Here is a 144179-nt window from a genome sequence, read left to right as displayed (position 1 = left end):
AATTAAACATTTGTGAGAAAACATCACAAATGTGTGATAAAACATCAATGTTTGGCACACTATGTTAAAGGTAATGAAAGGGTCACCTTGATCATGATTCATTACTTCCCCTCATGGGCCACACATAGCCTAGACATAGGGAAGGTACTATTTCAGTGTCTACTCATTGAAAACAACTGGCAAACTAACATGAGCTAACTTCGATTTGTAGGCTCGAAATTAAAAGATGCATTTAATGATTTGTCCTCCAGTGCTTCTGTTATCTTTTGGCATTTATGAGTTAATAAGCTGCTATGGTTTCTGCAAATATAACTGGCAGTAATCCACAACTGATTGAGTTAATTAAGCATAACAATTGTCCAGAGCTAAGACTAATGAGAAGGAAGAATTTTAATGAAATGATGTATAAGACCACAGAGCTGCACCAAGGAGTATAGACAATCTGGAAATGTTTCCTCAATAGTGTGCGTGCGTCTGTGTGTGTGTGTGTCCTTTTAATGTATCATCATTCTGTAAAATATGGCATATTCCTAACGTTTAGAGTAATGGAAAATATGTTGTTAGAAACTTAGTCTTTTCCTATAGCTTGACTATGGAATACTCTCTGATGCTTAAATTCAGATATGATGAAAACATCTTCACAATATGAACACCCTCTTATTGCTAATTAGAATCTCTTGATAATAAGGGGCACTGATGCTGATGCTAAGGTTACATTGTTTTCTACGTATGTGCTATGCTCCAGTGAGTCCAGCTACGAGATATTTGCTGCATACATCCATAAGTGCTTACTGAGTGCCAGATCCCGGATTAGTATTCTCTCCCCTGGTGTAAGCGCTAGCTAAAAATAGCCTTTAAACTTCCTGGGAAATAGAATTATAATCAAACATCAGGAGAAGCAGAAGTTCAAGGATATGGGCAGTGAAAGTGCATATCTCATATCCTAGTAGTTTGGCCATAGTCCTTGACTGTTTTCTTTCTAACGTTGTATTTATTTCCCCACTTCTACTCAGCCTTACAGTGATTCTTATCTCAACATGTCTATTCTAGAGTAATCACTATTACATTGTGTTTCAAACCACACAACTCATAAAGACATATTTTATGCAAAGATAGAAGGTTTCAGGGGTTACAATATCTCTGGATAGGGAGATAAATATTACCTATATTATTCTCAAGTCTTGATGGAATGGGACACAGGTATGAACGTGACGGAAGAAAGAGATGTCATTGTAGTGTTGAAGGATAATGTGGAACGTCACCGAAGATTAGACTTTTTTGGAAGTATCTGTGGAATTATAGCTTTGTTGGTGTTGGGACCAATGCCATTGAAGCGTGAAGTTTTAAGCCATTGCTGGTTAATTTATTATTCCATCAACAACTGTTTAGCCTATCTCCTCAAGGAAGAATGGTCCAATGTTTACAGACTAGCACTGAAAGGGGGGTGCCCTGCATCCAAATCTAGGTTCTGCCACTGCCAGCATCATCTGGGATCCTGGAATAAGATATTTAACATGAGAGCATGCATTTCCTGATCTTTGTATAAAAAGGTGTTGTTGTGATGACGTGATCAGTGATTGAGACATACAGGTCTCTGCACTTCAAAGAATAATCACTTAAAGATCACAACATTGTGACATCCTCTAGCTATAGTAGTATGATGGCATAATAGAGAAGCATATCACCTGAATGTTATTTTGCCTCAATTATTTTCATGATGGAAAATGATCATCTAATTGGAAAAAAGAGTCACTTTTTTAATTATTATTATACTTTAAGTTATAGGGTACATGTGCACAACGTGCAAGTTTGCTACATATGTATACATGTGCCATGTTGGTGTGCTGCACCCATTAACTCGTCATTTACATTAGGTATATCTCCTACTGCTATCTCCCCCCTACCCCCTCCCTACAATAGGCCCCAGTGTGTGATGTCCCCCTTCCTGTGTCCAAGTGATCTCATTGTTCAATTTATTCTAATTCTAAACATTGAAACAGAATCAGTTTGTTGTGTATGACTTAAGAGATTGTCTGGTAATATGTGGTTGAAAATTAGAGAATAGACTGCTGCAAAAAGATGACAGCCCAGGATAGAACTGCAGCACTTCCGTGACTTCACATTGCTCTGATACCTCTGAACCAGGTCAGGCCTTCCCTAGATGACCACAGATCTTTATGCAGCAAAGTCTAGAAGTGGAAATGCTTGCTCAAAACATAAGAACATTTTAATTTCTCCTTTTGAAGTTATCACCTGAATGTGTAATTGTTTTATGGGCCTATATGTGTTTTTTCATTTAAATAACAGTTTGTCTATCTAAGAAAAAAAATTCTCTAAAGAAAACTGTGTGTGTTTAAAGAAACTAGCATTCGGCAGCAGCACTGAATTGACAATCTGTTTTGCACAAATTCTTATCAAGGGACCCATTCCTTGAGGGAGAGGTAATAGAATGGTAAGGTGTTTGGGGTTCACCAATCCTGCATACCAAGATCAGGCTAAGAACAGCTTTCATTATGTTTCTTCTCAAATCTTCAGAGCCTCGGGTTAGCACTCCTCAAACTGGGTATCATGATCCTTCATACTTGCATGCATTCCTCCACACTATCATGTCCTATTCTTACAGGCTTTTCAGACACAAACACAATTCTTCTGAAATCCGCTGGCATAACTTCTTGATGTGAGATGTCCTCCCCGTCTCTTTCCACCAATCCAAACCCTCACCAATCCTCACCTTCACCCAGAAACCTGCTCTAACCAGTTCAGCCTACACTGAACTCACTTTGCTAAACTGCTATTGCACTTGTTTTCTGTGCCACACATGCTATTGCTTAGTCACTTGCTCTCTTGTTTGAGTATTTAGCAATTTTTCACACGGACATCTCTTCCAAGTTAAATATTAGGCAGAAACATTTATCCCCTATTCCTAACTTCTACACAAAGGGTCGTGACTAGAGAAAACCTCATCTTTCCTCATGCCCCCATCCTCCATTCACTCCTCCCAGACTGTTCTCTTCATCATGGCAAACACTCCTGTTGACGGTTCTCTTCATCATGGCAAACAGACACTCAGCATGGAGATCTGTCTTGACCAGAGCATGCAGATCCTCACTGATGATCATTGTGGTATTGGGATTATACCCGAATCTCAGCAGAGAAGTGATATTCAACTGTGTTCATTGTGAATCATCAATGCTAGCCCTCACACTCATGCATTATGTTTAAGTTCAACTGTTGGCTGGTAATCGATATGTACCTCATGCATTACTTTAATAAAATGTATTTCTAGATTATTTTCTAGAATCATTTACAAGACAGAAGAGATTTAGATAAATAGACAAGTGTTTCTTTGCTGCATAATATGGCCAGAATAAATCAAATTTTGGAGAACTGTTGGAGTTGTGATTGAATGTTCCATGAATTTTCAAGAAGCTTATTTAAACATTTAAGCGTGTCTGCCTTTTGCAAATTCTACCAGAAAATTTAAGGAATTCTTTACATCTTCCAAAGTGCCTTGGAGTCCCTGACAATATTGTTATTTCTCAATTGGCTGTATATGCCACTCCCCTAAAGCTCTGCCTTGTAGCTACATGTGAGCTGTTGAGCAGAGACACGAGATACCCTGTTATTTCACATCCAGGCCCCTTAACAAATTTCTGCCCACAGGACAAACAGGTATATTCTGAACAAATAATAAAAGGAAAATCGTCCTTACTTTAGATCCAAGTTACATTTAAAAAGAAAGAAAAATATTTAGCACCTTACAGCCTCTAACTACCTCCCTTGAAGTAGCTTTCCCACTAATGAATTTCTAGATAAGATAACAGTTTTACTAATATAAAAGACTTAGTATAGAAATTGAGGGATTGGGTTATGGCTAGATCTGCCCACTAAGACAGAAAAAGTGAACTGGTTAGCGCATTTCTTGGAATAGACTAATAATGCAAATGTTGTCAGACCCCCCACATCCCCCAAAGGGACAGCTATGGGATGACAGAGCAAGGAACTTGGAGTGGGATCAATGCTGAAGGCTCAGCTTTATGAACCAGGGCACACTAGCAGCATGCAGTGTGCCTCAGAGAATATCACAGTGTGCTGGTCAATGCCAGGCTAATAAACTCTAAGTTGAGTTGGCAGCTGGGGTGACAGGTACAGCCACGCAGGAGTCCATAAGTACAGAGTAACACCAAAACTTCCCTGGAACAGCTTAAGTTCTTCCTGAAGTCTCTGATAGTTCAGTAACTAGAGCAGAAAAGGGCCCAAAAGCAGGTGAATCTACCAATTTATTTGTGAGGAGTAGGGAGGATCAGACTCAGAAATGAGGTGGGATAGGAAAAGCAAAACTTTCTGATGCACGTTTTCTGTGTACCTGCTCCTTCCACACCTTCCATGTATTACCCAGGCAATTCCTACACTGACAGACCAGGACGCTATTATTAGATTCTCTTAGGTTGTAGACATATAGCATCAAAATTGCTAGTGTTTTTCTTCTCTTCTAAAACATCAAGTATGTAGAACCATTTTGGAAAACAGTTTGACAGTTTCTCTTCATTTTAAGTATACAGAGTATTTACCATATGATTTAGCAATTCCACTCTTGTATATTTACCCAAAAGAAATGAAAACCTATTTCCACACAAAGACATGTATGTGAATGCTCATAGAATAGCTAAAAATTAGGAACTCCCAAGTATCCATAAATATGTATGGATAAACACACTGTGTATAGCTATACAATGTAATATATTACTCAACAATTTAGAAACTACTGATAAATAAATAAAAACTACTGATAATGCAACAATATGGATGAACCTCAAAAGCATTATGCTAATTGGAAGAAGCCAGACTCAAACGCTATGTATTAATTCTTCTTGACTGTGGATACCACTCCCCTAAATCTCTGCCTTATAGCTACACGTGAGCTTTTGAGCAGAGACACCAGATACACCTTTATTTCCCACCTTTATCCACATCCATGCTCTTTAACAAATTCCTGCCCACAGTTCAAGAATCAAATGTGCAGATATAATTCCCTTTATATGACATCTGTTTGCAAGACTGAAGTCCCTGTTATCTTGTTGGGATTAGTTTAGTTCAGCCCACGATAATCTCTCTTCTGATTAACTGAAAGTCAACTGATTAGAGCAATTCACTGTCACTCAAGGGGGAGGGTATTAATTGTAGAAGGGTGTGGGTCATTTGGGAGTCATTTTACGAGTCTATCTGCCACAAATAATTACTATAAAAGGCTTCTATTGTTGTATTACTCTTTCAGATGCAGCAGTGTAAGTGTAATTAGTAAGTGCAACTTATTCAAAATTTAAGTGCGTGCTGGACACCATGGCTCAGGTCTATAATCCCAGCTACTCCAGAGTGTGAGGCACGAGGATCACTTAAGCCCAGGAGTTTGAGGCTGCAGTGAGCTATGATCGTGCCACTGCACTCCAGCCTGGGTGACAGAGCAGGACCCTGTGTCTAGAAATAAAAATGTAAGTAAAGAATATTTTGTATTTTAAAAAGATAAGTTTAATGAAAGAGTGTACATATTGTATTACTATCAATTATGACAATATGCTAATTTCTAATAAAGGTTAAAAATGAGAAATAATAAACACTGTGAAGATACCTGCAAACTTCAAGTAGATGTTTTTTAACTAGATATAATACATTTAGAGGAAAAAGGAAAACAGAATTCATATGCTGAAATAGGTTCTTTACATATATTTTATCACTTTAGACATGAAGAGACTGGGGCTCTGAAGGGCTGAAAAGCTTTCCTAAAATCACAGAGCCAGTAAGTGGTGGCCCCAAAAATAAAAGTTTTAAACTATATAACATATGTGAAAATGAGACAAACAGATTGTGTGATATATCTCAAGAGTTCAGGACTCTATGTCTAAAGATTTGGGTATACTAAGACAACTTGCATTAGGTCCTCAACTTTTTGACCTTCATTCTCTTGGGGTTCAAGAGGAATTGGAGCATATGCTTTCTCACCAATATGCAGAACTAATGAAGACATATACACAACGATGTAGCAGATGGAGGTCAGCATGTCACCTTCCTTACTGACAAAGTCAGTACTGGAGAGAGTGGCTTAGGTCTACCAGCTAATAGTCCCTACCCAATGAGTGCAGGCCTTGAGACAGTCCACACAGGGGAAAGCTAGTGCTCTAGGACAGACACACTCCACACAACACCCGGGTGAAGAGAGCAGAAAGAGACCTACATTTGTGGGCTTTTATTCGGTGAGTTCCATCCACTAGATAAATGTGGTCAATGGCTGCACCTACCAAGCAGGCAACTCACTCCATTACCAAGGAGAATAGTATGGATCAGGGCAAGGGGCCAGGGGTACTTAGAGAAAGTCTTTGTTTAAATGGGAAGGGGGGTGATAATTTAAGTAGGCAAGACATTGTATGATATACAGAGAATCTACTGATCTTATTTCCAATAAAATATGGAGTATTTTTCTCTCAATTATGAGGATAAAATTCCTGATATACATGACTCACAGGGTTTTTATAAAGCCAAAGACAAGGGAAGAAGAAGGTATTACTAAACTGAAAAATATCACTGTTAATTCAGATACCATCATAATTCGCATACAAGTGTCTTGTGAATTTAAAGTTTATGTCCTGTCACTTGGGGCTGCTTCCTCTGCTATGTAGCTTGCCTTAGCAAGTTCCTATTCAATATGACAAATTATATAAACTCTCATTGAATGGAAACTCGCTAAGAATAATTGACGTGTTAAATGGGAAATAGCTAAGGAAAATAACATTTACTGGGAAAATAACATTACTAAGGGAAACCTGACACGTGTTATTCATTGACCTCATGGCTGTCCTTAGGCATTAGAGAATTCCTTGGCTCCTGGGGTCATACCCACGTTCATACAGCTAGTGAGAATGAAATCAGAAAATGCAGATGCCACTGGATAATTGGTTTGGGATGATTCTGAGCCTTTGAATTTTTCTGACCTTGGAGATTAAGAATCAGGAATGCTCTATGTAACACATCTTTACAAAGGGTCTTTTTTTTTTTTTTTTTTTTTTTTTTTGGAGACAGAGTCTCGCTGTGTCACCCAAGCTGGAGTGCAGTGGCGCAGTCTTGGCTTACTGCAGCCTCCACTTCCCAGGTTCAAGTGATTCTCGTGCCTCAGCCTCCCAGGTAGCTGGGATTACAGGCGCACACCATCACGCCCAGCTAATTTTTGTATTTTTAGTAGAGATGGGGTTTCACCATGTTAGCCAGGCTGGTCTCAAACTCCTGACCTCAACTGATCTGCCCGCCTGGGCCTCCAAAGTGCTAGGATTACAAGAATGAGCCACCGTGCCAGGACCCAAGGGTCTCTTTAAGATCGATTTTTAATTATTAAAACCCAAATATGTTAAGCTTCATTGCTTTGCCTTTTTGATGACTTTGAATGTAGCAAATATCTTTCCAATGAGTAAAAGGCAGTTCCATTTTTATTTTTTTATCACTGCAGTTGATTACTTGCAGAAACACAGGCTGAATTAATTACTAAGTATTTCACTTACTCCAGGAACAATCTCTTTGTAAATCATTAGAGAAGTAACTCTGACACTCTGATGCTTACTTGTGTAAAGGTACATTTACCCTGATTCTTTTGTGTCCCATAATATCCAACATTTCAACAAAGAGCATTATCTACTTACTTTATTAATATACATTTTCTTCCCATGAACACTTCCAGAAACCAGCTGCTGCCCAAATAAAATTATTAAGTCCCAGCCTGGTGTCAAATATGATTATTTGTTACAGACTAAGTGATAATGGTGGTATGAACTGCAGAGTCACACTTTGAAAACTGCCCAAGAAACTGTGTGATGTGCAGAGAACATGTGTTTCACTAGCTATCTTTAGTTTTCAGCTGTATCTTCAGTTAACACCGTGTACTGATGTACCACACGCTGTGCTGGTCAGAGTATATGCACTTTCTCTAATCTTCACAACCACCCTGCGGTGTAGCTATCATTATCCCCATATCTAACACAAGTAAACCAAGGCTTCATGACGGTAAATGACTTGCCCAATGTATAACTCAGGTGCACTGTCCTCCCCTTGCCTACCGCCTGAGTCCATTCAGGCTGCTATAACAAAAATACCTTAGAGTGCGTGACTTAAACAACAAATATTTATTTCTCACAGTTCAGGAGACTGGGAAGTCTGAGATCAAGTTGCTTGTAGATTTGGTGTGTGGTGAGGGCCTGCTTCCTGGTTCACAGACAGCTGTCTTCTTGCTGTGTCCTCATATGGTAGAAAAGGGTGAAAGAGCTCTCTGGGGTCTTGTTTATAAGGACATTAAATTTACTCAGGAGGGCTCCACCCTCCCAAACTAATTATCTCCCAAAGGCTCCATACTTCCTAATACTGTCACACTGAGGGCTAAGATTTCAACCTATGAATTTTGGGGGGAACTACTGAAGGCAATCATCTATCAATCTTACCTTACATACTTGAAAGAGGCATTTTTAATTGAAGAGGGTAGGAGTAGGAGCACACAATAGGGGCAGATAGAAGAGGGAGTGATGTGCTGCAGAGAATAGAGCCCATATATAGGAATACGTGCAAGGCATGTGCTCAACATTACAAGATCAAGAAATAAAATGATACGTCATTGGGTAGAAGCTGGGTTTTGAAAGATGATTTGGATGTGTGCTTTCTTTTTTCTTACTCTTATTACTTAATTGTGTGGGCTAGGAAGCAAGTCCAAAAATAATAGCTAAAACCTTGTGGGTGCTCTTAAAAATCAATTTACGTAACGTAAATAAACTTCTGCTGACCAATTCATGTGGTAACATAAAATTTTAACTTTAAAAAAGGACTAGTTTTACAAAAACATTTCACCTTCAATCAAATCTCTTTGATGAAAATCACACATTTGCCAACCCAGATGTTATTTATATATAAAAATACACATAAAAGTGCAACGGTAGGTATTTTAATTTAAATAGGAACTATTTTATAACCTATAACAATATGGATAAGAAAGTTCCTTCTCAAGTTTTCCTGGTTCGTTTCCTTTGTAATACTTTGTAAAGTGCTAGTTTACATTTAAAGCCTAGGATTTCAACCAATACAGTTTAACACTATATGATCTTGGCAAAAATGCTTTCATTACTGACTGAAAAAACACAGAAATAACATGAGGTTAAATGTTAATGGTATGGTAAATTGGCATGCTGTTACACTGTGTGAAATGGCAGCGAAGAATTTATTTATTCCTTTTAGAATGGTTAGTGCTTAAATAAAAGGCCATGCCCAGGTTACCTGATGGGCATTTATTGTGTGTGGGGGGGAAAGAAAAGAAAGTCTGAAACCTATTTGGGGTTTATGGAGAGCTAGAAAACTCTTCCCTATTCATGAGAGGATGGGAACTCAGAGTGCTAAAGAAGTGCTGGAGACATGGGCGTTTTGTCATCTCCTCTGGAGCCTGCTCTCTCTTACTCCCTACTCTGCTGAGCACCCCACTCTCATGACCCAGCTTTCCTGTCAGTTCCTCCCTCTAGTCTCTGGTTATACACACAGAACCTGCTTCCACTGCCTTCTCTGGAAATCAAAATGACCAAGAAAGAGAATGTGACTGAATTCACAGGCATCATCCAACATGGAGCCTTTCTGTTGAACAGAGTTTTCAAATCACATCACCTCACAGGCTGCTGGGCTCTGGTACATCTAGACTATGCAGAGTTGCTTTGGGGATAAGAAAGTGTTGGATCACACAGAAGAAACTGCTTCTAGCCACTTTATTCTAAAGGGAAAACAACCATGTCAAGTTATTTGCCTTGCCTCTAGTTCAACTATATAAAGAAATGTTAAGAGAGACAAAAATGAGTAAAGATAGGTCGCTGCCTTCACAGAGAAGACAGTTTCAAATTATTAATAATGGGCTTTGAGTGGAATGACATTTAGGTGTCTTCACAGGAGTTTTACATTGTCCTTCTACCTTAGCTAATAGAGTCTTCCTCCCTGAGCCATACAGCATGTTCCCTTCTCAGGGAACTTGAAATTAAGTGTTCAAGTTAAACTTTCTTCTTCTCCTTGAGGTTCACAGGGGGGATGCATTCTTTTACAAAGAGATTGCATCAAGTTTACATGTTAAAAAGAAAACATCTTGGTCTCAGATGGCTTATAAAATAGATACTAGAAACCAAAGATTTTTGCAACCAACATAACTCTCTGAAACTAAAAAAGTAAAAACAAATCTCATCTCTAAATTCACTTAAATATCCTTCAAACAAATCAACTAATTTTTGTCATGTTGCTAATTAAATATTCTCTGAGAATGTTTACCTCTGTCAACAAAACAGACCTCATCAGTCTTCACCTCACATCTTAACGATTATTTTACATCCAGTGCCACCACGAAACTGCAAGCTCCTTGAGGCTAGGAGTGGCATCTTTCATCTCTGCAGCACTGGTTCTAGCCAAGAATACATGTTCAATGCATGTTTTCTGATTGAATGAGTGAAGGTCTTTCCTGGATTTAGTTGCTTTTAAAAGTGAATGTCATTTGGGCCGGGCATGGTGGCTCATGCTTGTAATCCCAGCACTTTGTGGGGCTGAGGTGGGCAGATCACCTGAGGTCAGGAGTTCGAGACCACCCTGGCCAAGACGGCGAAACCCCATCTCTACTAAAAAAATACAAAACTTAGCCAGGTGTGGTTGAGGGTGCCTGTAATCCCAGCTACTTGGGAGGCTGAGGCAAGAGAATTGCTTGAACCTGGGAGGTGGAGGTTGCAGTGAGCCCAGATCATGCCATTGTACTCCAACTGGGCGACAAGAATGAAACTCCGTCTCAAAATAAATAAATAAATGTCATTTGAATTCTAAACAGTAATCGACGTGCATTTAGGCTATTAGATTTCAAACAAGTGCTAAACCAAAGATGACCGTCACAGGAACAATCATTGAGGTGTAGAAGGCAGACTGCAAGGAGTAAGCAGAGTTAGTGTGAGGTAGCAGTGAGTGGTGTACAACTTTTCAAAGTTCTGTAATAGAGTAACTAAAACAGAAATCAAAGGCATAGGAAAAATAAGGGGTACTTTTTGGAGAGTCAGCCAAAGACAGGAGAGTGATGGATCAAGAGTGAAAAAGAACCATCAGAAATGGCAGTATATTCTCTTTTCACTTGTCTGTCTTTTAAATTGAGAACAGTTGGTTCTTTGAATTGGAGAAATGTGAAAGCATTTTGATAGTCAAAAAAAAAAGGGGGGGGGCAAAAAAAGACCCTGTCAATGTCATTAAAATCAAAGTCTTTAAGGTGGGGCTACTCCTATATGCAGTATAATAACTTATTTTTACAAACAACTTTGAATCTACTATTTCGATGATATAGGGACAAAAATACATAAAGTATATGAAGTGTAATTGCTTTCAAATAAAAAGCTTTTAGTGCTACTTTCATTTGGAAAAAAGCGAATTATATTCTGGAATATAATATATTAAACTATTTCTAACTTAAGCCTCCATCTCAAAACTACAAATTCTGAGATGTAACAAAGTATTGTCAAAGAATAACATAGAAGACATTTAGGGTTCAGATAAAGATGTTTGTGGTTGAGCTCCGTTAGTCCCAGTAGTCCTTCCAGAGTTTCCTCTGCTCCAGATTAAAATGTGGAAATTTTAGAGTTAAGTACTTCACAGCCCTCTAGTGGCCACAGCTCACCACTACAATTTAATTTTGATTCATCTTGACTCCAGCAATGTCCCGGCAAATACCCTCTTCCCCCAACCACATGAGCAGGGACAATTGTTACAGCACCTTGCTAAGTGCCATATAAGAGCAGACAATGTCCTAAAGATGAGAATTCATCAAGTTAAAAATTTCCTCCACCCTGGCACACATATTTCGGTAAATCTGAAATTTTTTCAATGCAACAAGCAGCAAATAACAATCAGGGCGGGCCAAATTCAAGACAACTAACTCCAAGGATGCGCTAAGGGACATTACTACAGCAATATTATCTCTCCATAACTTTTATTTTTCAGTTTAACAAACCAAAAAAAAAAAACAAGATTTACAAAAAGAAAAAAATTCTTTCAATAGGTGAAAACATCAGAAACAATTCCAAGGCCAGCAGCTACTGATTTACTCATATATCTCACTTTATGGCTTATCTCTTTCAAGACACTTCACTTGGCTCTCTACTTATTTTTCTTCTCTTTTGTTTTAGCCAAAGACATCAGAATACATGTTCTAGAACATAAGTATTTATTTATTTATTCATTTATTTATTTATTTATTTATTTGAGACAGAGTCTCACTCTATCACCCATGCTGCAGTGCAGTGGTGTGAGTTTGGCTCAGTGCAGCCTCCACATCCCGAGTTCAAGTGATCCTCCCACCTCAGCCTCCCGAGTAGCTGGACCTCCAGGCATGTGCCACCACACCTGGCTAATTTTTTGTATTTTTGGTGGAGACGGGGTTTTGCCATGTTGCCTAGGCTGATTTCGAACTCCTGAGCTCAGGAGATCCACCTGCCTCAGCCTCCCAAAGTGCTGGGATTACAGACCTGAGCCACCACGCCCAGCCAGAACATGTTTTCTTTGGGATATAAATTGGGGATGGGAACATTGTTCCTAATTTTATCATTAATGTAATTCTTTGTGTACTCTTTTCCTTTATGTACCTATAATAGACAAAAGTTGTAACTATTGCCTAGAGTAAATGTTTTCCCTGCATTTCAAATATCTTTTTTAGTTTACATGCCCTAGTTTATACACCTACTCCCTCTTATATTAGGTATTCGTTTGTAGTGTTTTGCTATTACAAATAGTATATTACTTAACAATTCTAAAAATGTACCTACTTGTGAACATTTTAGTTAAGCGAATGCCAAAAAGCTAATCAAGCTTAGGGTATATTGTTACAAAGTATTCTGGACAAGAAAACTACTTATATGTCCTAACACACACTTCTATGGCCTAGAATAGACTTAAATTGTAATAAACTTGCCCAAAACCAAGGTCTCATCCAGCTCAGGATGATGAGTCTTGACCAAGCATCCTTTCCGGAAAATATTCTTTAGTCTTTCAAATGACAATCTCTTAAATCAATCAAGTGATGTATTACATGGGATAATCTAACAGTGCTTATCACATACAAACACTTAATAAATGTCAACTACTCATGCCTGTAATCCCAGCACCTTATGGGGCCGACGTGGGCGAATCACAAGGTTAGGAGTTTGAGACTAGTCTGGCCAACATGGTGAAACCCTGTCTCTACTAAAAATACAAAAAATTAGCTGGGAGTAGTGGCGGGCACCTGTAATCCCAGCTACTCAGGAGACTGAGGCAGGATAATCACTTGAACGCGGGAGGCGGAGACTGCAGTGAGCCAAGATCGCACCACTGCACTACAGGCCGGGTGACAGAGTGAGACTCGGTCTCAATCAATCAATCAATCAATGTCAACTATTGAGATTTTCCATCTTGCATTTCTTCAACATTAGTGGCGAACTAAAAAGGAAACAAGTAGGGAAGATTTGGAAGCAAAACTGACATCTTGTCCTACCCCATTATGAGTATGTGATATCACAACACACAATGAGTGGCAAAAAACTAACACTTTGCTACCCATGATGACTCAGAGTCATCTCATCCAGTGCAAGACCGCTAAATCAATTAAACTTTGAGCATTTCCTGAAAGTTACTGCAACCCTAACAATGTTATGCCTGACTGCAATCTCTACAGATATGCCATAAAAGCACTATAAGCTTGGTCATGCTGGGAAGAAAACATTTCATCTGTCAACTTAGATCTGAGCGGTCTAGGGCCTGTGAATTAGTGGAAAATACATGAACAGGAGAAAAGTTTATTCTCCATGCCTGAGGGAGCTCTATAAGGAGTCACTTCCCAAAGAGCCAGTGGTAAGGGTTTATATACCAGCTGAGGCTTCAGTGAAAAAGTATAAAAGGTTCTGATAAGACTCATTTACACAACTTTATTTTTTAAGGTCACATTTGCAAACATCTGTCACCTCACTGTCTGGAAACTCCCTCACAAGGAGTTTATGATAACGGAACTCTTGGACAGCTCTGCTTTCGGTCAGATAAGGCTTCTTTCCGCGATTGTTTGTCCAAATGTTTTCAATTTAAAGGAATCTTTATGCCTTTCCGGTGGTGATATGGTTTGGATATTTGTCGCCTCCAAATCTCATGTTGAAATACGATCCCCAAGTTGGAGGTGGGGCCTAGGGGGAAGTGTTTGAGTGAAGGGGCAGAGCCCTCATGAATGGTTTGGTGCCATCCCCATGGTGATGAGTGAGTTCTGGCTCTGGTTACTTCACATGAGAGCTGGTTGTTTAAAGAGCCTGGCACCCCCCACCCTCTCTCCTGCTCCCTCTCTCACCATGTAAGACGCATGCTCCCCCTTCACCTTCAGCTATGATTGTAAGCTCCCTGAAGCCCTCACCAGAAGCTGAGCACATGCCAATGCCATGCCTATACACTCTGCAGACCTGTGAGACAATTAAGCCTCTTTTCGTTATAAATTTCCCAGCCTCCACGTATCTCTTCATAGCAATACAAATGAGCTAACACAGGTGGGGATAAACTGGGGATGGGAGGTGGGTTGTTCGTTCCTTCATTTCCCCCATTTGAAACTTCACATGAAGTTTCACAAAGATTGGATAATTTCCTATGTAGAAAAGACTCATATTAGGAGTTGGGAGGTAACAGATCTGCAAAATGAAAGAAGAACATAGATTACAACAGAGAAAAATCTGAACACACTGGTCCATATTCTGTTGAACCAGTCTCCCAGTTGTGGGAATAAGTCGGTTCATCAGTTAATTGGACTATGCCTTATTTACCTAATGTAGAATGTTGACCTTTTTTTTTTTTTTTTTTTTTTTCTTTTGAGACAGAGTCTTGCTCTGTCGCCCAGGCTGGAGTGCAGTGGTGTAGTCTCTGCTCACTGCAAGCTCCACCTCCCAGGTTCATGCCATTCTCCTGCCTCAGCCTCCCAAGTAGCTGGGACTATAGGCGCCTGCCACCACACCTGGCTAATTTTTTGTATTTTTAGTAGAGACAGGGTTTCACCGTGTTAGCCAGGATGGTCTCAATCTCCTGACCTCGTGATCCACCCGCCCCAGCCTCCCAAAGTGCTATGATTGCAGACGTGAGCCACCACGCCCGGCTAACCTTTCTTTTTAAATGATATAGAATAGATACAATTTTTCCTTTCTAATTTATATAGAAGTCGCATTGTTGCCAGTGATTGTACAAGTTCCCTTCTGTTGGGCAGTCAGCCTATCTAGGACACAATTTTGGAGTACAACAGAGGCTACACTGCTAACTTGTAAATGGCATGCTTCCCAGTCTGTATAGTGGCACCAGATGCTTGTTCATTACTTTGGAATGCTTAGGATTGTTCTTTCTACATCATACATTGCCAGGCTTTGGAAAAGCCTTTTCATTACTTAGAACTTAGGGTTGCAATACACAAGTGGGTTGTCTATGATGTTTCATCAGGTTTATCTACATGGCATTAATTTATATATAAAAGAGCCCCAGTTTTAATGTGGCTAGTATTCAAAGTGGGGTATCTGGTAAGGGAAGGCACCAGATATCCAAGTTCACATTTCTCTAACCACTTAGGTAGGAATCTTTTATATATCTTATTGCCACATAAAAATGAGACCAGGCCAGGCACAGTGGCTCATGCCTGTAATCCCAGCACTTTGGGAGGCCGAGGCTGGCGGATCACTTGAGGTCAAGAGTTTGAGATGAGCCTGGCCAACATGGGGAAATCCTGTCTCTACTAAAACTACAAAAATAAGCTGGGCATGGTGGTGGGTACCTGTACTCCCAACTACTTGGGAGGCTGAGGCAGGAGAATCGCTTGAACCCAGGAGGTGGAGGCTGCAGTGAGCCGAGAGTAACAGAGTGAGATTCCGTCTCAAAAAAAAAAAAGAGAGACCAGTGTTGGTTTAGACAAGGTCATAGTGGAACCTGTGAACAACCAAGTTGGAATTCTGTGTCTTTCACAACCCTTATCATCAATCATGTTGGCATCTGCACATCCTCACTTCCAGTGTGCTTCTGTTAGGCTATGAGGGTAAAACAGGTTGTGAAACACCTGACAGAGAAACCCTTTAATCTAGACTTGGTAACTATAGAAATGTATTTTATTTATTGACCAAGTTAAGGTCCATCCATCCAACTGTAGTCACGGGTGTTGGTCAAGCCAACTAGGGGAACACTTGAGCTATTCCATATCCCACTATTTTTTCCTACAAACCAGGAATATTATCCTGTAATCTGATATTCACTCACATTGAAATACTTAGTTATAATCCAAGTAACAATGACAGTGCAGGGTTATTTAGTGCCATCTGTGAAGCCAAACCACAGAATTTGCTAGCAATACATTTTTGAAATGTTACCCAGAAAAGGTCCAGTACTCTATTTATTTTCAATGTAGAGAGATTTCCTTCCAATAGTCTTACTTGGGTAAAGCACTGACCTTGAGCTTCCATGGAGGCTTCCCAGTGCCAAGTTAATCTACCAGAGGAGGAGACAGAGTGACTTTGTCTTCCTGCTTACGGATACCATATGCTTTTATATATCCACTGTCCAGAATGGGTTCACCAGATATATTTGCATTGGTAGGAACAAAAACTCTTCTGCGCTTTGTAGACGTTCACCTAACCAGTAACCAGATTGACTATTTAAGGTGGCCAGGGTTTGAAAGATTGGAACAAGCAGGTGCTGAGGTAGTGCCAGGATTGTCAAAAAAAGAAAAAAAAAAAGTTAAGGTTTAGTTGAGGAAGATCCACTTTGAAAGGGATACCAGTGTAGAGGAACAGCATGGAGAACAGAGAGGTGAATGGTGGGGCAGTATAAGAATACTTGCTTTGTCAGTTAGGATGGCAGCTAAGTCTATTGCATATAAACAAGCATGGAGGCATGCCTGATGTAATTAACATGAGAAAAGTACTGTGGGACATATCTGGGTGGACATGAGAAATATGTTATGGGACAAAAAAATTGTCCTAAGATACCCACAACAATCCCATCGTTTTCACAGTAATATAGGTAAAAAGGATTGTCAAAGTTGGGTAGTCCAAGGGCTGGGGTGTGGACAGTGCTTCCAAGGAGGCTGGTGCCTCAGAGTACCAGGTAAAGTGCTCTGTGGTTGTATCTAAGACACCATATAAAGGTTAGATATGGGCAGCAAAATTGGGAATCCATTGGCAATAGCCAGTCGCTCCTAAAAGTTCACGGAATTATTTATCTTTGAGAGATAATGAATAAAATTGATTCAAGGCATTTTAGGACGAGTTTTTGAGTACCCTAAAATATTTTATGGCCTAAGTAGGTAACAATCTTTTGTACCCATTGGCATTTGGACCTGGAAGATTTATAACCTTAGTCAGTCAGTGCCTTCAGGTGAGTAAGGGAGTCCAGAAGAGCACCCTGTTTGCTCTGGTTGCAAAGTAGTAGGTCATCAACATATTGGAAACAAAGAGAACCTTGAGTAATTGTCATAGAGTCTAATTTGACTTTGAGAACTTAGAAAAATATTGAGAGGTATTCACGATATCCTGGAGGTATGCAAGTCTAACTGTTTCTTCTTAAATTTGAGGCTGAGCACAGTGGTTTATGCCTGTAATCCTAGCACTTTGAGAGGCCAAGGCAGGCAGATCACCTGATGTCAGGAGTTCGAGACCAGCCTGGCCAATATGGTGAAACCCCGTCTCTACTAAAAACACAAAAATTAGCCAGAAATCACTTGAATCTGGGAGGCGAAGGTTGCAGTGAGCCGAGACTGTGACACTGCACTTCAGCCTAGGTGACAGTGAGACTCTGTCTCAAAAAAAAAAAAAAAAAAGAAAGAAAGAAAAAAAGAAAAACTAGCTGAATTAAATTTAAAGGAGTGAGGCCAGGCGTGGTGGCTCACACCTGTAATCTCAGCACTTTGGGAGGCTAAGGTCAGGAGTTCGAGACTAGCCTGGTCAACATGGCAAAACCCTGTCTCTACTAAAAATACAAAAATTAGCTGGGCATTGTGGCACGCACTTGTAATCTCAGCTACTCAGGAGGCTGAGGCAGGAGAATCGCTTGAACCCAGGAGGCAGAGGTTGCAGTGAGCCGAGATTGCACCATTGCACTCCAACTTGGGCAACAAGGGCAAAACTCCATCTCAAAAAAAAAAAAAAAAAATTAAAGAAGTTTAATTGAGCAATGAATGATTCACAAATCAGGTAGCCTCCCGAGCCAGAATAGGCTCTGAGACTCGAGCACAGCCACACCGTGGAAGATGATTTATGGACAGAAAAAGGAAAGTGACATACAGAAAACAGAAGTGAGGTACAGAAACAGTTGGCTTGGTTACAGCTGAGCGTTTGCCATCTACAGAACTCTCCACCCCAAATCAACAGAATATACATTCTTCTCAGCACCACATAGCACTTATTCCAAAATTGACCACACAGTTGGAAGTAAAGCACTCCTCAGCAAATGTAAAAGAACAGAAATTATAACAAACTGTCTCTCAGACTACAGTGCAATCAAACTAGAACTCAGGATTAAGAAACTCACTCAAAACCACTCAACTACATGGAAACTGAACAACCTGCTCCTGAATGACTACTGGGTGCATAACGAAATGAAGGCAGAAATAAAGATGTTCTTTGAAAGCAATGAGAACAAAGATACAACATACCAGAATCTCTGGGACACATTTAAAGCAGTGTGTAGAGGGAAATTTATAGCACTAAATGCCCGCAAGAGAAAGCAGGAAAGATCTAAAATTGACACCCTAACATCACAATTAAAAGAACTAGAGAAGCAAGAGCAAACACATTCAAAAGCTAGCAGAAGGCAAGAAATAACTAAGATCAGAGCAGAACTGAAGGAGATAGAGACACAAAAAACCCTTCAAGCCGGGCGCGGTGGCTCAAGCCTGTAATCCCAGCACTTTGGGAGGCCGAGACGGGCGGATCACGAGGTCAGGAGATCGAGACCATCCTGGCTAACACGGTGAAACCCCGTCTCTACTAAAAAGTACAAAAAACCAGCCGGGCGAGGTGGCGGGCACCTGTAGTCCCAGCTACTCGGGAGGCTGAGGCAGGAGAATGGCGTAAACCCGGGAGGCGGAGCTTGCGGTGAGCAGAGATCCGGCCACTGCACTCCAGCCTGGGTGACAGAGCCAGACTCCGTCTCAAAAAAAAAAAAAAAAAAAAAAAAAACCCTTCAAAAAATCAATGAATCCAGGAACTGGTTTTTGAAAAGATCAACAAAAATCGATACACTGCTAGCAAGACTAATAAAGAAGAAAAGAGAGACGAATCAAATAGACGCAATAAAAAATGATAAGGGGGATATCACCACCGACCCCACAGAAATACAAACTACCATCAAAGAATACTATAAACACCTCTACACAAACTAGAAAATCTAGAAGAAATGGATAAATTCCTGGACACATACACTATCCCAGGACTAAACCAGGATGAAGCTGAATCCCTGAATAGACCAATAACAGGCTCTGAAATTGAGGCAATAATTAGTAGCCTACCAACCAAAAAAAGTCCAGGACCAGACAAATTCACAGCCAAATTCTACCAGAGGTACAAGGAGGAGCTGGTACCATTCTTTCTGAAACTATTCCAATCAATAGAAAAAGAGGGAATCCTCCCTAACTCATTTTATGAGGCCAGCATCATCCCGATACCAAAGCCTGGCAGAGACACAACAAAAAAGGAGAATTTTAGACTAATATCCCTGATGAACATTGATGCAAAAATCCTCATTAAAACGCTGGCAAACCGAATCCAGCAGCACATCAAAAAGCTTATCCACCACGATCAAGTGGGCTTCATCCCTGGGATGCAAGGCTGGTTCAACATACGCAAATCAATAAACGTAATCCAGGATATAAACAGAACCAAAGACGAAAACCACATGATTATCTCAATAGATGCAGAAAAGGCCTTTGACAAAATTCGACAGTCCTTCATGCTAAAATACTCTCAATAAATTTGGTATTGATGGAACGTATCTCAAAATCATAAGAGCTATTTATGACAAACCCACAGCCAATATCATACTGAATGGGCAAAAACTGGAAGCATTCCCTTTGAAAACTGGCATAAGACAGGGATGCCCTCTCTCACCACTCCTATTCAACATAGTGTTGGAAGTTCTGGCCAGGGCAATCAGGCAGCAGAAAGAAATAAAGCGTATTCAATTAGGAAAAGAAGAAGTCAAATTGTCCCTGTTTGCAGACGACATGATTGTATATTTAGAAAATCCCATTGTCTCAGCCCAAAATCTCCTTAAGCTGATAAGCAACTTCAGCAAAGTCTCAGGATACAAAATCAATGTGCAAAAATCACAAGCATTCTTATACACCAGTAACAGACAAACAGAGAGCCAAATCATGAGTGAACTCCCATTCACAAATGCTTCAAAGAGAATAAAATACCTAGGAATCCAACTTACAAGGGATGTCAAGGACCTCTTCAAGGAAAACTACAAAGCACTGCTCAATGAAATAGAAGAGGACACAGATAATTGGAAGAATAGTCCATGCTCATGGATAGGAAGAAACAATATCATGAAAATGGCCATACTGCCCAAGGTAATTTATAGATTCAATGCCATCCCCATTAAGCTACCAATGACTTTCTTCACAGAATTGGACAAAACTACTTTAAAGTTCATATGGAACCAAAAAAGAGCCCGCATTGCCAAGACAATCCTAAGCCAAAAGAACAAAGTTGGAGACATCACGCTACCTGACTCTAAACTACAAGGCTACAGTAACCAAAACAGCATGGTATTGGTACCAAAACAGAGATATAGACCAATGGAATAGAACAGAGACCTCAGAAATAATACCACACATCTACAACCATCTGATCTTTGACAAACCTGACAAAAACAAGAAATGGGGAAAGGATTCCCTATTTAATAAATGGTGCTGGGGAAACTGGCTAGTCATATGTAGAAAGCTAAAACTGGATCCCTTCCTTACACCTTATAGAAAAATTAATTCAAGATGGATTAGAGACTTAAATGTTAGACCTAAAACCATAAAAACCCTAGAAGAAAACCTAGGCAATACCATTCAGGACATAGGCATGGGCAAGGACTTCATGTCTAAAACACCAAAAGCAACGGCAACAAAAGCCAAAATTGACAGATGGGATCTCATTAAACTAATGAACTTCTGCTCAGTAAAAGAAACTACCATCAGAGTGAACAGGCAACCTACAGAATGGGAGAAAATTTTTGCAATCTACTCATCAGACAAAGGGCTAATATCCAGAATCTACAAAGAACTCAAACAAATTTACAAGAAAAAAACAAACAACCCCATCAAAAAGTGGGCAAAGGATATCAACAGACACTTCTCAGAAGAAGACATTTATGCAGCCAACAGACACATGAAAAATTGCTCATCATCACTGGCCATCAGAGAATTGCAAATCAAAACCACAATGAGATACCATCTCACACCAGTTAGAATGGCAATCATTAAAAAGTCAGGAAACAACAGGTGCTGGAGAGGATGTGGAGAAATAGGAACACTTTTACACTGTTGTTGGGACTGTAAACTAGTTCAACCATTGTGGAAGACAGTGTGGCGATTCCTCAAGGATCTAGAACTGGAAATACCATTTGACCCTGCGATCCCATTACTGGGTATATACCCAAAGGATTATAAATCATGCCGCTATAAAGACACAAGCACACATATGTTTATTGCAGCACTATTCCCAATAGCAAAGACTTGGAACCAACCCAAATGTCCATCAGTGACAGACTGGATTAAGAAAATGTGGCACATATACACCATGGAATACTATGCAGCCATAAAAAGGATGGGTTCATGTCCTTTGTAGGGACATGGATGCAGCTGGAAACCATCATTCTCAGCAAACTATCGCAAGAACAGAAAACCAAATACCGCATGCTCTCACTCATAGGTGGGAATTGAACAATGAGAACACTTGGACACAGGAAGGGGAACATCACATACCAGGGCCTGTCGTGGGGTGGGGGCGGGGGGAGGGATAGCATTAGGAGATATACCTAATGTAAATGACGAGTTAATGGGTGCAGCACACCAACATGGCACATGTATACATATGTAACAAACCTGCTGTTGTGCACATGTATCCTAGAACTTAAAGTATAACAGAAAATTTAAAAAAAAAAAGCTTTCGTTCATCAAAGGACACAATAGTGAAAAGGCAACCTACAGAATAAGGGAAAATATTTGTAAATCATATATCTGATAAGACGATAGCATGCATAATATATAAAGAACTCCTACAATGCAACAATAAAACAATCAAATTACTCTATTTTTAAAAATGGACAAAGCAACAAAAACAAAAATTGACAAGTAGTACCTAACTAAAGAGCTTCTGCACAGCAAAAGAAACTATCAACAGAGTAAACAACCTATGGAATGGGAGAAAATATTCACAAACTATGCATCTGACAAAGGTCTAATATCCAGAATCTGCATGAAACTTAACAAGCAAAAAACAAAGAAGCCCATTAAAAAGTGGGCAAAGGATATGAGCAGACACTTCTCAAAAGAAAACACATGCAGCCAACAAGCATTTGAAAAAATGCTCTACATCACTAATCATCAGAGAAATGCAAGTCAAAACCACAGAGAGATACGATCTCATATGAGTCAAAATGGCTATCATTAAAAAGTCAAAAAATAACAGATGTTAGTGAGGTTGTGGAGAAAATGGAACACTTAGACATTGCTGATGGGAATGTAAGTTAGTTCAGCCACTGGGGAAAGAGGTTTAGAATTTCTTAAAGAACTTAAAAGTGAATTATCATTCGACCCAGCAACTCCATTACTGGGTATATACCCAAAGAAATGTAAATTGTTCTGCCACAAAGACACATGCACACATATGTTCATCATAGCACTACTCACAATATCAAAGACATGGAATCAACCTAGATGCCCATCAGCAGTGGACTGGATAAAGAAAATGTGGACATATACACCACAGAATACTATGAAGCAATAAAGAAGAATGAAATCATGTCCTTTGCAGCAACATAGATGCTGCTGGAGGCCATCATTCTAAGCAAGTTAATTCAAGAACAGAAAACCAAATACCACATTTTCTCACTTATAAGTGGGAGCTAAACATTGAGTACACACGGACACTAAGAAGGGAATAATAAACACTGGGGCCTACTTCAGGGTGGAGGGTGGAAGAAGGGGGAAGGTCAAAAAACTACCTATCAGGTACTATGCTCATTTACTTAGGCGACCAAATAATCTGTACAACAAACCCCCATGACACACAATTTATCCATGTAACAAACCTGCACATGTACCCCCAAACCTAAAATGAAAGTTGGAAGGAAAAACAATAGGCAAAAGACTTGAATAGACATTTTTTCCAAAGATGATATATAAATGACCAACAAGCATATGGAAGGATGCTCAACACCACCAATCATCAGAGATGTACAAATCAGAACCACAGTGAAATGTCACCTCACACCCATTAGGACATCCACTAAACACACACACACACACACACAAACAAGTGTTGGTAAGGATGTAGAGAAATTGAAACCCTGTGCACTCTTGGTGAGATTATAAAATGATGCAACTACTATGGAAAACAATATGGAATTTCCTCAAAATATTAAAATTAGAACCACCAAATCATCCAGCAATCCACTTCTCGGTATTTACCCAAAATAACTCCAAGCAGAGTCTCAAAGAAGTATTTGCATACCCATGGTTACAGCAGCATTACTCATGATAGCCAAAAGGTGAAAGCAACCTGTATAAGTCAGAATTCTCCAAAGAAACAGACATATACATGATACCTATGCATCTATGATATAGATATATCTATATAGATATGAGACATCTATATATAGATGATTAGATATATAGAGATGAAATAGATACATAGATACCATATATGAGACAACTATATAGAGACATTGATATACATATGAGACATCTATTTATCTATGGGATTGATATATAGATATCATATCTATATGAAATAGATACATAGAGGAAATTTATTATGGGGATTAGCTCACATGATTATGGAGGTCGAGAAGTCCCACAATATGCCGTATGGAAGCTAGAGAACTAGGAAAGTTCATGCTGTAATTCAGTTCAAGTCCAAAGGCCTGAGAATCAGGGAAACATACAGTGAAACCGCAGTCTGAGTCCAAAAGCCTAAGAACCAGGGAAACCACTGGTGTAACTTCTGGGGTCTGAAGGCCTGAGAACCAGAAGTTCTGATGTCTGATGGCAGAAGATGGATGTCCTAGCTCAAGGGCACGGGGGTGGTGGGGAGAGAATTGGTCCTTTCTCCACCTTTTTGTTTTGTTCTGGCCCATCCACATTGATGAGGGCAGATCTTCTTTATTCAGCCTGCCAATTCAAATGCTAGTCTCTTCTGGAAATAATGTTTCACCAGCTATCTGGGCAACCCTTTGCCCAGTCAAGCTGACACATAATTAAACATCACACAGCCCAAACATTTGAAGAAAAATGAATGGATAAACAAAATGTGGCATATACATACAAAGGAATAGTCTTCGTCCTTTTTAAAAAAAAAAAAAGGAAATCCTGACGTGCTACAACTTGAATGAACCTTAAGAAATTATGCTAAGTGATGTAACCAGGCAAGAAAAAACAAATACTTATGAACCCATTTATATGAGGTAATGTAAGTAGTCAAATTCATAGAAACAGGAACAGTAGTTACCTGGAGCTTGGGAGTAAGGGGAAAGAGGAGTTACTTAGTTTTGCAAGATGAAAAAGTTGTGGAGATCTGTTTCACAACAACACAGTTACACTTAACACTACCAGATTTTACAATTAAATAATGGCTAAGATGGTAAAATTGCATTATGCATTTTTTACTTCAAAAAACCAGAGCACTGGTTGTGTGCGTCCTGCCCAGAGTCTGCAGCTGGAGTACTCTGAAAAGGAGAGCAATTACAACCTCCCACAGCTGACTGCAGGAACCCATCGCTGCCAAGCCTGGAGCAAGGGCCATACCCAGATGGCCACCATCTGCCTCAACAACCACGAAGTGCACAGCTGTAAGAGTGGGGCCAAGTGGGCCAAGGTGCCCGAGCTCAAGGAGCACAACGGGCAGGTAACAGGCATCAACTGGGCCTCCAAGAGTAACCTCATCATGACCTGTGGCACAGGCCACAAGGCCTCTGTGTGGACGCTGATGGAATGGGCGGGTAAGCCCACACCCACTGCCTGCTGTGTGTGCTGGGCCCACAGGACAAGTTTGCTGTGGGTGGCAGCTGTGTGTTATCGCCATCTGTTATTTCCAGTGGGAGAATAACTGGTGGGTGTGCAAGTACATCAAGAAGCCCATTGGCTCCACCGTCCTCAGCCTGGACTGGCATCCCAGCAACATGCTCCTGCTGATGCCTCCTGCGACGTCAAGCACAGGATCCTCGGTATACATCAAGTGCGTGGAGGAGCGGCCGGCACCTCCACCATGGGACTCCAACATACCCTTTGGGGTGCTGATGTCTGAGGCCAGCGGTAGGTGCGGCTGGGTGCTTAGGTTGGTTTCTCAGTCAACGGGTACCATACGGCCTGGGTCAGCCAAGACAGCACTGCGTGCCTGGCTGATGCCAACAAGAGGAGGGCCTTGCAACCCTGGTCCCCAGCTTCATCACAGAAGGCACCTGGTGGCAGCAGGCCACGACTGCTTCCAGGTGCTGTTTTACCCTGGCGCTTGGTGGGTGGCTGGATGGACGAGGCCAGGTAGAGCTCCTAGGGTGGCTTGCCACCCGCCAGACTCCAGAGCCTCAAGCGAGCGGGAGGGCGGCAGGGCCCTGGGAGTGGCCTCCACTCGCTGCACAAGCACAGTCTCAGCCTGGTCTGGCCCAGAACCACGGTTCTGCACCCCAGGCATGCCCAGCGCCTGAGCAAGGACCTCAGGACCAAGTGACCTGCGAGGAGCACTCTGCCCTCATCCCAGCTAGGGAAGGGACCTCGAGGGGCTCGGGGAGGCCACGGCTCCGGGTGTAACACGAAAGTTCCTAGGGACCAGTAGAAGACCCCGTGGGGGCTGCTTCCGCGGAAGGCGGGAGAACAAGTGGGGAGCTCTTCTTACCTGTTCGAGGAACCTGTGCCGCCTTCTTGAAGAAATGCTTTCGTTTACCGTAGAAAAAGAAGAGAAAAGAAAAAGCACTATGCTGGTGACAAACTGCTTCGAAGCATAAAAAGGTCATTTTCAAGGGAAAAATCATTTTTAAAAACTCTCCATTTTTAAAAATATTAACCCAGGAATTTTATCAGATAATTTCTCTCCAAGAAACCTGTGGGTGGATGGGGACTGGAGAGCGGGCTGCCTCCCGAGCCACATCCGCTCCTCCCGCCCAGCACGAGAACATGGAGGCAGCGACTGGGCGCCCCGCAGATCTGCCACCTCCCAGTCTTCCTGCACAGCTGGCCACCAGCCCAGCCACCTCTCAGGGCACGCTCTACCCAGTGACCCTCGCCTTCCCTTGCATGAACCCAGGCAGGGGATGGGTCTCCCGGCTTCGTGCCCACAGGTGTGAGTTCCTGTGGGACGGAAGCCTCCCCTGGCGTAGGGGGACCTTTGGTCCCCTGGAGCACGGAGGCACTGGCAGAGGAGAGCCCTGCCCACCCACAAGCTCAGCGAATCGCAAATGGAAGAGGGCGGGACTTCTTCCTTTAGTGCCCTATCAGAAGAAGGGCAATGCTGCTTGCCCATTATTGGCTGAAATGAACTGTGGGTTTACCTAAGTTACGGATTCTCCAGTGGTTAACCAGGAAGAGAACAGAAGTACAGAAAGCGACACTGCCAGGCCAGATGAAGCAGAATAGTCTGGAGGCAGGGAACCTAAGGCCGATTCACAGTAACTCCCTTTGCAAGCACCTCCTCCCTTTTCTGCATGGCAGACGGAAAATTTAAAGTATCTCTGATTGGCTGCTTTCTGCAACCAGACATTGGCATAGGAGTGTAACTTTGTAACTTCACTTCAGCCTCTGATTGGTTGCTTTCCACAACCAATCAGATGCTTGCATAGGCTGTAGCCTTTGTAACTTGAGCCTCTGATTGGTTGTTTTCCACAACCAGACGCTTGCATAGGGTTTAACCTTTGTAACTTCACTTCAGCCTGATGGGTTGCTTTCTGCAACACATGAGACTGATTGCAGGCCACTAATTCATTTACACAGGGTGTACACCAAGTAACCAATGGGAAATCCCTAGAGGGTATTTAAACCCCAGAAAGTTCTGTAACGGGAGCTCTTGTGCCCCAGTGCTCCAACCCTGTGGAATGTACTTTCGTTTTCAATAAATCTCTGCTTTTGTTGCTTCATTCTTTCCTTGCTTTGTGTGTTTTGTCCAATTCTTTGTTCAAAACGCAAGAACCTGTACACCCTCCATCAGTAACACAGAGACTAGGCTTGCAGGACAAACTCCATTTCCTTTTGTTGTCAATTTCTTCAAGCAGATTCAAAACTAAGTTGAGTAAGTAGATTCTCAGTTTGTTAAGATTTCTTTATTTACATTACAAGCCTCCAAAAGTTCAAGGCAGTTATCTTTTAAATAACATATCAATCATATAAAATAGCTAGAACCAAAGTAGAGAAATATATACAATATAATACATTAAGTACTTTCAGTATAGTGGCATTTTTCATATTAAATTAAAAGAAGCTACTATGATTTACAATGTCATTTCTCTAGCTTAAAATTCAACATGTCAAAAGACAATGTACATTTTTTACAAAACTGACACAGCAGTATTAAAACTGCTAATGATTGTAGTTTTTTTTCTATAATACACTGCACCTGTGTTACAAAAACAAACAAAAAAACAAAAAGGGATTGCACTACATGGTTTAAATACTGCATAAGTCAGTATATTAATACTTGAGGAATAATGAATGGCTTGATCCGTTTTATGATCAGGCTCATTCACAACACTTTTCACTCTTCAAGCTCAGCAAACTCCTACAGATAATTACTTCCCTTGGCAGTTTTACACAGGGTCACTGCAAATGGGTAAAATGTCATGAAGCTGATGATCACAAAGCCATCACAAAAGCTGATGTCAGTATAACCCTAGTATTTACAATACCTAATAAGAGCCAAAGCTAGAAAACCACTCACTGCTAATTCATGGAAAAAATTATAGTTTGTAAAAAATTTTGAATATAAAGTATTCAATAAACTACAAAAGAGCTTGCAACAGCTTATTCCCATTATTTTTCTTATGTCAGAATTAGAAAAAAGTAAATCCTTCCAATTTTTTAATAAGTTTTGATGGCATCAAAAAGCTTCACATTTATAAATAAGATTTTTGTACAAAGCAACATGTTACTGACATAGTTTTCTCTTGCTACTATCAATTATTCTTGGGACTCATATTGTATGTTAAGGAAGAAAGTATTAAGATTTCTTCCTCATTCCTAAATTTTCAGAATATACTCTAGGCCTTGAAGGAGAGGAAAACAGCCATTCAATACTTAACACTGAGTAGTACAGTATTTGAAATATCTCATATCTATGATAGTGGCCTAAACAAGGGCAGCAAGGGACCAGACATACAGTTCTACCACTCAACAGAAATAGTTAAATTTTACATTTCCCCTTCATTAATACTGTCCAATTTTAAAAGGAGAGATTACCTTTGCAAGGCAGCAACTACTGCTTCAGAATGTATTACATTGAAAATTTTTGCCACAAAGTTACCTACTAGACAAAAGTACTTTAAAACATAGTTGTTCAAGCCATGGGCAAGGAAAACAAAATCAACAGGACACATTATTGTCAGAAGCCATTCCTATTGAGCATTCCTGCTATGCACATAGAATTGAAACTAAAAGAAACAACCTGATTGCACCTAGTAGGAGACACCTTATACTTCAAGTGTTCATGACTAGGGGAGTACAGGAAATGGACAGGATAAATAACACTAAGTATCCTCACAGAAAAAATGAACAGAGACAAGACATTGTTGGCATTTTAAATCAGATACAAAATCCATTGTTCCTGGATACAAAATAAGTGAATAATGTTCCACATTTATTTTTTTACTTCTGTACAGCTCCTTTACTAGTCTTTGATTTCAAAACTAAAATCCTCAGTGTTCTGTGTATCTTTAAAAGGCACATACACATTTTTAAAGGGGGCCAAGCGGAACTTAGCATCACATTAGTCATAAGTCCTTGGTCAACTTGCTTCCAGTTCAAAACAAACCACATTTTTAATAAGCACCAAATACCAACCTATTGCCTTCATTCTCTAAAGCAAATTTTCTATAATGTTCCTACTCAAGTATTCATCATACTGTGTAACTGAACTTGTCCAGATTTCTTATTATGTGAAGGCTAATGTGCTATTATTATAGGCAGTCCAAAAACAGTGAAATCCTTACAACTTTATAAATCCCTAAATTATCCTTGTTACAAAAAGAAGTCAAGAGGAAATATTCTGGGGTTACAGTATTTCCTCAAAGATAGTTTACTACTTCTGATCACTTTTTAAACAAAAATGCTATTAAATAAGAAGTTCCTTACTAAGAACAACTTTTTTTTTTGTTTCATTTTGTTTTTTTGAGACACAATCTTGCTCTGTTGCCCAGGCTAGAATGCAATGGTATAATCCCAGCTCACCGCAGCCTCCGCCTCCCAGGTTCAAACAATTCTCCTGCCTCAGCCACCCAAGTAGTTGGGGTTACAGGTATATGCCACTACGCCTGGCTAATTTTTTGTCTTTTTAGTAGAGACGGGGTTTCGTCATGTTGGCCAGGCTGGTCTTGAACTCCTGACCTCGGGTGATCTGCCCACCTCGGCCTCCCAAAGTGCTAGGATTATAGGTATGAGCCATCCCACCCAGCCTATTTCTTAACATTTCTTAGCAGTCAGAACTAGCCATTATGTAGAAAGTTGGAAAGGGGATGTCCAAGTGGAAATTTTTTTATTTTATAGATGCCACTAATAAATTGCTGGTTATACTGAAAAGACACTTTGCCTCTGTGAAAAAAAACAAGTGTTTCCCTCTCACTCAATTTCTTGGATTGGGCCTAATTTATTTTATATTTTAAAAATCCTTCATTAATAATTATTTCATTAGGGTTTAGTAACTGCAGACTCATTTACTAATGATTTACTATGATACCCTGAAAATAGAGAAAAAACCCTAGAATATGAGCATATGCAAGTAAATGTAGTTTAATATATCAATTGCACAAAAGTTTTAAACAAGTTTTAAAAATATCGCAAAAAGAAGGTTTAAAGTTAATGGCTGTAGCCTCCTGTCATCTACAGAGAAAACAAAATTTTAAAAACATCAAACATACTCAAAAACAGGCAAGCTGGAAAGATAAAGAACATGACAGGATTCTCAGTTTAAGTCAAATTCCTCAATAAAACAATAAATGCCCACGTGTTTAACTGGCCATTAATGGAATAAATCAGAATTTTTGTAAAGGTTTCAGAAATTCTAATAAGTAACATTAAATTATTACAGAAAAACACAAAACAAATTCAGCAGCTCTACAAATGCTTTCTAAGTAGAGAATGTGTTAAATGTGATGCCAGGATAGTCAACTTATGAGACATTGTTTTCTTCTTAAAACAATTAAGCTAGCAAATTTAACCCATTTTTTACCCTATCTACTCATCTCCAACTTTAGCCCTTTGAAACATGTCTGTATTTTAGCTTAAGAAAATTTTCACGCCACTTCCCAACCTATAGACAGCTAATCCACAGGTATCAAAAACCAAAGTGCAAATTCATGGGAGTTTTTACCATTCCATTACGGACAGTCTAAAGAGCCACAGAACTGAAAAGTCTTTGTATATAGTGGTGAACACGATGAACAAATAAAACATGTAGCTTATTTTTGGTCCTTTGTTCCTGTCCCCTTTTCCTTCACAGTCCATTTCAAAATATGTGCTTGATTTCAGCAATTCAGACCCAAGCCTGTCCAGTGGTCTGGTACCATTAGGAAATACTTGTCCATTGCCTCACAAAACCTAGTCCTGTATAACTCCGGAGACACCACTGTTGGCATTTTACCTAAGATTATGAAAGAGAAAAGGGGGGGAAAGCTGTTAAATGAATGGGCAACTGAAGTCAACTGACCATGTTCTTTCATATAAACTGCCATAAAGATACACATGCAGAAGCAGTCTAAGTGAGCAGAAAAGGTTATCTGCTATGCCACATGTCACGGGACAAGGTCCTACCTGGTAGGAGTTTCTGTTTAAAAAGACTAGCTCCTGCCTAGAGATGAGAGATGTCTAAAAGCACAAATGAGGCTAACAGTGCTTAGAGAACTTGGAAGTCTCAAGTGTTAATTAAAGACAATCTCTTTTCAGAACATCTGGCTTTTGAAGAAATCTTTTTGAGAACCTCTGACATTTTAACTCAAATGTACACCCAGTATTTCCCCACCTATACAATTCTCATTATTGTTTGGTCACTTTAGAAATGACAATGAAATCAATGATAATCACTTATTTTTTACAACTAAAAAAAAAGAATCAGTATCCACTTTTAAAATTTTAACTGATAAGAAATACATGTGAACAATTTAAACAAAACAAAAATTCTGCTCACCTTGTCCACCTAAAATTCCTGTTGATTTCACAACCATCTCAAGCTTTTTGTCCCATGTAAATGTTCGAATATAATCTGGGGGTAGAAGGAGTGAAATTAGCAATAAAGCTATGTTAATAAATATAATCAAATGACAATAGCAATGACTATTACTACTACTTCTATGACAGTTAACTTTTACTGAGTGCTAACAATGTGCCAAGTGCTGTGCTCAGGGTTTTCTCCACACTAACTTGTTTAATCCTCACAACAATCACAAAGGGCGTCATTTATAAGTGACTTTTTGAATTCACATATTTTTGGTAAAGATAATGAAGAGGAAACTGAGTAGAAGAGACTAGAATAAAAAACTGTTATTTGTGAAATTTCAAATGAAAGTTTGTGAAAATATCCAATAAGCTATTATCAGACCAAGTTCAACAGAATCTTTAAAATTTGACTCTGACTTCAATCATGAAATATAAGTAGGATACTCATTGACTTACCTATAATTCCGACTACTAGCTCATTGCTAGTATCATCTCGCCCAACCAGCAAAGAATAATCTATAATGAGGTGGCTAGAAAGGAAATGGGAGTCACTATGGATCGAGGTTCTCAGCACAGCTTTGGAATGAGAACGAATGTATAAAGGGTTGTCTCGAACCATCTTTAGGAGATTTTCATCTAGCAGGACCACATCACAACTCTCTTTTCCAGTGTCAGTTTTTACATTCCGATTCCTAAGAGAGCCCTTCAAATCAAAAACCTAGGAGACAGAAAATGCTTTGTCACTTATGTATGGGTTGCCACAAATTAGTTAATATAAGTAAATCAAAAAGGCAGAAAGACTCCTTATAGCCAGTACCATTACATACACTCCAAAGTTTAACTGAAAATTGAATCATAAGTTTTTAAATGCATGTTGATATCATTGTATAGTACATAAAATACACAGTAATATAATTCTATCATTTAAAATTAACACCTAGGTACTCAATTACTGAAACATTTCTGAAATACAATGGCCAATTTAATCAATTTTAAGATACATTAACAAGTAACTCCAGAAATATATCACTGGATCACAAAACAGTGTTTAAAAGAAAGAGAGACAGAGAGAGATGCAAATAGTCTTAAGGAACAAAGTTTTGATACCAAACTCTGGACACTTACTTATAGCAATGTAGAAGAGCATAACGTAGGAATATTCGGGTGGTAGGAAAAGCAATGCACTCAAAGGACAGGGGACTTGAGTACCAGGACCAGTACAACCTGTAGTATATTCTACAGACCAATGCTGGTCAGTTGCTCCTGGCTCACTACGACATTAGGGAACTAGTGCCAGAATATAAATCAATTATATTATTAAGTATATTATTTAGTTCAGCTGACATTTTTCTCATAGAAGGTGTTCTCAAAGAAGAAAGCAGTGCACTGAATTATATTCTAGCACACACATTCCTTATCTTATCACAGACTAGAAACAGTTCAAGGACTAGCTCTTTGAAGAGTACTGTTTTAGAATCTAGACTAACCTGAGTCTAGGAATAACTGAGTGATTTTGATTAAGTACTTAATTTCTGTAGGTGTCAGCTTCTTAATCTTTAAAAAAGATGTGGGAAGTAGATCTGCCTTCTTATTCTACCAATTCTGTGATTCTAGAATATTGGATATGCTGTATTTTAAGACCGCCCCACAAGAATAATTCCTCTTCGTTCTTTCTCCAAGGCTGAGCAAGTCAAAAGTTAAATATGGGCTAGTAACCAAAGTTAAATATTTACTATAAAATAGGATGTTACTATCTGATTCACTGTATTTAAGAACCAAAGGTACAAAAGGTTCCAATAGCTAAATGCTTCACATAGTCCAATACCCTTACCTGTGCCATCTTTCTCCCATAGAAAAGATTTTCCATGACAAGGAGATCTAACTTCTTCTCAGTGTTGTTCTGAGAGTTCTTATAACCAATTCTGTAAACTCCAAGAATTTTGGCCAATGCCGTGGGCCTCTAATCAAGAGAAGGTCAAAATAAATTCTTCTCAAAAAGGGTTATTTATAATTTAATACCAATGTAAGGATCATTCATGTAATAACTGAACATAATTTTCTATTAATATGACCAAAGGACTTTGAAAAAAACTCAAACTCTTGAATCTCAGAAGTGAGTATACCAGCAATGCCAATAAAAATATTAGATCCTTAACATTCTCCCAAGGAATAATCCTTCAGTTGATCAAATTCAAAAACTTCATTATGACATGTAATTTCCCCCAATACTATGCAATAAACCATGATAACTTCAAAAAAAACCCCAAAACTATGTAACTCTTTCATGATTCTAAGATGATAGTTGGGTTGGGGTGGGGGGCACTGGTGGCTGCTCAATGACAAGTGGGCAAACTTGGGCCACTGGCTGCCTCTCTTTCCAGCTAAAGGAAGTATCCCCTTGTTTCTCAATACCCGTTTCAAATTTCAGTCTCAGCAAAATTACCAACTACTGAATGTGCACCTAATTTCATCTAGTCTTAATGTCTTAAGTGATTTTTTATATAAACTAATTAAAGGCAACTTGCTCAAGCTCATTTGGTTCCTCACTAACAAACGCAGGAAATACAGAGTTTAAGATCTCTGAGTCCTGTAATATCTCAATAGCATAACAGAGATCGATTCATGTCCTGCATATATCTTACCACAGAGAAAACTGCCATTAGGACTGTTACAGTTTGGATGTTTGCCCCTGCAAATCTCATGTTGAAATGTTATCTGCAATGCTGAAGGTGCATTTGGGTCATGGGAGTGGAACCCTCATGAATGGCTTGGTGTCCTCCTTGCAGTAATAAGTTCTTGCTCTGAGTTCACACAAGATCTGGTTAGTTAAAAGAATGCAGCACTTCCCCCCACCCCCAACCCCACTCTCTTGGTCCATCTCTCACCATGTGACATGCTGGCTCCCCTTGCCCTCCACCATGACTGTAAGCTTCCTGAGGCCCTCACCAGAAACAGACGCTACCAGAATTATGCTTTGCATACACAGCCTGCAGAACCATGAGCCAAATAAACATCTTTTCTTTACAAATTACCCTGCCTCAGGTATTTCTTTATAGCAACACAAGAACCGACTTAACAGAAAGACTCAGGATGTGAAAAAAGCCACCAAACTTTGATTACAGACCATGGTTTTAGATTTCTACCTTTTGTTGAACAGCATTTGTAATATAATTGAAGTAATGTGGTGCAAAGTCGAGGAAAGACTGGACTTCCAGACGAGGCATTTGCTTCAAAATAAATCTATCATCTAAAAGGCAGAAATTTTATGTGTTTACTCAATCACGATATATATTGTAATCTATAATACATCATTCCAAAGATCCTAAATGATTGGGTTGTTTTACGATTTTAAGGGAAATTTTCTAATGTCAGTGAAAATTTTCATCAGAACATAATTCTCAATGAACTGAAGGGATCCTGTGGATTTATGTAGTCAAATACCCTCTACTTTTGTCAATAACACATCTAAGTTCAGTTCTAGAAGATCTACTTTTTAAAACTACCAAACAAAACTTTATAAACACCTCTGTTAAATCTAGTAGGTCATAGTTATGAAAATTCTTATTAAGCAATATCCTTCCTGCTGCATTTTCTGAGGGAAAGAGATGGAGACTACTGAACCAATCAATAAACAATGAGAAAGGCTCACCTTCAGTTGCATAGAAGGCAGCTCCTGATTTGCCTCCCCGGGCCTGCCAGGGGGATGAGTGGGAGAGGGAACGAATGAAATCTTCCTCACTGCTGTCCAGAATCACTTCACGCATCTTATGAAACTCTCCCGCATAGTAGAGCCGACAGTAAAACTTGGCATTAGCATCGGAAAATTCTATAAACAACAGAAGTTTTTTTAAAAAGCTTTACGACTCAGAAACTCAGAAAATATCTTTCCTCCTCCGCTCCCTCATCCCCTGCCCTGGCCAAATACAACCATTTAAGTTTCTCCATGATGGCATTTTGCATGTTAGATCCAAATCCCTATTTATCACAATTTTGTTAAAGTGATCTTCAGGGGAAATTAAAAAACATCATATGACCATCCTTACATATTTTCCAAAAAAAGAGAAAAAAATGAAAATCACACAAAAAAATATAACTGAGTTCTAATTTTACCCTTATTACCTACCATATTAACATCATTGTACTTTTAGAGCAATGCTTAATAAATATCTTAAAATGTAATGTACATATTATTCTGGATAATACATTTCTGGCACCCATATACACAATTCTAAATCCAATTGTCAAAATTCTGTGGCTCTAGATTACATAAGTAAATGTTTAACCATTAGAAATGGTTAAAATGATAAAATTTCTTTATACATTAAATGTATATTTTATAAACTATAGATTAAATATACCTCACATCAGCACACAGACTTAATATTCATTTCAAGAACTGGGACATTTATTCAGTATGAAGCTAGAATTCTCAAATAATAGAGTTGGCTCAACTGTAGTCCCTCTCCCCAAACCAATGATATAATATCTCATACTTACGAAGTTCCACATGAGGATTTATGAGTTGTTTCTTTTGTGTATCTCCTCCATCTACTTCATCTAAAAGGTTTAATATCATTAGTAAAGCCAAGGTTTTGAGTAATTATCAGTTCATTTTGTCCTTTCCTTTCTCCTTGATGTAACAAAAAAACTTAGCAAATTAAAAGCAAAAATATCCTACTCAAGTCACTATCAAGCAAGCATAAGATATACAATTAAACTGTCTAAATGATTACAATAAAAATGTTAAGTGTTTTTGGAATTTCAGTTTTTAAATTAGAAAAATAGAGATTTTAGGTTGAATACTTTTTCTTACAACTGAATGATTCCTACAATGGCAATATAGTAACTCAGTTCTTATACCAAGAACTTCCATGGCTTCTTTATTATGACTATTTTCCCCATGTATGTAGAATAATGTTTCCCCAATCGTTTGCACTGCTTTATCATGTACTAAGCTATATAAAATATGTATAAAATATTATTTTATAAAACATAATTTTAAAACAAAATTATATACCAGTTATATAATATATAACATTATTAGCATATAACATAATTATACAACATAATTAACATATAATACAATTATATATTAATATACTTAAAATATATTTTTATACATAAAATATACTAGAATCTATGTCAGAGCTATTTTTTTAATATGTGACTGACTTGCATTGCAAGCCTACTACTTTCTGTTTAATTATTAGGGATTTGAAATACATCTTAATATCTAGAAGAACAAATAGTCCCCTAAGTTTCACATTTCAAAATAATTTTTGAAGCATCTAGGCCTTCCAAGGATGCCATTATAAACAGCTACAGCCCAATAGCAAGCAGCCTATAGAATACAAAACAGGTATCTTAATTACTAGTCAAAGTTTATTATAGCAGTTGTTTTTTTTGTCTGTCTGTTTTTTTGAGATAGAGTCTTGCTGTCACCCAGGCTGGAGTGCAATGGCGCAATCTCCGCTCACTGCAACCTACACCTCCTGGGTTCATGTGATTCTCGTGCCTCAGCCTCCCAAGTAGTTGAGATTACAGGCATGTGCCACCAGGCTAATTTTTTTATTTTCAGTAGAGATGGGGTTTCTTTACGTTGGCCAGGCTCGTCTCCAACTCCTGGTCTCAAGTGATCCACCCACCTCAGCCTCCCAAAGTGCTGGGATTACCATACTGGGCCCAGCAGTTGCTATTTTTAAAACTACTAATTCATAGACTAACCCAGAGGACACCAAACTATTTCTGTATAGAGACAGAGTAAATATTTCACTCTGAAAAAGTTCCAACTACTCAACTTGCCAATATAAGTGAAAGTAACCAGATGATAAGTAAATGAATGGGTGTTTTCTCAATAAACGTTAATTTACAAAAAGAGGTCATCACAGTCTGCCTATTCCTGATCTAAACCTATACCCAAACACAATGAGGTAGATACACACACGCGCACACACACACATTTTTTTTTTTTCCAGTAGAGACAGAGGTCACACTTTATTGCTCAGGCTGGTCTCAAACTCCTGGCTTCAAGTGATCCTGATGTCTCAGCCTCCCAAAGTGATGGGATGATAGACATGGGCTATCTCACCCAGCACTAGACATAATTTTTAAATGTCAAAATGAAGGGCAACATAAATAGCTGCAACTTTGTAGGGACTTGAAAAGAAAGAAAACATTTGAGTATATAATATGAGTTACATATTGAGACAGATGTTTTTACATGTGGAATGTCACATCCACCTTGGAAGACATTGTTTTTGCCACTTTACAGGTTATGGAAACTAAAGATTTCTGATTCTACCACACAGTACACGATGGCAGTGAAATCTGAAACTAGTTGGACTCTCCCAGTGCCATGCTTTTTCCACTCTAACACACTGACAAATGAGAACAGAAGGAATGCCACAGTTTCAGCACTAAGAATTATCTATTTAAGGCTGTAAGAAATATATGCAACTAAAATAAAAAAATCAAAGCCTAGAATAAGCATATTTATTCTTCTTTAACACACCTTGAGGCTCAACGCCTTGATTCTCGGTCCCCTCCTTGCCCGTCTGCCCAACCTGGTAGTAAGCACTATCTGCTCCACGTAAGGTCTCTCTCTTCTGGGAAGAGAGATCGGGGCTTTTCCCTGCTGTCCCTCTGAAGAAGGACAACATTCCAGAAGCCTTTTTGGCTAAAAATAAGAAGTTACATATTAATTTTAAGTACAGGTCACTGCAGATGGAAAATAAAAATTTTCAACTCATTTCTTTACTAGCAGTAACCACTATATGAAGTGAATCAATCTAAGTAATGCAGATACTTTTGTTTGCATTGTCCCACATGTTGTTACTTATTGTTCCACATGTTGTTTTTGCATAATCAAGCACCCTTTTTAACAAAAACCACTATTAATAAAAACATAAAAAAAGATGGAGGGTTAACACTCAGCTAGATGAATATAAAAATATGGGGAATTATCTAGAAAGCCTTTCAAAAATATCTTTCAAAGGCAGTCACAGCTTAAGCAACAGGATTAAATTAGGGCTGAGTTCTTACAGTATTGCAATATAGTTAACTAAACGAACACAAAACAATTTCACAAGCTACAAGAATTCAGTTAAAGGTAACATCTTTGTGTCATTTGTGTTCCTACACTCCAACACAGGAAAAGATTTCCTTTTCAGCATCTTTCAAAAAAGAAAAAAGGCCATCAAACAGCCAATAATTTACCAAAGCTTGCTCTATACTTTTACTTCTAGTTTTGAGCTTCATTCATCATACTATTAATATGATTCTAATTCTTGCAAATTTACCATTTACAAAATTCACAGAAAATGTCAATCATAAATGTGCTTACTTGGTTAACAGACACTAGTATTGCATCCTTAATATCCACTCCTACCTGGTTCCCTACTAACAGAATGCCAACTTGGGGGAAGAGGGGAGCGGGGTGGGGTGTGTGACTATTTGTACAGCACCAGGAAAGGATCATGATTTGTATAACCCAACTGGGACAATGCTGCTCCCTACTTTCTCTGTCTCTTTCAGTCACGAGTGGCCATGAGCCCCAGTTCTGACCAATGAGACTAAAGGAAGAGCCTCTGCTTTCCTAATGAAATATAACAGCTGCAGTTTGCAACACCCTGGTTTCTGCCTCAAATTCAAACAAAAATGGAACACTTTTAATATGAGGAAAACTTAAAGGAATCATAGAGAAACTATTCCCCTAACGGTGTAACAATGCTGAGCAGCTAAACAAATGCCAGCAACTGCCAACCTCCAGGTTTGGTTATGTTAGAAAAATAAGCTGTCATTTGTTTAAATCCTTACAGTTGAATTTTTTGTTACTTGTAGCTGAATGTATTCCCAACAAAGTCAGAGAAACACAAATTCAAATCCCAGCTCCATCACTGTCTAATCTTAAGCAAGTTACTAAATCTAAATTTTAACTTCCTTTCTGAAAAATAAGGATATGTCAAATAATTCTTACGTGTTTATTAGGGGGATTAAAGGAGGGAATGCATGAAAATTTATTTTCATAGTGCCAGTAATACTGTAAAACTAAAAAGGAAAAAAAAATGTATCTTGCATCTTAGGTTGTATATTTTAAACTGAAAGCTCTTCTAGGAAGCAGATCCTCCTTTTTGCATACACCAAAGAGCTTCTAAAAGTTTCCAATCCAATACCTTGAACTTACATTTGAGATAAGATTCAACGAAGAAAAGCAAAACACCTATAAAGAGGACATATAAAAATATCTAAATTTATATTTCAGAGATCAAAAGTAGTAAATCATTGCCAGACGGTACTAATTTGTTTTTATGTATTTTCTTTTTCAAACCATAATTATAGGTAAATCTAATTATAAATATTCCTCCATGTGTAATCTTACTTGGTTGTGGTTCTGCTTCTGCTGTACGGTTTGTCTGTCCTCCACTCATTTCAGGTAATCTGATAGGGCTGCTACTCTTTGGTCTGCTATCTAAAGTACTAAAATGAGGGGAAAAAAAAAGGAAAAATTAGTTTTATGCAAGTCAAACAGAAAATCGTAGGTACTCTACACTAATTACGTTGTATACTGATTTACTTCCTACTTAACCCCAACTACGATATCAAAAGTCTGATTCATAATTTACATAAACACAGGCTAGAACACAGAAAAAAAAGTCTGAAATATCTAATATCTACTAGACTGAAAGTGAAATGCTGTAACTATAAAAACATATGGAGGAATAAATTATGTTTCCCAAGTCCATTAACACTATATCAGCACCCATAAATCAAACAATTACAGAAAATATCAATTCCTTTCTCTCACACTAGTTATCGCAATGATAATTCAGATAAAATTTTATCATGTTAGTAGAGTTGGAAACTCTATTTCAGTAAGAATCATAATAATAAGCATGTGACAATTTCTGTCTAAAAGTCTAAAATACTGAACATGCCAAAAGAACTGGTTTGGATTTGGTTTTTGAAGTATTAGGACCTTTACTTATTATAAACAATTCACAGATACTTTAAATTGCCAAGTCAAGCAGTAGCTTACCAATTTTACAATTTTATAAAAATAAAAAATAAATACCAATTTAGTTTTTAAATAAAAACACTTTTTCATTTTTTTCAAAAGTGTCATTAAATCTGAATATACATTTAACTGCTATTGCAATTATCATAAAACTGCATTCTAAGGGACTGTTTAGTTCTTTTGCTATATTTGAGCTTTGTTGTCTCAATTATTGGCTGAATGAGTGCCATTATCTGAATCCTAGAAATTTTTATGCTGATAAAATGCTATAATAAAACTGAAGTACGAGCATATAGAAAATGATAACTAAATTAAAATAGTTTCTGCTCAATCATGAATCACCTATTTGTTGGAAGTCCTTCTTCAGCACCGTTCCACTGAGTCGCTTTAGACAATTCCTCTAAGGCATTTCGGTATTCTTTACAACTTAGGGTAAAAATAGGTTGAAAAATGTTAAACATTAACTTATTCTTTAAAAGTAAATCATAGCTTTACAGTAAGTATTGCATTATAGAAGCACAATCATTATAACTTTCCATAATTAAATAATTTTGGTTAACTAACAAAAGCAATCAAGTAGAAGCTTCATGAGGAAGGTCAATGTCTTCACAGAAGGTAATACAAAATATGACCCACTGACTCATCAACCAGTATCAATATCCTCAACAAAGATTTTAAAAGCCTATTTTCTAATATTTACATCAAATGACTTCAGGGACTGAACAGGTAACTTAAAAGTTTGAAGCCTCAGTATTTAGTACAATAGAGAAAAAAATAATTTGAGAGTGCTTTTCTACTTAAAGTACTAAACTTTAAGGGAAAAAAATGTTTAATGTTCTATTAACAAAAAAGAAAAAAACAAAAACAAAAAAACCTGACTCTTAGACTAGCAGTCTGGGAGCCCTGCTTTAGATAAATGTCATGCAACAAGAGAGGTATGTTAGGATGTATTATTTTTCTCAGACATTGAAAAAAGATGATCTCAACTAGAATCCTTACTTCCTAATGGTATAAAAAATACTTTTGATTTGGCTGACTCTCCCTACCTTTCTTACCTATTAATATATTATGACTAATAAATAAAGTGAGAAGCTTATACTATGTTCACAGAGGCCAAAGGCAAAGGTTAAAAAATGTATCATATGGAATCCTATAAAGGAAAAAATTTCTCATTATCTACACAGTAAACTCTAACTCCATAAAGGCAGAGGCATGTAAATCTATCTTATTTACTCCTGTACATCCAATACCTAGTATATCACATTTTGTAAACATTCAAATATTTGTTGAATAAATGGACTCCTTGTAACCACTATCTAAAAAGAAAAATTAAACATTGTAATGCCTTCCAGTGGGAAAAAAATGGCTTTAAACGTCTCAGATTCTACTTAAACTAAGTTCAGCTACCACCAAGATATTCTTAAAATTTAAAAGCTTTGCCCTTTTAGACATACTATATATATTTTTAAGTGGATATATCTTTAAGATACATAACTGTATAAACTAAAAAGTCAGAAATGTCTACGGAGTAAGGCATAAGAACAGCATTACAGTAGTACCTCCTCATCCATAGTTTCACTTTCCATGGTTTCAATTACCCACAGTAAACAGCAGTCCAAAAACATTAAGATATTTAGAAAGAGAGAGAACACATTCACGTAACTTTTGTTATAGTATATTGTTATAAAACTGTTCTATCTTGTTATTGCTGCTGTTCATCTCTTATTGTGGCTAGGCTAATTTATAAATTAAACTTTATCACAGGTAGGTATGTATAGGAAAAAACACAGTACATACAGGGTTCGATACTATCTGTAGGTTCAGACATCCATGGGGGTTCTTAGAATATACCCTCCATGGATAAGAGGTGACTGCTGTTTTCTAAGTAGAAAAATTTTACCTCATATGTAGAAAATGAGTGAATGGTACAAAAAGATATTCAGATTGTACAAGGCAGGATGTTCCAAGTACTATGTCAATAAGTAAACTGAGGGAAGGGATACAAGGGAAAACATATTTTAACAGAATGGATAGAGGATTCAAGGCTCTGTAAATAACTTGCCAAGTCAATTTAGTTATTAGGAGCTTACTTAGGAATCATCCTTTACTCCATTATTTGGGTACAAAGAAGATGTTTATGGACAAAAAGAACAAGCTGCCAGGTGCGGTGGCTCACATCTGTAATTCCGACACTTTGGGAGGCCGAGGCGGGTGGATCACCTGAGGTCAGGAGTTCAAGACCCGCCTGACCAATATGGTGAAACCCCTTCTCTACTAAAAATACAAAAATTAGCCGGGCATGGTGATATGTGCCTGTAGTCCCAGCTACTCGAGAGGCTGAGGCAGGAGAATTGCCTGAATCCAGGAGGCACAGGTTGCAGTAAGCCGAGATTGCACCACTGCACTCCAGCCTGGGCAACAGAGTGACACTCTGTCTAAAAAAAAAAACAAAAAAAAGAACAAGCTACCATGACTAAAGAGTATACATTTTTCCTTATATTTAATCATTCTGCTTTATATGAAAGATTCCAAAAATAAGGGATTAATAGACATACATAAAATACATAGATATCATCATAAGTCAAAGTCCCATGAATAATACCTGAGAGCAAAAGCAATGATGGAGCTGGGTTCCTTCTCGCAGACTGCAATGGGCACTCGTTCATGTTCGTACATTAAATAGTGTTTATCTGGATCACTATGAAAATTTTTAAAATACATAAATTAACTAAGTACTGTAAAGTTAAGAATATAATTAAGAAAGCCAAAATGTATGCATATATGATAACTTGAATCATTAAGAAAGAAAAAGTTATCACGAGAAAGTTTTTGAAGGCAATTAGAAAATTATCAGAATTAATCAGGTTTCAAATCAGAGGGTTCTGCAATAGTCACTCCAAACAAACCTTTCCATACTGCCAAGACTCTGGCCATACTAACCTCAAAAAAAAAATCTACAATCAACAGCAGAAGTCTAAGATATTTTGTTCCATTATAAGCTAGAGAGAAAAAGTCTTCCAGAAATTGTGGAGAAGACATACTACTAGTTCAATAATAAACAATGCAACACAGCCACTCTACCATTATCATACAAAAAACCCAGTGTAGCTCCATTTCCACTTAAATTTTGCTCCCCTGACTCCGACCCTAACTCACCTAGGCACTGTTAGGCACAGTCAATTTTTATTTAGGTGCTATTTCCTGAACACCGAACATGCCAAGGATACAATATGAAGAAAAACTATTTTTAAGGATCTTACATGTGTGAGATGTTAACAATATAACGGTGAAAAAAAAATTGGCACCATAGAGTTTATAGTGTAGTGGGGGCAAAGAAACAGACAATCCTATAAATAAATAAATATAATCTCTGTGGTAAGTGCTATGAGGGAATTGCTACAGAATGAATGTTTATCCCCCCAGCCCCCACAAAATTCCTATGTTAAAATCCTAACCCCCAATGTTACAGTATAAGGAGGTAGGGCCTTTAGGAGGTAATTTAGGTCATAAGGGTGGAGTGTTCATGAATGGGATTAGTGTCCTCATAAAAAAGATCGGAAACAGCTCTCTCAGCCTCCTTCCACCACATGAGAACACAAAGAGACAATAGCAATCTACAACCCAAAAGAGGACCCTTGCCAAAACCCAACCATGCTGGCACCCTCATCTCAGACTTCTAGCCTCCAGGACTATAAGAAATAAATTTCTGTTGTCTATAAGCAACTCAGTCTATGGTAATTCATCATAGCAGCATGAACGGACCAAGATAGGAATCATAAGAGCATATAATAGAAACCTACTATGACTGGAGCAGGAGGTAAGGGGAGGGTCTAGTACATTCTTCTGAGAAAGAACAGGACTGAATGATTAAAAAAGAATGTGTTCCACAAAAAGCAGTTTAGAAAGAAGAGAATAAAAAGAAAAAAAACTATATTAAAAAAAATTAAAAAGGGCTGGGTCCAGTAGCTCAGTACTTTGGGAGACTGAGGTGAGCAGATCACCTGAGGTCAGGAGTTCAAGAGCAGCCTGGCCAAGATGGTGAAACCTCATCTCTACTAAAAATATGAAAATTAGCCAGGTATGGTGGCGCACACCCCCAGCTACCTGGGAAGCTGAGGCAGGAGAATCACTTAAATCTAGGAGGCAGAGGTTGCAATGAGCCAAGATCACACCACTACATTCCAGCCTGGGTGACAGAGTGAGACTCTGTCTCAAATATAATAAAAATTTTAAAAATAAAAATAAACGTGAGAGCATGAACAAAGACCATAACATAACAGGGATCCCAGCCCAATCAAGAAACTCATATACTCAGGTCTAAAGTAGAGAAAAAAGGGAACTTTTATATTTTACTATCATGTAACATATCACATACTGTACTGTGAGTCCTAACTGTATCTTCCCAAAGATTATGAGCTCCTAAGAGTGATGATTGTTCCTTACAAATCTTATTCTACATCATAGGGCACTAAAATAGGCACTAAATAAAAGTTTAAATACTGACTGAATAAATATATCAGTCAGTTAATAAAAAAGCAGAAGTCCTTATTAACAAAAATGTCCACTTTTTGGATACACTTGCTCCATAACAAGGGCAGCATTTGAGAGCCACATCGGTCAACCAGTGGAAGAAAAATAAACTTTCACAGGCAGTCAAATTTGAGGGAGCCCCATACAAAAAAGATGACATGAAAACTTGGACAAGTCACTATAGTTCATCATCAGTGCTAGGACAATGCCATGTCCCCGCAAATCATTAGATGAGTAATACCAACCTCATATATTACCAGCAATATGTTTTTATAACTATTACATCAGTAGATACAGCCATGTATCTTTGAAAAAAGATATACAAACAAGTGTTTCCAGAACAAGTAATTCAAACATTTATAGGTAACATCGGCTAGTGCATTCATCCACTGTTTTACAATGATTATGTGTTCTACAAATTATATTGTATCAAAAGACATCTCTTTTAGTATGATGAAATAAAATTAGGATTGAAAAATCATGCATCAGATAAATATATTAAAATACACAGCAAGTAATTAAGGAAAAATAATCCCCCTGCTAAGAGCCACTGGTTTTAATAATACTTACAAAGGAAATGGAATAGGATTATAGCTATTTCCTGGAAGCAAATTTGCAAAGATGGCTTTCATGGTTGACTTTTCCTTCACTTGGCTGTCTGTGGATCCCAGCAAATGCCCATCAAACACATCTAAAATGAAAAATAGTCTACTTATATATTAATATTCAGGGAGAATAAAAAATATAAGCTGCTGACTTTGGTTCTTTTCCTTTCTGGAATATGGACATATGTATACTATACCAATAACAGTTTAAAATTTCTGATCAAGGGAAAAGACCATTATGGGATAAAACAGGTAACAACAGTGACGCATACACAGCATTGACTCCAAGAGACACCTGTTTTTTTAAACATCTCTGAAGCACTGTGGCTATTATACCTGAGTTAAATCGCAATTTTAAAGTTAATTTCAAAGTTTATACTATAATTTAGTAGTCACCGCCTAAACAGAAAGCAAGGCATGAATCTGTTATCATGAAGCAAATATCTGTCCTTAGAGAAATGGTTGTAATTCTCTTATTTTCGTACAAAGCAGTAATCATGTGCCTTATGAAACCTAAGAAAGGAAGATCCCCAGAAGGTAGATGAGGATAAGTGACATTTTGATACTAAGACATTTACATGTCAATTAATGTAACTAAATGAAGTAACAATATGATAATAAGCTAAATCTAAAAAACACTTTCGGTAAGTGTAAACAAAAATTCTAAGGGATAAGAGTCTTATGTCAAAGAATCAGCAGTTTTTCCTTCTTGGTGACACATGTAAATCAATGATACATCTTTCAGTCTTAGATTCAGTGAAATATGGTAAAAGTGACTTGTCCTCTACCTTCGGAACTGCTGGCTGTATCTAGCTCAGGGGGCCCTCCTACTGACTGCTCAGACATGACTTCAGGTGGCGTAGGCAACTGGAGATGAGTAGAACTGGTGGAGCTCTGGCTGGACAAAGTTGTTAAGAAGCGATCCTCTAAAGAAAAACACAATCTTAAATGAGTCATTTACATACATATTAAGTCCATGTCTACCTGATATTTTTTAAATGCTCATTCATATTCCTACTTCCTAAAAGGTAAAATTTTCGCTTTTTAAAAATCATCTAGATACAAAAGTCATGTAGCTCATGTCATAGAAATGGACACAAAAATCCGGAAAAATTATATATGACTTCACTACAATCAAATCCTGGTAGCAGTACTGCAACTGTCAACCAAGACTGACTCCTATCCAATACACTATCCATTATACCACAATGCCTACCTAAATATTAGTTTTTTAGTTTAATAGAGAATGAAATTAGGACACTGTGAGAAAGGCTGCACGCTTATTCTGGGAGAGAAAAAACAATTATAATAGAAAAATGCCAAGAATTAAAAGTTGAGCTCCTGGTTCTACAGTCCATGTAAGTGTCCCCACAAAGTTTCTATGATGACACCAAATTATCCAATGAAATATTGTGAAAGACATCTTAAGTCTAGACAATATTTTAGTGACATTAAAACTGTAAATTAAACTTTACAAGATTTTTGCAATGAAACCTGAGGACTGACTTTGTAATAAGCAAAACAAATTCAATTTACTTTTTTCTGTTTTTTCTTCCCCTAATAGCAGCCTTCTTTATATTTCATGTATTTCTATAACCTGATTTATCTTATTGCAATAAACTGTATGATAATCTGATAGGATTTTGAACAAAAGAATCAGAAAAACTGCTCAAACAGTTTAAAACAACTTATACAATAAGAAATTTCTTTAAATCCAATGGCAAGTGATCACCAGACTCAGGACCAACCTTTTTCTCCATTCTGAAGTCCTGGAGAAATATTCCGTGGAGATGCATCCATTGCACTTACCTGTAGAGAAGTAAATACTTTATTCTTATGGAAAACATGAAAATCACATTCAAAAAAATTTTTAATCAGTGAATCTTAAACTTTTTGGTCTCAGGACCCATTTACACCCTTAAAAATTACTAAAAACCCCCTTAATATTTTTAATTAGCTTTTGTTTACCTTAGAAATTTTTACCTTATTAGAAATTAAAACAGAAAGTTATTAAATCTGCATTAACTTATTTATAAATAAACTCATTAATATAAGTAACATATTTAAACATGTAACATACTGTACACACTATCTACCCTTTAGTCACTTAGTAGCTGTCTTGGTTATCAGATCAACCATCATAGTACGGCAGTGCTTGTTTTCAAGTAACCCTTATTTTAATGGTCCCAAAGCGCAAAAGCAGTGATGCTGGCATACTATTATAATTGTTCCCTTTTATTATTACTATTGTTAATCTCTTACTGTGCCTAATTTATAAATTAAACTTTACCATAGGTACACATACATAGGAAAAAAACAGTACATACATGGTTTAGTACTGTCTGCTGTTTCATGTTTCCACTAAGGTGTCTTAGAACATACCCTCCTTGGATAACGGGGGACCATCCACTGTAAATATTAAGGGCAGTGCTACAGAATTTCAAATCAACGTTCAATCTTTCAAAAAAGATGATCATCTGTTCAATAATTTTGTATTTTCAATTCTGTATCTATCTACATGCTTACACTACTAGCTTTGCAGTTTCTTCAGTGAGCAAATGGAAAGGCCACCAGAAGTCTGTGCTAGTCATTAACAGCTCCACACTAGTTGGCAAATACCAACACACAGATCATCTTCAGTAGCCTTAATTCTTACTCTCACCTAAACTTCCTTTTTGTCTCATAAACATCTGTGTGTTTCTACACAGTTGTTTATGAGACAAAAAGGAAGAATTCACTATATATTACTAAATAACAAAAATATCTTAAGTATCTGGATCCATCATTCCATGAAAATATTCTACAAATACTACACACTGTACAAAAAGAAAATACTCCCTCAAAGCCCTCATGATATCAGAACATAAAGCCCTTATAATAAGCTGACATTAATTCATGTGAAACCTGGTGTCATAGGCAGAATTCTAATATGGCCCCAAGATTCCCAGCTCTTCGTGTATACATATCTCTTCTCCATTAATCACATACACATTCCCTGACTTATGATGGTCTGACTAAAGATTTTCCAACTTTACAATGTCACAAAACCACTATGCATCCGGTATACTCCTCAACTTATGATGGGGTTACATCCACATAAACTCATCATAAATTGAAAATATTTAAGTCAAAAACATACTTTTGGATGTTTTCAACTTATGATGAGTTTATCAGAACATCAACCTCTCAGAAGTTGAGGAGCATCTGGACTAATTTAGGTACTTCTGTAATTTTGCAGATGTAATTAAGGCCCCAAATCAGATGACCTCAAAATAGGAAAATTATCCAGATGGACCTGATATAACCACATGAGTCCTTAAATCTGTGTCTATAGATCAAAGACAGAGAAAGTAAGTGATTCAAAGCAAAAGAAAGGTTTGACACATTGCTGTAGGTTTTGAAGATGGAGAGTACTGAATGGCAAGAAATGCAGGCAGCCTCTAGGGGTTAAGAATGGCGTCCGGTGGACAGCCAGCAAGAAACGAGGACATCAATCCTACAACTAACAGAAACTGAATTCTGCCAACAACCTGAATGAGTAGGAAACCCTGAGTCTCAGATAAGACAGAAGCCCCAGCCAAAACCTTGAGTTCAGTTGTGTCAGATTCTGAGCAGAGAACCTAGTCATGCTTGCCAGTCTTCTGACCCACAGAAACCATGAAATAAATTTGTGGTTTTGGCCAATGTTTCGGATAATCTATCACCGAGCAAGAGAAAACTAACACAGTTGAAAAAGAACTGATGCAGTTCAAATACCTTAAGAAAAACCTCTTATTTAAGCACACAGATTTTAAAAACACCCAAAACTGCAGAGTATAAAATAAATGAGGACCCTATTATATACTCAGAGTACCCACGACTTTCCTTTGTAGCACCTGCTGTCACCATGATGCCACCCCCGGTGATGCCAGCAAACTGTAGCTTTTAAAAACATTTCAAATAAATAAATTATAACCAATCATTTTATTTCAGGTTATAACATAAAAGTAATCCAGGTCATAGTTCCTTGAAACCTCACAAATTCAAAATGGAAAACCCTACTGGATGTCATTACTAAAGTATGTATTAAACTATCCCTGCTAAGTATTATAAATGGAACTAACTATATTTCTATCGATTAAGGACCAAAGACAAGATTACACTTCACACCTTGCTTTCTTCCCCTTGTCTCAATCTTCCAGGACTTGGAGGAACTGAAGGTCTCTTTCTACCCTTTTCCTGTTGGAAAAGGTCCTGCAACCTGTGGCCAAAAGCAAAACAAAACAAACAAAAAAAATATATGTATATATATATGGTTTGTTTCTGCACCTTGAGTGCTGTTTATAAATTTTCTCTTTACAACTTTGAAATCACAAAGTTTTCCTGTTTGGATTAACCATAGTCTTTAAAGTTATATATAAATAAGAGTAAGGTTTTGTCATATCTAATTAACCAGGAGCATTTTTTATCGACCATTCCTATCGACTATAGTTGTAAAAAAAAGAATAGCAAATTATTATAAAGAAAAATATTTCTAAAAAATAAATATTGAAATAAAGGCATAAGATAAATATATCAATATATTTGAAATTGCTGTCCAAAAACCAACAGTGACTCATGGCATACTACTTCAGTTAAAAACAATTCAACAGCCCACACATCTGAACAACACTGTTTCAAATTATATTAGAAACAGTATCAAAGGCTGTTCGGCTGTTCTCCTCTTTGGTTTTTACATCTTCACAAACCACCTAAAATATAGCACATACATTTTAAAATATAAAGAGGAAAGGAGGGTGATGGAAAACAAAAGCTTCTTTAACTTGAGCACAAAATGAAACATCCATAATTAAAGATTTTTAAGTTGTAAGATATCATATTAGAACAAATGTAGCAATAATATTAAAGAAAACCAGACTGCAAAATCACACCTGTTATTCCAAGCTTGCAGCACTTCACAGAGACTTTGTTTCTTGGCAATGAGTGACTCAAAGACTGACTGTAGTTGCTGAGGGGTATCTACAGAGGAAGACATGAGCCTTGCTTGCATCTTCTCAATCCAGTTCTTGAACTCGCCTTCTTCCATCTACAAGGAACAGAAACAATTTCTGGAGACAGAGACCTATACAGACATACCCCAAAATAAACTTCTATTAAGTTAATAAGTAACTTTTGAATTTTCTACCAAAGAAATAAATTACCTCTTTCTGTGCAAAGATATCTTCCATTTTTTCCTCTCTTGTTTTACTAAATGTATCAGTTTTCAAAGATGCAAGTCTTTCATCAATGGCAAGATATACCTGTGAAACTCTAACAATAGAGAGAACATTAACCACTTTAGAAAGAGTGAATCAAATTTTCTATGTCACATAAATAGAAAAAAAAGTTACGTGCAAAACGTAATTAAAATAATGTTTTACCTAATTAAGAATTACATACAGTTTTGCAGAGCAAATAAGACCTAAAAGGATGTACTTCAAAATTTTAAGTTGTTATGTCTAAAAGAGTTTGGCTTCTTTTTTATTATTTTTCCATAAAGTCTACAATTTTCTTTTTGTACACCAAGCATGCATAGCATACAATTAGAAAAGCTATTTACATTTTCAAAGAAAGTAAAATGAACAAACCTGATACTTTAAAATAGTTGTAAATAAACAAAAAAAAAAGATGATAAAAGAAACTGAACTTACTTTTGAAAGAAGTCCTTCAGATCCTGAAGAAGGGACACTTTTAATGGGGCCTGACGCTTAATGAATATTTTGGGGAGTGGAACACATACTTCAAGAAGCCGAATGGGAGAATAACTGACAGAAAAAAATACAAGGACCAATAGAAAATGAAAAATAGTTTAATATCTTGAATAGAGCTGTATCATGATGTTCAACTAAATCCTATGAGGCATAGGAGGAAAAGTTTCTATAAAATGGCATTTTAAAATAATCACAAAGATATTAAAGATAATTTTTAGCTCTTACAATAAATATCCTCCCCAATTCTGGAGGGACTTTGTTTTACCTTTCATTACACTGTAGTACCATCATTTATCCCTTGAAGTTATCTTTATCTGCTGTAAAACCAAAAATGATGACTATAAACCATCCCTATTAATAAGGAAACTAAAATACCTACATCTAATTGTAGGCATTCAGTACCTCTCCAGCTCCTGAAGATTCTTCATGAGTCTTTTGTTTCCTTTCCACCTGAGGGTTTATATTGACCAACAAATGCTACAACCCCACTCCCCGGCAAGGCCCAACATGCACGGTTAAAAGCTCTTGCTTAAAAAAGGAAATAAGCTCTAATTAGCAAATATCTCCTGAGGGTCTATTATGTGCCAGATACTGTTTTAGGTACTGAGGATATAACATTAACAATTCCTGTTCTCATAATTCAGGAAAAACAAGATTCAGGTAACAAATAAAACAAATTCAAGTAACAAAACGTATCAGAGGTTCAGTATATGGAGAAAAATATAGCAAGAAAGAGAAGCAGAGTGCTAGGATGGGAGAGTGTCAGGGCAGGTGAAATGTGAGCAAAGACTTGTAAGAGGCAAGGAAGCAACAAGCAGATATCTGGGAATGAGCAATTCCAAGAGGGAGAACAAGCACAAGGCTCCCAGGCAGGAACCTACTTGACATACCTGAGGCCCAGTCAGGAGGCCAGTGGGGCAGCAGCAGGATGAGTGAAGAGAGAGTAGTAGGAGATAAGAGCAGAGAGGTCCTAGGCAGCCAGAGCAGGTAGATTGAAGGCCAGCAAATGGACTTTGGCTTTTACTCCAGATGAAACAGACACCCTTTGGAGTGTCTAGAGCAGAGGAGTGGCCTTAGCTGACTGCCCCTTAAAAGAACCACTCTGACTGCTGTGTTGAGAAGAGGCTAAAGGGACAAGGCCAAAGGGAGACTGGCTAAGGCCAGGTGAAAGATAGCAGAGGCTCAGCCCAAAGTGGTAGTGGTAGAGGTGGTAAAAAGTGCTCAGACTCTGGATATATTTTGAAGGCAGAACCTGAAGGCTTTCTCAAATTATTTAATACCACAATGGCAACTATCAATTCTCTGAACACAGACTTTTAGTTCTAGAAATATGTGATTATCTTTCTGATGGTTAATGTCTTGGCAAACATTCTGACAGACTTTCAGATGCCATCAGATGCCAAAACAATGGTTAAGAGTTAAGCCAGGGCCGGACATGGTGACTCACACTTCTAATTCCCACAGTTCGAAAGGCCAAGGCAAGATCGTCACCTGAGCACAATTCAAGACCAGCCTAGGTAACAATGAGATCCTGTCTCATAATTTTCTAAAATTTTTATATTAAAAATTTTTTTTAAAAAAGAGTGAGGCTGGTAGTAGATCGACTAGGGTTCAAATCATGACTCCATCACCTGAAAGCTCTGTAAGTGTTCAGATCGTAAGCTCTGTAAGTGAGGATAATAACTATTTCGTAGGGTAAAAAGTAAATAAAATAATACTGAAAGTTCTTAATACAGTCTGGTCCTCTGCATTTATAAGTGTAGAAATGGGGAATCCCACAAATTAATTCAATCCAGTAACAAGTGAAAATGTCAAAAAATTCTTAAGGGATTATGAGATCTGAGATCATGTACAAGATTCCTAGGATTTCTTACCTGAAAGACGCCACCATCTGGTTATAGGAGAAATACTGGTGATAATCATGATGGATGGAGTGACCACAGGGCTCAGCGTTGGCTCTGCGAGTATACTGGTGCCCATAAAACCTAAGTTCAAGGTATTTTGCAAATGACATAGACCAGGACTCATTGGAAAGAGCAACAACTGGTGTTACCTGGAATTCAGCAAAAATAGTTTTACCTAATCACATATTGAGAATCTCTTTTTAAAAAATTAACCTTTTTTTTTTTTTTTGAGACGGAGTCTCGCTCTGTCACCTAGGCTGGAGTGCAGTGGCGTGATCTCAGCTCACTGCAAGCTCCGCCTCCCAGGTTCACGCCATTCTCCTGCCTCAGCCTCCCGAGTAGCTGGGACTACAGGCGCCCGCCACCTCACCTGGCTAGTTTTTTGTATTTTTAGTAGAGATGAGGTTTCACCATGTTAGCCAGGATGGTCTTGATCTCCTGACCTCATGATCCACCCACCTCCGCCTCCCAAAGTGCTGGGATTACAGGTGTGAGCCACCGTACCTGGCCAACATTTTCTTTTCTAATATAAATGTAACATATACTGACTGCAGAAAATTGAGAGAAGAATGAAAAGTTCAAAGGTAGGTGGAGTTGGGGGTGGTAGAGGAGAGCAGCATCACCAATAAACCCACCAACAACATCAGTATACTAGTATATGTTCACTTTCGATGTATTTTTACTATACATATATAACACACACACACATACATATATATACATACACACATGGACATGCACACAGCCAGTACATTTGTAAATAAAAACTCCTATAATTAGTTTCATAATCTTTTACTTAGCAATATACTGTGAATATTTGCCCACATAAAATATTCTTGCACAACTTTTCAAATGGCCGCAGAGTATCCTATTAAATGGACATGTATTTAACCAATCCTTATTGATGTGCCTTTAAGACATTACAAGTTTTTCCATACTGAGATGATGTTCTGATGAACATCCTTGTATATACATATTTACAAATATCCACAATTATTCCCTTGGGATAAATTAATAAAGGTGGGAATTGGTAGGTCCAAGGGCATAAACATTTATATGGTCTTTGATAATTTTTGCCACATTATCTTCCAAAACAAGTGCACCAGTGTATATACAGTCTCCAACAGTATTTAAGAATATCAATTTCCCCCACTTTCTCACCCAATCCTAGGAATTAGAATTGAAATTTTTGAAATGTAATCCCATAAAGAAAAAATTTTAAAGATATTTTACTGGTTTTCTTTGTGCTTATTTGACTACTAATGAATAACATTTATTCGTACATGTTTAGTAACCATTTGCATTAAATTGCATTGTCATGTCCTCTGCCCATTTTTCTATTACCATGGCTTATAGAAATTTGATATTACATATATTTATATTTAGTCATATATGTTGTATTTTTCCTTGACACTGGAAGTTTTTCATTTTAGTGGAACAAAACTTACCTTTTCCTTTCTAGCATTAAAAAACACAAGTTTTTGTTTTAAAATAAAGTGCATATAGCAAAGCATGTAAGTCATAAAGATCAAATTTAAGTTATTCATTTACAACGATGGTCAGTCTACCCAGTTAACATATTCTACAACAAACTATTATCAGCTATCTAATAGGAACTAAAGTCTGTAAGAACAAGTATGAAACTAAGACTGAGAATTGCTAGAAATAATTTTATGTCTGTATGTTTGCTGATACAGGTGCAACTTTGATTTTGCCCTTCTCTACCACTGATTAATGTAGGTCATGCTATTTTATATGTAATTCCCACATGTGCCGTCCAAAAGCACACTTCAAAATAACCCAATTAAAGCCAGGTGCCATGGCTCACGCCTGTAATCCCAACACTTTGGGAGGCTGAGGCGGGCGGATCACCCGAGGTCAGGAGTTTGAGACCAGCCTGGCCAACATAGTGAAACCTTGTCTCTACTAAAAATACAAAAATTAACTGGGCGTAGTGGCGCACACCTGTAGTCCCAGCTACTCCAGAGGCTGAGGCAGGAGAAGAGCTTGAACCTGGGAGACAGAGGTTGCAGTGAGCTGAGATCACATGACTGTACTCCAGACTGGGCGACAGAGCAAGACTCCATCTCAAAAAAAAAAAAAAAAAAAAAGAAATAACCCAATTAAGGCAATGAGTTAAATTTGGAACATTTTATCCAGATTGCAAGCAGTCTGGATAAAAATCATATATTAAAAAAAAAAAACCAATATTGGCACCAAATATTTGCCCCAGAGTTAGAAAAGTAAAGAAAAGCACAAAGAAAAAATAAAACACGTGCCCTTTTCTCAAGAATGTACATAAAAACCAGTAGAGATCAATTTCAACATGGTCTCATCTGTATGTGGACAGAAATGTTGATATAGGCTCAAATCTGTTACACAAATATACTGCAGTTACTGCTGTACAAATCTGTCTCCTCCCCTAGAGAACAGAAGTCATTCCTTATTCTTTTTTTTTTTTCCTAGGGCCTAGCACAGTATCTGGCACATAAATGGTGCTAAATGTTCGTTGAATGAACAAACATCATTGAGAACTGTCAAGATACAACCTCAAGATACTTTACTGTACAAGGTGCTTGTATTTTATTTAATGACTGATACATTCCTAAGAAGAGATCTTCAAAAAACAAATACTAGATTGAACATACGGCAATGGGAGGTAAAATAACAATGACAAATAGAGCTCAATGACAAATGACAAATCCAATATAATACAGGAAACCTTGCCCTCAAAAAAAAACTATACAAATAAAGAAATAAACGGCAAATAAAATATAGTAATAGGGTCTATTTACCTGTTTGCAGATTCTACACCAGGAATATGTAAGAATTGTATGTTGATATCCAGGTACTGGAGAATCCAACTCCTTCAGGATTATCTGTACACAGCCTTGGCCATGAACAAAGCGCCGAATATGATGTACCATGGGGGTATCACAGAACATGCTTGGACACTGATAAGAAGGCCTTTGACAAACAAAAGAGCCCTTCTCATATTAAGCATGAAACAGAAATCAGAACCACTGTCAAAGTGCAGCATGACTAGTGGGCAATCTGCACAAGGTACTCATGCTGCTCTGAGCCTGCAGCTGAACATTCTATCTTCAGCTATAGCATGGTGACGGTTTCCACTTGTTAAGCACCTTCTATTTGCCAAACAATTTTAAAACATTTCCTTTTACCTTCTGATAATTCTGGGGATTGTTATTCCCCATAAAGGGGACTAGTAAAGAGCTTTGTCATGTAAGTGGCGAGTGATGATGCTAAGACTTAAACTGAGGTATAGATGATTCCAACATTTTACCTCTCATTTGAATCACTGTAAAAAAACAGGTATCTGAAAAATGTCGAAGGTAGGGTAATTAGATGGGCAGAGATATGAGGAATGTTCTGATAAGAGATCTCAGTCTAAATATGAAATAGATTACTTCTTTGAATTATATACTCTGATATGCACTATGAAAGTGAGGATTATGTAACAGTCACCTGACATCCAACTCATGTTTACGTTTTAGGTTGAAATTTTCAGCGTCAAAAATGTGTAATGGAACAGAAGGAAGAAATATGTTCTTACCTGAAACAGTATCTCTCTAAAAATATTCCTAATGTAAGATCATTCTTTCCATAAAATTCCATTGTTACAATCCTAAAAGAAGAAACCACCTCTTAGAAACATAAGAATTACCATGCACCAAAGACATTTCATGAGACCACAAATTGTAATTACCTATTAAATGTATGGTACTTTCAATGAAGTATTAAAGCAGGTAATATTCTTTGTTGTTATGAAGCAGGTTTTAGCTCATCCAATAAAACAAGTTTAGACTTGCCACACTATAGCAATTTTTTCACTCCCAATCCACTAGTATCTTATGAAACTAATGAGGATGCATAAATTATAATATTAATTGAGTAAAACTGATTTGAGTTAAGAGGTAACGGTTTCCTTACAAAGGCTTAAGCCCTGTCAACACAAGGCGGGACTCCTGTCTCCTACTCTCTTGACCATGCCTTTACTGAGCATAGAAAACAGCAGCTCTTGCTAAAGTGCCAGTTCCTTTTTATCTAACCTATAAATGCTCACAAGACGGTCTGGCTATATAACTGCTGAAATCCACATCTTATTCAAGCCTTGACCTATAAACTCCCAGAGAAAATGCCTATGGGCTCTGCCAGCCCCAAGTCTGCCTGCTGAAGCTATACTACTGGAAGAAAACATGAGCTCACTGTTAGAAATAAGTGTTTCAGGTATCCAAAATTAAAACACAGAATATGTTTTGGCATGGAAACAGCGCCCCCAAAAAAGCAGTTATGTTCCATAGTACTTTTAAAACTAAAGGTGAACTATGTAATGTAAGGCTATGTACATCTGTGTGAGGTTTTCATGACAGTAATCTGAAACAAATAATTTAAAACACAAAATATACTCCAGTTTTTATCTACTTAAAATTAAGCTTTAGACTAAAACCCATTAATAATGCAAAAGGTTGACTGCTTTTATAAAAATTATGCCTGAAGGAAACCTGCCTAAATTGTACATACTATCATCAAAATGCTTCTAAACAAGCTTTTGTGTGTCAACTTTCTCGCCTTTTTAAGTACAGGTTGGGCATCCCTAATCTGAAAATCCAAAATACAAAATGCTCCCAAATCTGAAACTTTTTGAGCCCTGACATGACACTGCAAGTGGGAAATTCCACAACTGAAACCTTTGTTTTCTGATGGTTCAATGTATACAAACTTTTGTTTTATACATAAAATTATTACAAATCTTGTATAAAATTAACTTCGGGCTACGTGTGCAAGGTGTATATGAAACATAAATGAATTTCATGTTTAGACTTGGGTCCCATCCCCAAGATATCTCATTAAGTATATGGAAATATTTCCAAATTTGAAAAAATATTAAATCCAAAACACTTCTGGTCCCAAGCATTTCAGATAAGGGAAAGTCAACCAATACAAATTTCTCCTCTATCCCTCAAATTTTTTCACTCTTAATGTACTCTCATTTACTTCTACTCATGAACAAACATGTATTTTCACATTTACTTCACAAGTTTAAAAGTTCTATCAATTCATATATGACCATGTACTTAAATACAGGTCCTAAGGACTGTTTTGTTTTTGTTTTTTTTTTTTAATTGCTGGAATTCTGTTTTTAAGTGGAATAGTGTAGGGTGAAAAAAATCCTACCAAGGACTGACACAGGCACTAGGAGCATTGCTGGACTGGGCAGAAGAGCTGCTGAAGAGCACACACAGTCTCTGGTGGTTAATGGGATTCAGACAGTCCACCTAAATTTAAAAGAAGTAATGAATGGATGAGCAAGCAACTGCAACCACATTCAACTCCACTGCACCAAATACACTCCACTCTACTTGTAAAGCCTCCAATTATCACTGTAGGGGCTCTGGTCAAGACTTACAACTACAGGAAACTAAATAAAAGTAAGAAGGGCAGTTGGTTTTTGAGAAAAGACAACACAAAAAGTTTAAGTTAAACTTAAAAACACAAAACGATATCTAGATAGCTTGTTTTCTTAACTTACTCTTTAATTTACAAAACTGCACTAAATTATTTTAGAAGAAAAATTAAATATATCCATATTTAACAATCTGAACTGATAGGATACAATAACATCAATCTGAGACACCCAGAAATCTAAATTCTAAGGTGTATATTTATCCATGCTTATGCCTGTTTTTGATTATTACAAAGGGAAAACCAGCTCTCTGTTAAAACTGAAATAGTATAGAAGCATATGAAGAAGTTCATAAAATACACAAAACCTCTCCTCCTATGATTCTCCTCTACCACTGAAGCTGAGCAGTTTGACTCTGTGGTTTTAAAATATCTATTCTTTTTGCTAGTTTACACACCTGTCCCACATACACACATCACTTCCTACCTAAGTACACACAGGGGGTTTTGTTTTTATAAATATGGAATAATGCAAAACATATTAAAATATAACTTGCTTTTTAACACTTCAAATATATCATGGGCTTTATCCAAGTCATTAAATGACTTGAGATCTTGCTCATCATTAAACTGTTTCAATAAACATCTTTGTACATACATTCTTACAAAATGAAAGCACCCTTATATAAGCACACTTAATTATTTCTGCAGGATAGATTATAAAAAGTTGGAGTCCTGGGTCAAAGGCATATACATGTATGTGTAAATTAATAAGAGACTTTCCTATCACTTTCTATAAATTTGTATAAATTTATACAAATGTACATACACATACATTTGTATAAGCTTACATGAAATTTATGAAAGGTGTTTTTCCATGCCATCATTAACCATGGGTCTTTTATCACTTTCCTTTTTGCCAGTCTCACAAATAAAAAATTATTTAGCACTACTATTATTTAGCACTTCCTTGACTACTAGTGAAATTGAACATATATTACTTAGCACTTCCTTGACTACTGGTGAAATTGGATATCTTTTCGTTGTATTAAACAATTGCATTTCCTCATCTAGCAATGGATTTGTTAATTAGTTTTACTGCATTATTATCAATAATAGATCTATAAACCTTCCTTAATTTGCTCTCAATTTATGCCTAGAAAGAAAAAGGTCACTGTCATAGTTAAATAACAAGGTAAAATGTTTTATGTTAAAGAAAAAAAATAGAGCTAACTTTTTTTAGAAAACAAATCTATTTCCTGCTAACTTTTTTTTAAAAAACACATCTATTTCCTACAGTAAGCTTCCATCTCTCACTCCCTGACACTAGGATCCAGGATTATCATACCACATCCAAGTCATGTTGTCAGAAATTTTAAGCAGCTCCCCATTTCCCTTTACTTCAAGGATCTGCCTAGCTTACTATAAGCTCATCTTAAAACCCTGAAACCCAGTTTCATTACAATTCTGCTTCATACGTATTAAAGTAACACATAAGCCAGCAGACTCAAGACAAAAACAAAAATAGCATAGGAGAAGAAATATTTCACAAATCTGCATGCAGTCTGCCAAACTGATTTTTTAGCCTGCCTTAGAGAAGTCATTCAACACATCCTAATGTACAGGAGCATCAAAAAGTGGTCTGGCTCACCTTTGTTGACCACACAGCATCATTCGGAATAAGCCCTCTCTCTTCATCACCCTCATTTTTGCTTCCTGATTTGCCACTTGAAGTACTTGATGCATCCTTTGAATGAGCAAAAGGGTCTGAATTTTTGGGCTGAATTCTTCCTCCTCTGGCTCGATAATCGGCCAGCATTCTACCCAAGCTCTGGCTATCGCCCAGATGCTCAGCAATTCTAGTGCTCACTAGCTCATGTGAGGGTAAGACTTGAATACACTTGGCCTGAATACTTCCATTCATGCCCTGAAGTCCAGAGAGATCCCTGAGCAGCTGTTTCTTCCTCCTGTTCTCCATTTCTTTGAATTCTTTATTGAGGAGAGGAGACCAGTAAACCTGCTCTGCAAAATAATCTCGGGTAGAGCATCTCATCCCCTTTTCAGTTAAAAGAAAGGGTTCTCGGAATGTGATTACTGGGGAGATACAGAGGATCACATCTTTCAATTCCTGCTTAAAGGCCAAAGAGTAAGTCTTTCGTTTATCTTCAGAGGAGGTGACTTCCTCAGTAACATATAATCCAGTGTCATCCTGTAGAGGGTCTCTAAAGGCTCTTATCTGGCTTTTGGGATCCTGCAGCACAACTGTTTGCTGCAAACTCTCTGGCTGCTCGCTGCCTAAAGCATCTTGTTGGTCATCCACAGGGAGTGGCAACAATGATTCCGGTACAGGTGGAAAGAAAGCACAAGCGAGACCCGCCGGGCAAGTTGGTGTGCTATGTTCCTGATGCTTCACAGAGGCAACAGCCTGTGGAACATTTTTATTTTCCTGCTCACCCTTCTCAAACACAATCCTCGATTCCAGCAAACTGCTATCATCACAGGGCAGAGACTCAGGAGGGATGTCAGGATCCCAGGGGAGGGAACCTCCACCGTACTGCTCTTGGACAGCCCCCTCATGCCCTCGTCCCTCAATCAGGGAATGGAATGAAGGGTTTTGCATTAACGTGGGAGGCATAGCAAATTCATCCATGAGAAAGGAGATTTCTAGTTGAGAATGATAAGCAACACAGATCATAAATATTAGGATCTCCTTAACTCGAGCCAGCTCATAATCAGAGCCTCCTCTCAGCTTGATTGTACAGCCTAGGTGCTGTGGACAACCTTCAAAAAACATCAGCGTCTTGGTTTGCTCTACAAATAAAAACAAACAAAAAGTTAAGATGGTGGAGGTGGCAATCCGGAAGTCCAAATAGAATCAATTCACTCTCTTAACATCTGTAAAAGAAAAACTCTTACATGAATAAGACCACAGTTGCCTATCCTCGCCTACTATTAATAGATATTTCCTAGTAAGTAAACATTGTAGTAGTGATAAGTTAACTCTTTTCCTCAGGTCAACCTATGCTAAAGATCACTCACCATTAGGCAACTGAAATATCTGCATATAAAATTTGTGACAAGTGCCCAGGTGTGGTTTCGTAAGCAGCTGGTCCATCGACATCACTAAATCACCTTGGGTCATTCGACTGATTTGTTCCAAAACTTGCTACAAAACATAAAAACATTATATTACAAAACTAGAGAAGAATAAAAATCTTTGTAAATTTAATCTGGAAAAGTGATGGAAAAATTAAAAAATAACATTCACAATAAAATTTTTTAAATAAATATATGATGAATTTTTTTATTCCAGATTCTTCTATATTTAGTTGCTTAGTAATCAATATGTGCCCACTGAAACCTTACTCATATTAATAACATTATCAAAATGCATTTAAGCATCATGGATTACCACAAGATGCTGTGAGGAGAAAAAACAACTTCCTAGAATTGGCCCCTATTCTGCAGAGGGTAAACTTTTGAAGGGATAGAACACTTTCTGCTTGAGCAATTCTCCAACGAAAACGAAGGATCAACAAATACCTAGTGATTAACTAATGTCCATTTCACTTTTGGTCTTGTAGACATCAATAATAAGCATTACATAATCAATTACACTTTCTTCCAGTCTGAGATTCTCAATCTTAATGAAATAGGTGCCGTATCTTCTGTCCCACTTTCAATACATATGGAACAGCAAAGACTAAGATTCTTGTATACCTACCATACGTACATATAAATTTAAAAGCTGCAATTTTTTAAAATAAATAGAAAAAATAAAATAGAAAAATAAAAACACTCACCGATTTTACATTAATGACCAAAGTAATACCATGTTCCAATAACATGTCCTGGGCAATCCGAGACACTGTTTTCTCAACTAGAACCAAGGTGGGTCGAACATCAACTATTCGCTGAACATAATTCTTCAAGAATTCTCTTTCCTAAGTAAGATAAATCAGAAATATCACACCTGGTAAAACGCAGTATCTGGACATATTAAAATATCGAGATAGCTTCACTATTATTATCAATCTTAGCCTAAATTTTCTTCATCCACAAATAAGTCTGCAAGCAAATTAATTCAAACAAAGTAAGAATCTCATCCGTCATTCGTCATTCTAAACTTGATTAGGCTGACAAGAGTTTCAGAAGAAATTCCATTCTCCAACTAATTTTAAAACCTTGAAAGATTTTCAATTCTTAATTTAAAAGCCAAGAATGCAATTAGCTAGTTCAGAGGTTAAAAAAGCAAGAACAACAAAAAAACCTAACCTCAAAACTCCCAAAATAAAAGCCATTTCTAAATTTTTTTTTTTTTTTTTTTTAAGAGATGGGGTCTCATTCTGTCACCCAGGCTAGAGTGCAGAGGTGCCAACATAGCTTACTGTGACCTCAAAGTCCTGGGCTGAAGCAATCCTCCTGCTTCACTCTTCTAGGACTACAGGCACACATCACAATGCCTGGCTAATATTTTCTATTTTTTTTTTGTAGAGACAGGGTCTCACTATGTTACCCAGGCTGGTCTTGAACTCCTGGCCTCAAGCAATTCTCCCGCCTTCAGCTCCAAAAGTGTAATGACAAGTGTCAGCCACTGTGCCCAGCCCTAAGTGGTTTTAATATGGTTATGAATTCTCTCCTCTACATTCTGAAACCAAAATGAGTTATCTCTTTTTCTGGATATCTGAATAAATAACTCTTTAACAGATGCTACTTCAGCAACTTCCTAATTCCAGTTTCCCAACAGATCATATAATACCTAGAACAGCCACAGTTAAAGATCTCAAACATAATGCTAATATAATTTTATCACAAAGGTTTAATTTCAAAAGAAATGAATATTGTGGCTGGGTACGGTGGCTCACGCCCATAATCCCAGCACTTTGGGAGGCCAAGGCGGGCAGATCACCTGACGTCTGGAGTTCAAGACCAGCCTGGCCAACACAATGAAACCCCGTCTCTACTAAAAAATACAAAAATTAGCCGGGGATGGTGACAGGCACCTGTAATCCCAGCTACTTGGGAGGCTGAGGCAGGAAAATAGCTTGAACCCGGGAGGCGGAGGTTTCCGTGAGCCAAGATCACGGCATTGCACTCTAGCCTAGAGGACAAGAGCAAGACTTCATCTCAAAAAAAAGAAAAAATAAGAAAGAAATGAACATTGTAAATAACAACCAGAGTTAAAACAATACAATTCACTAATTGCTTCATAGTATTTCTGGGCTCCAGATGGGAGACAACTAAAGATGAGCATGTTTGCCACTCCTACTCCACGTGCCCAAAGTGTTTTCTGAGCAAGACTGTATTCACGTCCCTTACCACCCACAATGGATGAGGCTACTCACTGCAGTAAACTTGCCCTATTATGAAGTATATTGCTTCTTGCCTTTGTTTTACTGATACTATTTATTTCAAATTCTCCCATTATTAACAAAATGGACTTTTTTCCTAAAATGTGTTAATTTCCTACTCTACTTACTAACTTGTAATTTAACAGCATTTAAAATAATTTTATTTGTGCAGCTCTAATAAAGTACAATCAGAATCTGTCTTCTTGGTTTTTTTTTTTTAAGTTTCTGCCTGTGGTAGTACAAAGATGGCAAATAACTTTCCTTCCAGTTTCAATTCTAATCAACTATCATGACTACTCATGAAATACCATGTCAAAAAGGAGGCCTTGTCCAAGTTCAGCAAGGGAAGAGTATCAGAAAGCAGGCCATAAGCACAGCAGTGGTGAACCAAGAGATCTAGTAGACCTGGCCTTGTAAAGAAAGTAAAAAGTCACAGGCTAATTATCTCCTTGACCTTTGTTTCTCATCCTCCTTTTTCTGAATATCTATCTTTCAGCTTCTTCTCTGATTCGTTATTCCACATCAGATAAAAAAACTCAAATGAGCTGGTACTTTCTATCAATTCAGAAAAAGCTCAAATCAGCTGATATTTTCTATCAATTTAAACTAAGAAGTTTAAGTAGGGCAGGAGTTAAAGGTATAATAAAAACTATGTTTGAAAGTTTTGATGAACAAGATGCTTTGTTAGTGAGTTAAACCATGTTTCCTAAGTACAACCCCCCAGAGCATACCTCTCTAACAAAAAAATCTTTAGTCTATTAACTGATTGTAAAAATAGAGTAATAATAATGTGAATAAATTTAGCTGTAACTTTAAGTAAACAAACACATGTAGATTACAATTAACCTAGTTCATCAATTCCAAGACATACAATTTTACGAATTTTAACATCTCTGCAACCAGGATGCATCTCAGTCAAAGCAATTCTGATCTGATCATGTGAAAGTCTTCTGCTGACAATCTTCTGTGGAATCAACAAAACCTCCAGCATCAAATTATCTTAGGTTCCATGAACATAATTATTGTATTTCCCTTTACTCCTTTAGAGTTCTCTACTAAAATGTCTAGTCAAAACCCATCATTTTTACTGATGGCACAGCTGAATTCCAAAGAGAAAACAGCCCCAGCTCACAGAGTTCTTAAGTAACACAGCAGAGTTTTATAAAGCAATGTCCCTTTTACTACAACTCAGTTTCTCTTATTGTTATCTATGAAATCAGGACAAAAGTGATTGCTCCTACCACTCTTGAAAAAATGTATTTACCTAGGAATTTTCAAGTAATACTTTTCCTAAATGTTTCTGGAACCCAATATAAGTGTTTCCACTGTAATATAATATACACATTCCTAAAAAGCTTCCATTTTGAATAACCACAAAACAAAATTAATAGCATTTATGGCAGAAAAAGAGCTGGGGCAGAAAACTTAAAACCTATGCAACTTTATATCTTCAGCACTAACAAAAATAATAACTGGTACCTTAAGAGGAATCACAGAGAGCCCAGGCAGAGAGCTTCGTATGGCATGAGGCTACCTCAAGTGAAATTAAACACACAAAAACTATTGCAATGCTACAACTGGAAATGGAGCTCTGAGCAATAAAGCTACCAAGAACCAGAGATGTGGGTGTACCTCCTCGGGAAACAGCCCTCTAAGCAAAAGCTCACTTTTACTTTCTTAAAATAGAGCTAGAAGGGTTTCTGCCTGTGTAGCAGCTGAGCTGAGACTGTTTTCCTTTCCGGCTGAGGGTTATAACCTACTGCAGCTATTCGGGGCCTCCTTGCTTAGGAAAAACCACTTAGAAACCAATACAACTTCCATCTGACATTATTCTGTTTGCCAACTACACATAAGCTAACTGGTGTTCTAGAAATGTGTTTTAGTAGCATAAACTGTATTACAAACCAGAGATTCCATTAGAAATCTGGTAAGTTCAAGAAATTCTCATGGTCTGATATACTGTGAGAATTAAATACTTAATCCAAACTAGTATTTGGATTAAGTGGGAAAGGGAAACCAGTATTTGGATTTTCACCTTTTCTTCCTCATATTCTTGAAGAGTTACATGTTACCTTTAACATGTAACTTTAAAAATGTTAAAAATAATGAGTGACAGAGGTTTTGGTAAGCTATCAAGTTTGCCTATCCAATTTAATCAGTTAGAATTAAGTCAAAATCATTAAGAATTTATAAGCATCATGATACACAAACATCCCTTCAAATTATTATTTTCAGTAGTAAATTCTTACCTGAAGCACAATAGGATCAATGCAAGTAAACTTAGTTTCTTCTCTGTAGAGATACTCAATGGAACACTTCAACAGAAGAATTTTGGGGTTTTTAATACAAGAATTCATCTACAAAAAAAAGAACAGTTTGTTAAAGTTTTTAAAGGTTTGCATTTTACAGCCCTCCTTTAATTATAACTTTAAATCTATATTGTTCATAATTCCTACTAACTTAACGTATCTCATATTAGTATTAATATACTCTCATTTAGTTCTTTTATGGTATTAAATTTTTTCAAAGCAAATAATATGTTCAGAACAATGCAAAATTCTTCAAAAATTGGCTTTGCTTTCTTAATACTACTTTGATCTTCTATTCTCTTAACTTTTTTTTTTTCATTTCTGATGTTGTAAGAAGAGACATCATGCCCTGAGTGTGCACGGAGGGAGCAGTATTTAATAACGGGTTACTTCACAAACTCCAAGAAATAAGCAACTTTAAAAGCATATTTCAGTCTTTCTAAAATTCAAGAGGAGAAGAGGGAGAAAAGAATTAAAATGCCTCCTGAACATATTTCTAACAGAAAACATTTCCAATCATTAAGGCGGCAAGCTAAAATAGGTAACATGAAGTTCAAAAAGAAAATGTGAAAGCATCTCAAGCAGAGACTCTAACAATATACCCTAACCTTACAGCCACAGGCAGAATAGCAATTGAGGTTTCAGGCTGACCAAGTTTATGGACCCCAAACAGCAAACAGTTCCAAAAACAGTGACTCACTAGCTGGGAAACACAATTCAGGACACTTTGTAGCAACTACAAATCAAAGACTATCTCTAGTCAGTGGGACAAGACAGTCATTCATGCATATGTTTCCACCACATCTACATACAAATTTTCTTCACTTTCTGAGAAGGCGTAACATATTTACCTCTTAATTCAACAAATATCATTTAATTTGGTTTAAAGTTCTCCTTTAAAGGGTAATGTGTGGTTTTAGTAAGACTCTGTGTAGAAATACTGACTAATGTGGAATTATTGCAATAAAATATGCGATAAGTAAACAATTGAAGTCAAGCATATTTTTATTTATCTATGGTCACTAACAATTGTCATGAATCTTTTTTTTTTGTTTTTTTGGAGACAGAGTCTCACTCTGTCACCCAGGCTGGAGTGCAGTGGCATGATCTCAGCTCACTGCAACCTTCACCTCCCGCGTTCAAGCGATTCTTCTGCCTCAGCCTCCCAAGTAGCTGAGACTACAGGCACACGCCACTACGCCTGGCTAATTTTTTTGTATTTTTAGTAGAGATGGGGTTTCACCCTATTGGCCAGGCTGGTCTCAAACTCCTGACCTTGTGATCCGCCTCCCCCGGCCTGCCAAAGTGCTGGGATTACACGCTCGGCCTAGTGCCTACTTTAAATACGGTACCACCATTTCCCTAATATCCATACACTCCCATTGCCCTTAACCTACTGAATGAGAATTTCTAGGGGTTAGGCTGGGAACAGACATTTTTAAAAGGTCCACATGTGATCTCAATATATGTACACTACACTTTGAGAATCAAAAGACTTCAGAATAAAGTTCAAGACCTTTAATGAGATACAAAGCCCTTGCCTGTTTCCTCCAGCTTCATTTATATTGCCCATATTATACCTTAGGAGCTCAGAGTCTCCGTAACACCCCAGGTTATCTCACTCCACTCCTTTGTGCTAGTGCTACAAAGACATAAGGTGAGAAGGATAACAGAAGAAAACTGACAGCTCTGTAGCCTAGCACTAGAAGAGCTATCAGCTTTAGAATGCTAAGCCTCTGGAAGGACTCCAGCCTACTAAAGAAACCCTGTCTCCCTAAGATGTAATGGGATCAGGAGATAAATAATGCTAGTATCTTATCATTCTGTTGATCTACAAGCCTGATCCTCCCCACTTCCTCCTTCTGTCTGGTGAATTCCCATTATTCAAATTCCAATCCATTCATCCTCAGCTCTGGGAAATCTTCCCTGAACCTACCAAATTTCACCCCTATGGCAGACACAGCTGCCTTTCATTGTCCATTGTCCATTTCTTCCATGACTAAGGTGCCCCAACTTGTTACCTAAGCACACAGCCATGGTTTGCTGAACTTCACTGCTGAACTGAATCACATTACCTTTTTATGTGCAATGTTCTTGGTACAAACAAAGCCATTGACAACCACAGAATCAAACTTCTTTCCACCTGGGATCTAATGGAACAATTAAGAAAACAATAATATTCAATAATAACATGCTTAGAATCTAGTCAGATGTATGCTATTATTTCTTTCCATTTCTTTTTAACTATTGTGTAATCAAATAAGAACAAAAAATTTCAGGAAATAATTGTTCCTTTCAATCAATGATCAATGGCATCTCTGCATGACTCTGTTTTCCCATCCCCTATTCTCTAATGTACTATACTAGAACTCTAAAGTACTCACTGACTGAATAAACTAGTGCCATGTGGCAGTTAACACTACTGTTTACATTAAATATCACAGGGAAAAAGCACACACAGGACTGCATTACTATCTAAATCAGAGGCATCCAGTCTTTTGACTTCCCTGGGCCTCATTGGAAAATGAATTGTATTGGGCCACACATAAAATACACTAACAACAGTGGATGAGCTTAAAAAAAAAAAATCACAAAAAATGTCATAATGTTTTAAGAAAGTTTATGAATTGGTGTTGGGCCGGATTCAAAGCACTCTTGGGCAGCATGCAGCCCACAGGCCACGAGTTGGACAAGCTTGATCTAAATAAAGCAAATTACCCACTGCTTTTCCTCAGAACAGTGATCATAATCTGTGAGAATAGGGTTTCTCATAGCTGACGTGTCAAGAAGAGGAAGCAAGTAAGGAAGAAACTGTATCGGTTTGAGTTCCCAACCCATCTCCGATATAACTCATCCTTTCCATTCACCTCTCACTTCCTATGCGTGGCTTCCATGACTCCTAAGTGCACTGCTAACAAACAAAGCAGACAGTAAAACCTCCTACTCCTCATCTAGCAACCCTCAGGGTAATGACTCTTTTTAGATTACCATTAAGAGAAAAATTATAATCAGTCCTGCCTCATCACTTCCTAGCATTAGTAAAACATTAGCAGAGCTCACTTTTTTGATGTGGACAAACTGACGGATATCCATGTCATCATCCTGGTTCTTGACATCAGGTCGGACTGTCTGAACAACCTGGCAGACCAATGACACGATGATGTCCCTCCAAGATGATGACAGTGAGTCACTATGGAGCAACTGCTGGAGTAGTGCCATCATGTGGTTATGATTAGCTGAACTATAAAAATATTATAAGAAAGAAGTTTGCATAGTTAATACTGCCAGAGACAATAATTCTGATGATAAAACAGTCTACAAAGACATAAACATTTCAATTACGGTTCACAGATAAGATTTTCTAGGTCAATATCATTCTTTCATTATATCTGTACCTTAAGGATTTTGCATATAAATGAAATCTGAATATCTTCCACTAAGAAGTTCCCTGCAACTGACTGAAATGAAATTTTAACACGTAAAATGGGGACAGACAAGCAGAGTTTGGGGCTCTTGGTTTTTCTGTTTTTTTCTCTGAGACAAAGTCTTGCTCTGTTGCCTAGGCTGGAGTACAGTGGCGTGATCTCAGCTCACTGCAACCTCCACCTCTTGAGTTCAAGCAATCCTCCTATCTCAGTCTCCCAAGTAGTTATGATTACAGACCCACACCACCACACCTGGCTAATTTTTGTATTATTAGTAGAGACTGGGTTTTACCATGTTGGCCAGGCTGGTCTCGACCTTCTGACCTTGTGATCCTCCCGCCTCGGCCTCCCAAAGTGCTGGGATTACAGGCATGAGCTGCCGCACCCAGTCGGGGCTCTTGGTTTTATAAGAAATGTAATCACAAGTCAAAATAGGCTTTATTTCCTAAGTAATCTTAGTATTTTTTTCTTTCTAAGGAAAAAGAAAAATACCTCCCTTTTTAAGAGGAATGATACATATGCTTATCAAGTCACTGAAGATAATAAAAGTGAAAAATTAAAATTTAAAATTTCATTGCCTTACAGCAACCTCTCCATGGCTTGTTTCTCCCCATTCTCCTCCCTCAGGAGCTCCAGGTTGTTATGATGCCAGCCCAAAGGTGTGAAAGGCAGCTCTTTGGATTTTTCCTCTACTCGACGATTAAATAAGGATTCTAAGTACAATATAAAATAAGAAGTTATTACTTCATTGTCCTGTTTTATACCACTCATGTATTTAGAAATTGCCCTTTCTCTTTATAAATGTTTTAAGTTAGCCAACATAAATTATTGGCGTAAAAAGGCAAGAACATGTAATAAACATATAAATAAAATGCATAAGAAAATACATACAAATACGTAAAATACGCTAAAAATACAGAAATGCAAGAATTAAGAAGAGCAATAATTGGCAACCGCCAAAATCAGACACAGAACAGTGAAAATCAAATGTACGTAACTAAGACTCTCAAGCCAATAATTATAAGCACAGCTTCTGAAAAGCAAATAAAATGAAATTTTTGCTTCTCTTTTTAATTTTTAAAAAGGAGGGTGTTAATATCCCCTTAAAATCACAAACTGGGCCGGGCATGGTGGCTCACGCCTATAATTCCAACACTTTGGGAGGCCGAGGTGGGGAGATCACCTGAGGTCAGGAGTTTGAGACCAGTCTGGCCAACATGGCGAAACCCCATCTCTACTAAAAGCACAAAAATTAGCTGGGCGTGGCGGTACATGCCTGTAATCCCAGCTACAAGGGAGGCTGAGGCAGGAGAATCACCTGAACCTGGGAGGAAGAGATTGCAGTGAGCCAAGGTCACGCCACTGCACTCCAGCCTGAGTGACAGAGCGAGACTCCATCTCAAAAATAGAAAAAAAAAAAAAAAATCACAAACTGAAAAGTGCATTCAACAGAAATCTAAATGCTGGCAGAACACATGATAGCGTGGGTGATGAATTTTCAAGAAAGAAGCTCAGCTCAGATAATCCCAAAACAACAGATGACAGTGCAGAAAGTCTATTCAGACAATCTTCAATAGTGTTTCTCTTTCAATATTGGCACAGAGGTTTTTTAACAAAATTTTAGCAAGACAGACTCAAAAACATAAATATTAAAACATAATAAATAGCATTTATGTAGAATTTGTGTAAAATCTTTAAATTTTTTAAAGATGAGTGAAAACAGATCAAGACAAAAAATTAATAATAAATGCTTAACAAAAAAAATATGTTCACTAAATAATTGTTGAATAATCTGACCAAATAAGTGGAAAGAAAAGAAGTAGGAAATGCTTACAAAAATTCTCTAACCTGTCCTCTCTTAAAAGCAAAACAAACAAAAAACTTCTACCCAACAGCCCAGCAGATTACACATAAAGTATATGTCCATGACATGTGAAATACAAGAACTGCGCATTTCAATTACATAAAGGGCCACTCTGTAAACTTCTAGCTGAACCAGATGCTTGGAGGTGAATTTAGAAGCACTGTCAAGCTATCAGATAAGCTGCAGTGGCCTCCTTGTACCAGCTTGCCTTCTCTCTTTGATTTGAAACCCTGGGAGCCAAGAAGGAAGGGAAATTTTCTCCTAATATCTGAGGCCTAACCAGTGGAATACTATGGACCAATTAAGAATGTCTTTACTCTAGGAAGCTAAGCTAAGTGGGGAAGGAATAGGAGAAGGCTAATACTTTTCTATTCTCCTTTTGTGTCCAAAAGAAATTTATCAGCAGAGTCAGTTCTTTATCCTCTCTTGCCTACTTCTCTTCCTCACTCCACAGGACAAGCCGCATCCTTAACTGGAGATCTGCCTGTGGGCTTTTTGACAAATTTGACAATCCTTGATGAGATATATATCAATACTTAATATTATATTCACAATATAGTTAAGTGTAAACTATGTCTTTAAAAGAATTAAGTTCAAATTCTACTTAAAAGTTTTTAAACAATTACTTTTCACATCAGAGACCTCCTTCTTGCAAACCAAGTCCAAGTTTACATTCTTGGTTCTCAACACTCTCAAAATCATTATACACATTAAAAATTGTGTTCCCATACTACCATAATCAAATATATTTTCAGCACCTTCTCTATGCCAATCAATGTGCTAAGCCCTAAGTATACCCTCATGAACAAAAGAGACACCATTCCACATACAGCTTTTTATAAACTTACCTTTGATGAAAGCGTCACTTATTGAGAGCTGTTGTCCTCCAGTGTCAGAAATCAAATACTCTGCATACCAGGGAGACAACAGAGAGGAGGAAGGAAAGGAGAGACATATGACTATAAATATGTCAGCATAATTATATAGCAAAAACACCCACACACAAAATATTACTCATACTAAACCCATCATTGCCCAGTAAATTCAAGAAAGTTTTGGGTCAAAATGCCTCTTGACACTTGTTCTATGCACTTCATACTAAACTTAAGCAGATTTGCATGAATAATGCAATAGAGCCGTGAAACAATTCTCCTTAATTCAAATGTCAGATAGAGAAACGTTTTTCTCTTACCAAGACCAACCGGTTTATGAACATTAAGATCTTCAGATACTTGTACGACCATCCTAAAGCATTACAGTTCTTTTCACATGTAACTTGATGATTTAACAAATAATCACTTTGCTATGCACAAAGTAGTTCACAGAGAACCCACCTGATAAAACAATACAAACTTTTTAAAAATTTCTGAATATAAGCTATAAAACAAATTAATACAGAAGTGACATTGGCAGGAAAAAAGATAAAACTCATCAGTATTTGTACTAGTTCCGAATAAGCATTTTTGTTTTTCAAAAATTATACCAAACACTGCCGAATTTTTGCTAGACATTAACTGAACACATTCTGAAGGCTTTTAATAAATAAAAAAGTTTTCTTACTAGTGAAACTTACTCTTTACTTCCCCATGAACTTTCTCTAGGTCTGTGACCAAGCATAGCTCAAATGGGGTTCTTTCCACTATGCAAATTAAAACACGATGCATGTTAACTCCTTTAAGGTAAAGGTTCTCCACAAAATTTTCTCCAAGTTCATTTATAAACAACTGGGCTTTAAAAGTTACTATGTTTATAAGCCAATATGCTCATCCTTCCAACCAGGAAACAAAGAAAGTATTTTATTTAGAAAGTTCAAGTGCACTATGCCAAATACAATAAAATCGAGTATGTGGACAAGACAGATGTTATACTTTATTTCTACTCTTCCCTTACAGAAATGAGTAACACCAAATTCTCTCAGTTCAATTAATGTACTGTTCTTTACCAGCCTTCTCACACTAAAGCTTAATTGTATCTATGAGACTCCAGAAATGGTGGATTTTCCCCATTTAGTTATGAAAAAAATTAAGCCTACAGAAAATGCTGTATACCATCCACCTGAGTTCAACAATTGTTAAGGATTTGCCATATATGTGTATGTTGCTTCTCTCCAATCACTCAAAGTTACACACATCATGACACTTTACCACTAGGACATCAGTACAACTCTCATAAAAACAAGGGTATTCTTCTCTATAGCACAGTATTATTTACATATTTGAGAAAGTTAACAATGTCTTAATAGCACAGAATTAACCCATACTCGTTTATCCAACTGTCCCCAAAATGTTTTCTAATCAACATTTTTTTTCTCAAGCCTCGATGCAATCAAGTTCACACATGGCATTTGGTTCCTGTATCTCTTCATTCTCTTTTAATCTAGAACAGATCTCCTGTCTTTTTTCCTTTTCATAAAACGAACTTTAAAAGAACCTGGGTTATTGTTCTGTGGGATGTCCCACATTCTGAGTACAATCGTTTTCTCATGGTGTGTTTAACTTGCTCCTCTATCCCATGTTTTCCTGTACACAGAAAACTGCATCTAGAGGTTTACAGAAGCCATGGTTTTCACCTTCTTCTCTAGGTTCTACTTGCTAACTTTCCAAGAATAGTTCAGAATCTTGCTTGCAACACATAGTAAAATATATTTTCATTGTACAATTCCCTAAGACCAATAATGAAAAATTAAGTTTGAAAACAGGGTTTTCTCACTTAAGATAGAAAGCATAAGTAGTATTTTTTAAAGTACAGATATTTCAACCAATTTTATAAATCCAATTTTCCTCAGCCTTAAACAATATAGGACAATCCACAAGAAAATATTTAATAAGTACTACCTTTAATTTCAATGTAAAGATTAAAAAAATTCCCATTTGTTTTTATACAAAAGGAATGAAAACCAGAGGCAGAAGAATTCCATTATTCTTTCACATAACTACCAGTCTCCCTGGAAATCTTTATTTTCTTGTAATCAGTGTTCATCTTGACTGTAACACTGAGCAAACTATTACAACTTCACAAGAAAAAAAATGTAAGAAGAATAACTCTTGTTAGTATGTTAAAAACTGAGAGAACTGTGAAAGCCAGCTATATTTATTAAGAGATTTATGAAGTCTTCAAATTATAAGGTTGCAAATGACCTAAGACGTCAATTTAATAATTATGTTCTTCCTAATGCTGGAACCTTCTCTATAATATTCTCACTGAGTAGGCTAAAAGATCATAATTTCTTTTTAATTCTAGATCTAGGTTTTTCATTTCACAGATTTAGAATTAAAAGAAAATTTAGAAGTCTCCAAGTCTATGTAACCCATCACCCAATGTGGGCATCCGTTCTCAATAACTATGACAAGTGAACATTCAGACACAACCTGGACACTTCCCATGCACAGTGGCAAAAGTTCACTACTCCTGACTACTGAATCTATTTCTTCCTTCAGCCATATGCAAAATAAATATAATTTCTTTCAGGTACTCTTCAGATACCTAAAGGCAACACCAAGTCTTCTTTTCTCCATTTCAAATAGTCCAGATTCCCTTATCACGGTTTTCAGATGTCTTAGGATCCTGGCAACCTCGCTCTATTCATAAATCAGAACTGAACACAAAACATTAAATTGGATCCTCATTCTAGACATTATATGGCCACTAATGAAATCTATTATTGCACTGGGGGGTGCGGAGGGGTTGATACATCACACTCTTAAATTTGCAAATAACTAAAACTTAGATCTTTATCACACAAATTATTAAGAGTGACTTTCTCCAAAGTACTAATAGTAAATGTGTTAAGCCTTATTATCATATTATGTTTAACTGTGTTAACTATCATCTTGTTAGTCTCAATCTATTGCTTGAGAAAATCAAGATTTTTAAATGTCAGTTCTGCTATCCAACACACTAGCCATTCTTTCCAGATTTTAATTATTTGTGGATCTAAAAAACATTAAAAGTGCTGACCAAAAAAAAAGTCGTGAACAACACTAAATACAGAGAGTCAAATCCGTATAACATAACCTAGGAGCATCCGCTTCCTGTTGACATCAAATTATTAATTATCCTTTCAATATTTTGTACAACAAGCTACAAATCCACATGTTAACACCAGTAGTGGGCCAGGTGTAGTGGCTCACGCCTATAATCCCAGCACTTTAGGAGGCCGAGGTTGGCGGACTGCCTGAGGTCAGGAGTTCAAGATCAGCCTGACCAACATGGTGAAACCCTGTCTCTACTAAAAATACAAAAATTAGCCGGGCGTGGTGGCTGGTGCCTGTAATCCCAGCTACTTGGGAGGCTGAGACAGGAGAATCGCTTGAACCCGGAAGGCGGAGTTTTCAGTGAGCCAAGACCAGGCCATTGCACTCCAGCCTGGGCAACAAAAGCAAAACTTTGTCTCAAACAAACAAAAAAACAAAAAACAAAAAAACCCCAAAAAAAAACCACCACTAGTAGTGGTATCATAAACTCTTACATTCACCAAACACACTACACTCTTTGTGTTTTTCATATTAAAAGCTCACACTAAGTAGAATGGTGGTTACCAGAGGTTGAGGAAGTGAAGGGAATGGGGAGATGCTGGTCAAAGAGTAAAAAGTTTCATTCAGATAGGAAGAATAAGTTTTTGAGAAATATTGTACAGCATGACGACTATAGTTAATAACAGTATATTGTATATTTCAAAATTGCTAAGAGTAAATTTCAAAGGTTCTCACCACTAAGAATAATAAGGATTTTTTTTTGTTTTTAAGATAAAAGTCTCACTCTGTCATCCAAGCTGGACTGCAGGGGCAAAATCATGGCTCACTGCAGCCTCAACCTGCTGAGCTCAAGCAATCCTCCCTCCTCAGCCTCCCAAACAGCTGGAACCACAGGCGCATACCACCACACCCACCTAATTTTTATGTATTTTTTGTAGAGACAGGGTTTTGCCACATTGCCCAAACTGGTAGTTTGTTGTGCAAAATATTGAAAGGATAATTAATAATTTGATGTCAACAGGAAGGGGATGCTCCTAGGTTATGTTATAGACTCAAGCAATCCGCCTGCCTCAGCCACTCTAAGTGCTGGGATTACAGGCATGAGTCACTGCACCCTGGCCCAACAAAAAGGATTTAAAATGATGAATATGTTCATTAGCTTGATTTAATAAACATATCCATCATTTCAAATCCTTACTTGTTCCTTAATCATTCCATATTTTATACATATATTGTAACATATTTTTATATCCCATAAATACATACAATTTGTCAATTTACAATTTAAAAAATAAAGTTCATACAGACTCTAAAGCCTGTGCTTTAAACAAATAAATATGACCATTGCCTTTGCCTCTTTTAACGTATTTCAAGTACGAAATCGTCCTCTTTGTCTACAAAGCTATTGAGAGATCATTAAATGTCTTATTAACATCAACAAAGATAGTATCTCTCATAGTCTTCTGATTTATCAATCTTGTATCACCATAAAAAATGGAAATGGGGTTGTTTTGGAATGACTTATTTTGGTTAACCAACACTGGTGCCCAGTTACCACCAATTCCTTGTCTAAATACCACAGAACATTCTGTTCACTACACTTCTCTACATTTTTCCAGCCTTCAATGTCACATCAAGAACCCATCTTTAAAAAATAATAATAATAATGCATCTATCACTACAGTCATCTAGATTCTCTCCTACTCTTTGCAACTCTTCAAAGATAACAAACTCTGGCTCCATGATCCCAGATCCAAAGTCTTTCAATAACCTGGTATATAGTTTGCCTAAACCTGGCAACAGACTTATTTAAAAAACCATTAATTCTCTATCTGTTTATTACCCTGGACTTCACTTTCCTCTTAACCACGTGTATTCTTTTCTGATAAGATTAGTCTAAAGAGTGGGGAGGAAAAAAAGCCTTCTTTTAGTCATCAATCAATATTACATAACTTTCCCAAATAACTGGCCTAGTTTTTCTTTCTACTAAACTTTAAATCTTTCTCAGATATCCTTGGCATTTTCTCCAACCTTCAGTGCAAGCTGGACTTCTATTATACTGTCATTTTTCTTAAAAGTGCTGTCCCCTCTTTCAGATTTATTCCCCTATGCAAGTTGCCACTTACAACTTTGATAGGCAATCTGTTTAAAAGATTGAGGGCCAGGCACAATGGCTCAAGCCTGTAATCCCAGCACTTATGGAGGCCAAGGTGGGTGTGGATCACTTGAGGCCAGGAGTTCAAGACCAACATGGTAAAACCCCATCTTTATTAAAAATACAAAAAATTAGTCAGGCATGGTGGTGTGCACTGGTAATCCCAGCTACTCAGGAGGTTGAGGTGGGATAATCACTTGAACCCAAGAGGTGGAGGTTGCAGTGAGCTGAGATCGCACAACTGCACTCCAGCCTGTTGTCTCTTACAAAAAAAAAAAAAAGGGGATTGAGATCAGGGAGGTTTGAAAGGAGTCATATTTTTGTTAACTGCAGGTGTTTCTCCTGTCAATTTCCTTGGAGACACAATCTGGGGTTGTTACCATAACAATGTCATTTTTGGAGCCTCCTGTTCCATTCCACTCCACATGTTCTCAAGTTAGGTTTTCAAAAGTAAGTATCTGACTGTGCTCAGCAGTCTATCCTTTGCTATTACAAATTCTATGATGACAGGTCACTCTTCAAGATTTTCAGAACTCCTTTAACGTTCCAAGAGGTGAAATCATCAGCAAGTCAAAAGTGTACTTCACATTCTGCTTACAGCAAAATGCAATTGCCAACAGATGTGTCCAGAGAACAGATGTTCATCATCTGTGTGCCCCTGACCCACATCTGTAAGTTTATATTCAAAACCTTCATAATATCCCCCATGTGACCACCATCTATAGTTAATTCTCACACAAGTGTCATATCTGCTTTTCCATCCTTTCATACTCACCCAAATATTCTCCATCATTTTTCCAGTTTCTGTTTTGAGGATTTCCATAAAGATGTCTATCTTATTCATGTTCAATGTTAGTCAAGTCTCCTCATTAACACACCCTTTCTCAATTTCTTATTTTTAAATAACATATTCCTTTTTATTACTATAACTCTTAAGTATCATTTTACCACATTTTGATAATAGCTAATACTGACAATTATGAGAAATTTGTTGGAGAAATATAAACTTGTATCAAATCATTTTAGTATAAATGTTTGGTTCAAAAGCTTCTGTTTTCTGGTCTATTTTTAGGTTCAAAATAGAGTGCGCAAAACTTAGGCAAGCATTTCAGATCTAAGTAAGGAGACAATTCTACTTTAGACACTTATATGTTTAAAATACAAACTCCAGGTAAAATCATGGAATAAAGTGCTTCATCTTTAAAATATTGATTTTTCAGTTATTATGACATAACGAAATCCCACATTTATTTATTTACTCATGTATTTTTTACTTATTCACTTTTACACAATCCCATGATAGGACTATAATTTAAACTGGCTTTTAATTATATCCAATAAAGTAAGCCTCATCATCCATTTTAAAAACAGGCATTTCTTATGTGCTGCTATGTTAGATTTTAGTAATGTTTACCTCTTTCTCCTTTTACACAAAATGTCTTTTGAATATGGTCACTACTATTTTTGAGCCAACAGACTAAAGCATCAAATAAGATAGCTAAAAATAATGAATTCATTTTACATTAGAGAAGAAATTGTTTTAATACATATAGAATATACATAATAAGCATTATGAATTATTGTGGAGGTATTTTGGAATGTGAGAATGATTTTCCCCCAATCTAGTTCAAGCATCTTAATGAGTTTAGTGAAATATTATGTTACTGGGTAATGGCAAAGGCAAACAGGCTTTAAAATGTTAAATGAAGAAAGAGAAAAGAATAGAGCAGAACATCCATGTTATAAATGCAAAGAAATGCCACCTTGGAAGTTGCACATTATGGGAAGAGCAGTCAGATGTGGTTCCTTTTAAAGACTACAAGCTTTAAACTGGGCATGGTGGTGCTGAGGAAGAAAACAAGAAATAAAAGGAATCAACCAAAAAAGGTATGGGGAGGAGGTGTGGGAGAAACGAGAAAGGGTAGAACAAAACCCACACCAAATCCCCTCAGCCACATGGGACAGAGGAAGCCAGAAAGACAGGCTGGCATGAGATCCTATGGCCCAGCTGTCCAGCCTGTGTTTGGATTCCAGATGGTGACTACCTCCTACCTTTTTGGTCAGCAGGGTGAGGGGGCACATGTGGGTACTTGGAGGGCTTCTTGATATGGAAGTTCACGTTGTCCAGCTCCACGTTCAGGCTGATAGAAGCGGCTGAGTCACTGTCCACTGTGGACTGGAAACTGCTGACTGATGTGCGCTTGCTAGGACTGGCAGAATCTTTTAGTGTTGGGAAGGGGAAAGAAATATAGGGAGAGGAGGGGAGTAAAAATGGGTTTTATCAGGGTATTGGAGGAAAGGAGAAAAATGTTTTTTTAATATACAAGCCCAATGTGCAATACCAAAATGGATACAGTATTTTCATGTACTTCTGTGTAGACTTAATAAAATTTGAACAAGTTAAATGTAAAATCAATTTTTAAAATGAAGAAATATATTGGAGGTTCTGCAGAGAGAAAGTCTGATATCATAGTGAAGAGATGAGAAAGTTGTCTGCTGCCATATTATTAGTTCAGTTATTTTTAAGCTGCTGCAAACTATAGACTATGGTAAAATCTAGACGTGTCAGCCTAACAAGTTGGTTTAAGAAAATACTGTATCTAAGACAAAGACTGCTATCAGATGTTTCCATTTAGTTGGAGCCATAAATCATAAAGCGGAATTATTTCAACAAACAAGGTAATCATTTTATCATTCATACACAGTAACGACCCATCAAAACTAAAATGTTAGAAAGTTAAACTCACTAGCCAAATTATCGTCACCTTCTTCAGCTATCTGTTCTGTGTCACTGTCATCAAACTTTATGTCTTTAAACCAGGATGGTTCAGAGTGTCCTTCCACGGAGTTCACCGAGTCACTGTCAGGAGAAGGCGTCTCAGAAAATTCTGTGCTCTGAAAGGATGAAGACAGGATCCAAGCAATTGGCCCTCAATGGCAACAATGTTAAGGCTGTCACACTACAAATAAATTGTAGTCCAATATTTCTATGAACTTAACAATTGAATTTATATAAAAATAAACAAATTAGCAAAAACTAAGTTATAAACCAGAATCATACTGACGATTCCACTCTTTAAAATTGTAATTTTCGTTAACTAGAAGACTTAAGTTGTATATTAAGAACAAAACATTTTTTTAATACAGATTTTAGAGTGTTTTATTTCATGCCTTAGTCCTGAGAGTGAAAATAGCTTAGAATTTAATTTAGCTCTGGGGAAACTCTCTCCAGAACACATATTGGAAAATAAATTTTAATCAATCACATCACACCAGTATTTGGAGTCATTTGTCTCTTCTAACCATTGACTTTCCAATTTTAGTTCACAAAGGTGTTACTAAACATTACACAGCTGACCCTTGAACAAGGGTTTAAACTGCACGGGTCTACTTATACGTAGATTTTTTTTTTTCTGCCTCTGCAGACAGCAAAAGCAATCTCTTCTTTTCCTCCCTCCTCCTCAGCCTACTCAACATGAAACAATGAGGATGAAGACTTTTGTGAGGATCCATTTCCACTTAATGAATAGCAAGTAAAGTTCCTCTTCCTTATGATTTTCTTCATGTTTCCGTAACTTGCTTTATTGTAAGAATATGGTACATAATACACACAACATACAAAATATTGTAAGAATATGGTATATAATACACACAACATACAAAATATGTATTAATTGCCTGTTATTGATAAAGATTCCAGTCAACAGTAAGCTATTAGTAGTTGTTTTGGGGAAGTCAAACATCGGTGAATTTTCAACTCTTCAGGGGGTCAGTATCCCTAACTCTTAAGGGTTGGCTATATATACATGTGTGCCTGTGTGTGTGTATATATATGTATATATATGTTTATATGTGTGTGTGTATATATAACCCACATATTGTATCAAATTACATAAACCAAGAGTGAACGTATATCTTTTTCTGAAGTTATATCTTTAAATAATTTCTACTTCCCTAAAGCAAAAAAATATATATTCATCAGTATACCATTGTTTTTGTTTGTTTGTTTGTTTTGAGATGGAGTCTTGCTCTGTCATCCAGGCTGGAGTACAGTGGCGCAATCTCAGCTCACTGCAAGCTCCACCTCCCGGGTTCATGTCATTCTCCTGTCTCAGTCTCCCAAGTAGTTGGAACTACAGGCACCCACCACCACGCCTGACTAATTTTTTTGTATTTTTAGTACAGACGGGGTTTCACCGTGTTAGCCAGGATGGTCTCGATCTCCTGACCTCAGATGATATGCCCGCCTCGGCCTCCGAAAGTGCTGGGATTACAGGTGTGAGCCACCGCACCTGGCCATCATCACTATTGTTATACAATAGTGCTAGAGTCAAAATTATTTCAATAGATGTCATAAAATTTTTCATTGTATTACTTATACTCTCAGTTAGTTCTAAAAACATAGGCATAATAAAACCAAAAGCCATTAAAGTTAAATGATAAGCAACTATAAACACCATAAAGCCAAATTTAAGAACTACCACACCAACTAAAAAAAGTGTTTGATTCTTATTCTTTTCCTTTTTACTGTCTGATCAAATTTAAAGTAAACAATAAAATGTTTGATTCTAATGGCAGCTTTTTCATTATTGCTGCCTGCCAAGTAAAAAAAAATGTTTTAACTTTCCTCAAACAGCAGGAAAAAATGTTAGAAAAAATGATCTTCTAATAAACTACTTTTTATTCCCACTGATGAAGAAAGACTATAAAATAAGCTGCTACATTCTAATTGACAGTAAACACTGAAAAGTACCTGCAGTGGTCTATACAGCGCATACTCATCTCTGAAAAGCTGGTCGTGATGACTAACACAATCCAGCCAACGTCCATCAACCATTGCTTGTCCAATCGCTATAGCTTGTGCCCTGAATCAAGACCCACAAAAATGAAAAGTTTTAAAAGTCAATCAGAACAGTTAAGTACCAGATAAGACACAACCTTAAATTTTTTTTTCAGTTCTAATCAGAGTTAGAATTTCACATGGCCCTTGGATAAGTAAAGGACAAAACAAGAGAGAGTTAAAGCAAATTACAAGATTCTTCCAGGTACTATAGTAAAGGACAAGAAACTACTGGTAAGGCAGTCCTAACAAAACCTAATTTTAATAACAGCAAGCATTGACTGAGTATTCAATGCATGCACAACCCTGTACTTAATAGATTTAAAAAATGTTGAGAAAAGCTCCTACCTTCAAGGAGCTTAGTTTTAATAAGACAATACCAAACATTACAGATACAGGCATAAAATATGTATACATATATACATGAAATAGACACTTAATGACACATTACATTATATGGCATTTCACAATTCATAAAGCACTTCAGCCAATATTATTTCATCCCCCCCAGTTTATTCACAGGACCACATAATTTTCCTCATATTGAAGAAGTCTCAAAGAGACTGAATAATGTGACTAAAAGCACAAAGCTAAAAAATATATACAGCCAAAACTGCAACCAGGGCTTTACTGCTTAAAGCTATTTCTCTCTTTACTTCTTTACGTACCTTTTTCTTCCCGTGAGAGGAGTAGTAGCTAATCTGAGAAAACAGTAAAAGCTAGGGTATATGTGTATTTGAAAAGCAGGACCTGTTACTCTTTTTTATAAATGATTTGTGAGGCAAGCTAGGACCTGACAGGCATAGCTCACAGACTAAATACTCAACACAGGTTACAACCTGTCTAGATTAGTGAACAGTAGCTGAGGAATTCTTTGGCCTTAGGTTCCAGCTACATTCTCTAATCCTGCTTTGCTAGAGAGTTCTTCTGCTTTTAATAAGGTAAATTAAGATCCCATTTGGCTCCTTGTACTCCTTGCATCTGTTCTCTGCTGGTTAAAACTCAGACTGGAGGAGGGTTAAATAATTAGCACAATAAACCATCAATCAGATAAAACAAAAAGCACCCTAACTCTACAAAGAAATCTGTAACTCTTACTATCTTCAAATATGTTTTCTCATTCAAAACATAAAAACCTCTTTCTAAGATCAGAATACCTTGTGGCAATGTGCCCATTTCGGATTAGCCAGTTGACTAATTCCTTTCCTACAATGCAGTTGGGATGCGTTCTCAACCAGTAGCGGTGATCCTGAAACTCCATTCCACTGCTGTGATGGCAGATTTTTTTCCACAGGTCCTTTAACTGAACACTGTCCTGCAATCACATTAACAGCAAGTAGTTACTCTTTAGAAAAATGCTATATACCTTTTCAGATGTTTTCCTGTGATTTTGAGACTCATAAAAGGAAACCTAATTTGGATTTCTTTATGGTAGCTAACTCACACAATTTAATACAAATGATATATACATGGGAACAGCTTGAACTCAGCTCATCTAATTCCAAACATAACTTTTTCTCTTGAAAACCAACTATTCCAAATACTTCTTTTTTCAATCAATGGCACGTCTCCTATTTATGTATTCTTCTTTGGAGATGGGGCAAGGCAGAGGGAGACAATAGTTAATCACACTAACCTAAGGTAACTGTTCCTAGAGGCTTTCACTCCACCAGATCTCACCATGTACCCAACTGCCAGATGAGTTTTTTTAAAAGGAAGACCTTCAGTAAATTACTCCCTTCTCAAAAAAATTCTGAATGTTCCTCAGCAACTAAAGGTTCAAATCTATATATGTAAGTACAGAATTCATTGCCTTCCACCAGGTAGTCCCAAATAACTTTCCTTTCTCATTGCCCCCAGACTGCTATTTAAACTCTCTCCCAGTTAAAAAATCCTACTTCTGGCCATGGAAAATGTTATGCTTATTCTTACCTCTATATCTTTCTTCACACCTTTAAATAAGATTCACCTTCCTAACTGCCTATCCAAAACTATTCCATCTCTCAAGGTCCAGTTCAAGCCCTTCAGTTTAAGCCTTTTTCTGATTCCCTCATTAGTAATGAGCTGTTTTTTGAATTCTTACATGACATATAGTTATATTATTTGACACTTTTTTATTGTTAAAGTAACACTACTTCCACTATTAAGGATCTTCTCCCTGATCTTATTTCTTCTACCTTTTGTGAGTTTGTTGGTTTGTTTGTTGTCTTACAGACAAGGTCTTGCTATGTTGCCCAGGCTGGAGTGCAGTGGCTACTCATGGCCATGATCACAGCACCGTACAGCCTCAAACCCATAGCCTCAAGAGTCCTCTCGTCCTGGCCTCCCAAGTAGCTGGGACTACAACTGCATGCCACCACACCTGGCTCTTACTTCTACTATTGAATTATAAGCTTGAGGACACAGCCATATCTTCCATTTCTCTGAGTCACTCTTAGAATTGAACACAGTATTTTATGCACAGATAAATTCAATAAGCAACTGATTATTTCATATAAACATATAGTATTAAATGTCTGAAAAGTGTTACATGTGTATAACAAACATGCTTCAAAGCTTAAATAGCAATATGGGACCTAAGAGTTAAGCTCTCTTATTATGTAGGTAACTGAATTCTGATTTTACCAGACAAAAGGGGTAAAGAAAATACTGGCCAGGCATGGTGGCTCACACCTGTAATCCCAGCACTTTGGGAGGCTGAGGCAGGCAGATCACGAGGTCAGGATATCGAGACCATCCTGACCAACACTGTGAAACCCTGTCTCTACTAAAAATACAAAAATCAACTGAGTGTGCTGGCACGTGCCTGTAGTCCCAGCTACTCAGGAGGCTGAGGCAGGAGAATCGCTTGAACCTGGAAGGAACAGACTGCAGTGAGCCGAGATTCCGCCACTGCACTCCAGCCTGGGGACAGAGTGAGACTCCATCTCCAAATAAAAAAAAAAAAGGAAAAAAGAAAAGAAAAGAAGAAAATATTAATGCAATGAGTACAGAATACTTGACCCATCGCTCAGGTGATCCTAGTAAAACTGAAGCTAAGCACTTCTGTTTAACTGATACACTATTTCATCTACATGTTTCTTTTTAAAATGACTCAGTGACAGGCTGGGTGCAGTGGCTCATACCTGTAATCCCGGCACTCTGGGAGCCAAGGTGGACAGATCACTTGAGGTCAGGAGTTTGAGACCAGCCTGGCCAACATGGTGAAACCACATCTCTACTAAAAATACAAAAAATTAGCCAGGTGTGCTGGCACGTGCCTGTAATCCCAGCTACTCAGGAGGCTAAGGCACCAGAATCGCTTGAGTCTGGGAGGCGGAGGTTGCCGGGAGCCAAGATCACACCACTGCACCCCAACCTGGGCGGCACACCGAGACTCTGTCTCAAAAAGAAAAAAAAAAGACTCAGTCACATAAACATTCTCTATGCTCAAAACTAGCAATAGGTCAAAGATACTGCACCAGTACCAGAAGAATTTTGCGTTCATCCTCAGTGGTCTCTGTCCTAACATATGTTCGGTTAGCCTGGGGACTGACAGATGTCTCATACGAAGGTACCATAGGAGAACCAGATCTATCCAGTGACAGGTTAGTAATGCTGGCTGATCTGGAAATAAAAACAAAAAGTGAAATCACAGGTGTAAATTCTTCTTCAATAAACAGAATTATAGAGAAAATTCATTTTTAAATAAATGATTATTTACTAATGTTAAGGGTACTTTTAAAAGTATTTATGATGGTTATGCATGATACTATCATTGGAAGAAATCTGGTAAAGGATACCCAGAAACTCTCTGTACGATATTTGCAACTCCATGTAAGTCTACATTTTGCAATTCTATGTGTGTCTAAAATGACTTGGGAATAAGTTTAAAAGAAAGTAGCTATGGAAACATTACAGGAAAACAATTATATAGCTCATATATCAGTAATATTTCAAAGGGAATAGATACAAAGTCTTCTTGTTAAAATGCTGTAAGTTAGTGGATTTTTTGTTTTTTTAAAATAACAAATATAAAGACTGAAACTAAATGCAGAAATCATCTTGCAGATCAGGGTCAGGAAACTATGGCCCACAGGCCAAATCTAGCCTGCTTCCTGTTTTTGTATAGCCCATGAACTAAGAAGGTTTTATAGTTAAACATTTGCAATGCAATCAGTCTGATGAAGGGAACACCAATTTTGACGTCCAAATAAGCAAAATGTTATGACCAAAAAAAAGAATTCCTTTCTTCTCACTAGTAGACCTATATTTAAAATAATGTCTTCAAGTATTATTACATTATGCTATTTTGTCAGTAAAAAAATTACAAGAAATTTGTTTCTTCTCATAATATCAGTATTCATACATATCCTTTATTTTAACTCTTGGTAAAGTTACCAAACAAATGACTTAGAAGTGGAATACCAATTGCATCAAGGAAACTTGAATTTATTTAAAAGAAAAGGTAACTAGAAATTTAGTTGGCTTCTATCTAGAAAAAAATTAAACCCAATTTTAGCTTCCACATAAAGGATAACAGGCAAAAGCACCTATGATGTGTTAGACTATATATATATAACTCATTCATTAGGGCAGTATCTGTATCTTCCCACATTTAATCTTCACAGCATCCTATGGAATATGTATTACTAGCTCTATTTTACAGATAAAGAAATCAAGAATTAGGGATTAAGTAATCTGCCTAAAGTAGCTCGACTAATATGTATCAGGGCTGCCACCTACAATTAGGTGGCAATTGAAAAACCATATTTCCCCAGTATAAGATAAAAATATTTTTTAAATAATTTAAGAAAGTATTCACAGGTTTAGCAAAGTGTCAGTTAATAGGAAACCACTGATATCAAATAGTCAATAAGCAATTTTTTAAATAATTGGTTATTTATTTCTTGGCATAGTCTTTTAGTGAAAGCTTGCTATTACGTCTTAATTTAATCTCTTTTCCAATGGGTGCATTATCCATACATTCTATTTCTCTATCATTCTAACCATCCCTGCACATATTCTAATATAGTGGCAATAATAAACGAAAATTAGTCAATTTTGCTGTCAAAAGCTCTAATAAGTAGGCTAGTAGCAAGAATCCTGATTAAAATTATATTTAGAGATAGCACTCACTGACTAAATTACATCTTTCCTAAAGACTTACATCAATCTTAGCATTAATTCAAAACACATACATTGTAAATTAGCACAGGTAGCCCTACACTTCTACACGTGCCAACAGGAATACTGTAATTTTCCCCATCTTTTTAAAAAGCCATCTCTTGACTCCACATCCCTTTGCTGCATTTCCCTCTACTTTAGAGCAAAACTCCCATCTCCAGTAATTCTTCCATTATCTCTTGAACCCCAAACCCACTGACTGCCTATCAAGATTACCAATGTGTCATTAAATCCAGTAGTCAGTTTTCACTCTTCATCTTACTTAACATATCAGCAGCATAACTCCCCTTCCTTGAAAAACTTTCTCCACTTGACTAATAAGATAAATACCCTCCTGGTTTTCCTGTCACCTCACTGGCCTCTCCCCCGTCTCCTTTTCTGGCTTCTCTTTATTTCTCCAATCTCAGTCCTTAGTCCTTATTTCCTTCCTCCTCACACTCATTCTCTTGATGATCTCCATCCAAGTTCATAGCTTTAAATACCATGTACATGATGACAACATCCAAGTTTATATCTCTACCCTGTAGCCCTCCCCTAAATTCTGGATTCATATATCCAACTATTTGACACCTCACTTGGATGACGATATCTCAGATTCACACATCTAAAACCAAACTGTTCCTCCCAGTTGGCAATTCCACCCCTCCAACTGCTCAGGCCAAAGACCTGAGTCATCTTTGATGTCTTTCTGTTGAAGCCTACATCCAGTTGATTAGCAAATCCTATTAGCTCTACAATCAAAATATATTTAGAATTTGTCTATTTCATCCAGGCATAGTGGCTCACACCTATAATCCCAGCACTTTGGGAGGTCGGGCCAATCACCTGAGGTCAGGAGTTTAAGACCAGCCTGGCCAACATGGTGAGACCTTGTCTCTATGAAAAATACAAAAATTCACCAGCCATGCTAGCAGGTGCCTGTAATTCCAGGCTAGCGGAAGGCTGAGGCACAAGAATCGCTTGAACCTTGGAAGCAGAGGTTGCAGTGAGGTGAAATCGTGCCATTGCACTCCAGCCTGGGCAACAAAGTGAGACTGTCTCAAAAAAAAAATGTCATGTCATCCTTCCACACTCCACCCAAAACTCTCCAACAAAGGAAAGGTTTTCAGAGTAGAATGTCAACTAGTAAACGTAAAAGCAATGATAGACTTAGAAAAGTCACCATTTTGCAAACATAATAACATTGCATTTCAACAAGTATCATAAATGAATGCTAAAACTATTGACTGAAAAATTAGTAAGATATAGGGTATTCATGCAGTTTCAAAGTATCTCCCCCACATACTACTTACTAATTACAAAGGATAAAATAGTAACTTTACAATGGAGAAACCCAACATGCAAGAGATCAAGTCAGCAACATCAATGGGATAAACTTGTATTGTGTCCTTTATAACATAACAGATTGAGAAGGATGTAGCACTCATGTAGTATTTCTGCCCCAAAACTGCACAGCCCAAATCTAATCATAGGAAGCCTTTGATAAACTTAAATTGATGGGCATTTTACTCAACAATTGGTCTATCTTCTTCACAAAGAAAGACTAAGATACTGTTACAGGGTAAAGAAAACCAAGACATATAACAAATAAATTCAATGTATGATTCTGAACTGGATCACAGATTGGGGGGGAAATCAGTACAAAAAAACATTATTAGGACAATTGGCAAAATCAGAATACCTGCAGTATATTACATAATAGAAATTTACCACTGTTAAAATTTCCTAAATTTGTTATGTAAGAGAACATGATTGTTGTGAGGAAAAACACTGAAGTATTCAAAACTAAAAAACAGGACTTTCTACTTCTGGTCTAGCACGTGAGCATCTTCACTCCATCTCAACAACTAAAACCTGAAGAAACAGAAAAGTCAATTGTTCTTAGGTCCATTAGAGAAGTGAGGTCGCAAGCCAAATCCTGCTCCAAATACTGCAGAGACAGACAAGCAAATACAGAAGATCACAACTCACTGGAGCAGAAGCTTCCATGGGAACCAATACTAGGGTAGGAAAACCTAAAATCAAATTGACAAATTCCTCACGGCTCAGTGTAGACATACCAGAGATACAAATTCTAGGTGAACCCAGTCATGGGGGTAGTGGGGATGTTTTTGGGAGTTTCACTTCCAGATCTACCATGTCCTCACAGTGAATGTCAGAAAAATTCCCTCCAGCTTCTGGCTTCCAGCAGAGGGAGAGAATAAACAATTTAAAAATACGTCAGATCATTCTGTTCTTCATAACAATTCCGCCCTGAGGAGAAACTATTTTACCAGAGTCTACTAACCTGCTGGAGTTATATCAGAGCTTAACCTACCCAGGGAGAAGGAAATCCCCAACCGCAGCCCCTTCTAGCCTTCCACATGGGGGAAGAAAAATCCCCAACTCCAGCCCCCTCCAGCCATTCTGTCTCACCTAAAGGGGAAAAAAAAAAAAAGAAACAAGAAGCCCTGATAAAGTTTACAGTTCAGGGGCACAGGTTCACTTGTGAGAATGACTCACCGAACTAGAGACCACTTCACCTCCCCTTGACATCCTATCACTACATCAATAAAGGCCTATTTACCATAGTTCCTTTTACCCAGTACATATGTCCACCTTTCAACAAAAAATCACAAGGCATAATGAAAGCCAAAAAACACAGTTCAAAGACACTGAACAAGCATCCAAAACAGGCTCAACATGAATGTGGGAATTATCAGTCTAGGAATTGTTTTTAAACTCTAATTCATATGTTAAGGGTGTTAATGGGAAAAGTAAACAACAGGCAAGAACAGATAGATAATGTAAGCAGAGAGATGGATATCCTAAGAAAGAAACAAAAAAGAAATGCAAGAGATCAAAAACACCATAACAATAAAGAAGAGTGCCTTTGATGGGCTCTTAGTAGACTAGACAGAGGTAAGGAAAGAATCTTTGAACTTGAGGCTATCTCAAGGGAAACTGCCAAAACTGAAAAGAAACAGAAAAAAGATCCAAGAACTGTGGGATAGCTACAAAAAGTATAATGTAAATGTAATAGGAATACCAAAAAAAAAAAGAAGAAAGAGAGAAAGGAACACAAGCAGTATTTGAAGCCATAATCACTGAGAATTTTCCCCAAATTAATGTCAGATGCCAAGCCACAGGTCCAGGAAGCTCAGAAAACACAAGCATGGATAAATGGCAAAAAACTACACTTAGGCAAAACTAAGAGTATTCAAATGGCAGAAAGTCAAAAATAAGGAAAAAGATCTTGAAAAAACCACCTTAAAGACCAAGTGTGGTGGCTCACACCTGTAATCCCTGCACTTTCGGAAGCCAAAGCAAGAGGATCGCTTGAGGCCAGGAGTTTGAGACCAGCCTGGGTAACACAGCAAGACCCCACCTCTATTTAAAGAAAAAAAAGAAACCTTACCTATAGAGGATCAAAGATAACAAATACATCTGACTTATCCTCAGAAGCCATGCAAGCAAAAAGAATGAAGTGAAATATTTAAGATGTTGAGAGAAAAAAGCTGCCAACCTAGAATTCTGCACCTGATGATACCCTTCACAAGTGAAGGAGAAGTAAAGCCTTTGTTAGACGAACAAAAACTGAGGGAAATTTTTGCCAGTAGATCTGCCTTGCAAAAAATGCTGAAAAGGCAGAGAGAAGGAATATGATATAGGTAAGAAACTTAGATCTATTAACACACAAAGAATAGCATCAAAGAAGGAATAAGTTAAAGTAAAAACTTTTCTTTTTCTTACTGTTAGTTGATGTAACAGATAACTATTTCTTCAAAATAACAGCAACAATGTATTCAATTATGTATATATGCATGCTTATATGTAAGTGAAATGAATGCCAATGATACAACAGATGGGAGGGAAAAATTGGGAGTATTTTATTATAAGGTATTTGCATTACCTGTGAAGTTGTATAGTATTATTTCAAAGTAAATGTGGATTAGTTGTAAGTTACATTGCAAACTCTAGGGCAATCACTAAAAAAAGTAAAAATAATATAACTGCTATCTTTTAAAAAGGAGAGAAAATGGAATAACATAAAATAATTAAATACATAAAGGTGGAAAAGGTACAGAAGACAAAAACAGGAAGAACGAACAAGAGCAACAAGTAGAAAACAGTAACAAATACGGCAGATATTTCTCTAACTATATCAGTAATCACCTTAAATATCAACAGTCTAAATACACCAACTAAAAGACAGAGATGGTTAGAATGGATCAAAACATAAGATCCAAAAATACATTGTCTACAATAAACCTAAGTTAAATACAAAGACATATACGGATTAAAAAATAAGTAAACGGTCAAAATGTCACTATTTACCCCACAAATATGTACAATTATGTGTCAATTTTAAAAATTAATTTCTAAAATTTTAAATGAAATCAAAACAGGATACATGAAAAAAAGTAAATAGATGGAGAAAGATATACCATGTTAATGCTAATTTTAAAAAAAGAACAAGAGTAACTATATTAATTTTCAGACAGAACAGACTTCAGAGCAATCAAAGATAAAAAGGGAAATTACATAATGATAAAGAAATCAATACTCCAAAAGACAGAACAATCCTTAATATGCATGCTCGCTCCTAACAGAGTACCAAAATGTATGAGGCAAAAACTGATAGAACTTCAGGAGAAATAGATGAATTCATTATTATAGCTGGAGACTTTAATCCCTCTATCAGAGATGGACACATCCAGCAGAGAGAAAATCAGTAACAACATGGCTGAACTCAACACCACCATTAATCAGGTGGATATAATGGACATCTTATAGAGTGCTTAATTCAACAACAGAATACACATTCCTCTCAAGTCACATGGAACATTCACCAAAACAGACCACATTCTGGGCCATAAAACACACTATAACAGATTTAAAAGAGTAGAAATCATACAATGTCTGCCTTCAATAACCAAAACGAAATCAAACTAGAAATCATTAACAGAAGGACAGCTACAAAATCCCAAAATCCTTGGAGATGAAACAACACACTTGTAAAAAAAATACATGAGTCAAAGAAGAATATCAAGAAAAATTTTTAGATATTTGTAACAAAATGAAAATGAATATACAACTTACCTAAATTCGTGGAATGCAATGAAAGCAGTGCTTAGCAGGAAATTCAAAGCACAAAGTACATACATTTAAAAAGAAGATCTAAAATCAATCATCTAAGCTTCCACCTTAGGGAACAAAGGGGTTAAAAAGCATATTAAATCCAAAGTAAGCACAGGAAAAATAATAATAAAGATTAGAGAAGAAACCAATAGAGAAAATCAACAAAGCCAAAGCTGGTTCTTTGAAACGATCAATAAAATCAGTAAGTATCCAGCCAGGCTAAGAAAAAAAAGGGAGAAAACACAAAGTACTAATATCAGAAATGAAAATCGAAATAGACCTATTTCTCTTAAAGAAATTGAATCAATAACTGGTAACTTTCCAAAACAGAAAGCACCAGGCTCAGATGCATTCACTGGTGAATTTCACCAAACATTTAAGAAATAAATTATGTCAATTCTCCACAAAATTTTCCTGAAGATAGAATCAGAGGGAATACTTTCTAATTCAGTCTATGAGGCCAGGATTTCCCTAATACCAAAACCAGACAAAGACATGACAAGAAAAGGAAACCACAAACTATTATCCTCAACAAAACAATAACAAATCCAATCCAACAATATATAAAAAACTATATACACCACAACCAAATGGAATTTATTCCAGGTAGGCAAGGTTGGTTCAACATTCAAAAATCAATTAATATAACCCATCACATCAACAAGTTACAGAAGAATAACTACATAATCATATCATTGATACGGAAAAAGCATTTGACAAAATCCAACACTCCTTCATTATAAAAACTCAGTAAACCAGGAATAGAGGAAACTTCCTCAACATGATAAAAAATATCTACAAAAAACAACACACAGCTAACATCATACTTAATGGTGAGAAACTCAAAAGTTTTCCCACTAAGATCATGAACAAGGAAAGGATGTCCCCTCTCACTACCCCTTTTCAACATTGAATTACAAGTCTTAGCTAACAAAATAAGACAGGAAAAGGAAATAAAAGGTACACTGGGAGGGAAGAAACAAAACTTTGTTCACAGATGACAAGACTGTTTATATAGAAAATCCAAAAGAACAAACTCCTGAAATTAATAAGTGATTATAGCAAGGTGGCAGCATACAAGATTAATACACAAAAGTCAATCACATGAGATAATACTACACACCCACTAAAACTGCCAAAATCCAAAACTGACAACACCAAATGTGATGAGGATGTGAAACAACAGGAACTCTCATTCATTGCTGGTAGGAATGCAAAATGGTAAAGCCAATTTGGAAAAAAGTCTAGCAGTGTCTTACAAAATGAAACATAATCTTACCATAGGACTCAGCAATCATGCTCCTTGGTATTTATCCATATGAACTGAAAATTACACCCACAAAAAAACCTATACTCAGATGTCATAACAGCCTTGCTCATAACTGATAAAACTTAGAAGTAATCAAGATGTCCTTCAGTAGGTGAGCAGATACATAAACTATAGTATATCCAGACAATGGGATATTATTCATCACTAAAAAGAAATGAGCTATCAAGCTATGCAAAGACATAGAGAAAACTTAAATGCATATTACTAGGTAAAAGAAGCCTATCTGAAAAGTCTACACACTGTGAAATTCCAACTATATGGCATTCTGGGAAAAGTAAACCTATGGAGACAGTAAAAAAGATTAATGATGGTCATGGGTTAGGGAGAATAAGGGATAAATAGGAGGAGCCCAGTAGACTTTTCGGGCAGAGGAACTATTCTGTAGGATACAACAATGACAGATGTATGTCATTATACATTTGTCCAAATCCACAGAATATTCAACACCAAGAGTGAATTCTAATGTTAACTATGAACTTTTAGATGATAATCATGTGTCAAAGCAGATTCACTGATTACAATATGCCACTCCAGTGCAGGACACTGATAGTCATGAAGACTGCGCATGTGTGGGGACAGGGGCTACAGGGGAACTCTCTGTACTTTCTGCTCATTTTTTTCTATGAACGTGAAAACTACTATAAAAAATAACAAAAAAAAAAGGATAATGATGTCTGTAACTTACTCTCAAATGGTTCAGAAAATATGCACATATGCATATACAATATAAAACACAATGGCCAGGTGCAGTGGCTCAAACCTGTAATCCCAGCACTTTGGGAGTCCAACGTGGGAAGATTGTTTGAGGTCAGAAGTTCAAGACCATTCTGGACAACAAAGTGAAAACCCATCTCTATATTTTATTAAAAAATAATAGGCTGGGTGCAGTGGCTCACGCCTGTAATCCCAACACTTTGGGAGGCCAAGGCGTTCAGATCACGAGATCAGGAGATCAAGACTATCCTGGCTAACATAGTGAAACTCCATCTCTACTAAAAATAAAAAAGAATTAGGTGGGCATGGTGGCAGGCACCTGTAGTCCCAGCAACTGGGGAGGCTGAAGCAGGAGAACGGCATGAACCCAGGAGGCGAAGCTTACAGTGAGCTGATCAACACTCCGTCTCAAAAAATAATAATAATAATAACAATAATAAGATAAAAATTAAAAAAAGAAAAATGAGAAAGCAAAGGGACAAAATATAAATTACCAAATCTTAATGAAGAATATATGAAGATACATTTTTCTATTCTCGCAACTTTTCTGCATGTTTGACATTTTTTCAAAGCAATTAAAAATTAACAAAAAATGTAAAACTCTCCAACAGCTTCCCATCTCACTCAGAGTAAATGGCAAAGTCCTTAAAATTAACTCTAAGACTGCTCTATTCCATTACCATAGGAATGTTATTCCTTGCCAGGTGTATTTCCTCTCAGGAATTTGTTATTCCTGTTTTCTTGGGACACTCCTCCACAAAATGTCCACATGGCTCATTCCCTCACATCCTTCACGTCTTATTTAACTAGAAGAGAAAGAATGGTATAGGTTCCAAACCCAGAAGCCAGTGGAGAATATTGGAAAGAGGAGTCACTGAGAGAATGGAAACAAGAGCTAAATAGCAAAAAGAAAATGATAGTGTAATTCAGCTTTTAGAGCTAAGAAAGTATATGACAATCAATCCCACCCTTTTTATCCATTTGTTCTTCTTATTAACATGAAAAGAAATAAACATCACAGCACAGTGTTTTCATTCATCAGTTTACCTATTTCGAGCAGGAGATTTCCCAGCATCCTCTTGCACAGATACAAGTCTTGTTGAAAGAGGAGTATTTGAGGAATCTGGATGAATCAAACTATAAACAAAATAGGAAAATACTGAAATAATTCAGGACAGTAAAAGGGAATTTCAATGAGGTACTTTAACATTAAAAGCAGATTAAATCTTTTTCCCTGCAATAATGACATTATGGATCATTTTTGTTCTTCCTTTAATTAGGGTGTAAACGGTATGAGTAACAGTTTTTCCAGTGCATGGCTTTTAAGAATATAAAATGCCAAAACGACAATTTTAAAAAGTTTTTAAGTATATGGAATGTAAATAAAATTACTTGGATGGGTGCTTTCAAAACTTCTAACATTATAAATACAAGATGAAAGTGATTTTGGAGGGAAATCTGAGTTCAAATATTTTATTCTCAGTCCCCATAACCCACTAGAATAGCAACATAGAGTCAGACAAACCTAGGTCCAAGTGTAGGCTCTACCTCTTACTAGCTGCGTAACCTTGTGTTCGTTACTTAATCTCACTAAACCTCAGCATTCACATCTGTCGAAAGGAGAAAATAGTGCCTGCCACAGAGATATGCTGACTAAAAGAGAATGAACATTAAGCAATTAGCACAGAACTTAAAATTTAACTATCATTCTACCTTTGACATCTATTGTACATCTCTCAAGAAGCTTTCTTACCTGATTTGTTTTGTCAAATCACATCTGCCAATTACAACAGGGCCAGTCACAATTAAAAAGCATTACTAACTAAAGTAAACAAAAACTAAAAAATCTCTATACTTTGTATTAATTAAATATAGAATCAATGTTTAAAATTTGTAAGATATATGTAAGGTATAAAAAATCACAATGCCATAAACACCAAAGTATTCATCAAGCAATGTAAGAAAAGGCTGGGCATGGTGGCTCATGCCTATAACACCAGCACTCTGGGAGGCGGGCAAATCACTGCAGCCTATGAATTCGAGACCAGCCTGGCCAACATGGCGAACCCCATCTCTACTGAAAATACAAAACTTAGCTGGGCATGGTGGCACAGGCCTGTAATCCCAGCTATTTGGAAGACTGAGACACAAGAATCACTTGAACATGGGAGGTGGAGGTTGCAGTGAGCCAAGATCACACCACTGCACTCCAGCCTGGGTGACACAGCGAGACTCCATCTCAAAATAAACAAATAAAAACTAATGTAAGAAAAAGAAACTCCGGCCAGGCGCAGTGGCTTACACCTGTAATCCCAGCACTTTGGGAGGCCGAGGTAGGCGGATTACCTGAGGTCAGGAGTTCAAGACCAGCCTGGCCAACATGGTGAAACCCCATCTCTACTAAAAATAGAAAAATTAGCCAGGCATGGTGGCGGGCACCTGTAATCCCAGCTACTTGGGAGGCTGAGGCAGGAGAATTGCTTGAATCCGGGAAAAGGAGGTTGCAGTGAGGCGAAATTGTGCCATTGGACTCCAGCCTGGGCAACAAGAGCAAAAAAAACTCCATCTCAAAAAAACAAAAAGAAAAGAAAAGAGAAGAGAAGAGAAGAGAAGAGAAGAGAAGAGAAGAGAAGAGAAGAGAAAAAGAAAAAGAAAAAGAAAAAGAAAAAGAAAAAGAAAAAGAAAAAGAAAAAGAAAAGAAAACAAAAAGAAAGAGTACACTACCACTGACTGTGAAATTCCCTTACTCAGTCCTAATCCCTTCCCTTCCCTCAGTGAAACCACTGTTACAACTTTCATATCTATCGTTGTCTTTCTTTTCTTTAAATTTTACCAAATTTCAGTCCCTAGACAGTGTACTAGTTGTGCGTATTTTTAAATTTTATATAAATTAAATTTTACTGGTTACATGATTAGATGATTTTCTTTTCTACTCCACTTTATGTCCCTGAGATTCATACACATTGAACGTAGCTGTAATTAATTCATTTTTTACTTCTATTTAAATTCATTACATATTAATTTCTCAATTCCTTAAGGGGTAACTGAGAAATTAACTTATCAGAGAGATATTAGTTAAAACTGTAAGCTCTTTGAAATGACCAGATTTGGTATTATGCTTAACAAAATAATTCAGCTAAAGAAAATAATCAGAGGCCAGGTGCAGTGGCTCATGCCTATAACCTCAGCAGTTTGGGAAGCTGAGGTGGGAGGATTGCTTGAAATCAGGAGTTCAAGATCAGCCTGGTCAATATGGCAAGACCCCGTCTCTTAAAAAAAAAAAAAAAAATTAGCCAAGCACAGTGGTGTGCACCTGTTGTCCCAGTTACTCAGGAGGCTGCGGCAGTTGTCCCAGCTACTCGGGAGGCTGAGGTAGAAGGGATTCAAGGTTGCACTGGGCTATGATCACTCCACTACACTCTAGCCTGGGTGACAGAGCAAGGCCATCTCAAAAATAATAACTAATAATTTTTAAAAATCAGAAACTAGGGCCAGACGCGGTGGCTCACGCTTGTAATCCCAGCACTTTGGGAGGCCGAGGCGGGCGGATCACGAGGTCAGGAGATCGAGACCATCCTGGCGAACACAGTAAAACCCCGTCTCTACTAAAAATACAAAAAAAAAGTAGCCGGGCGTGGCGGCAGGCGTCTGTAGTCCCAGCTTCTAGGGAGGCTGAGGCAGAAGAATGGCGTGAACCCGGGAGGCGGTGGAGCTTGCAGTGAGCGGAGATCCCGCCACTGCACTCCCGCCTGGGTGACACAGCGAGACTCCGTCTCAAAAAAAAAAAAAAAAAATCAGAAACTGATGAAACTAAGATTCTAATTCAAACAATTCTAGGGAACTTCCAAGAGTTAGCACCCTCTACCAAGCAGTGCAGTATACTTAGAAAAAAACGTGACGTAGCAGTGCAGTATACTTACAGAAAAACATGACATATTCCTTCAGAAGGAAAAAAAAACTAATTTCATTTGGAAATATGAATACATACTGTATGGGCATTCTTCTTCTCACAGAAGGCTACATTAGAAATTAATAATCTCAAGATTATATACATGCCATGCACTGTTTTTGGTGCCTGGGATAGAACAGTGACAAGAAAGGTGTAAAGTCTCCTCTCATGGAGCTTACATTCTAATTAGCCAATATCATCACTATCCATAAACATCTGCAAACATTCTGGAGGCAAGCCAAAGAAAAAGGAGAACACAGTGAACTGACAGGAAATAATTCAAAGAAGGTAAGTGTTAACTGAAAGCACTCACAGGTAAGACAACTATCGGTATTTCTCAATTTTAAATAAAATTATATTTAAGGGACAATACCTTTGCCAGGCCAAATCATCCTCTAAAAATATGTTACGGCTGGCTTTCCTACTCCCAACAGGTGTTCGGGGTTCACTTGGATCAAGTACAGACACAGAGCAAGCAGAATCTGAAAGAGCATTCAAGTCTTCCCCAATAGAATTACTGTCTGTGGAATGAGCATAACTTAAGGCTATTTTTCTACAATATGTGCAAGCTCGGAGGTCTCCTAGGAGAAAGAAAAAACAAAAAACAAGGAAAATGAAGGAAAAGATAGCAGTAACATATTGCTTAACGTAACTTTTTTAACTCCTTGGGTCAACAGTTCATCTAATAACAGGGAAATGTCTTCAAGTACAGACTCTCAAAATAAGACATTTTAAAAAGTGAAATAATTGTGTTAGCTCTATTATATGTATTTAAGGGCCATTTTGAATTCTGGCACTAAAAATAAAAAGTTAAAAGAAAAAAAAAAAAGCCATCATTATAAATCCATCCAGGTGTCCAAACTACCGCAAACATTTATAATGAGTTTAAAATGTAATATACCAGGCCGGACGTGGTGGCTCAGGCCTGTAATCCCAACACTTTGGGAGGCTGAAGCAGGCGGATCACCTGAGGTCAGGAGTTCAAGACTAGCCTGGCCAACATGGTGAAACTCCGTCTCTACTAAAAATACAAAAATTAGCCGGGCGTGGTAATGCATACCTGTAATCCCAGCTACTCAGGAGGCTAAGGCAAGAGAATTGCTTGAACCCAGGAGGTGGAGGTTGCAGTGAGCCAAGACTGTGCCATTGCACTACAGCCTGGGCAACAAGAATGAAACTCCATCTCAAAATAAATAAAATAAAATAAAATAAAAGGTATATCCCAATGATACTAGAAGATTTTGCTTAAAAGAGTATTTTTTTTCCAGGTTGTAAAAGTGAAATAAGGGATCTAGGCCAGCCACAGTGGGTCACACCTATAATCCCAGCACTTTGGGGGAGCCAAGGCGGAAGGACTGCTTGAGGGCAGGAGTTCAAGAACAACCTGGCCACCATACGAGACCCTGTTCTATAAAAATATAAACATACATAAAATAAAATTTTGAAAAAGAAATCTAACAATGACATGAGTTTCAAGGAATAACATTTTTTAATAGAATAAATAAACCAACACAAACGGAAGCAACATAGTTTCCACAGGCAAATTAATTAAGGAGGAAAATATTAAGGTCTTTATTGTGAAGCCCTGAAGAGTACCCTCCACAGAATTTCAAAAGCAAACTAATAGAAAATGGGCTTACATGCAGTATAATATATGAGTAAAAACTATAAAAGAATTCTTATTTAAAAAGTTAGGGCCAGGCGCCGTGGCTCCCTCCTATAATCCCAGCACTTTGGGAGGCTGAGACGGATAAATCACCGGAGGTCAGTAGTCCAAGACCAGCCTGGCCAACATGGTGAAACCCTGTCTGTACTAAAAATACAAAAATTATCTAGGCATGGTGGTAGGCGCCTGTAATCCCAGCTACTCGGGAGGCTGCAGTGGGAGAATCGCTTGAACCTGGGAGGCAGAGGTTGCAGTGAGCTGTGACTGTGCCACTGCACTCCAGCCTGCACAACAAAAGCGAAACTCCATCTGAAAAAAAAAAAAAAAAGGACAGAAATGAAATATTCTTGAGAGGACAAACAAGGTTAATATTTCTAAATACATATTTTTTGAGGGTCCAGACCTGTCCAAATACAAGTTTTCGTATCTACCCTATTTTTCTATAACATTGTTTTAAGTGATTCTATAACATTTTAGATATTAAAAAAGGAGGTAAAATAATTAAATCTTACTAAATAACATGTTGTTAAATAATTCTACCTAAAATTTTCCCACTAATAATAGAAAATTGAAGTGATACAAAATAAAAAACTTCTAAAAGTTAACTGTATCGTGTTTTCACCATAATCACTACCAAAATGGCCTTTTACTTTTCCATTTTAAGACTACTATTATATAGTACTCAGTTTTATTAAATTATGCACGGAGGCCAGGCATGGTGGCGCGCACCTGTAATCCCAACACTTTGGGAGGCCAAGGCAGGCAGACTGCTTGAGCACAGGAGTTTGAGATCAGCCTAGGCAACATGGTAAGACCCCACATCAATAAAAAATACAAAAACTAGCCAGGGCATGGTGACATGCACCCTGTAGTCGAAGCTACTTGGGAGGCTGCGAGGTGCGAGGATTGCTTGAGCCCAGGAGGCTGAGGCTGCAGTGAGCTGTGATCGTGCCACTGCACTCCAGCTTGGGCAGCAGAGCAAGACTCGGTCTCCAAAAAAAAAAAAAACAAAAGAAGTGAAAATTACTCCCTGCAGAAAGACTTTCAATTTACTACAACAAAGACTTCATTTGTTTCTTACACTATAAAGGAAATCTCCCCTAACCAGTCAGCTATTAGAACTAAAATTGTCAAATCAATGAACAGAGCCAAGCCTAATCCGAAAAGTTTTCATTTCATGAAGAACTTTCATCAGCAAGAGCCTATTAAGCGCATGCCTATATGGTGTGATGGGAATACAAAGACTGATGAGATACAGTCCTGCCATTAAAAAACTCATAGTCCACTGGAGGCAACACACATATAATCAAAAAGCTGCATGACAGATGCAGATACTATTGCTACTACCATCAATAACAATAGTTTACTGTTCATTAATCCCTTTCCATGTACTAGACATTTTTCTAGGTATTAACATTTATTCAGTGTCACAACGTATAATTGTGCCTAGCATATATTATCGCAGGGGTCCCCAACCCCAGAGCCATGTACTGCTCCCCATCCATAGCCTGTTCGGAAGCAAGCCACACAGCAGGAGGTGAGTGGTGAGCAAGCAGCACACAAGCCATACACAAACAAGCATGACCTCCTGAGCTCCACCTCCTGTCACATCAGCGGTGGCATTAGATTCCTACAGAAGCGTGAACCCTACGGTGAACTGAGCATGTGAGAGATCTAGGATGAAACGTTCCTTACAAGAATCTAATGCCTGATTATCTAAGGTAGAATAGTTTCATCTCAAAACCATCCCCCATCCCCTACACCAGTCCATGGAAAGACTGTCTTCCACAAAAGTGGTCCCTGGTGCCAAAAAGGTTGGAGACCCCTATATTATCCCATTTGTGATTAACCTTATGTGTCAACTTGGCTAGATTAGTTGTTTGGTCAAGCTGAGATGCTGTGAAGGTTATTTTTTTTGGATGTGATTAATATTTACAATCAGCTGCCTTTAAGCAGACTGTCCTCTAGAATGTGAGTAGGTCTCATCTAATCAGTTGAAGTCCTTAAGGACAAAGAGTAAAGTTTTCAGAAGAAAAAGAAATTCTGTCTCAACACAGCAAGATAGAAATCCTGTAGGAGTTTCCAGCCTACTGGCTTGCCCTGAGAATTTCAGACTTGCCAGTCCTCAAAATAACTTGACCGATTGTTAAACATAAATTTCTCTCTATATTAAGTGTGTGTTTGTGTGTCCTACTGGTTCTGTTTCTCTGGAGAACCCTAACACATATTTTGGCACCAAGAATGGCTTTAGAGCAACAGAATCTTAAGGATAAGTTTTCTGAATTGGTTCTTACATTTCTGGAATTGGTTCTCTAAGCTGATTAGATTTAAAGGCACTAATGACTCTATTTCCAGTAGTAAAGAGAACACTGATAGTCCATTGTGTAATGTGGCAACAAAGACATGCAAAATATCACCTATAGATACTCCTAATCAAACATTAATACTTATAAAAGGTAAAGTGCTGGGTGACCAAGTATTTAATACCTTAGAACGGTTTTGTCAAGCTAACAGGTATAATGACATGGGCTGGATCCTCCTAACTGCATTAGACAAAAGTAAAAAAAGAAATGGATTACCTTAGGGATTCAAATTCCCAGCTGAAGAACTGTATAAATTATCTGAAAGTTTCTAGGTCTTCTTTGAAAGAAATCCTTACCTCCTGCAGTTTCAGTGCTAAGACTGCTAAAAATCAAATGACACTCTCATCCTGCAAATGGCTGAACTGAAACACAAACTGAATCACCAACCTTGAAGTTTGTCTGCTATTAAAGTGACGGCGTTGAATGGGAAGGGATGGAAATATATAGGAAGATCCTGATGAAGCTGGGGATACTAAACACCAAAATTCTGAGTCTTCTTTGCCAGCAGAAGCAGTCTTTCCAGCTCATTTGAGGAGATTAACCTGGCTTTGATCAGACAGTCTGTAATGACCTCCCCTGAGTTAGTTGCCTTGCAAGATACTGCTAATTTTACTCAGGATCTACTCCTACTACTCCTCTTTGCTACCAGACCTATAAAGAAACTCAAGCTCAAGCAGACCCTGAAAGGTGAGATACAAACTGTGACCCATGAGAAGGTGCACTGCACTCCAGAAGAACTATATGATTTTTCCAATTTATACAGATAAAAAGCAAGGAAATACATGTGGGAATGGATAATGAAGGTATAGGATAACAGTGGAAAGAATGGTAAAGTTGGATCAAGCTGAATTTACTGATATGGGCCCACTAAGCAGATTCTATATTTATTGTCGCAGCTCAAGGGGTTAAAAGGGTCTCCAACAGTCTGTTTAGATGACTGGCTGAAACACAGACCAAAAGGTGGCTTACACTAAATGGGGTTGAAATGTCAGAAATGCCCTATTATATTATAGAGGAAGGCATCCAAAGGTTAGGGGAGATTGAAACATTAAAAGTAGTTTTACCATGTAAGACTTGCTGACTCACCCAAGGAGGACATACCTTTCAACCACAACTATGAGAAATAAATGTGTGAGGGGAGGCCCAGCATCCTTAAAGAGCTTTGTGGTTGCTCTTCTTTGTAGATCAGAAATTACAAAAGGAACTACTGCTACTGGGTCAGGAAACCTAAATGCAATAGGGATCACTGGATCCCAGGGTGGCAGGGCCAATAGGCAGCACTTTAATAGCCAAAGACAAGGTGGGCATGGTTACTGTAATAGACATCAGAATCAAAGCAGTAATCAGAATAGATTAAGAGATTTATGGCATTGGCTAGTTGATCATAATGTCTCCACAAGTGAAGTAGATGGGCAGTCAACAAAATTCTTACTTGATTTGTATAAGGGAAATAACTCTACATCAAGCAGCTATAAGTCCAACTTGAATAATGAAAACAGAGTCATATAATCCTTCAATCAATTCCCAGACTTGAGCCATTTACCGATTTACCATTTACCGATGATCCAGAACTCTTCTTCATTCTGAAGAAGAACCCCACTACACTGCCAGAAATGTACACTGTTAATCTTTCTACCAGCCATCCCCAAAGAGACCTATGCTTATACCAAGGCAACTGGATACTGAGGAAAAGGAAATAATGAAACTTTTCAGGGGTTATTAGACACTAACTCTCAACTGACACTAATTTCAGGAGACCCAAAACATCACTCTGGTCTGCCTGTCAGAGTAGAGACTTACAGAGGTCAGGTGATCAGTGGAGCTTTAGCTCAGGTCTATCTCACTGTGAGTTTAGTGAGTCCCCAGACTCACTCTATGGTTATTTCCCCAGTTCTAGAATATAGAGATAGAACAGACAACCAGGAGAATCCCTACATTTGTTCCCTGATCTGTATTTTGGTACTTCTGGCCTCCACAACTACGAGACATACATTTCTGTTGTTCTAAGCCACTCAGCCTGTGGTACTTTGTTATGGCAGCCCTAGAAAGCTAACATACCAACCATATTAACAAGAAACGTTTTATCCTGAGGGTAATGGGAGCACTGAAAGAGTACTATGCAGGGAAATACCCTGACATGATCAAATTAGCATTTTACAAAGAATGCTGACTAGGATATGAAATATGAATTCGAGGTAGGGAGAAACTAAAGGTAAAAAACAAAAAAACAAAAAAAAAGTCTTTTAAAAACTGTAATCATGGTCACTGTAGCCTTAGAGTACAATCTGAAGTCAGGAAATGTGATGCCTCCTGACTTGTTCTTTTTGCTTACAATTGTTTTGACTATTCAGGCTCTTTTTTGGTTCTATATGAATTTTAGAATAGTTTTTCTAATTCTATGAAAAATGGCATTGGTAGTTTCATAGGAATAGGCTACAGTAACAAAAACAGCATGGTACTGGTATAAAAACAGGCACATGAGCCAATGGAACAGAACAAAGAACACAGAAATAAAACCACACACTTACATTTGATCTTCAACAAAGTCAACAAAAATGAACAACAGGGAAAGGACTCCCTATTCAATAAATGGCACTGGGATAGCTGGCTAGCCATATGCAGAAGAATAAAACTGGCCCCTATGTTTCACCATATATGAAAATTAACTCAAGATGGATTAAAGATTTAAATGTAAGACCTCAAACTATGAAAGTCCTAGAAGAAAACCTATGAAGCACGATTCTGGACATCAGCCTTGGGAAACAACTTATGACTAAGTCTTTAAAAGCAATTGCAACAAAAACAAAAATTGACATGTGGGACCTAATAAAACTACAGTGCTTCTGCACGGTAAAAGAAACTATCAACAGAGTAAACACACAAGCCACAGAAGAGGAGAATATACTTGCAAACTATGCATCTGACAAAGATCTAATATCCAGAATATATAAGAAACATAATTCAACAAGTAAAAAACAAATGACCCCATTAAAAATTGGGCAAAAGACATGAACAGACACTTCTTAAAAAAAGACCTACAAGCGGCCAACAAACATGAAAAACTGCTCCACATCACTAATCATTAGTGAAATGTAAATCAAAACCACAATAAGATACCATCTCACACCAGTCAGAAGAGCTGTTATTAAACAGCCAAAACACGAATGCTGGTAAAGCTGCAGAGAAAAGAGAATGCTTATACACTGCTGATGGGAATGTAAGTTATTTCAGCCACTGTGGAAGATAGTTGGAAGATTTCTCAAAGAGCTTAAAACAGAACTACTACCATTCGACTCAGGAATCCCACTACTGGGTATATATCCAAAGGAGAATAAATAATTCTACCAAAAAGACACATGCACTCGTATGTTCATTGTAATACTTTTTATAATAGCAAAGACACAATCAACCTGGGTGCACCAATGGTGAAATGGATAAAGAAAATGTGGTGTATCAATGAGATACCATCTCACACCAGTTAGAATGGCGATCATTAAAAAGTCAGGAAACAACAGGTGCTGGAGAGGATGTGGAGAAATAGGAACACTTTTACACTGTTGGTGGGATTGTAAACTAGTTCAACCATTATGGAAAACAGTATGGCGATTCCTCAAGGATCTAGAACTAGATGTACCATATGACCCAGCCATCCCATTACTGGGTATATACCCAAAGGATTATAAATCATGCTGCTATAAAGACACATGCACATGTATGTTTACTGCAGCACTATTCACAATAGCAAAGACTTGGAATCAACCCAAATGTCCATCAGTGACAGACTGGATTAAGAAAATGTGGCACATATACACCATGGAATACTATGCAGCCATAAAAAAGGATGAGTTTGTGTCCTTTGTAGGGACATGGATGCAGCTGGAAACCATCATTCTTAGCAAACTATCACAAGAACAGAAAACCAAACACCGCATGTTCTCACTCATAGGTGGGAACTGAACAATGAGATCACTTGGACTCGGGAAGGGGGACATCACACACCGGGGCCTATCATGGGGAGGGGGGAGGGGGGAGGGATTGCATTGGGAGTTATACCTGATGTAAATGACGAGTTGATGGGTGCTGACGAGTTGATGGGTGCAGCACACCAACATGGCACAAGTATACATATGTAAGAAACCTGCACGTTATACACATGTACCCTAGAACTTAAAGTATAATAATAATAAAAAATAAATTTAAAAAAAAAAGAGAAAATGTGGTATATATAGACTATGGAATACTATGCAGCCATAAAAAAGAACAAAATTATGTCCTTTGTAGCAACATGGATGCAGCTGGAGGCCATTATCCTAAGTAAATTAACACAGGAACAGAAAACCAAAAGCCACAAGCTCTCACTTACAAGTGGGAGCTAAACACTGAGTACATAAGGACATAAAGATGGCAACAATAGACAAGGGGACTACTAGAGCAGGGAGGGAGGAAGAGGAGCAAGATTTGAAAAACTAACTACTGGATACCATGCCCACTACCTGGGTGACAGGATCAATCATATGCAAAATCTCAGCATCACTAAATATACCCATGTAACAAACATGAATCTAAAATAAAAGTTGAAATTATCACCAAAAACAAACAAACAAACAAACAAATAATTTTCAAACAAAAAAGCTGCTGTAAAAGCTAATGGAGTTCTTGACAGATAATGGGATTCTGAACTCTGTAGTAGTTTAGCTGTTAAAAAAAATGAGCGGACAGAAAGATCTTCACAATAACAAAAATAACATGAGAGAGATGTCAGGAGTGTTCTTTTTCAGGTAATTTCTGCCTACCTTCCACTCCCAAATCACTATATAAATCAACACACCATTGTTCAGTTTTTTTCTCTTTCAACAAATAACTTAAATTTTCTGTACTGCTGAAATCTGACTACGCTCCTTATGGAAGAATCTGAGTATGGAAGAATGTGAGTAAGACACAACTCACTGCCAAAGCACAGTGTCATGTAACGTCAAGGAAGATCTGTACTTGGTAAAATGAAAACTCTCATTGTGATTTAAATTAGTAATCTACTCTAACGATCTTGTCTAATAAATTTTAATGTTCCTATAGTTTTTTTGCTAGCATCTACAATAAATACACTTTTACTCTGGTTATTTATGATAAGTCCCATCTACTCTATTATTCAATAGTAAAGTTCTTAAAAGCAAAGCTGTGTCTCCCTCACCTTTGTGTCCCCATGTCTTACACATAAAGCCCAAAATGAAAATTGGCTTAACACTATCCTGTATTGTAAGTGTTTTATAGTTACGACCTTTAAAAATTGTAAACTGGCAATAAAATGCATTTACCTGTATAGCCCATAAATTTTCCAGGGATTTCTTGATTACAGCAACGACTGCAGAAAATCTGCCCACATAGTCGGCAATGGTGTCTGCGCCTAAAGGTTGTAAATTTCTCACTACAGTCATAGCACTCTTTACATTGGCTATCTGGCATCCAGTATTGTTTCAGGTCACTATCCTATAACAATAAAAATGTGTGAAGGCTTCTTGAAAATACTGATTATTAATAAGCAATGGCAAATGAAATCCTCAAAGCGTTCTTTTGCAGAAAACAAACTAATTCAAAAATTTATATGGGAATACAAAAGGTCAAAATAACCAAGACAATCTTGAAGAAAAACAAATTGAAGGACTTAATATTACCAGCCATCAAGACTTATTCTAATGCTACAATAATTTTAGACAGGGTACTGGTACAAGGATAGAAAAAAATAAAGGTATGGAACAGAAAAAGAGAGCCCTGACACACCCTCACACATATATGGACTTATGGTGAAATTTATAATGCAATCAGTGGAAGATGGTCTTTTCAAAAACAATGGTACTATATCCAACTGGATATCCATGAGGAATAATGGAAGCCTGACCCCTATACTTGACAGAAATAATAAACCTTCTTGAAGAAACCATAGGAGAATATCTACTGCCCTGAACTAGATAAACACTTCTTAAACAGAACACAAAAAGCACTAAGCATAAAGGGAAGAAACTGATAAATTAGACTATAATAAAATTAAGAACTTATGTACTAAAAATAAGGTGCTCACAGCTGGAGGAAGCACTAATTAAACCTTCTTTCAGTGGCATTAATGCCATTTTCATTAGGTATGGCATGATCCCCATAAGCGCTTAATAAGTAATCTTCCAAAGCCTCTAGACAGTACCTGGCTTTTCCCCTCCATGATTTCCTTGAGGCGTTTTAATACTGTGCTGAGGCTTCGAAGCTGAACAGCTGTACGAGGGTCATGACCTCCAAAGGTAGGTTCTGCTTTCCTTCTTGTGTCTGAGTTGGATTAAAAAAAAAAGCAACCTTGTTAACAGTCCCTAGTATCTATATACAACAAGGTATATATGTGATGGAAACTGCCTCTTATGGTTAGCATATAATTATGTTCTCCCATTCAGTTATATGAATTGAGAGTTAAAACAAGTCTTTACAAGGGTAAGAGGCTACTGGAAGTATTTCTTCTCACGTAAAATGCTCTTTTACAAACAAGTAAAGGCTGCCTAAGACAAGCAATGTCTAAGACCATTGATGGTTTTCAGGACTGAAATGGGAACATCACTTAAATGGTCCAAAATTCATTAATGACTTCTTAAGCCCTTTGGTCCAACCTATAATAAATGCTTGCTAGAAATTTAGCAGAAGAAAAAGCAATCAGGGAGGGTTAACTGAGCTTGTTCTCTAAAGTCAAACAGGTAAGCAGTAGGATCAAACAGTTCAGTTCTGTCTGCAGACCATACATCCAAAGTCTCATGCAGAAGATGGTCAGAAACAAGTTTAATAGCTCAGCCTTCAAAGATTCTGACAGACTTCACAACATCCAGGATGGTAAATTTTGCCATGGTAAAACTTGACCTATGTCCAAGCATATTAAAACTGCCAGAAAATTGCTAAAACTCCAATCTTATCCCTCCCTGTCACTTCCCCAACCCTGCAGCTCCAAATTGCAAAGAATCATTTATACCTGACATAGCAATACTGAACCAAATCTATCACTAATAAGCCCAAATTCCAGCCTCATAGCCAAAATAGGATATGCCCACCAAAGCTGTCACCTATTATTTCCTTAATGTAGACCAAAGTTACAATTGAAGTTTCTGCCTATTTCTAGCAGTTACAAAACCTAAAGATGAAGCGAAGATAGTTTGACAAAAAGGATGAACATTCTATTAGCTTAAACCCATCAACCTGATAACCTATGGCAAAGTAAGCTGGAAAATACCCCACTCTGAATCTTCCTCAGATTCACCATTTGCTAGATAGGTGTTGTTTTGGCTGGGTGGGGAAAAAAAGAATTACAAAGAAATGAGAGGTTGGGATCTAAAGTTTACAAAGCATTTCCCAAGATTATGTAATCACTGAAGTAACTATCAAAATTGTACCTATTTTAGAAAACTCTGGAAACTTCTATCTTTCTATAAAGTTATATCTTAGTTTTAGCACATATCTCAGATGTGTTGCTACTGTATTAGAATAACTAAACTTGAGTCTCAAAACAAAAAGCAACTCTCCATGATATACAAGTCGAAAAAGGAGACAGATGAAGCTACTGGAAACATAATGGCTGTGCTCCTAAGCAGCAGGCAACAACTTGTTAAGTCCCTTGCATTTAGCCAATTAGGAATGTAAGAAAGTATTAATAGCATCATCCACTGAAAAAGGATGAATGAGACCCTTCTTGGAACCAAGAGAATCACAGATGTTGGCTGAAGATGAAAGAGACCCAGAGAGAAAATCTGGTCTAGCTTTATGCCCTTAGGCAAATAGCCTTAGCTGCTTCTCTTGCAAAATGAACATTAGAAAATTAAATAACTTTCCTAAGGTCGGAAAGCTAGCAAATTGTAGAATTGCAGCCCTTTTAATAGAGAAAAGAACGTGGCTGGCCAAACAACACCAGACTTCTGAAGCTCAAATGTCTTCAAGATAGAATCAAATAATCAAGTAGACTTGAGAAAGAACAATAAAGAAACTAGACATTAAAGGCTCCACCTGGAGATATTAAAGTTCAAGTTGATCATAACACCAATGGCAAGGTTTGGCAGGCTGCCAATTTGTAACTCCTAAAAGATTACTTTCTAGTCTAACTTGATTTTAGGTAAAACAAATCCTACACTCAATTCAGCACGGGATTGAGTCAAAAGACCTCCCTCAACAAAAAGAGTGTTGTTGTGGGTCAGACTCAAGAGCTAAGGAGAGTTTACTGAGGCTAAAAGTTAAAATAGAGATTATGTGGAACAAAAAGAGAGCTCCTTTCTCCCTCTCCCACTCTCCATCTTCTGATTCTTCCCTCCAAATGGCTGATGTAACCCTGGCTGAGGCTCACTGCCCTAGAAAACCTGTGCAGGTGATGCAGCCAGCTCTGTGCCAGTCCTTGGGTAGAAACTCTTCTTTTGCTTAGTTTATCTTTGCTCTGGCTGACCAAGTCTGAACTCACAATAAACTATCCTTCTGCCAACCACCATTACCTGGGGGAAGACCAGCCAGACCAGATGGGATCTGGTGTTCAGGGGCATCTAATTCCCAATGCTGCATCCCTTCTTCTCTACCATGCCAACTCCCACTTCCTTTCTTTTGTCACCTTGACTTGGGCAAACCACTCCACCAAGTTGAAAAATCTGACAGAAATAAAACATAAACCACCTCTCTTTCTCTAATCTCTCAATTCTGACACCAGTCCCCACCCCATACTCATCAGAAGAGCATGAAAATGAAGGAGATGACTGTGTAGTAGACCAGAATGGAAAACACACAGATGAGAGGAGCTCAGCTTATTCAGCCACACTGACAGTTTGCACCCCAACAAGGACAGAAGGCCAAGAGCAAGTGGCAGCCCACTAATGGAGTTGACAGAGTTCTGCAGCCAGAGGCATGCATATCACATTTCACTAGCATCCCAAGAACATATGGAAAATTCATTCACGAAGTGGAAACTAACCTGTGTTCTCCTGGGGATGTTGCAAACTGTTCTCTGCTGAAACCCAAGCAAGTAAATAATCAAAAAATAGTCAAGAGATCTGTGCCTTGCCTAAATTAAAGTTTAATGAGATGTTTAAGAATTTTTTCAGGTGCCAATAAATTCTTTCACTACCTAGATAACAGTTTTATTTATTCTGAACGATACCTGACTATTCCAAATAGTACCTGACTACTCCAAATAGCAGGAAAGTTAAGTCCTGCTATAAACAACCTAGGAAACACAATGACTGTGGAAAAATCTAGCATATAGAAGGGAATGAAATAAGAACACTGTTTTACCTAATGCTGAAGAGCGCCGCTGGAGTTCCTCATTAAGCTGTTTTTTATAAGGTGTGGGTGACCTAACAGACTGTGTCCTTGAAGGGAGCTGAGGGCTGGTCCAACTTCCACTCAAAGGCTGCTGTTCTCCCTGGCCTCCTTCTGCTCTCTCTGTAGCAAGGGAACAATTGGCATTACTTAAAAAACTAAGACTGAGAGTTCAGCAAAGAGAAGGAAGTAGATGAAATTTTCAGGCAACAATGTATACATGTACTATATGCATAACTAAAAATTTTTTTTCTTTTTCATTTATTTAATTTTAAATACAGGCAGGTCTCCCCATGTTGCCTAGACTGGTATTGAACTCCTGGCCTCAAGCAATCCTCCCACCTCAGCATCCCAAAGTGCTGAAATTACAGGCAAAGGCTACTGTGCCCAGCCTAGATTTTAAAAAAAGAAAGTTCAAAGAAGGGGGTAAAATTACAGGCCAATAATCACATCCTTGGTATATATGATCTTCTATTTGTTTCACTTTTCAATAGAAATTTCTTATGCATATTAAAGGAAACAAAATATAAGCTTCATATGAAGGCAGGGATTTTTGGGGTCTGTTTATGTGACAGATCCCTTACACTATTAAAACAGTTTCCAGCACAAAGGAGGTACCCAATAAACATTTGCTAAATAAATAAAAATTTTATTGCCTTATGACAACTCAGTGTAACGTGGTATGATAAACGGGATCCTGGAACACAAAAAGAACAAGTGGTAAAAACTCAAGAAATCTAATAAAATATGTAATTTAGTTAATAATCTATCAATAATAGTTCATTAATTGTAACAAATGTACCAGACTAATGTAAAATGTTTATATAAGGAAAACTGGGTATGGGAGTATATGGAAAGTCTATCTTCCCAATTTTTCTATAAATCTAAAACTCTTCTAAAAAATACTTTATTTTTTTAAATATTGTCTTAAAAATGTACTAAAGGGTTTTCATAGCACTTTAAACATGATCATAAATAAAATCCAGTTAATATTATTAAAGGTTCTACTGAGCTAATTAATACTATTAACCTCTCCAAATGCTTTACAACAAGAATTACTTTCTAACATACTTCAAGTAATACAGACAAACGAAAGACAAAAGACATAGGCCATGCTTTTTTTAATTCTTGTTCCAAGTAAAAGACATATTACTTAAAAAGAGCTCATTTTAAAAGTATCTTTTCATTTGATGTCATTACATGTACACCTTAGTCTAACAGTTTTAAGTCAACAAGAATCCTAATGACAGCTTCCAGTTTTTGAAAAGTATAAACCTTTCCTCCCGCATACTGTTCCTTTTAGTTTCATTGCTTTAAGTATTTTAGCTATTAACCCCCAAAAGAACAAAGTCCATTCTATGAACTAATTTGAAGTATATTAACAAAAAAAGGGCCAGGTGCGGTGGCTCACGCCTGTAATCCCAACACTTTGGGAGGCCGAGGCGGGCGGATCACGATGTCAGGAGATCGAGACCATCCTGGCTAACATGGTGAAACCCTGTCTCTACTAAAAATACAAAAAATTAGCCAGGCGTGTTGGCAGGCGCCTGTAGTCCCAGCTACTAGGGAGGCTGAGGCAGGAGAATGGCGTGAACCTGGGAGGCGGAGCTCGCAGTGAGCCGAGATGGCACCACTGCACTCCAACCTGGGCAACAGAGTGAGAATCTGTCTCAAAAAAAAAAAAAAAGAGAGAGAGAAAACAAGAACAACAAAAAGAGACAACTACTTTCTCTATTAAAAGAAACCCCCTTTAACATTTAGTTTTTTATTTTATTATTTTTTCTTGAAACGGAGTCTCGCTCTGTCTCCCAGGCTGGAGTGCAGTGGCGCGATCTCAGCTCACTGCAAGCTCCGCCTCCCGGGTTCACGCCATTCTCCTGCCTCAGGCTCCCGAGTAGCTGGGACTACAGGCGCCCGCCACCATGCCTGGGCTAATTTTTTTGTATTTTTAGTAGAGACGGGGTTTCACCATGTTAGCCAGGATGGTCTCGATCTCCTGACCTCGTGATCTGTCCACCTCAGCCTCCCAAAGTGCTGGGATTACAGGTGTGAGCCACCACACCCAGCCTAACATGTAGTTTTTAATCCAGACCTTTAGTTACCAATAATTAATGATATTACAGTGAAAATTCTAGCTTTCTCTTCAGCAGTAAAACCTGGTGACCTACGATTAAAGCTATCAGCTTGTTAATATTTCACTTTCTTACAGACCCAACATTAAAGCCGAACAGACTACTGACCACTATACGATCATGGTGAGCTAATGGAGACAAAGGAGTATTTCAAAGAATCAAACCTGAATCAAACCTCTCATATTTAATATGTCTTACCTTTGTTAAAACGAAAGAGATTTACAAAAGAACTATAAGCTGATTTAAAAGGGGGCTCATCTTGATCAGGAGTCAAAGGTTTAAAGTGTGTGAGATGAGAAGGACTAGTAGGAGATCGAGGCAAATCATTAGCAGAGTCCAGTGTTGGGGACGTCTTATCATCTGTGGCCATTTCATGAGTCTGAAAAACAAAAGAAACAAGCAAAAGATCTAAGTTCCTCAGGAAGCTCAAAAGTTGATTCCAAACAGCATCCCAATATCTAGAAAATCCTATTCTGTGAAAATTCACATCTATGAAAACAAACAGTAAATAAATCTAGTTTCATATATTCCAAAGGACTGAAAACACTGCTGTCTAAATCATAAGAGCCTCAATCATCTAAAACTATGATCTGATAGCCAACTCAATTTTAAACATTACTATTCAAATTACAGAAAATATTTAAATTAATAAAAATTTGGAGGTAAAGCATTAATGTGAGCAGGCAGAAAGAAAAATAAGCATTTTCACATCATTTCTATCTCTTTCATTTTAACATGTTTCGGAAGAAGGGATAACAACAGCTTTTTAACGTTATGGGGGGAAGCTAGTTATACAACACACATATAAATTCTTCAGTCTTATTTTACTTATTTCAACTTTTTTTTTTTTTTGAGACAGAGTCTCGCTCTGTCGCCCAGGCTGGAGTGCAGTGGCCGGATCTCAGCTCACTGCAAGCTCCGCCTCCCAGGTTTATACCATTCTCCTGCCTCAGCCTCCCGAGTAGCTGGGACTACAGGCGCCCGCCACCTCGCCCGGCTAGTTTTTTTTGTATTTTTTAGTACAGACGGGGTTTCATCGTGTTAGCCAGGATGGTCTCGATCTCCTCACCTCGTGATCCGCCTATCTCGGCCTCCCAAAGTGCTGGGATTACAGGCTTGAGCCACCTCCCGGCCTCAACTTTTTTTTTTTTTTGAGATGCAGTCTTGCTCTGTCGCCTCGGCTAGAGTACAGTAGTGTGATCTTGGCTCACTGCAAGCTCCGCCTCCCAGGTTCAAGTGATCCTCTCACCTGAGCCTCCTGAATAGCTGGGACTACAGGCGCGCATCACCACGTCCAGCTAATTTTTTGTATTTTCAGTAGGGAAGGGGTTTCACCATGTTGGCCAGGCTGGTCTTGAACTCCTGATCTCAGGTGATCCACCTGCCTCAGCCTCCCAAAGTGCTGGGATTACAGGCATGAGCCACCATGCCTGGTCTCAACTTTTACATTTTAAAAAATAATATAAAAATCATTATATTTCTAAAACAAGGACATGAAAGTTATCCTTTAATGACATTTCTACAAAACTTTAACAATTACCTCAAGCTACACTTCATTCAAATCAACAAGTTGTTCCCCACTATCTTTGCTCCTAAACACATGAACCTGTGGTTTTTCCTCCCTTTAAGCTTCAATTCATAGAGACATTAAGAAGAAGATCTTCTTAAAGGGCTTTTTTTCTAAATAACCAAGAAACCGTATTTCAACCAAAGCAATAAAGCTAACCACATCACCAGATGAAAGTTACAGAAAAGTACTATTTTCTGCCATATTGATTCATATTTCAAAGAGAAGAACCACGGATGACTCAAATCATTAACATACTGTAGACTGGGCTGGGCACGGTGGCTCACACCTATAATCCCAGCACTTTGGGAGACCGACGTGGGCGGATCACCTGAAGTCAGGAGTTCGAAACCAGCCTGGGCAACATGGTAAAACCCCATCTCTACCAAAAATACAAAAATTAGCTGGACATGGTGGCAGGTGCCTGTAATCACAGTTACTCAGGAGGCTGAGGCAGAAGAATCACTTGAACCCAGGAGTCGGAGGTTGCAGCGAGCCAAGATCATACCACTGCACTCCAGCCTGGGCAACAAGAGCAACACTCCGTCTACAAAAAAAAAAAAAAAAAAATACTGTAGTCTGGCCCAGACATGGACCCCATAGGAGACGGGTACCCCCATCCACACACTGTGGTTTGGCCAGCAGACATCATGCCTCCCAAGGATATTCTGGGGAGGAACCAGCAGGGCTCTCCATCTCCAAAGCAGCTGCCAAGCCAGCAGCAGCATAAGCCCCTCCAGCCAAGACCAAAGCTGAGCCAGCTATCCCATCCCCAGGACCCTGAGAAAATCCAGGAGCCCCCAGTCGATCTCTCCAAAATGATGATCAAGTTTAACAAGGACCACCTGGAGGAGTTCAAGGCGGCCTTCAAGCTGTTTAACTGAGTAGGGGCTGGCAAGATCCTGTACAGCCAGTTTGGGGACATGATGTGGGCCCTGGGTCAGAACCCCACCAATGCCAAGGTGCTCAAGTTCCTTGAGAACCCCAAGAGTGATGAGCTGAAGTCCCAGCATGTGGACTTGGAGACTTTCCTGCCCATGCTCCAGGTGACAGCCAAGAACCGGAACCAAGGCACATATGAGGACTACTTGGAGGGGCTTCATGTGTTTGACAAGGAGGGGAATAGCAAAGTCACAGGAGCAGAGCTCAGACAAGTCCTCATCACCCTGGGAGAGAAGATGGCTGAGGAGAAGATGGAGACTGTTCTGGCAGGACATGAGGACAGCATCAACAAGGAGGCCTTCCTGAAACACTACAAGGCCTTCCTGAAACACATGGTAAGCGTACTGAGCTCTGTAGATCCCTGGGGCCCAGACACTGGGCCCCCGCAGGCAGAAGCATGTTCCAACCACCAGGAGGCTACCTATTGTTCAAAATAAAGACAAGGTTCTTCCCTTGGAGAAAACAATATATATACTATAGTTCATAATCTAGTCTCCACTTTACAAAGACGACATTACAGTCATGGTAAAATGCTTTTCACATTCAAAATTATATCTACCATCTCATTTTCTTCTTATAATCCTGGAAGGCACACACAGCTGGCTTTATTACATTTTACCTTTGAGGCAACCAAGGTTCACTGAACCTAAAACAACTTTCTTGGGGGTCAGACAGTAGTAGAACTGTCCCTATACCCCAAGTCTCACCCCAAAAGTAAGTATTACATCAAAATTACTTTTGTAGCTCTTCACTTTCCTTTTAACCTATCCGCATTCTCTACTTAAGGCTCTGTCTGATCAATAATTTAATTAATAAATTAAGGCAGAAAGGAAACCACTGACTTAAACAGAATTTGGCAATACATGTTTATTTGCGGGGGAGGGAAAAGAAAAAGAGGAAGAGGAAGGGGAAGGAAAGAGGAAGGAGAAAAGGAAGAAGAAGGGGAAGGAAAGTTTCTAATATCTTCCATTGAGAAGAATAATCAACAATCCTTCTGAAGTGTCATGACAATTCAGCAAAAAGTGTTGGGCAGTAAGCTGATGACTGATCAACTATACACTCAAAAAAAAGTTTGTGGTTCTTTATTTAAAAAAAAAAAAAAAAAAAAGAGGCCAGGCACTGTGGCCTCATACCTGTTATCCCAGCACTTTGGGAGGCTGAGATGGGAGGATCGCTTGAGGCCAGGAGTTCCAGACCAGCCTCGTCAACATAGCAAGACTTCATCTCTATTTTATTTAGAAAACAAAAAAAACAGCACTGGAGAGAAACAATAATGTGATGGCCGTAACCACCACCCCCGGAAAACAGTCTACATTCTGCTTTAACACAAGTAACATCAGAAGCAGAGATGGCATTCTACCTAAAGAGTCTCAGAACTACTTCTAAAGGTTATCTACACAAAAATTATACTTGGCTTTGGAAATAAGAAGATAAAAATTCCCATTAAAACACTTAGCAAGTGTAGTTGCTGAAATATAAACCCAATCATGTAGTTAACCCTAATAATTACATAATGACACTAGGGCCCTGAAAAAATTATCTTACAACTCTCACTCTTTAGCAGCTTAACAACGCTTTAAAATATAAATTAGGACTCTTTCCTGAGAGGTAATCAGTCCTATTAACCTACCTACCCAAAGCCTTCTGATACATCATCAATATTTTACTCTTTCTAATTAAGGCTACTAATATATGCAGACCTCCTACAAACTATGAGAAGCCACTCAGTAAAGGCCGGACGTGGTGGCTCACACCTGTGATCCCCGCACTTTGGGAGGCCGAGGCAGGAGAATCCCTTGAGCCTGGGAGGCAGAGATTGCAGTAAACCGAGATGGCGCCACTTCACTCCAGCCTGGGCGAGGGAGGGAGACCCCGGGCCCGGTGGCTCACGCCTATAATCCCAGCACCTTGGGAGGCTGAGGCGGATGAATCGCCTGAGGTCAGGAATTCGAAACCAGCTTAGCTAACACGGTGAAATCCCGTCTCTACCAAAAATACAAAAATTAGCCGAGTGTAGTGTCGCGCGCCTGTAATCTAGCTACTCAGGAGGCTGAGGCAGAAGAGTCGCTTGATCCCCGGAAGGCAGAGGTTGCAGTCGGCCAAGATCGCGCCACTGCACTCCAACCTGGGGGACACAGCGAGACTGTCCAAAAAAAAAAAACTGGAAATTTAATAATTTAGGAAAGTTTAATATTGGAAATGTTAGCTTCTACCAACAAAGATTTCTTGTTACATTTTTGACCAACACGCCTAAAGGAAAACCAGAGCACGATCCAGAAAGCAGAAAAAGGGAGAACATAGGAAATTAGTCTTGCTCCACAGAAGAGATTTAACCTACACAATCTTTGTCACAAACGCAAAAGAAAGAAAGAACATTTTTTGTAAGAATACTGACAGAGTGGGAGTTTTGGAGTGCCAAAAAAAAAAGGACTCAAATAAATCAGAAATAAGTACACCGTACCAAGCGACTACCTCTATTGTCAACACGAGACATATTTTTGAACACAGGATGCACTGCGTCAATACTAATGAATGATATATACACATCACATACACACGAATAACTTGCTTTATACAAAATTCTATCACTTATTTCTTGACTGTCTCAGGAATAACTTCTGATTGGGCAGAAAACCCCTAAGTCCTAAAAGTTTCCAACACATTCCATTCTCATCCTTTTGTTGGGAACATTCTAAGCAAAGGGTAAACGCTAATTGGGAATAAGCCTCCTCAAGAGACTTCGAAACCTAAGTTGAAATGGAATCGTCTCAAATAGCAAAGGCAAGCATTTAAGACAAACACACATTTGAACCCCACGGTTGGTATCGTTTCTGCAGCTCATGAACTTTCTTTTCCAGCCTACGGATGCGCCTCTAACAAACTGAGAACTCACGCACTCAGAGGGAAAAGCAACTGGACTCTTCCCCTCCTAAATAAGTTCAGGCGTAAGGGTCGAGAAAGAGGCAAAGGAACTTCAAATGTTTCCAAGGAAATTTCAAGGGGCCCACCCGGCTTCCGTCCCCACTCGCCAGACGGGTAAACGGGAGGACGAGCTCATTCTAAAGCCAGGTTCTCTGCCCTTCCTTGCTCAGCAGCAGCCAGGCCTTAGCCCCTAGCTGTGGAACGCCGGTTCTCACCTTCACCTCAGTTCTGGCCCAGAAGCTCCCCATACCGGCCTCCTTCCCATGCTCAGCCCGAGCGGGCTAAGCTCCAGGCCCCCTCCCTTACCTGCGCCTCCCGCCCCGGCCGCGCCGTTTGCCCCCTGCCCCAGCCACCGCTTCACCGGTTCAGCCCCGGAAGTCGGCCCCAGAGCCCGGCAGTGGGCACCTCAGGCCGCGGACGGTTACGGCAAGAAGCGAAGCTGCTTACATGGTTGCTGCGGCTTCTCGCTTCCCCCCCAAGGCTCCGCCCTCTGTTTTCCTGTCCCCCAATCCGCAATCTTTCCCGGGGGCCTGCTCCTCCCAGCCCGCCCGACGCTCGGATCAGATGCTCAGGCAGAAGGAGTCCAGCCCTGATCGAGTCGTCCTGATCTTTTGGCCGAGGTTAGGCCGCTTCAGCCTTCCTGGAAGAAGTCAGGGGGAGTGCGCTCGTGAGCGTCACGCGTGCGGGGTCACCGAATGGGTGCTTGGTGCTCTGCTCGGGTGCTGGCTGGACTGCGATTACCGTATGTGTTCGATACTGTGGGCACTCAATGTTATTGCGTTATTGTAGACAGTTCACTCATGTAGCACTGAACCGGAGTTAGCGAGGACTCTATTTCCAGACTTGCATGACTCCGCCAATAACCAGCCATATGATCTTACACAAATTGCTCATTTATTTAGGCCTTAGACCTCAGGTGTGTAAAGTCGGATTAATAAAAGGACTCACTTCTTAATACTTTATTGAAATTAAGTAAATGCACTTAAAGCGAATGGCACAGTTCCCTGACCCGGAGTAAATGATGTTGGCTTTATAGTTAACTTTCTCATTTAGGTCTTGTGTTGCAAATACTGATGCAAATAAAGTTACTAAGCCCTATCTTGCTCAGCTTGGCTAGCGTTATTCGTTATTTCTGTCCTGCTAAGAGCGCAGTGCGGTTAACTGCAGAAAACATGCCCGCCGCAGTTGTGGGGCTTGGTAGGGGAGGATGGAAAGGAGACGAAACCTAAAAGGAAGTACAGCTTTAAATTCTGTAAGTCGTTTTCCTCAAGAGTTTTGTCAAATCCCAACCCAGTTTTCCTTGAGTTGGAAAGTACCATCGAAACCTGCAGGTTGATTCCAGTGCAAATCCCAGTCACCATCCTCAGCTGGGCCCTTCGGCAATCTTTCTGAGGAGTCTGTAGTCAGCTTCTCCCATACCTCATTACTGCTGCGCCAGACCACCACCACGACCCCCACATTACCTTGACTATCATTCTCAGCAGAGAATCTTATTTTATACCCAAGTGAAATATCCCAAGTTATCTGAGCATGACCCTTAACAAACCTAATTCCCCCCCCCCACCACGACATTTACCTACATCCACCCCTGCCCTCGTCTGCCTTTCTCCCTCATCTCCCTGAGGAAGGGGCCTCTTCCCCCAGCTCAATCCTTTTGGCCCCCAATTCACCCTCTCCTGTCTGCCAGCTTGCACCATATCTGCAACGTCCCCTTTTCCAATGACTCTTCCTCCTCAGCCCATAAAGATGCTCAAGTCTCTACAATTAAGATAAGCAAAAAAGGCCCTCGTAATTACCACCATATGTTAATATTTCATAAACCTACATGAAGTATAAAATAGGTACAGAGATCATATGAAAGGAATAAATCGCCCAGCCACGAAGACTGTAGTGTATGTAGAAACTCCATCTATGGTTTAAAAAAAAGAAAAAAAGTGCACTCCACAAATATTTTTTAGTCCCTAATTTAATCTGCAATGTGTTAGTTATATAAGCACACTGCACTAAGGATAAAATTATGAACATATCCCACTGCTTCACTTGACTAGCCTAAAAAATAAAAATATATGTGAACATTACACAGTCCATGTCCTCAAGAAGCTTACCATCTAATATCTGTGTTAAACTGCTTACAGTTCAATTTCTGTGGAAAAGAGATTGAAAACTGGGCTACTGTTTTTGGGAAAAAAAAATCATTTTAGATTCTCACTTCACACTAGACATCCAAAATTAATTCCAGAGGAATTTTATCTGTAGAGAGATTATTTGTGTATATATCCTCCTCAAAAACTTTCATTCAAGCACAGATTTAGGATTCTTGCTGAATCAATTATTGTTTGATGATATTATACTTCTATTCCTCTATATGTATTAGTAGAATTTTACTGCAACTAATAGCTTTCCATCGTTTTCTTTCTTTCTTTATATTGGTTAGTATGACTTTGGACTCTTTTTTCCAACATGTTATAGCTCATTACTGCCACCATTCATTTCTATGCTCCAGATGTCCCTGCCTTGGCCAGTGTGAGCCCCTTCCAGCAGACTCCTGAGTCCATTTGACATGCCTCCATTACTTTTTGAGCACATCTTACTTTTTGTTCTTTTTCTCTCTCCACCACCCCTTACCCCTGGCAACCATGATTCTACCCACTGCTTCTATGAGTTCAACATTTTTACATTCCACATATATGAGATCTTGTGGTATATTTCTGTGCCTGGCTTATTTCACTTAACATCATGTCCCCAGGTTCATCCATGTTATCACAAAAGACAGAATTTCCTTATTTTTAAGGCTGAATAATGTTCCACAGTATATATATATACACCACATTTTATTTTGTTATTATGTTTTTTGACATGGAGTCTGTCACCAAGGCTGGAGTGCAGTGGCACAATCTGGGCTCACTGCAATCTCCGCCCTCCATCCCCCACCCTGATTCTCCTGCCTCAGCCTCCCGAGTAGCTGGGATTACAGGTGCCTGCCACCACACCCGGTTAATTTTTGTATTTTTAGTAGAGTCGGGGTTTCACCATCTTGGCCAGGCTGGTCTTGAACTCCTGACCTCGTGATCCACCTGCCTCAGCCTCCCAAAGTGCTGGGATTATAGGCGCGAGCCACTGTGCCCAGCCCCACATTTTCTTTATTCAGTTGTTCATTGAGGGACACTTAGGTTGATTTCATATCTTGGCTATTGTGAATAATGCTGCAATAAAGATGGGAGTGCAGATACCTCTTCAAAATAGTGATTTTGGCTGGGCACAGTGGCTCACACCTGTAATCATAGCACTTTGGGAGGCCAAGATGGGAGGACTGCTTGAGGCCAGAAGCTCAACACCAGCCTGGTCAACATAGCAAGACCCCATCTCTATAAAAAGATTTTTTTTAATTTCAATAAAAGAAAAAATAGTGATTTTATTTCCCTTGTATATACACCCTGTAGTAGGATGACTGGATCACATGATAGTTTTATTTTTAAACTTTTTGGCAACTTCCATACTGTTTTCCATAATGGCTATCCTAATTTATATTCCTACCAACAGTGTGCAGGGGTTTCCTTTTCTCTATTTTCTCTCCAATCTTGTTATCTTTTGTCTTTTTGATATAACCATTGTAATAGGTGCTAAGTGATATCTCTCACTATGGTTTTAATTTGCATTTGTCTGATGATTAATTATGTTGAACATGTTTTTCATATACCTGTTGGCCATTTGTATGTCTTCTTTTGAGAAATGTCTATTCACATCCTTTGCCCATTTTATAATCAGATTATTTGTTTTCTTACTATTGAGTTGTTTGAGTTCCTTATATATTTTGGATATTATCCCTTTTTCAGATGTATGGCTGGCAAATATTTGCTCCTGTTCTCTCTGTTGTCTCTTCAATCTGTTGATTGTAACCCTTGCTCTGTAGAAAGTTTTCAGTTTTATGTAATCTCATTTGTCGATTTGGCTTTTGTAGCCTGTGCTTTTGGGGTCATATCTAAAAAATCACTACTCAGACCAATGTCATGGAGCTTTCCCCCTCCTTTTTTTCTAGTAGTTTTACAGTTTCAGGTCGTACACATAAGTCTTCAATTTACTTGAGTTGATTATTACATATGATATGAGATAAGCCTCTAATTTCATTCTCCTAAATATGGATATCCCATTTCCCCATTACTACTTATTGAAGAGAATATCCTTTCCCTATTGTGTATTCTTGGTCCCTTATTGAACAACTGACTGTAAATGGGTAGATTTTTTTTCTGGACTCTTTATTCTGTTTACTATTTTGTAATCTTTTTTAAAAATTAGCAATCCTATTTATTAACTGATGGACTCTTTATTCTGTTCAGTTGGTTTTTCTGTTTCTCTGCCAGTATCATGCTGTTCTGATTACTGTAGCTTTGTGGTATATTTTGAGATCAAGCAGTATGATGCTTCTAGCTTTGTTCTTTTTGCTCAAGATTTCTTTAGCTATTCATCCTCTTTTGTCATTCCATAGGAATTTTAGAGGTTTTTTTTTCTAGCTGTGTGAAAAATGTCATTGGAATTTTTATAGGGATTGCATTGAATCTGTGAATCACTTTGGGCATTTTAACAATATTCTTTCAACCCATAAACATGAGATGTCTTTTTATTTATTTCTGTCTTCTTCAGTTTCTTTCATCAATGTTTTATAGGTTTCAGTGTGCGGGTCTTTTACTTATGTTAACTTATTTCTTTTTTTCTTTTTCTTTCTTTTTTTTTTTTTTGAGATGGAGTCTCACTCTGTTTGTCGCCTGGGCTGGAGTGCAGTGGTGCCATCTTGGCTCACTGCAACCTCCGCCTTCCAGGTTCAAGCGATTCTCCTGCCTCAGCCTCCTGAGTAGCTGGGATTGCAAGCGCCTGCCACTACGCCCAGCTAATTTATTTTGTATTTTTAGTAGAGACAGGGTTTCACCATGTTGGCCAGGCTGGTCTCAAACTCCTGACCTCATGCTTCGCCCACCTTGGCCTCCCAAAGTGCTGGGATTACAGGCGTGAGCCACCGCGCCCAGCCCGTATTTATTTCTAAGTATTTTAATATATTTTTGTAGCTATTGCAAATAGGATTTTTTTTTTTTTTTGGTTACTTAGTTTTTATTTCATAATCATAAACTTAACTCTGCAATCCAGCTAGGCATGGAAGAGAACAAGGAAAACATGGAACCCAAAGGGAACTGCAGCGAGAGCACAAAGATTCTAGGATACTGCGAGCAAATGGGGTGGAGGGGTGCTCTCCTGAGCTACAGAAGGAATGGTCTGGTGGTTAAGATAAAACACAAGTCAAACTTATTCGAGTTGTCCACAGTCAGCAGTGGTGATCTTCTTGCTGGTCTTGCCATTCCTGGACCCAAAGCGCTCCATGGCCTCCACAATATTCATGCCTTCTTTCACTTTGCCAAAGACCACATGCTTGCCATCCAACCACTCAGTCTTGGCAGTGCAGATGAAAAACTGGGAACCATTTGTGTTGGGTCCAGCATTTGCCATGGACAAGATGCCAGGACCTGTATGCTTTAGGATGAAGTTCTCATCTTCAAATTTCTCCCCATAGATGGACTTGCCACCAGTGCCATTATGGCGTGTGAAGTCACCACCCTGACACATAAACCCTGGAATAATTCTGTGAAAGCAGGAACCCTTATAACCAAATCCTTTCTCTCCAGTGCTCAGAGCACGAAAATTTTCTGCTGTCTTTGGAAACTTGTCTGCAAACAGCTCGAAGGAGACGCGGCCCAAGGGCTCGCCGTCGACGGCAATGTCGAAGAACACGGTAGGGTTGACCATGGCTAGTAGCACAAGACTTTCCTCGGTGGCAGCGTCTGCAAAGCCAGGATTGTTTTATGGATTTCTCTTTCAGATAGTTCACTGTTAATATTTGGAAACACTACTCATTCTTGTATGCTGGTTTTATATCCTACAACATTACTAAATTTCTTTATTAATTCTAATAGTTTTTTGGTGCAATCTTTAGGGTTTTTCTGTATAAGATCATGTCATCTGCCAGGCGTGGTGGCTCACGCCTGTAATGCCAGCACTTTGGGAGGCCGAGGTGGGCAGATCATGAGGTCAGGAGTTCGAGACCAGCCTGGCCAACATGCTGAAACCCCGTCTCTATTAAAAATACAAAAATTCGCTGGGCATGGTGCTGCATGCCTGTAGTCCCAGCTACTCAGGAGGCTGAGGCAGGAGAATTTCTTGAACCCGGGAGGGAGAGGTTACAGTCAGCCGAGATCTCACTGCTTCACTCCAGCCTGGGTGACAGAGTAAGACTCTGTCAAAAAAAAAAAAAAAAAATCATGTCATCGGCAAACAGGTACAATTTAATTTCTTCCTTTACAATTTGGATGCCTTTTACTTCATTCTCTTGCCTAATTGCCCTGACTAGGACTTCTAGTACTATGTTAAATAGAAGTGGCAAGAGTGCATGTCCTGGTTGTGTTCCTGACCGTAGAGGAAAAGCTCTTTTTTACTGTTGAAATGATGTTAACTGTTGGTTTGTCATATATAACTTTTATTGTGTTGAGGCATATTCTTGCTATACCTAATTTGTTGAGAGCACTTCCTTACTTTTTGACCCAGCAGACTCATCTTGAACTTTCCCTACCCCAGGCCTAGAATCAATCAGCTCTCAAAGGAGCACCAACTCCTTTTAGTAGGGCTGCAGACATGTCTGTAAAAATTATGAAACTCAGTTCCAGCTAGGATGCAATAAAATTAGCACTCTCTTACACTGCATGTGAAAATAGAAATTGGTATATTCCCCTCTAGAAAATCATTTGGTGGATTTAAGCACCTTAAAAATATTTATACTTCATGATCCAATAATCCCCATTCTAGCAATCTAGCCCAAAGAATTGATCTGTGTTTTAAAAAAGTAAGATAAAGACATTTGTCACAGCCATTTATACATTAAAGAAACAAAAGGAAACATCCAATACAAACCAACACAAATGACACGAAAGCAATATAATCAAATCCATTCTAACCAACACAACTGACATGGAAGCAATACAAATGATTTTTTAAAAATATGTAGGCATCAATAATATGTTGACTAAGACTTTTAAAAGCAATTTTCTGCCGGGCATGGTGGCTCACACCTGTAATTGCAACATTTTGGAATGCCAAGGTGGGCAGATCACTTGAGGTCAGGAGTTCGAGACCAGCCTGGCCAATATGGTGAAACTTCATCTCTACTAAAAATACAAAAATTAGCCAGGCATGGTGGCCCATGCCTGTAATCCCAGCTGCTCAGGAGACTGAGGCAGGAGAATCACTTGAACCCTGGAGGTGGAGGTTGCAGTGAGCCAAGATCACGCCACTGCACTCCAGCCTGGGTGACAGAGCCAGACTCCGTATCAAAAATAAAAAAGTATTTTTCTTTACTTTACAATCAACCTTCTTGAAAAGTTTTCTTGTCTCCCTTTCCATACCCCCCATTCATGCTTTAGTCCCCTGTAGTATGGCTTCTATCTTCTGATCCTCACAGAACCATTCCACTTCTATCTTCATCCTCATAGAACCTTTTCACTAAAAATGCATTCAAGAGGTCCTCTTTTTGCAAAAATTATTTTCAGACCCTGTCTTTTTTTTTTTTTTTTTATCTCTCTGAAACACTCCCTCTTTTTTGAAAACTTTCTTGTCTGTTGGCTTCTATGACATCAGGCTCTGCTGATTCTTTGTTAACCCCCAGACTCTCCTTCTCATTCTCTTTGTGGGGGCTCCTTTTCCTCTACGTGACCTTTAAGATGTAAGTGTCCCTCAGAGTTCTCACTGAGGTTGACTTTTCTCCTTACTTTGAAGTCCTAGATAATATATACTCTGTCTTCAACTGTTGTCAACACATGCTAAAGATTCCCGAATTTCTTCTCCAGTCCACCCTTTCTGAACTGCAGATGAGGCCAACTGCCTCCTGGACATCATCTTGCTGTCCCATAGCATCGCAAAGTTAACAAACCTTAAACTTAACCCATGATCTTGGCCATCAAATCTGTGACTCTATGTATATTCCTTCCTTGTTGAACTGCACCTGGTCTCCCAAACTCCAAATTCAGAAGTCGCTTTTGCTGTTCTCTCTCTCCTAATCTTCATGGACAATCAATGACCAAGCTCTATTCATTCCACCTCACCCTTTTTTAGATAATCAAAATGAAAATACAACCACATTAGAATATTTATGAGAATCCCGTTATCTGGATGAGTGTCTCAAAACCAAATGCTTACAGAAATTTCATGGCCCGTGTTTCCATTTGTGTTTATAACAGTATTTGGGGCCAGACTATTAAAATACTCAGATTCTTTTACCGGCTATATGAAAGACAAATGATGTCAACATATACAATATTAACAAAATAGAGAAGAGTGCTGGGCTAAATGAACCATCATATGTAATCCAGTAAAATAGGCTGGCTGTGTAAAAAAGAACGTGCACATGGCTGGCCGTGGTGGCTCACGCCTATAATCCCAGCACTTTGGGAAGCCAAGGCTAGTGGATCACGAGGTCAGGAGATTGAGATTATCCTAGCTCACACGGTGAAACCCCGTCTCTGCTAAAAGTACAAAACAAAATTAGTGGGCGTGGTGGCTTATGCCTCTAGTCCCAGCTACTCAGGAGGCTAAGGCGGGAGAATGGCGTGAACCCGAGAGGTGTAGTTTGCAGTGAGCAGAGATGGCGCCACTGCACTTCAGCCTGGGCAACAGAGCAAGACTCTGTCTCAAAAAAAAAAAAAAAAAAAGCAAGTGCACATAACCAGTGAGCTTCATCTTCACATTTCAAAAAGTAATTTCAGCTAAATGTTATTTGTTATATTTAAGTGATATTAATGGTAATGTGTTGTTTTCTACTTTTCTTTCTAGTCCTTTTATCTATAAATTTTTGTATTTTACAGTTGTATAAGAGCTGTCAGCATAAGAAGCATATATCTAGTTTTATGCATATTTATAGCACTATTTTAATGTCAATCCTAGGGATCTGAAAAATAACTTTTTTAAGAGATAGGGTCTCGCTTGGTTGCCCCAGTTAGAGTGCAGTGGTGCAATTATAGCTTACTGGAGCCTGCAGCCTTGAATTCTTGGGCTCAAGTGATCCTCCCACTTCAGCCTCCCAGGTAGCTAGAACTATAGGTGCAATCTTGCCTAATTTTTGTTTGTTTGTTTGTTTTGTATAAAGAGGGTCTCCCTATGTTGCCTAGGCTGGTTAAAAACTCCTAGCCTCAAGCAATCCTCCTGCCTTGGCCTCCCAAAGTGCTGAGATTACAGACTTAAGCCACTGCACTCGGCCAAATTTTTCAGTGGAAAATGAACTCCTCCATAAGTGGCTTAGGAAACACTGTTTTAGATGCTGAGACTCCAGTAACTACCACCTTTACTACTACATTGGCTTAAAGCCAAGTTTGCCGCCATCTCTAGCAAGTGTTTAGGATTTGATATAACATGTTTTATGATTAAATTTGCCTTGGTTCTATATAACATCCTATAGCTATTCACTTTTTAACCTTATTTTTCTCAATGATAGTGAATGTCTTTATTGTGCTATATTTGACATATTTTTATGGCTGCCCTACATTGTTTAGGGAACAAGTATGGATATGAACACTTACTTTTGGTAGTGAGCAAGGGGTAATAAGAAATGTGAACCTGATATAATATAAAGTAACTACAGTCTCAGGTGTCTTAGGGCATCAGATTCAAGATGAAAATTAAAAGTGCGGGGAAAAGAAAGAGAGATAAGATTGTTCCTGTGTCTATGCAGAAATGGAAGTCATAAGAAACTCCATTTTGATCTGTACTAAGAAAAATTGTTCTGCTTTGAGATGCTGGTTAATTTGTAACTTTACCCCAACCCTGTGCTCACAGAAACATGTGCTGTATTGAATCAACGTTTAATGGATTTAGGGCTGGGCAGGATGTGCCTTGTTAACAATATGTTTGCAGGCAGTATGCCTGGTAAAAGTCATCACTGTTCTCCATTCTCTCTTAACCAGGGACACAGTGCACTGCGGAAAGCCGCAGGGACCTCTGCCCAAGAAAGCCTGGGTATTGTCCAAGATTTCTCCCAATGGAGATAGCCTGAGATATGGCCTCATGGGAAAGGAAAGACCTTACATCCCCCAGCCCGACACCCGTGAAGGGTCTGTGCTGAGGAGGAGTAGTGAAAGAAGGAGGCCTCTTTGCAGTTGAGATAAGAAGAAGGTTTCTGTGTCCTGCTCGTCCCTGGGAATGGAATGTCTTGGTGTAAAGCTGACCATTCATTCTATTCTGAGATAGGAGAAAATCGCCTATCTCAGATAGGCTGGAAGCGAGATATGCTGGCAGCAATACTTCTCTGTTACTCCTTGCTACACTGAGATGTTTGTGTAAAGTGAAACATAGATCTAGCCTATGTGCACATCGAGGCACAGTACCTTCCCTGGAACTTATTCATGATACAGATTCCTTTGCTCACATTTCCCTGCTGACCTTCTCCCCACCATCACTCTGTTGCCCTGCCACACTCCCCTCACCAAGATAGTAAAAATAGTCATCAATAAATACTGAGGGAACTCAGAGACCAGCGCCGGTGCAGGTCGTCGCACGTTGAGCACCAGTCTCCTGGGCACACTGTTCTTTCTATATACTTTGTCTCTGTGTTTTATTTCTTTTCTCAGTCTCTCGTCTCTACCTGAGAAATACCCACAGGTGTGGAGGGGCAGGCCCCCTTCAAAAAGCTCATATACCTCTCTAAACAGTTCTACAGGAATAAATGGAGGTTGGCTGCCAATACCCCTTAAGCCACCTCAAAAACCAAGTTGACAAAGCTGTATGCTTTTTTCTTTTCTCTCGGGAAAAATACCAGTGCCCTCTAGTGTCCAAAGTGCACCTTGAGTAGTACCATGTAGATCAGTTTATCTTCAAAGAATAATGTACTAATTCAATGTTAGAGATAATTTTCTAAAATAAATTTTGGAGGCTGGGCGCGGTGGCTCACGCCTGTAATCCCAGCACTTTCAGAGGCCAAGGCAGGCGGATCACTTGAGGTCAGGAGTTCGAGACCAACTTGGCCAACATGGTGAAACCCCATCTCTACTAAATACAAAAATTAGCTTAGCATGGTGGCACACCTGTAGTCCCAGTTACTTGGGAAGCTGAAACAGGAGAATCACTTGAACCCAGGAGGCGAAGTTGCAGTGAGCCGAGACTGCGCCACCACACTCCAGCATGGGTGACAGAGCAAGACTCTGTCTCACAAATAAATAAATATTGGAGCATTAAATTCTGGGCAGCAATATAAAAGCATATAATCCTATATTATCCTACAAATCACAATACAAAACACTCTTTATTTTCATGTTTTTGAGAGCAATGAACACACAAGATATAATCTCTGGAGGAGACCAGAATTCTTTTTTTAATCCACCGTTTTTTAAGGCTTCACATCTCTAGTCCAGCTTCATTGGATCACAGATAATCCCCCTCGACTGAGCATGGTGGCCCACGCTTGTAATCCCAGGACTTTGGGAGGCCGAGGAGGGCCGATCACTTGAGCCCAGGAGTTCGAGACCAGCCCGGGCAACATGGTGAAACCCCGTCTCTACCAAAGGAAAAAGAAAGAAAAGAAATAAAGAAAAATTAGCTAAGTGTGGTTGTGTGCACCTGTAATCCCAGCTACTCGGAAGGCTGAGGTGGGATGATCTCTTGAGTCCAGGAAGTCTAGGCTGCAGTAAGCGGTGATCGCTCCACTGCACTCCATCCAGGGCGACAGAGCAAGACCCTGTCTTAAAACAGAAAATAATAAGAATACCATTCATTATCTTCTAACGCAAACAATCAATGGAGTTTCTACATAACGTGGTGGCAGGACCTGCTGGTGTAACTGTTCCATCCTTTGCATTCGGCAGCGCCGAATCCCCTAGGCGACCCCGCGCTGGCTGGGGGCACTCTTTTTTCAGCCAAAGGAACGTTCCATTACCGCCCCTCAGGGGCGCGCCAGGCAGCGGGCCGGCCGAGCTGCCACCGCCCGGGGCGCCCTGTCCGGTTAACTTCAATGCCGACCTGGAAACTCATTCCGTGGTGCTCTAGATTGTTACAAAGTTCTGGGTGGTGCAGCCCCAGCGCGCCCCGCTCCCCGGCCTGCAGGTGGCATACAAGTCTCTCCGCTGTCGGAATTCGGGACTGAATCACTGCGGCGCGGAAACCCCTTCCCCCAACAGGATCACCGGGAAAGTGGCACCATGGAGTCGCTATCCTTGGCTGTGGCCACGCCCCTCTCGCGGACTCCGCCCACTCCACGGGAATTGACTCTTGGCGATTGGAGGCGTGTCGAAGGCGGGGCTGGGGGAGGTGGGCTGAGGAGGCGGGGCCTGGGAGGGGACAAAGCCGGGAAGAGGAAAAGCTCGGACCCGCCCTATGGTCCCGGGTTTCTGCAGAGTCTACTTCAGAAGCCGAGGCACTGGGAGTCCGGTTTGGGATTGCCAGGCTGTGTTTGTGAGTCTGAGCTTGTGAGCGGCTGTGGCGCCCCAACTCCTCGCCAGCATATCATCCCGGCAGGTAACCTCTGGCTCCGAGGGGCGGCCCCGGTCCCTGGCTGTGGTGGGGTGGTTCTAATTCCCCAGAAGGCAGGAATGGGGTAAAGGAAGAAAGCGCAGATCTTGGGTGTGGAGGGAGTCGAGGCCTGCTGGCAAAGAAGGGAACAAATCCAGGTATTGAGAATGGGAAAAGAAAAAGGGGTAGGAGGGGATGCTGGATGCTTGGATATGCAGAAGGCCTGCTTTTGGGCATGGGAGGGAGAAATTGGGCGGTGGGGAAGTTGGATGCAATGACAAGGGGAAAATCATGTCTGCACTTAAGTTGGAAAATCGAGGGGTGGAGGTTGCAAGAATGCATGTAGAAGACTAAGCCTGGAGTGTAGGAGGAAGAAAACGTGCAGCAGCTGCGGGCTGGATGCAAAGAAGGCTGTTAAGCCGAAGACGGGCGTCTGCAGGGAACTCAGGCGGCGGGGAATAGCCCTGAGGCTGATCCCTCGCGCCCGCCAGGGGGCGTGGAGGGGGCGGAGCTCCAGCGGCCTTCCGAGGGGTCGCTAGGCCACACGGGGCCAGAGTGGGCTGGGGAAAACACCCCCGCCAGTTCCGGGTGCGTGGAGTTTAAAAGGTCCCAGCACGAGCGGAGGGGAGGGGAGGGGCGGGCGTGGAGACCTGGAAGGAGGTACCGATCCAGCCGTGGTTGCAGCCCTCTTGCACAACGGCCGTAAGGACGAGTGCAGGCCAAGAGCAAGGACGTGCAAACCCCAAGACCTGCTGACGGGCAGCAAAGCGGGGACACGCAGAGATAATTGTGCTCCCGTGACCTTTATTTGGGAAGTTCCTGCGGGGCCTAAAACTGGCCTTTGTGCCTCCAAATACACTCAGCACTGTACTTGAAACCAGATAAACTGGGCTGTCTGGCAGGTATGAAAAACAGCTAAATTCTCCTGTGAGTGTTCTGTATGTTAACACTTTCTATTCCTCATTTTGTTTTAGGACATAAACTACATTCAGTTGAGTCTGCAAGACTGGGAGGAATTGGGGTGATAAATTCATTCACTGTCAAGGTGAGAATTAGCAATTTCCTCCCTTCTTCTGTACTTTCTTTGATGTGGCAGTACAGTGTTTAACTGGTCTTGGGGACAGGCCGAGGCACTGCAACGGAGTGAGTGAGGAATATTTCCAACAACGAATTCCAACAGCTTCCTTGTTTCTTTTAATCCAGTGCCTTCTCTGCAAGAGAACATTTTTGCCCAGAAATTATTGTAGTTCATGAACTCGGCAAAAAACAATCTGGCCAAAAATTTGAGATTGATGAAAATAATATTAAATGGCTCTTTTTTTTCGTTAAACTATTCTGTATTGTTATTCCAGGTTTATTTTCTGGAATTGCACAAGTATGTTAGGAGATAGGATTCAGCTACTTTAAGAGTAAATGAGCTGGTACCTGTTGGTCTTGGAACAGCCCTTCCTTCTGAAGTTGGGGTTGGGGTGTAGGCAAAATCTTGAGGGGCAAAAAAGGTGGAGAAGTCAGTCCAGTGGGGCCTCGAGCCCATCCCACAGAAATCAGATCCAGAAGAAATACAATTATGTTCCACGTGGTAGTAACAAAAAAGCTTCACTGTTTTAGTTAAAAGATGGTAAAAATTTCATGGCTAAGTAATGTGAGGAAAACCTGAAGCGTTTGAGGTATGCATTATGAGATAAAGAAAGATTATTGTGGAGAATACAGTTGCTTTAACTGAGAAGGAAATAGTGAACTAAAAAGATTATCAGTCTTTTCATTTTAGGTACAATATTTGACCTTTATTAACTGTATTTGCCATCAATGATAAATTGCCATGTCACGACCGTTGCATCATACTATATAGGGGCATGGCCATGGAAGTGTAGTATCAGGAACCAGATAAGTTCACTGCCTCCTTTTTTGCTTTGTTTTAAAATAAGGATGAGTGTGACAGTGGAATCAAACATGAACTGAATCATGTGCTTTCAGCTGTACTACAAATTATACTTGACATTACAGATGGGAAGTAATTGGCTCATCCACACCATTCTGTTCATTTTTTTTTAGTCTAGTTCAGTTCCAGAAGGTTCCCCAAAGGAATCTCCTAAACACTAGTAAGAAAAATTCTAGAATTGCAAATTTGGAAAGTGAAAATGAGCCTGGGGATTGGAAATACATCCAGGCTTGTCGAGAAACTGAGGCTTACTGTCTACTGATCATTATATTTTTATTTAAAGACCAAATTACTTTAGCTCAATTTTTAAAGAAAGACTATTTTAGGCCTCTTATCTAATAAATTTTTTAAGTCAATTCTCTTGACTTTTTTAGTCCTTAAGAGAATAAAAGCAATCTGTAGCTGTGTTGTTGGATTAAAAAAGAGTTTCCATTAGAGCATCATTAGAAGGAATAGATAACTTTTAGCAGGCTCAGGGCTTCTTCTGCCTCTAGGGACAAGCTGGGACATGGTCTTCATTGAAGCCTCACAGTTTCATTTTTTCCAAAGGGTCCACCCTTGCACTTTCTGAGAATCAGATTGATTTGTATATGCTACCACCCTATCCTTAAAGTGCTGTCTTCCTAGGACAATGCACAGATTGTCCTGTCCCACTCACTAGCAGCTTACCCTTGCCTGTGAACAGCCAGAAGAAGATGACAGGGACATGCTTTGGTCCTGGGCAGTGGCCCTACTGTATAGAGATTCTTCTAATTGAGAAATCACTTTGTTGTATTTAGCCCCACATCTCGGATGTCTGAGTTATCTCTAGGAAAACAGTTACACCGGGGAATTCTTCATCTCGCCTTTAGACTTAAAGTTTCCCTAAATATGGGTCACAAGAACCAGTTGAATCTCCTCATGGCTAGTTATTTTTATTAAATAACAAAAATAGCCTCTTAAAAGAGGGGAAATACTAGCACTCACCACTCTGCTCATCTTGAGAGCCCAGTAAAATGATGAGCTGGACTGAAGTGTTTGATAAACATGAGATTGTGGAAATAATCTCATTTCATAAGACAAACCAGTAGTTGAGAATAATGATTGCATTATGAAGGGCATGTTATAGAGTCAGGCTCTCCCACGCTCCAACTAGATGGCCTTGGGAAAGCTCTTTTTCCTTTAACAAAGTAAAATGGGAAAATGATGTCCGTTTTTTAGGATTGTTATGAGGGCTAACTCAGAAACCACATGTGAAACATAACACAATACTTTGTACAGAGAAGATACTCAATTCTAATGGTAAATAGAATTGCTGTTACCTCAACTGCGCATAAATTGAATTGCATGAATTGTTCTTTTAGTAGTCACCACGTTGTTTATATATTTACTTTCCCAATTATAATGAAATAAATGACAAGGTATGTATTTTTTTTTTTCTTTTTAGGTTTATTGAAGTCAAAATGTCCAAAAAAATCAGTGGCGGTTCTGTGGTAGAGCTGCAAGGAGATGAAATGACACGAATCATTTGGGAATTGATTAAAGAGAAACTCATTTTTCCCTATGTGGAATTGGATCTACATAGGTAAATGAGTTACCCCTCCGTGTAGCAAACTCAGAAAGTATAATTGGCTGGGCATGGTGGTACACACCTGAAGTCGCAGCTACTTAGAAGGGAGAGGCAAGAGGATCCCTCAAGGCTAGGAATTCAAGTCCAACCTGGGCAACAGAATGAGACCCCATCACTTTAAAAAAAAAGAAAAACAAAAGGGAAGGAGAAACAGGAAGAAAAAAAAAAGAACATAATCTGAATTATTTTGAGGTGAAGTTAGCTTTTTTTATATAGATATAGCTGTGTTTTGTGAATAAAGTTTATTTTAAGCCTAAATATATTCAGATGAATCTTCTATTTTAATTTTAACATACTGCTAGAAAAACTTGATTTATCATCTAAAAGTCAAGAATCATAAGGGAAAGAATGATTTTCAGATTCTTCTAACCTTCTGTTTCCTGTAAAGGTTTTATTTGTAACAAAGCAGTGGCTAATAGTAGTACAATGTATTGAGAAAAGGGAAATAAGAGAGGATGTAAGAAACAGTAAACTGTATGCAGTTAACACAGTTTTGTCATTTCAAACTCAATTTTCTATCACTCTGCTTAGTCAACGGACCTGTTTCCTTTTCATTCCTCACCTTTTGCCCTTTTCATATAATTGTGGTGCAGAAAGAATTCATGAAGTTACTTAATTGAACCCCTCCTTTCCAGCAAAAGTTCCCTTAAATCCTGTGTCTCTTTGCCCTGCGTGTAAAGTGCTTGGGGACAGATGCAAACGTCTATGTAATTCTCTCATTTTTTTCGCTGTGTTTTTTATAAACTTGCTTCTATTCTTTGTATCTTTAGGTAGAGATAGAATTTTTTAAAGGGTAAAATGGCTGAAGTCTGGCATAGTAAAATATTCAGCAACACATTTCAGCCAAACTGTTGGCAACTCTAAGTGTGTTTGCCTCAGCCCAGAATTAGCCATCAAAATTTGTCCTAAGGACCTGATTGAGTGGAGACATTTAATTCACATAATGTCATTAAACATACTTTTTAATTATTCTAAACCTAAGCTGCTGATGTCTATATTGAAATCATAAGATATAAATGCTTGCAGAAGTCAACCAAACATATAAAAAATTAGGCATAAAAATATCTTCCAACTAGGTTAAAAAAACAGCATTTTAGGAACTCCTGTTTTAGGACTTTACATGACAGTAGGTGAACTGGCAGGGTTCTTGTCCTTATAATGGCTGCAAAGATGCTTTGAGGCTCTTTAGTGTGGAATCATGAGGAGTTTTAAAGGGTAGTCACTAGGAGGAAAAAAGTTGGTGGCTGCAGACTAGATAATTTTTGGAGGCTCAAACAAATTTTAAATTTTTCCAAAATTGCTATGATTATCACTGACTGGTTCTTTTTGAGGAGAATGGAGCAGATAGTTTGTTTTATGTAGGCTGGACAGTGGTCCCGGTAATTTGTTCCTTCCTTTCTTGTTAGAAATGTTAAGAAGACAAGCAAAAAATCTGCTAATTTGCTGGTAGATTCTCCTCATGAGAAATGGTTCCCAGGAACTTGAAAATTACTGATCATACCTCCTGTTAGAGTTGGGATTGGATCAGCATTTCCTGTGCAAGAAGATAACAAAGGACATGACTTCGCTAGATTTATATGATTTATCTAAAGTCGAAGCAGCTGGGAATTATTTTTATCTGGAAATAAGTCAAGATTACTATCTCTTTGTTTGCATCATGAGTTGGGTAGGAGATCTAAGAAAGGAAGATAAAGGAACCAAAAAGAAATCTAGAGGCATAATAGTTCAGCAAGTTTTAAGAGCTGAAAAACTTTTCTTTAAATCCTTGGAGAACAGAATACATTGTTACATTATTTTGTTTTCTTGCTTTTTAACAAACTGTTACATGCTTCAAATAAAGCTCTGCAGTCATTTTCTATGTTCCCTGGACAACCCAACATTCTTTCAGCTCTGAATGACCTGCAATCTTAGTCTTGGTGTATATTAAGCTATAACTCTCTGGTATATACAAAACCATGATGATTCCATTAGTTACCCAATAAACTGTAGGCTTGTTTCCAGAACAAGCACTTGCTCAAGAATTAGAGAAAGAATTAGCCGGGCATGGTGGCGCATGCCTGTAGTCCCAGCGGCTTGGGAGGCTGAGGCGGGAGAATCACGTGAACCCAGGAGGCAGAGGTTGAGTGAGCTGAGATCATGCCACTGCACTCCAGCCTGGGCAACAAAACAAGACTCGTCTCAAAAATAATAATAATAATAATAATTAGGGAAAGGCTAATTTTATGACTGGCATTAATGAAGGAGCCATTAGCATTTTTGGCATCAACCGTCACATCTTTACATCCTACCACTTTAATGTCAAAATACAAAAAATCCTTTAAGCCCTCCCACCCCTTTTATTTTTAAAGAACAATATTTACTAAGGGAAAAAGGTGGCTCTTAGGCTTACACTTAATTATACTAATTATATGGAGAGAAACCCGGCCATTATTTCCTCTATCTGTTGAAAAACAGGAGGCAAAGGGCAGAGTTTGATGGTTTCCATTCAGTTTCCTGATAGACAGCTTACCATTACAAGAGGAGGGGCAGCCCAGCAGTCTAGCCTCTCTTAGTTCTCTTTTTAGTTGGCACCCATGTTCTGTGTTTAGGGTGTGCTAATGCTAAAACTTGGCAGATTTTGGTATACTTGGAGCCTTCACTTTCTCATAATGAGCTCTATATGCCATCACTGTAGTTATAGGTTATAACTATCCGTTTGTCTGAAAAATTTTGCTTGTAATTTTTCTCTTTCCAGCTATGATTTAGGCGTAGAGAATCGTGATGCCACCAACGACCAGGTCACCAAGGATGCCGCAGAAGCTATAAAGAAGTATAATGTTGGCGTCAAATGTGCCACTATCACTCCTGATGAGAAGAGGGTTGAGGAGTTCAAGTTGAAACAAATGTGGAAATCACCAAATGGCACCATACGAAATATTCTGGGTGGCACGGTCTTCAGAGAAGCCATTATCTGCAAAAATATCCCCCGGCTTGTGAGTGGATGGGTAAAACCTATCATCATAGGTCGTCATGCTTACGGGGATCAAGTAAGTCATGTTGGCAATAATTTGATTTTCCATGTTCTTTTTTCGTGGCCGAGACTTTCCAACTTATATGTGTTTTATTCTTACCTTTTGGTATCTATACCCATTAAGCAAGGTACAAAATTGACCAATGCATATATGTATAACTGTATATTTACACACATTTAGCTAAAGGCAAATACAAATAAACTTACAAATAGGCATCCATCTCAGCACATTTTTTCAAACATGCTGTTTTTTTTTCCTTTATCCTTTTATTCAGTTATACCATAGGATATTGCCATTTTTATGTTTGCAATTTCATATGGTTCAACCAGATCTGTGGTTTTCAACACTGGCTGCACAATAGGATCCCCCTACAAGTTTTTTTGGTGGTTTTGTTTTGCTTAGCTTGATTTGTTCCTTTGTTTTAGTTCCAATGTTGAGTACCACCCTACACAAATTGAAATCTGAATTCCATGGGGTTTAGCCATTTTAAAGCTCCCCAGGTGAATCTAATATGCAAACTTGAGAACCACCAAAGATTATATTAAACATGATCCCATCATGCATAAAAGAAAAAACTGGCTGGGTACCATCGTTCACATCTGTAATCCTAGCACTTTGAAGGCCAAGTTGGAAGGACTGCTTGAGGCCAGGAGTTTGAGACTAGCCTGAATAGCAGAACCCTGTCTCTACAAAAATGAAAAGTATTTCAATAATCACATCAATTGCTCATGGAAGAGCCAGTTTTGTTGTTTATTCATATTTAAAGTGAGTAGGCAAAGCTGAGTGGAGTGGCATGTGCCTATAGTCTCAGCTATTTGGGAGGCTGAGGCCTGAGGATCCCTTAAGCCCAGGAGTTCAAGGTTACAGCTATGAGCTATGATCACACCACTGCCTGCACAACAGAGCAAGACCCTGTCTCAAAAAAGAAAAAGGAAAAAAAAAAAAACTGACTCGGTAGTTGAAAGCAGCTTTACTAAAGCATTCCTTCCTGCCTGGAAAAACAGTATTGCTTCTTTACTTCTGTACCAGTAGGCTTGTTGCCAAATTAAGCAAAAAACTGCCAAGTAAACAAAATCAAAGTTCAGTGTTGAAACTGAGGTTTCAGACTTTCACAGAAAGTAGTTTATGTCTTAAAAGGACCTTAAAAACAGGAATCTCTGATGTTGAAATCTGGAGGTTTTAATGTAGCCATCACTGAAAACAGTGTGTTGAGGGTAAACAGTTTAGTCCTTGAGGGATCAGTTAACTTTGTTCCACCCTGTGGCTAAAACTATCCTTTCGTCCTGGCCAGAGCCTTCAGAAATAGCTCCCAGGGGCCCAGGCAAGGGAAGGTAGATGGCAGTGGTACAAACTCGCTAATCTTGCAAACATCACCCTAGATTCTTTCGGGCTCAGTCGTGCCTTTTTTGTGTGTGTATCCTTTTTGTGTTTTGTTTTTGAGACAGTCTCGCTCTGCCGCCCAGGCTAGAGTACAGTGGCATGATGTCAGCTCACTACAAGCTCCACCTCCTGGGTCAAGCAATTCTCCTGCCTCAGCCTGCTGAGTAGCTGGGGATTACAGGCACCCGCCACCACACCTGGCTAATTTTTGTGTTTTTAGTAGGGATGGGGTTTCATCATGTTGGTCAGTCTGGTCTTGAACTCCTGACCTCGTGATCCGCCCGTCTTTGCCTCCCAAAGTGCTGGGATTACAGGCGTGAGCCACCACGCCTGGCCTTCCTTTGTTTTTGTTTTGTTTTGTTTTTATTTTGGCATCAGTTATTTGTAAAAATGGCCATTGTACTTATTAAAGTCCAGAAAGAGAATTTCAAACCTCAGGTTGATTCACAGACTGTTTAAATATACATAAACCTATACAATGCATTTATGGTGCTTTGGTGCCTCAGTTTCTCCCTTTTCAGAAATAGTAATAAATTACCACTCATTTATTTTACAGACTTTATATGTCAACAATGTTCTGTGTAAAGTAGGTATTTAATCTTCATTGTTACTTGCTGTTCTTTTACCAACTGTTATTAGTATTTCTTTTTTTTTTTTCCCCCGAGACGGAGTCTTGCTCTGTTGCCCAGGCAGGAGTGCAGTGGCACGATCTCAGCTCACTGCAAGCTCCGCCTCCTGGGTTCACACCATTCTCCTGCTTCAGCCTCCTGAGTAGCTGGGACTACAGGTGCCCACCACCACGCCCGGCAAATTTTTTGTATTTTTAGTAGAGACGGGGTTTCACCGTGTTAGCCAGGATGGTCTCGATCTGCTGAGCTTGTGATCCACCCGCCTTGGCCTCCCAAAGTGCTGGGATTACAGGCGTGAGCCACCACGCTCGGCCTGTTATTAGTATTTCTCTACACATATAGATGTGGCCAGCGCCTGCTGGTACCTAACTCTGCAAGTATCTGATTCAAGTCATTGAAGAAGATACAATGCAGCAAAGACTTCTGGATGTCTAGTATATGCCAGGCATATTATTCCACTCAGTAGCTGAGGCCCATAAGGGAGGTGTCTGTCCTTGAACAGCCCTTTCCTAAAAATCATCATCATCCCATTGTAGCTGCTCCCAGAATGATTTGATTGCTCCATATGAACAAGTCCTATAATACTAGTAACAATGATACCATGAGAGACCAAGCTCCGATGGCCTAAGTAAGGACCAGACCTCAAGTCCTTTGACCCTGGATGCAGTATTTGTACTATATCATAGTTCCCTCCTTGTAAGGCTGATGTAAGAATCAAATGAGATGATGCAAGTTAAGTACTTAAAGCATCTGGCATAGAGTAAGGACAAAGCATTAGCTACCTCAGTACTACAACTAGTATTGTTATCATCACCCTCTAGGGAGACTTCCCTGGCTTCCATGCCATGGTCACCTCTTTTCTTTTGTCATCCTATTGTCTTTTTTTTGGGGTGGGGGTCTATACTCTCTTTTGGCATTTGAAAGCTCTTATATTGCTTTTCACTTGTATATGTCTTTATTGGGTTGTAAACTTCCTAAAGGAAAGTGGCTTATGTTATTCTCTGTCCTCTCCAGATCAGTGCTCAGAAAACTTTCCTGTACATCATATAGGCACCTAATAAATATTTACTGATTTGGGGGAACTTCTAGACCTCTTCATCCACATCTCCTAAAAAAAAAAAAAAAGAAAAGAAATTTGACATACTGCCCTATTTGTCTAGGTGTCTTCTAGGTCTATATTGTATGAATATTTTCCTTATAATTCCTGCTAGGGTATTTTTTTTTCTTTATACCTTTTCCCCCCTACATAGTACAGAGCAACTGATTTTGTTGTTCCTGGGCCTGGAAAAGTAGAGATAACCTACACACCAAGTGACGGAACCCAAAAGGTGACATACCTGGTACATAACTTTGAAGGTATGTATGACTGTAGCATAAGCTTCATCTTTTTTTTTTTTAAACAAATGATTTAGATAACATTTTTATTGCTCTTTTAAAGTTAGTTATGTGGTTGCCTAAAAATATAATCTGAATCTACAGTGTTTTTGCAAAACCCGAAACCTGACATAAAAAAGTAATTTGCTTCCATGCCTTCCTGTGGCATGATTAAAGGCACAAAACGGTTAGCCAGTTAATTGGAAATGCCTTTAGGCAAAGACAAGGAGATAATTACGCATTTATCTTAAAGCACAGAGAGAAGGTTGGCAGAAATCTGTTGTGCGTAAATTGTATACATTAAATATTAATATTCTCAAATCACCTGGCATATAATCCTGCCCTTTGCTCTGATAGGGTTTGTATCTGGAAGAGGTTGCATTATGTATTTGCTGAAGTTTTCTTCTTGCCCTTCTGGGTATTTATCCTGTGAAAGTAGAACATTTGCTTTTTGCCTTTTCTTTCCCAGCTACCCTGCTACCTTTGATGGTAAATCCCACCCACAAGTTGTTGAAACAATTAGTCGGCCCTTTTCCTTCACTATTGAAGTTGTTGAAAGCACTCACACAAACAAAAAAAACCCCAACAGTCACCTAGCTTTTGTTTTTCTTGCCACTTCCAAATAATATCATTTATTGGAATCTGGTTCTGCAGGCTTCAGCACCTTTCACTCTGAACCCAAGTTAACCCTGAGCGTTGGCATAGATTCAAGTTCTATCTAAACAGAGTTCAGTAAGAGTTGTAAAACACGGTGATTACATGTAGCATAATTATTTCTACTTATTTCTACCAACTACAGGAGGAGTGCTCAGTATCCTCCAGGAGATTATAAGAATTTTCATTCAGTATTTGAAATGCAAGTTTTTCTCAATAACTGAGGATTGAGTGTACCCCTAAAGTTTAAAATAGATGTTGGGAATTGTAAAGGTAGGTGTGTTTGTCCATTCTTGCGTTGCTATAAAGAAGTACCTGAGGCTGCGTGACTTATAAAGAAAAGAGGTTTAATTGGCTCATGGTTCTGCAGGCTGTGCACGCCTGGCTCCAACACCTGTTCCTGGTGAGGGCCTCAGGAAGCTTCCAATCTTGGCAGAAGGTGAACAGACAATAGGTGTATCACATAGCAAGAGAAAGAGAAGGGGGAGGTCCCAGACTCTTTTAAACAACCAAATTTCAAGTGAATTAACTGAGCGAGAACTCACATAATCACCAAAGGGGATGGTGCTAAGCCATGCATAAGAGATCCAACCCCATGTTCCAATCACCTCCCACCGGGCCCCACCTCCAACATTGGGAATCACATTTCAACATGAGATTTGGAAGGGACAAATATCCAAACCATATCAGTATGTAAAAGAAGTTTCAAAATTATTTGCCTTTTCTTACATGTATTTCTGCTTCATACCAGTTTTTGGTATTTCTGCATCTTCAGGATTTTAAAGACTGTATGTTTTTTCATTTCTGTTGTACTTCCAAAGCAAGTTAGAATGTCCTTATCTAGAACTGGCTTTTCTCTCATTATATGCCTCAGAAATTTGTAGAATATTCAGGTTGGAAACCTCTCTGGGACTTCTGAAGTCTAGTCTCAGATGTGAGAGCTGAGAAGTAGGTCATTCGGTTGTGATAGGTAACTTTAGCCTTATTACAACTACACTACATTTATTCTCCCTTTTTTTCCTCTCATTGGTTTCTCCTCTACAGAGGGTGGTGGTGTTGCCATGGGGATGTATAATCAAGAT

At 38.5% G+C, this 144179-nt stretch overlaps 2 protein-coding genes and 2 pseudogenes across 21 annotated transcripts in view; 2 read left to right on the top strand and 2 right to left on the bottom strand.

Moving 5' to 3' along the window:
* Positions 1-27554: 27554 nt before the first annotated feature.
* On the bottom strand, positions 27555-120528 carry PIKFYVE (phosphoinositide kinase, FYVE-type zinc finger containing). Of its 15 annotated transcripts, none has more exons than XM_007966050.3 (43): positions 120424-120528; positions 114744-114924; positions 112387-112536; positions 112067-112102; positions 109292-109410; positions 108414-108585; positions 99446-99653; positions 96171-96260; positions 86254-86398; positions 83950-84107; positions 82706-82817; positions 80700-80847; positions 80005-80172; positions 72672-72731; positions 70543-70672; positions 69595-69775; positions 68610-68684; positions 66475-66582; positions 62678-62818; positions 61914-62040; positions 60526-61685; positions 58647-58747; positions 57025-57096; positions 56246-56417; positions 53421-53599; positions 51487-51600; positions 50998-51106; positions 50728-50882; positions 49967-50057; positions 47566-47626; positions 46606-46743; positions 45783-45903; positions 43285-43380; positions 41025-41108; positions 40047-40144; positions 38181-38345; positions 36167-36226; positions 35319-35495; positions 34813-34916; positions 33501-33629; positions 32126-32387; positions 31641-31715; positions 27555-31097 (listed from the first exon to the last, which is right to left on the bottom strand). In XM_007966050.3, exons 2-43 carry the CDS (start codon positions 114913-114915, stop codon positions 30982-30984), a joined length of 6339 nt encoding a protein of 2112 aa, XP_007964241.3. In that variant the 5' UTR covers positions 114916-114924; positions 120424-120528; the 3' UTR covers positions 27555-30981. The 15 variants fall into 15 exon arrangements, with proteins under 15 accessions (XP_007964241.3, XP_007964240.3, XP_007964244.3 ...); XM_007966049.3 differs by lacking the exon at positions 120424-120528 and adding an exon at positions 120283-120416; XM_007966053.3 differs by lacking the exon at positions 120424-120528 and adding an exon at positions 120283-120416 and having other exon boundaries at positions 80718-80847.
* On the top strand, positions 116543-118102 carry LOC103218318 (myosin light chain 6B pseudogene; annotated as a pseudogene).
* A 4522-nt stretch (positions 120529-125050) lies between the features above and the next one.
* Positions 125051-125812, bottom strand: LOC119625300 (peptidyl-prolyl cis-trans isomerase A pseudogene; annotated as a pseudogene).
* A 6520-nt stretch (positions 125813-132332) lies between these two features.
* Positions 132333-144179, top strand: part of IDH1 (isocitrate dehydrogenase (NADP(+)) 1) — an 18968-nt gene continuing 7121 nt past the window's right edge. The window contains exons 1-6 of one of the 6 annotated variants that reach the window (XM_073019997.1): positions 132333-132507; positions 133476-133546; positions 135867-136004; positions 138784-139075; positions 142320-142425; positions 144142-144179. The exon at positions 144142-144179 is cut by the window's right edge and continues 140 nt beyond it. In XM_073019997.1, coding sequence (XP_072876098.1) covers positions 135883-136004; positions 138784-139075; positions 142320-142425; positions 144142-144179 — 558 coding nt within the window. In that variant the 5' untranslated portion in view covers positions 132333-132507; positions 133476-133546; positions 135867-135882. Of the gene's footprint in view, positions 132508-133019; positions 133090-133142; positions 133404-133475; positions 133549-135866; positions 136005-138783; positions 139076-142319; positions 142426-144141 lie in introns of those variants that run through there. The other 5 variants (XM_073020000.1, XM_038001649.2, XM_073019999.1 and 2 more) reach the window with 5 other exon arrangements.

This window comes from Chlorocebus sabaeus, chromosome 10 (assembly GCF_047675955.1).
Source record: "Chlorocebus sabaeus isolate Y175 chromosome 10, mChlSab1.0.hap1, whole genome shotgun sequence".
Lineage (NCBI taxonomy): Eukaryota > Metazoa > Chordata > Mammalia > Primates > Cercopithecidae > Chlorocebus > Chlorocebus sabaeus.
The sequence above is the reverse complement of the archived record's forward strand: the minus strand, read 5'-3'. Positions and strand labels throughout refer to the sequence as shown.

Bases quoted from the DNA above. Each gene is read 5' to 3' on its own strand.
- PIKFYVE (XM_007966050.3), bottom strand. From the start codon at position 114,915: ATGGCCACAGATGATAAGACGTCCCCAACACTGGACTCTGCTAATGAT. The intron at 84,108-86,253 runs GTGCAGTATCTT...ATGTGATTGCAG, and splicing joins GCAAAATTCTTCTGGTACTG to GACAGTGTTCAGTTAAAGGA. The intron at 31,098-31,640 runs GTGAGCAGAATT...TCATAATCTTAG, and splicing joins AGGAATTTTAGGTGGACAAG to GTAAAATGCCAACAGTGGTG.